This window comes from Typopeltis vanoorti, chromosome 20 (assembly GCF_054136105.1).
Source record: "Typopeltis vanoorti isolate ZY-2024b chromosome 20, IOZ_Tvanoo_1.0, whole genome shotgun sequence".
NCBI classification, from domain to species: Eukaryota; Metazoa; Arthropoda; class Arachnida; order Uropygi; family Thelyphonidae; genus Typopeltis; species Typopeltis vanoorti.
Window position 1 is genome coordinate 96195415 of NC_143568.1, and position 144179 is coordinate 96339593.

General features: G+C 35.4%; 2 protein-coding genes across 5 annotated transcripts in view; one reads left to right on the forward strand and one right to left on the reverse strand.

Moving 5' to 3' along the window:
* Positions 1 to 2052: 2052 nt before the first annotated feature.
* On the reverse strand, positions 2053 to 74352 carry mRpL16 (mitochondrial ribosomal protein L16). The gene is made up of 6 exons (XM_090410766.1): positions 74180 to 74352; positions 67394 to 67459; positions 51165 to 51322; positions 38538 to 38669; positions 21670 to 21798; positions 2053 to 2276 (listed from the first exon to the last, which is right to left on the reverse strand). The coding sequence occupies exons 1-6, from the start codon at positions 74226 to 74228 to the stop codon at positions 2082 to 2084; spliced, it is 729 nt and encodes a 242-aa protein (XP_090266892.1). The 5' UTR covers positions 74229 to 74352; the 3' UTR covers positions 2053 to 2081.
* A 24592-nt stretch (positions 74353 to 98944) lies between these two features.
* LOC150095690 (transmembrane protein 17-like) overlaps positions 98945 to 144179 on the forward strand; it is a 63037-nt gene continuing 17802 nt past the window's right edge. Inside the window, exons 1-2 of one of the 4 annotated variants that reach the window (XM_090410202.1) lie at positions 98945 to 98985; positions 141026 to 141129. In XM_090410202.1, coding sequence (XP_090266328.1) covers positions 98973 to 98985; positions 141026 to 141129 — 117 coding nt within the window. In that variant the 5' untranslated portion in view covers positions 98945 to 98972. Of the gene's footprint in view, positions 98986 to 116231; positions 116350 to 116630; positions 116828 to 132351; positions 132452 to 141025; positions 141130 to 144179 lie in introns of those variants that run through there. The other 3 variants (XM_090410203.1, XM_090410201.1, XM_090410200.1) reach the window with 3 other exon arrangements.

Consider the following 144179-nt stretch of genomic DNA (forward strand, 5'->3'; position numbering starts at 1 on the left):
ACAGAACATTGGCAGAAAATTATCAATACATAAGCTAAAAAAAGCCACCAACAAACATGAAATGTGCAAAGCTGAGGATATGAAATTGATTTCTATTGAAATACTCAAATATGGTGGTATAAATTTCTAAAATCTACTTTGCATAGTTCAGAAGGTTGAATTCCAGAGAAATTTTCCTCCTGAATGTTGTAGGTAAAATTTATAGAAGTATATTTGAAAAGGCTAGAAAATTGTGGAACAAAAAAGTTGGAACACTTTTTTTATGTTGCTCTGACCCACAAATTTTTAATGGGAACCTATGGAATGTAGAATATTTCAGCTATTTAAGCACAATTTTAGTGAAGATGCCAAATTACACTTGGAAATAAAACAGAATGGCTGGTATAAATAAATAAACAACCAAAATTAGCCAACACACTAACTGCATGCAAGACAGTGTTCAAACCAATTTTAAGAACTAATAATAATACAGATATTCCCTGTAGCTCAGGTGGTTTTTTGGCAGAGCATTGTGGTTGGAAAGACCTGATTTTGAATCCTGTTTAGATTTGCTGGTCTCATATGGAGGTTGAAGGTTTTACATCTGAAAAATCGGGCAAACTGGCCCCGTGAACATACATTTACAGACATAGGATACGATTTCACAAGGAAGGCAATGAGAACCCAACTTACTCTATAATAATTCTCTAGTAAAGTAACACTGCTACCCCTCCAGCTATTGGGTTGAGGAAAAACACACACAATAATACAGATATCTTAATAACAAAAAAAATATTCATTACCATAAGGTTTTTGCCTATGGTATCTTTAGCATGACATGAATGGAACAGATCACATGTACACATAACAAAAAATCCACACTAATGTTTTAAGTAAAAGAACAATTAGTAGAGTCTAATAACAAAAAAAAAAATATAATGCAATTAAGGTCGAGGAACACTTTCCCATAAAGGCGATAAACCATCTGATCCATTTAGATTAATGATTTAATAATGCCTCAACCTTTCCATCAAAAATATGCCTTGTGCAAGGAAGAGAGCAATCATAAAGCACGCTGTATGATTGCAAGGCAACTCGGCTGCTTGATGCAATTTTTGTTCTTAGTGATGAAAGGCAGGATCTTTCAAAATGACCAAAATATGAAAGACCATAAAAGCAAGGAATCTGGTAGGCACCTGGAAAGTCCAATCCAAGGGGAAGTGCATATTTTACTGGCAAAAGGAAATTCTGTACACAGGATGAAACACTATTTGAACAGGAAGGGACCTGAGAATTTTAGATATGTTCAGATACTCCTTTGACATAAAATGATGGTATTATGATTAATTTGTTCTTGAGAGAAAGAAGATGGGGTCTTGCAATTATATTAGCCAGCCTGGTTGGCTGAACTGTTAGTGTATCTGCTCTCAAGCCAAAAGGCTGGGGGGGGGGGTTCGAATCCTGCCATGGGCATGGATGCTTGTGATTGTTGGTAAAAATACTATGATGGTAGGCAGTAGATGATAATGGTAGTTGGTGGATTGAGTGGTGGAGACGGAGAGTTGTAGAGTAGGTACCCTCCCTCGATGAGTCTTTGGACTCCCTGGAGGTGTCATGTAATAATAATAATCGTCTAAGTTCTGTTGAATGGTTACATAAGAACTTGAACTGACACAGGAAGTCATTTTTCTGCTTCTTGCATGTAATGGTTTTAAATTCTCAGACACTACAAAAAAGTAAATAATACTTGCAGATAACTCTCAGGAATTTTACAAGACTTTCATACATTAAGCTATACAACTTCCACTGAAATGGGATATGCACTAGCGATGACCATTTGAAGACTGAATATTTGTGTATTTGTGAAAAGAGAATGCACTTATTCAGGTAGTATTTATCCAAAAAAAAAAAAAAAAAAAGCAACTTATTATTGGCCTGAAATGGCTGAAAGAAGTACCATGTTTGGTTTCTAGAACAAGGTCACAGATTGCTAACCTTTAGACCATCCATGGTATTAGTATGAACTTTTCCTAGGAAGGAACCATCAAAAGGAAAAGTCAAAGCTACACAAAATTTTACACTGATAAAATAGGATTTATTTTTTACAGATATTTTCCAAACCAAATTCTGTCATAGTCGCTAAGCCAAACATCACATCCTTGTTTATTTTGCTTAATAGCACTTTCAAAGTTAAAGGGATTCATATTTTTGTTTTGCAGTTCCTTTTCTTCTTCCTCTAATTCATCCAACATGGGCTGTGAAACTGCCAGTGCATCACAAGGTAATTTGTGCACCACCTACAAAATAAGTCACTTTAAAACAAACTATTATTTACCATAGTTAAATAGAAAAATAAATATCATAACAGAAGTATCAATTATTTTTTTCTTATATTATTTCCATGAGATACTTGTGAAAAAAGGTAAGTGGATTAATCTTTTAAATGGACCACATTAACTTCACAAAAAACTGCAATGCTTTTATTGATGCCAAATTTTAAGTAGTCTGCTTTGATAACTGAAGAGTGTGCTATTACATAAGTGTTTACTTTTGGAATTCTGAAATATGGAGAAAGGAAGACAAAGAAAATTAAAAGGAGATTTTAAAAGGGAAAAAAGGGATGCTTAAGGATCAGAGCTGTATAATTGGGAGGAAACCTCCATGAAGCCTTTTAAGGAATGTGGAAACCTGACCAGGGCTTCTGATCTGATATTCAATCCTCACCTTCTTGTGGTACATCCTGTTAGATATGTAACTGGGTACTGAACAAACAAAGATGGGGTGGCAATTTGGGATTTAGTCAACCAAATTGTATTGCTATTGGCTTAAACCATAATGCAAAATGATGGTAAGACACGACAGAATTTCATGCTGGCTGGAGTGTCACCTGGTTAAACAAGGGCCCCATTGTTTTCATCAGGGAACCATGGCAAATAGTCATCTACCGGAACAAATCCTAACTCAATATCAGAAGAATTCAAGATTGGTACTATCAATGGAAAAGAAATGGAACTAGCAGAAGAACTGAATAAGTACCAGACTGACATAATACGCCTGACTAGAAACAAAGACAAAAACAGGTGCAATATTTTTAAGCAACTAATAAAAATGTTATATTCAGGCAATAACAATCAGGAAAAGAAGAAATAGCTATAGTATTCAACACTAAATGCAAGGATAATAATTAAATACGGTCATACCTCGGTTAATGTTACCTTTGGTAACAAAGCCTCAATATAATGAAGTCTCAATATAATGAAGCAATTTCAAGCCCCATTTCACATAAAAATATTAAAATTTTAAGGTCAACACCCAGAAATCATCTGATTGGTGCACAACGGCGACTTCACGTACTCCCAAGCTGTGGGTCTGTTTTAACAGTTTTTGCATGTCATCCCGCTTAATTTACTCGTTGCTTACACTTCGTAGGTGTGTTTCAGTGTGGTGCATTGCAACAAATGATGCATGCTCTGATAGTATTATTGTAGATTTTGTAAATATTAATATTTAGTTAAAATGTCAGAATCAAGGAAAAGAAAAGCAATTTCTTTAGAAACTAAATTACATATCGTACAACATGTTGAAAGGGGTGAAAGAAAATCCGATGTGGCACATTCTTTAGGATTAGCGCAGTCAACTTTAACAACCATGTTCAAACCCAGCTGCTGATTACCATTTAACGTTACTCTTTGGATCAAATACCTCTGGCGATTTTAAATTAAAATTGTTATTAGTTTACCACTCGGAAAAATCTGAGGTGGTTAAAAGGTAACACAAAAACGAATTTACCTATAATATGGAAAGCTAATAGAAATGCGTGGATTACCAATGAGTTATTTACTGAGTGGTTTGTTAACCATTTTTGTCCAGAAGTGAAACGGTATTGCCAAAGAAATGATTTTGAAGAAAAAGCTCTTTTGTTGTTGAACAATGCTCCGGGACATCCTACGGATCTTAATAATATGTTAGACACATGCATTCCTGTCAAGATTGTCTTTCTTCCAGCAAACACAACTTTCCTGATTCAACCGATGGATCAGGAAGTAATAGTAACATTTAAAGCTTATTATCTGCGTGGTACATTAAGCAATTTAATTGAAATAGAAGATAACAAAGATGATCAGCATACTCATGAGCAGTACAAAGTGCAAGGAAGATGGATGACTAGTTTGGTGAGAAAGACCAAATTATGTAGTATTATTGTTTAAAGTCATCCTACTACAGTAGGATGACTTTAAACAATAATACTTGCTGAGTGAAGATTTTGCAGTTGTTAGTGTTACTGGAAAAACTACACCATTAACGATGCAAAAGAAAACATTAATAGATCTTGGAAAGAAGTCACTCATAAATGCTTAAATGGAGTTTGGTGCAAATTATGGCAATCAAAGATTTAAAAAGGTGCTTGAATGACATTGAAAACGTTTTCAATTTTTTCAGTGAAAATGATCCTGATTTAAGAAGTGTTATTATTAAGTGGTTAGTGTTAAATGCAATAAATCCATATAGGCAATTGTTAAATGAAAGAAAAAAAAGCATAAACAATCAACTTTAGATTCGTATTGTAAAATGTCATGATTTTATCTTTAAGTAAGTAATATTGACTTTTTAATTAATAAAGCTTTTCTTTTTTCAAAAAAAGTCATTTTCTTTACGTACAAACATATCCCTATTATGGCCATAGTATTTTTACCTTTGAGAATAAAATTTTGCTTAACAAAGTAATTTCGTGGAATGCATCCTCTTTGTTAATCGAGATATGACTGTATAATACTGAATGCAAGAGATTAGGGAGGATGCAATCAAGCATGTATCTGGCCACTCTGTTATAAATGCGCATGTGTACAGAAATGATTATGCAATGCTGAATGCGATTTCACAGGTTTCCGATTTGAATGGGTTGGTAATCACATTACACAAGAGGATGTTGAAATGTATTTACATAATTGTATGAAGTATTATGAATAAGTGAAGAGGAGTTTTTGGCATTGATCAACTTGACTTGGCCAAAAATTATAGGCATCAGTGAGATCTGGTTGACAGAAAATGCATTACAGGGATAGAATGTAAAAGGTATTTATTTTCAGGAAGGATAGAGAGAATGCAACAGGAGGTGAGGTACTGCAAAATGAAGTTAAGAGGATTTTAGGTCTGGGGAAGATGGTTCATTTGATGCTGTCTGGTATGAGATAGAGGCCAACATAACAAAATATGTTGTTGGGTGCTGCTATAGATCAGGAAAAGATCCACTGCTGATCTGCCAGTAAATGTAGATACCATTTACTGGCAGATCAGCACAATCAGTGCACATTGAATAATCATTATGGGGACATAGAAAGGGGCATGGCAAGATGGAAGTGGAATTTATACAGTTATAAATTATAAGTTCAGTTATAGGAGTCATCCTAGAGCAGTGCAAAGGCTCTGCTCCAGGATGACTCCTAAGTGAAAGTGGTTTAGAGATTGTTTGAGGGAAGCAGTATCAGACTGCATACCCAAGGTGCAGTCAGATTAAGTGGATAAGTAGAGATATAAAGCAAGAGTTGCAAAAAAGAAAACACTGTGGAGAGAATATAAAGAAAAAGATGATCAGCATACTCATGAGCAGTACAAAGTGCAAGTAAGATGGATGACTAGTTTGGTAACCCATCTTGCTTGCACTTTGCAAGCAAGATGGGTTAAGAAAGACCAAATTATAGCAAGAGGAAAAATAACTACAGTAGGATGACTTGAAACAATGCTCATAGTAAGAAGGTGACAGAGATAAAAGAAATAGTTGAGTTGCTGAGCGAAGATTTTGCAGTTGTTAGTGTTACTGAACTGCATATTGAAATTGAGGTAACTGAAGAGGAGGTGTTCAGCATACTGAAAAATATGAATGTGAACACAGCAGTGGGAGTGGATAGCATGTCAACCCCATGTACTGCGTAAATGCACAAGAGAATTGACATTGCCTTTATGATATGGAATTATCTTACCCTTTTTTCACTCCCTTGGAACCTTGCCAGAGCTGAAAGTCAGATTGAACAACTAAACCAGAGGTAATGCCAATTCTCTTGTGCATTTACGCAGTACATGGGGCTGCATTTCAGCAGTAGCAAACTGTAGACCAATTAATATATCAGGAATATTAAAGCTAAAATCGAACATTGGCTGGATAGGGGCGCAATACTCTATAGTGGGTAACGTGGTTTTGTAAAAAGTAGGGCCTGTCTTTATTCACATTTTATGATAAAGAGACAGCAGAATTGAATAAAGGTAATGGCTATACCATGATGTTGCTGTACTTTGCAAAGGCATTTTAACAGAATTCAAGATGAAAAACTATTACAAAAGTTGGATGGATATGAAGCTACACTGGTACCCAAAAACTAAATACAAACTACATTTTTACCTGTATATGAAAAAATTTTCATGACTACAGCCAAATGTAGACAAATGTATTGCCAGCATAATAATAAATTATATTACACAAAAAATGTGTTATAAATTTTGTACAAATTAAATTGCAATAAGTTTTTGGCGAAACTTACAGATTTCCTAAAGATGTGGTTAAGGAATCAATGCGTAGTGCTTACAGAAAACTATGGAAGTGACATTTCAGTATGGAATGTGTCCATCCCAAACTGCGATGCAGCTCTTACAATGTCATACTTTGTTTAGCACCAAGTGATTCAGGAGTTCTTCAGGCAAACTGGCCCAATCCTCCTTCAGAATAGGGATAAGGCCTGGTTTGTTTTTCTGGAGTGGAATTTCGAGCAAGCAATGCATCTCCCTATTGCATTCCAAACATGTTCTCTGGGGAGTGTGCTGGCCACTCAATTCGATTAATATCTCCGTCTCCAGAAGCATTACCACAGAACAATTGAACACGAAGTTGAAGAACTTAACTGCAATATCGTTCACCAGTCCTACTCCCTTTTTCCAGCACTTGTAGTATACATTAATGCCTCTCAACACCATGACCCCAGCACTACTGTATCCATCCCTTTCAAGAACATTTTCACCATGGTAAGCAAGTGGATGACACTTGATCTGGCATGACACTTTCATGCCAGATCAAGTGTCATCTAGAATCGGAAGAAAGACTAACAGATGTCTTGCCACAGTTTGTCGAGATATCTGCATACCTGTGCTTGAATGAAGCAGACTTACAAGCTGACCCATATCCAGCTTTAACCACATCCTTAGGAAATTAACTTTTGTCAAAAACCTATTGAAATTTAATTTTGTACAAAATTTATAACACATCTTTTGTGTAATATAATTTATTAATATACTAGCAATATATTTCACTGTAGTCACAAAAATGTATTCATATATAGGTAAAAAAAGTAGTTCGTCCTTAGCTTTTGGACACCAGTGTAGTTGGTTTGAGTCTCCAACAATGAATCTCCAGACTCTGTGGAGATACTGTATAATAATAACAATCTTCTTGAATGACAAACAATATCAAGTAATGTGAGCAAATATCAGAATGGAGAACTGGACAATGACTTATTTGTGAATTTGGATCCACAGAAGGTTCTACTAAAGAAATGGGTGAATTTTTTTTAAAGCATTAGAGAAAACAGTTGACACAATGAAAAAGGAAAAGTTGGCCTTTATTGTAGATCTAAGCAGCAGAGTAATATATGAAGCCCAGACATAGAAATGTTTTGGAAAAATTTGGAGAAAAGAGCAAAGCTAATAATAATGCTAAGTGCTTACTGGATTTCTGTTTAGGACATGGACTAGTTATTACTAACTAGGCAGCTGAGACAAATAAGGCCGACCTTATTTAAAATTTGAATAAGTTAGACAATTGTTTAGATTAATTGAAACAACAGTGTTCATTTTAAAGTTTGTATTATCACTAATTAAAAAAAAAAAAAAACACAAATAAGAACAATTCTTGCAGTAATTTATATTTTAACCAAGTCTTTAAAAAAGTTATCTGAATCACAAGATGGAGGATTAAGTACATGTTCTTACAGCTCGAGCAGGATTCAAAAATTGAGCTTTACGTTTACAAATTGTTGGGTTTCTCTTTAAAAATAACTTCAACGATTCAAAAATATAGTAGTTTAATAAAGCCCTTGAACAAAATTAAATATTTAAAAAAGAATATAACAATTAATTTTAATCATAATTATTAGTTTAAGAATAGTCATAAGGGCATACAAATATGCCGCATTCTTCTTTGGTGAGACCAACACACACACTCTTCATGGTACCATTTAAGACACTGTGTGCATTGCCTCATATTAGCAAACTTTCTTCTCTGCATCCATGGCAATACCACCCCTCTTTTGACATGCTGTTTGTTCCTTCATTTTTTTTTTGTTCTTCCTGTTTTTTAGTGGCAGCCTTCTCTTTCTTACTATCCTTTTCTTTGAAAAGATCTTTGGTCACTCTCTGGCCCTTATAATTTAACACTTTTCTTCGTGGTGTTGCCTTTACAACTGCATAATTTGGCATTGGCATTAACTCCTGAAATGATGACTTCAAAGAGTTCTTTGTTTTTAGATTTGCCAATGGAATCTCATCATCGGAGTTATCTGAATCACAAGATGGAGGATTAAGTACATGTTCTTACAGCTCGAGCAGGATTCAAAAATTGAGCTTTACGTTTACAAATTGTTGGGTTTCTCTTTAAAAATAACTTCAACGATCTTTTCCTACGAGGCCACTTTCTTTATTGAAGTTATTCCTAATTTCATTTTGTTCTCAAAATATAAAAGTTTGCCTGATATATAGCTTTTGGAGTTAAAGGGATGCCAATTGAAGCAAACTTTACTATTCTTTCTGCCAAGTTCTTCTCTTGTTCTTTTGTTAGCACTGTATTTCTTCCTAATCTTTTTGTCGTCTTCTCTGTCTTTAAACGGTTCCTCAATGTTCTTCTAGGTTACTCCATAGCATTCTGATGTGATAGTTGGGTTAGTTGGCCTCTTTGCACAGATTTCACAGCTGCTTCTATTCTTTCATCAGTCCAAAGACCCCATTTCTTCTTAACTTCTGACATTTTCAGAAGCCTTTAGCAATAAAATAAGTAACTATTATGAGCAATTACCAAAAAATAAAATCATAAATTATAGCAGTTTAATAAAGCCAATCAACAAATTTACTGGGCCTTATTATCCACCACGAACTAGATTAGATCACGTCTATTTTCACGTAAAATATGAATTCAATTTAATTAAAATGTTTTTTATCATAAAACAATGTCGAAAGAACGATTTAAATATAAAAACAATGCGAAAAGAAGAATATTTTTAATTAAAACTTACGAACTATTGTGGCATAATATTATTAAACGGGAAGACACAACCACCTCCCACAAAGGTCTAGGTCAAACTGACACAATACAGTCACTAGATAATATGGAGCCACTGATTTGCCATTGTATTGCGTCTTCTCTCTGTGTGTGGGTGTCAGAAACCAAACTGGCACAACTTACCGTAAATGTGATTTTTTTTAAACAGGCCTCATTAGACGCTGGGTCTTATTTACCTCAGGTACCTTATGTGCCAACATAAATATGTGCACATGGAGAGAAGATTCAAGAAAGAAGAAAGGTCTCACTGACTATGTTATAGTTGATAGCAATGTTTTTCCACTGGTTCAGGATGTGAGCAAACAGAGGATTTGAAATTGGAAGTGATTACTATTTAGCTTTGAGTAGGATAACACTGAATTTCATATTAAAGAAGTGTATAAGAAAGTTTTAAAACAAATCAAAGTTGAGAAACTCTCAGAGGTGAACTGCAGACTCAAAATACACACCATTTGATTGGAGTAGAGAGCTCATAGTACCCGTTTATAAAAAGGGAAATGAAACTAAATGTGAGATTTACAGAGGAATTTCTCTATTTTGTGTTCCTGATAAGATTTATGCAAGTATAATTAGAAATGGCTAAGAAAAATTATGGAAGGAAAACTTGGAGAAGAAAAAGCTGAAAGTTGATCCTGAAGGTTGTCAGGATCAAATTTCTACTTTAAGGCAAATAGTGGAGAGGCCACTGGAATATAACAAGGATTCGTATTTAAGTTTAATAGAACTGTAAAAGGCCCATGACAAGGTCCCAAGATGAAAGCTCTTCAAAATGATTTGGTTATATGGTGTAAATGGGACCTTATTCAAGCACTACATAGTCTCTAAGCTGTAAGTCAGCAGTCAGAACTGGAGTTAGTGAGATGGTTTGATGTTAAATCAGGTGAGACACGAGTGTACATTATTTCCACCGTTATTCATCATCTATATCACATTTAAAGAAAACATGATGCTAAATCTGGTACAAAACTGGCAATATTAATCTTAGCTCTTTACTTTATGCAGATGATGTTATACTTCAAATAAATCCAATAGAAGTCTGCAAGATTCTCTGACTAAGCTGAGTAATTGTTGTAATAAATTTGGTATGAAAATCAGCAACAAAAAGACAAAGACAACAGGTAAAAACACTGAAAACATTAACTGTATCCTGAATGGTGGACCTATAGAACAAGTAAAACATTTCAGCTATTTAGGCACAATTTTAGAAGGTAGGAAGTCAGCTGAATAAATTTACATGGAATAAGAAAGAATTTAATCAAAACACTAATTAGCTATATACAAGACATTGTTCAAATCAATTTTAACTTATGGATCTGAGAGCTGGGTTAGAAATAACATACTTAATAAACACATAAACATAATAAATACTTAATATATAAAATAGTTAATATCTAAGACTAGAGACCACAGATTTGAGAGTTCCAAGAAAGATGAGTAGGGTGAAAACAGATGGCATCAATGCCACCGTCTTATTAAAAATTAGGATATTAGGAAAAAACTTGACATTGTTAGCATTCAGGAGTGTTTGCAGAACTAATCTCAGATGGTATGGTCACTTAAACAGAATGGAAGAAGATTAACAGAACAAGTGTTCTTTGCCAGGGAAAAGACCCAGAAGAAATCGAGATGTAGGTGGATACAGTAAAAAGTACTTAGAAGACAGAAATATAAGATCTGATAATGTTGGAATCTTGACAGGTAACATTGATTTGGAAGAAAGCTGCTGATCAAAAGTTAGCAATGGTGCAACTTCTTCTCTATGTAGTACTTCTCATATCCTGTACACTCCCCGAGGGTACATATCAGGAATTTGATGAAGTACATGGTTTGTCTATAAGGATAAAAGAAACATGCCAGAAATACCATTTTAATGAATATAACATATTTTATAAATGTTGTTTTTCAATTATCAAATTCATTTTTACTCACGGTGTGACTAAGTAACACCGTGAGTAAAAGTAGACAGATGTGATTGTGCCTAATGTCTAATGATTAAAAAACTAAAGTTTAATTAGTTTTTTAATCATTAGAGAGGGCAGCTGATATTTAAACATACACAAACACACACCGAAGAGCCGAAACATTATGACCACCTACCTAATATGATGTTGGTCCTCCACATGCTGCCAAAACAACAGCTCTTATCTGACAAGGCATTGCCGCTACAAGATTTCTAAAGGTTTCTTATGGTATCTGGTATCAACATGTAACCAGCAAATCCTTTAACTCTTGTAAGTTACTTGGTTGAGGTGCCATAGAGCAGATGTGCTGTTCCAACACAAACCACAGCTGCTCAATTGGATTGATGTCTGGGGAATTTGTAAGCCAGGGCAATACCTGGAAGTCTTCCTCATGTTCTACGAACCATTCTCACACAATCCAGGCAGTGTGGCATGGCACTTTACCCTGCTAAAAGAAGGCACAACCAGAGGGGAATATTGTTGCCATGAATGGACGTATCTGGTCTGCAAAGATGTTTTAGGTAAGTGATAAATGTTATAGTTTCCTGCATATGAATGATTGCACCCAGGGTTTCCCAGCAGAACATTGCCCAAAGCATTACACTGCCTCCACTGGCTTGTTTTTGTCCCATGGTGAATCTTGGTGCCAACACTTCCCAGGTAAATGAAGCACACGGATCCAGCCATCCACATGATGCAACAGGAAACAAGATTCATTAGAGCAGACGACCTTCTTCCACTCATGCTAAGTCCAGTTTTGAGGTTTGCAGCCCCATTTTCAGCAGGGTTCAATGTACTGTGTGTTGTGACACATTACACCCATCATCGGCAAGTTGCACAGCAGTAACCCTTCTGTTGGCCTTGTACCATCCAGGATAGTCTTCGCTCACCTTGAGCATCAATTAGCCCTGGTCAGTCCACACCTTGCTCACAGTTCATGGTTTTCCCCTGTTCGGACCACTTTTTGAAGGTACTTACCATAAGTACCCACCACAGGCCTCGCTGTCTCAGAAATGCTCTAACCAAGTTGTCTGGCCATAACATGGTCCTTGTGGAACTCGCTTAAGTCTGCTGCCTTTCCCATCTGAAGAACAAGAATAACACTGACTAACAAAACACAGTATCAGGTGTTATTTATACTATTTCATGACCTGCACACGCGGCATCGTTTCCCTGCAGATGAACGATTTGCATGAAGATGTGCTGGTCATAATGTTTTGGCTTTTCGGTGTGTGTATATATCCTGGAGGAGATCTATACAGCAGAATAGGAAACAAATCATTGACAAAATATGGAAAAAAAGGACAAAGTTAATTAAAAATGGTAAATATCTGCTAGATATCTGTTTGATATAAATGGCACACATTTTATGTGCCAAAATAAAAATGCATAAATTCACATGCAGTGTAATACATATACACAAAGTAAAGTCTTAATTATTTTATTATTTTTTTCTAGACACACCCAGGAGTCTATGACAGTTATTCATTCACATGATTCTCTCAACAGAAACAAAGTTATTTTAAATTATAAGGAAATCTTTTATTATATCTTTTGGCATAGACTTCAATTTCTTCAACAATCTGGAAACTCTACCAAGTGAGAGCTGATGTGTGTCACACAACGTTGCATTTCAATTAACATGAATTTTTTTTTCCTCTAATTTATTGTGTCAACATCCGTTACCATTCATTTCTTTATGTAAAAGCCTGTCAGTTCAGGCAATGACAAAAACTAGTTGGTGTTATTTCAAAAATTTCTAAATATCTAATAAAGTCCTTAATAATTCTTATTATATTATTGTTCATGTTTTCAGATTTAAAATAAGTGACACAATGTTGAGCCAGATAAGAATGAATATCTCACTGAAAGGAAAAGTGTCCTAAAAGTTTTGAAAAGAAGCAAGGATGAACAACTCTCAGATGCAGATTCAAATACTGAGAGAATAGTTAAGGAGCTTGAAAACAAGAACCAACCCTTCTTGACTTAGCCAGGAAAGTGTGGTGAAGTTACATAAAGATATAAATATCATGGTGGAGACAGGAAGTTAAAGAAGCAGTCCCTGAAAAGTAGGGGCATTTGTGATTTCTTCTTTCTTTGAAAATACAGCACACATTCACACAGTATAGCAAACTCCATAAGAAAATGATGTTACATGAACAACAGAAAACATCACCCAGCCTAAGTCGAACAGAGCTGATGCTATTTTACGTACACTCTCTATTGTAAACTGCAAAAGCACAATATCTTCATGTAAGTGAATTGAATTTCTCCACAAATGTAAACATGTCACAAAATACAGTTGCTGGAAGTATGCATAAAATTATTTATGTTTTGTATTACAACTAGAAATGAAAGAACCAAAAATGCAATTTTTTTTTTTGTTCTTTTACAGCAATTTCATATTTGGTATTGTGTTATTTCAATACAAAAAAATCTTTGTTTTTAACATTTGCAATGCTGCATCGACAGAAGCTAAATCAAATTCATGCTGTGAATCAGCTGTAAAGACCTGGCTAAAAACAACAAATTTTGTTGTTTTTCCAATAGAAATCTTGTGTTTCCCATAAAAAACTAAGAGTAAAGAAAATGGAGAGGGGAAGATAAGTCAGGGAAAATCAGCATTTACAATGGCATAGAGAATTTTTAATGCCACACTTAAATATGAGGATGGTCTGAAAAGTTCTCGGCCTAACAATGAAAAAACGAATTTATAATTTCAAAATTATTTTTATTTTTCAACATAATCCCCCTTAAGACTAATACATTTATTCCAGCGATTCTCCAGCACCATTATCCCATCCCTGTAGTAGTTCTCAGTAAGATCTGCAAAATACCCCTCTACAGCTGCAATCACCTCTTGATTCGAAGAAAAACACTGACCAGCGAGGAAGAGCTAGAAGTCACAGGGAGCCAAATCTGGGGAACAGGGTAGGTGTTCCAACAATTCATAGTGCAGAATCCTTAATATTCCCATTGCCAAATTTTGTGGGTAGGTGCATTGTCCTGATGGAAGATGATTTTTTTTCTGCAAACCAGGTCTTTTCTCATGAATTTTTTTTGACTAGTCTGGTTAAAAGATCGGAATAATATTCCCCGGTTATTGTTTTATCCTTTTCAAGATAATTAATTAAAAAAAATGCCTTTAGCATCCCAAAACTCTGATGCCATGACCTTTCCTGCTGATGGAACCGACTTTGTCTTCTTTTGCGCTGAACAACCAGCTTCTGTCCACTGTTTTGACTACTTTTTGGATTCTGGTATGTAATGGTGAATCCAAGTCTCATCCATAGTAATAAATTGACATACAAAATCAATTTTATTCTTGTTAAAATACTCCAAGCACTGTTTAGAGATTTTCATGCAAGTGCATTTTGGATCTGCTGTGAGCAAGTGCAGCACCCATCTTGTGCAAAACCTTTTCATTTGCAATTCTTCATGCAAAATATATCCTACATGTTCTTTTGAAATAGTCTCAGTAATATCAGGCACTTTGACTAGCCAATCATCCAATACCATATTGTGCCCTTGATCAACGATTTCTAGTGTTGTTACACTTTTTGGATGTCCTCACGTGGATCATCTTCAAGGCTAGTACAACCACGTTTAAACTCGGCAGCCCATTTCTTAATTGTTGAAAACAAAGGAGAAGAGTGCCCATAAACTTTTATGAACTTCGAATGAATTTCTTTGGCCGGTTAAACCTTCTTTTACAAAGAATTTTATAACCGCACGATACTCAATTTTATCCATTTCAAGGGATACAGACAACACGTGTGTAGAGGCTTAAGTGCTGTGAGGACATCATGTTGGAGGCTTAATGGATTTTTTACAACGCTCAAAAAGAATTAAAATAGAATTTAATACTTCCTATATTTCGTCCTAGTCACTAGGACATCTACGGGGATTACAAAAACAATTAATGTAACATATACACAAATAACAAACAATACTAAGCCCAACCACGTGGGTGACACTAAAGTCCTATCTAGGTAGAGCGCCCTCTAAGGGCAGTAGTAGGTGGCCTGGAATGTAAGGTGGGAACTCTGGTGATGAGTGTTTCCCAAATCTTCGGAAGCTTAATGCAACCGTATTTATTGAGATTTGGTTGGTTTTTGAGAGCTGCTGCTGCTTCTAAGAAAAGTCTCTCTTTCTTGAATTTGCTGTGGTGGAGCATGGTGGTTTTCTTCCATGATACCCTGTGGGTGGTGTCCAAAACATGGTCAGCCAAGCCTGAATGGCATAGTTGTGTTTGAAGATGTAAGACTTGTGTTCTTCTAGACGGATGGATGCTGATCTGCCTGTCTGTCCAAAGTACGCCAGCTTACAGGAACAGGGTACTTTGTAAACTCCAGGCAGAGAGAGAGGAGGGAGCTGATCTTTCGTAGAACGGATAAGGGTAGCCAGTTTGCGGTGGGGCTTATATGCTGTGTGTAGATTGTACTGTTTTAGTATCTTGGCTATTTTTTCGGATGTGTCATGGATGTAGGGTATGGTGATGGCATTTTTAAAATCTTGTTGACGAGAAGGACGGGGAATGGGGGAGGAGTTGATTATTTTTTTGATACTGTGATCGCTGTAGCCATTGGGGTCGTGTTCTAGCGGGATGTAGGTAGCGCGATCGCGGAGGATAATGTTCATTTTACGATTATATTCACTGGTATTAAGAACGACTGTGGCATTACCCTTATCCGCTCTGGTGATGATGATACTTTTTTCTTTACGTAGTTTCAGGAGAGCCGTGCGTTGGGCATATGATAAATTACTTTTTGGCAGCGAAGAATGCACGAGGATGTTGGCTATGTCAAGTCTGATGTTGTTAGCTATCTCCGACGGTAAGTGACCGATTCCACGTTCGATGTTCACCATTACGTCAAGCACGTAATGGTGAACCTCGGCCGTAATTTTGCCGTCACTTCCTTCGGAGTGACGGCAAAATTACGGCCGAGGCAAAGGGTGCTGACGGCATCGTCGTTGAGCCTTTTGGAAGAGAGGTTTATTACTGTCTGGAGCGGTTGAATTTGTGGTTTGTAATAAACCTCTCTTCCAAAAGGCTCAACGACGATGCCGTCAGTGCCCTTTGCCTCGGCCGTAATTTTGCCGTCGCTCCGAAGGAAGTGCCGGTGCTTGACGTAATGGTGAACATCGAACGTGGAATCGGTCGCTTACCGTCAGAGATAGCTAACAACACAGACTTGACATAGCCAACATCCTCGCGCATTCTTCGCTGCCAAAAAGTAATTTATCATATGCCCAACGCACGGCTCTCCTGAAACTATGTAAAGAAAAAAGTATCGTCATCACCAGAGCGGATAAGGGTAATGCCACAGTCGTTCTTAATACCAGTGAATATAATCGTAAAATGAACATTATCCTCCGTGATCACGCTACCTACATCCCGCTAGAACACGACCCTACAAAAACACAAGTTAAGAAACTAAAAATTTTACTCAAAAAAGTATCTTCCTGGCCCCCTGATGTCACGAAAAAACTTAAACCTTTCCGCTCCCGTCCCCCCCAAATATACGGTTTACCAAAAATCCATAAACCCAATTCCCCACTCAGGCCTATAGTAGATGCTACCAATGCACCTTGCTATAGACTATCTATACAGCTAGCCAACTCTCTGATCCCCCTCACCGGAAAGTCCCCTTCCTATATAAAAAACTAGACCCACTTTAAAGCCCTCACAGAAAATTTAACCTTGAAGAAGACAGACATATTGGTAAGCTTTGATATCTCCTCTTTGTTTACCAATATTCCCTTAATTGACACCTTATCTCTCTTAGAAAACATTTTTCCCTCTGACATCTTAGATCTCTTTTCCTTTGCCATTAACTCTGGATATTTCTCTTGGAACAACAAAATCTACAAGCAGATAGAGGGAACTGCCATGGGCTCCCCCCTCTCACCCCCCCTTGCCAATTTCTATATGGAAGATTTCGAAAAACGAGCCATAGACTCAGCCCCACTCAAACCTTCTATCTGGCTAAGATATGTAGATGATGTGTTCTCTATTTGGCCTCATGGCCCAGACACGTTAGACTCCTTCCTCAGTCATCTCAATAGTCTACATCCAAGAATCCAGTTCGCTATGGAAAAGGAAAAGAACAATTGTTTACCCTTCCTAGACACCTTAGCCACACGCCTGCCTAATGATACACTTACCTTCACCGTATACAGAAAACCCACACACACACACAGGCAGATACATTCACAAACTCTCCCACCACCACCCCTCTCAACAATATGGCATTATTAAAACTCTTACCAAGAGAGCCCACAATCTTTGTTCCAGTGGAACCACCCTCACTACTGAGCTTAACCACATACGCAGCACTTTCCTCTCCAATGGCTACAGCGATCACAGTATCAAAAAAATAATCAACTCCTCCCCCATTCCCCATCCTTCTCGTCAACAAGATTTTAAAAATGCCATCACCATACCCTACATTCGTGGCACATCCGAAAAAATAGCCAAGATACTAAAACAGTACAATCTACACACAGCATATAAGCCCCACCGCAAACTGGCTACCCTTATCCGTTCTACGAAAGATCAGCTCCCTCCTCTCTCTCTGCCTGGAGTTTACAAAGTACCCTGTTCCTGTAAGCTGGCGTACTTTGGACAGACAGGCAGATCAGCATCCATCCGTCTAGAAGAACACAAGTCTTACATCTTCAAACACAACTATGGCCATTCAGGCTTGGCTGACCATGTTTTGGACACCATCCACAGGGTATCATGGAAGAAAACCACCATGCTCCACCACAGCAAATTCAAGAAAGAGAGACTTTTCTTAGAAGCAGCAGCAGCTCTCAAAAACCAACCAAATCTTAATAAATATGGTTGCATTAAGCTTCCGAAGATTTGGGAAACACTCATCACCAGAGTTCCCACCTTACATTCCAGGCCACCTACTACTGCCCTTAGAGGGCGCTCTACCTAGATAGGACTTTAGTGTCACCCACGTGGTTGGGCTTAGTATTGTTTGTTATTTGTGTATATGTTACATTAATTGTTTTTGTAATCCCCGTAGATGTCCTAGTGACTAGGACGAAAGATAGGAAGTATTAAATTCTATTTTAATTCTTTTTGAGTGTTGTAAAAGATACAGACAACACTTTTGCTTTAGACAGCTGTATAAACAAACTACGTGAAAGAATGACTTGCATTTCACATGGATGCTTATGACAGGTGTACCAACTTGAAAAAAAAATTCTTGCCAATAGTTTTGCCATCTATGGTCGGGGCCGAGAACTTTTCAGACCACCCTCGTAATGTACCTGCTATTTGAACAAAAAAAGGGGAACTAATAATTACTCAGCATTTTACAGTCAAGACAATGGTGATCATCTACTGAAGAATGATAAACTTGGGAAGAAAAACTAGCTGAGGTCAGGAAACAAAAGAGGAAATGGGGGGAAACTGTTAAAACAACAGAACATAAAGGATTACAGGAAGAACAATACTTGAAATTACAGACTGAAAAAAGTACAAATGAAAACAATAATGGGAGAAATAAAAAATAAATAAAGACAAGAACCAGAAAAGTATGAAAATCCAGAATTAACATTTCAATTTTGAAATGCTACATTAGCTAAAATGCCATTTTGCAGATTTGTTCACACAGATTGTGTGAACAAATCTGCTCTTGAATTGGATAGAGGCATAATGTCCATTACAGGTCTGTCTTGCCTAATAACTTGTTTAATTTATTTTGCTGACTTCTGGTAGAATCCCTACTCATGGCAGAATATGTATTTATTACATTCCGAAAAAAGCAAATCACATTCATATTTTTGATCATAAGCTTTAGAGTCCAAAACAAGCATGATGTCAGCTCTCAAGATGACAATGTTGCTGCCTCCTCCCCCCCAAAGGTTTTTTTTTTTTTTTTTTTAAAACTCAGTTCAGTTCAGGAGATCTGGCACTTTAAATAACTTTAGCAACTTCATTGCAAGATCTATTAATCACTGCTCCAGCACTGATCTATGCTTTTCATTTTTTACAATGCCTTTCTATATTATGTAGAAAGTATAAATAGGGAACTCATTTTGGAGTAACAGCAATTTGTGGCTCTGGAATAAACATTCAATTCATTTTCAATTAATTGGTAATCAGACAAATCAGTGTCCCATTTAGCCAATTATTATTATTTTTATTTTTTTTTCCAAGAATGTTTCAACAATGCTTAATATTATCCATTAAGATTGATAATGTAGGCCTGATGGCTTGCTTTCAACCTCTATTTACCAAAAATCTACTTTTACAGGTTGCTATATTCCTCTCTCATCTGTGCACCATCTGAAAAATATGGAATTATAAAATCTTTAGTATAGCACGCAACTACTCCAAAGCTTTTCTCCAACATGAATAAGAAATTATTCAACTATTTTACCTTACTAAATATCATAACCAACAATTACACACTAATTTAGTGACAATACCTCTCAACATGATCCAAGGAAAGAAGTGCACAGAACACTTATAAAATTATAAAAAAGGTAATTTTGTAATTTCTTGGAAATGAGTAAGCAAAGATTCTGAAGAATTCCAGCTCACTGCAACCTTCAATCAAAGCAATTTTTTTACCTTCCCTGAAAGACAAAATGTCACCATCATTACTACCTGGTGTTTATAGTTCATTTGTTCCTGCAGCTTGTCTTATTTTGGTCACACAGGAACATCAATTAAAAAATGTATTTCAGACTATTAGACTATATCCAGCTTATCAGATCTCATAAATCTAGTCTGGATCAACAATGAACTGACAACACTAGCCATAAGATCATACAAAACTCCTGCATACTTATAAGGGCTCAACAACAACAACAGAAAGTTTCTGAACAAATTTTTGTAACTTTAACACAGAAGAATATGCATAATCTAAAGGGCCATTTACAAATAAAGCAAATCCAATGAAAATAAACCTGGAAATAACCAATAACCTAATACAAAGGTATCCTCTTTTAAATATCTTGGAAGTCTTATCACAGAAGATGGAAGAAACCAATCAGATATTAAAGCACGAATAATCCTATCCAAAAAAGCATTCTATAACAGAAGAAACATTTTTACCAGTCAAGGACTTAGCATCCGGCTCAAAAAAAATCTAGTGAAAACATACATATGGAGCATTGCATTATATGGTTGTGAGGCCTGGACTCTAATAACAAAACAAGACTTGAAAAAGTTGGAGGCATTTGAACTTTGGTGCTGGAGAAAGATTATGAAAATTAGTTGCACAGAAAGGAAAAGTAATGAAGAAGTTCTAAATATAGTTCACGAAGAGCGGTCATTAATGAAACACATCAATAAGAGAAGAAAAAGCCTAATTGGACACCATTTGAGGCATGGGGGACTAATTACAGAAATAACGGAGGGAGAGGTAGAAGGAAAGAGGCCACGAGGCAGACCAAGAATTTCATATATAAATAACATAATGATGCTAACTGGCACTAAGAGTTATGAAGAGATAAAAAGGTAGTCACAAGACAGGATGTTGTGATGTGCTGCTATAATTACCAATCTTCAGATTGATGCACCAAAGAAAGAAGAGAAAGGGCCATTCTAGTAACAAAAATTAATACATACTAAAAAAAAAACATTTTTTTACTGTGCTTCCTATTATTATTTATTGACTACTACTTCTTTTGGAATGGTTTTCATGCAATAGAAATATTCTCCAAACAACAACAGTATCACTAATCACTTGGAATTCCTGTTGACTTATTGGGACATATCATTAAAATTGGGAAAGGAATCTTGGAGGAGTATATTTTTTTCGAAGCAAGTAGGATGTCAAGCCCTGTTTATAATTATAAATTTGAACATTTATTCAAAGAATAAATGGCATAATGATTGCCTTTATATTCCAAAAAATTTTGTTATCCCCGATTGTACTCGATAACTTTAATACATACGTATATACATATCCCAAATCCCAATAGTGTTTTATTCAAAGTACTACATGATTTTTCTAAAAGTATTCCCACGTGATGCATGTGTTTGTGTTCTTTTTGTATTCAAATTTCGATTATAGTTCTTCAATGCAGGCTGATATTTCACAAGACAATGTTTGTTTAGTAGTTCATCATGGCATACTTGTACCATGTAAACAGGTAAATATCACCATTTTTATAATGATATGCGATTGTTTCCTTACTTGTTTTGTATTGTTTACTAACAGTTTCATAACTCCTGATCTCTAATTTTGCTGATGCCATTTGATACACTAGTGAAGAGGGGGATGATATTCTATTTGGCTTATTATTATGGAAATCTCAAAACTAAAATTGGATCGATGAATTGTTGGTACCACTAAAGTTGTTTAAAAGCACTGTATATGATCAAACTCAAATACTAAACTAAAAAATGAAATAAAACACACACATAAAAAATGATCTTACTTCATCAAGCATAGGTTTTACTTCTTCAAATTCACAATATCCTCCCATTTCTATAATAATTCGACCTGCTCTTATTGGTGTAGCAAAATGATGTATGTTGCCTTTACCTCCACCCCTTTTTCCTTGCGACTAAAAATGTAAGATTAGAATTACTATTATAATTTTATTGTATATTTTAATTACAGATAATAAAAATGCATTATCTCGTTACATGGCCACATATACTTTTTAATTAAATCAAAAATGAAACCAAGCTGCACCAGCAGACTACTTTCACCCCACTGCTGCATTTGCAGCTAGTTACTGCTGAAGATCAGTGACAATAATAATTCACTTTGTTCATTATTGCTTAATTTGTTGCATTTTATCACTATTGCAAAATAGTATATTATCACTTTTTTTGGTTAGTACCACCCAACTAAGTCATAGGACATAATTCAGCAATTATTTCATGAGAGCAAATGAAAATAGAATAAACAGAATAACCAAAAAATGAACAAATGCTATTCTATATCAGGGACCTATATGAGTCAGGCTAGATCTTGTCTAGTTAAACCTAAACAGAATTAGGTCATGTACCCACAGATTACATAACTTAAGCCCAGCCCAAATTTCAGAAGTCTAATTTCAGGCTGGCTGAGTTCAATATAACTAAGTTTAATGTAAAGTATCATTTTCAAATGTGAGAAAGTTTTTGAGAGAGGAAGGGAGGGGAGAACCAAAGCTTGCATTTTGTCAGTACAGCACATTTTTACAAACGGTTGTGAACCAAATATAGTATGACTTTTTTTTGTTATTGGATAGCCATTAATTATGAAATATCTTAATCACTTTTTTCAAAATTATGTAGCCTCAACTTTTTTTGACAGCATAATTTTTGAAATCTTAATCCTTTCACAAGTTGTGTGTTATGTATCTATAGGAAGGAAGGGATAATCCACTCTTGAACACAACTGTATGGCATTATGCATGACAAATGTGTATGCATGATAAACTTGTTAATATATTCCTTTAAATGTTAGGAGTAGTAAACTTATTTTGATGTAATGAATATATAAAATTTCAAGAAAATTTTGACATTAATATTCCATGAAGTGATGCACATACTGTGTGAGAATTTTAATGGACTGATGAAAAAAGCAAGGTGCTTAGTTTTATAGAGGCATAGAAAAGTCCAACATTACAATAAAGACTCAGCCCAACTCAGAAATATATATATATATATATAAAATTTTATATATATATAAAATCAGTGGCATCATGTGCCAATTTCGGTTGGGTGTGCTGTCGTGGCTAATGCAATCCTTGCTCTACAAAATTCACGTTAGTTTAACTGTCAGTTTATGATTGCATTTTTATCAATGTATGAAAGTTTTAAAAGTGTATAGCACATCAGTGCTCATTTTAATTGATCTCTAATGCAATTAATGTAGCATAACTTTGAATACTTTAATTTATCGATTAATAAAAAAAACAAATCTTTGCATATTGAGGGACAATGTTTTAAGATACTGTATATAAGAAAACAATAATGAAGGCGAATGCTATATTTGGTTGATATGTTTGAATTACTAAAGGTGTAAAATTTGGAAGAGGAGGACGAGGCTTACCTCCTGCAACTTCAATACTGTTTCCCCATTGTAAATATGGGCAAAAAAAGTTATACATTTATCGAAAATTATATATTAAATTAATAATTATATTAAAAACTTGTCCATATTATAAATAAAAACTTGCCTACCACATCAGTTCACACTTCATACATGAGACTCAGAAAACAAAAACAGCAACTCATGACAATGTTCATTTGCATTGGTTGACACAATAACCAATCACAGCTCTAGCTGCTATTGTTTCAGAGCTCATCCTGGACCCACTGTGCCATCTGTACATCTTTTCAAAGGGCTCAAAGCTGTATGTATTTTCAATGCACACCTGGGCTATTAACGTGAATGTGATGCAATGTTTACATATCGAAAAGTGCCCTCTTCATTAAGCATTAGTGTATTATGTTTACTTTTAGGAATCACACAGTCTGGAAACAATTAGGGGAGTCTAATGGGAATAAATGCAAAAATACAATATCAGTGATATTGTTATTCAGTGGATGAGCACCGCACACCTAGCACATCCTGAATATTTGTCCCTGATATTTATATATAATAGGACTGATGAAGAAAGCAAGGTGCTTAGTTTTATAGGCATAAAAGAGTCCAACATTACAGTAAAGACCAGTGGTGGCTCGTGGCTTGAAATTGTGGGGATGTGCTGCAACTTTCGAAATATACATATACACTGTAAGTACAGTGTATATGTCTTTGGATAAAATATCAAAATTATGGTAAACATTTAAAAAAAAAAAAATTAATCAAGGACAAATAGTGTTCATTATTGATAAAATTATACAGTTTGGTATAATTCAAAATTACTTTAAAATAATATATATTCTTCTTGTTTTGTTTCATGAAAAAATATTGTTTATTATCGATAAAATTATACAGTTTAGTATAATTCAAAATTATTTAAAAATAAAATCCATTCCTTTAATTATAATTAAAGGAATGGATTTACAATTTTTGGACATTACCATTAAATCCTTTAATTGTAATGTCCAAATATTTAAAGAGATGGAGTAAACACAATAAGCACTACAAACACTCTACTACTGGCGCAAACTGCATATAACAACAGTGAAACTGTGTGACGGACAGTGCCGCATTACACTAATAGCTCGCATCTCACTATGATGTGCATATTATTGTGTGCATAGCAATATGACACTGTGGTAAACACAGTGCTACTAGTGTCCTTCACCCTCCTAAGTGCTACAAGATGGATTTTTATTATTTTTTATACAAAATAAGAGAATTGTATAGGATTGTTGATGATAAAATTAAATATTACAAGCAAATATAAATAAATTAATAAATATATTTATATATATCAAGAAAAATTGGGGGTGCTGCAGTTCCATAGTGCCTATGCATGAGCCGCCCCTAGTAAAGACTCAGCCAAATCTGAGAATATATATATTTTTTTTTTTTTGGGGGGGGGGGGAAGCTTAAACTCAACCTACAGGCTAGGCTAAGCAATAGTCTGAGGACCAGGCCTGTGCAGGTATTATGAAAAAGGAATTCCCAATAACTCCAAACTGATTTTAAAGAATGTTTTAACAGCCAACCAAACTGATAAAGGAAATTCAATTGGGATCGTGAAGAAAAAGTCTGAACACATCCACATATGGGAAGTACGGCAAAGTTAAGTCATCTCAGTTATGCTGCTTGCCATAGTTTTTTTTATTTTTATTTTTTTTACCATCTGGGTTGCCTTCATTCATGAATGAAAGACTGCAACAGAAACAAAATGGGTTTGCCTAATTACCAGATGTCTTGGATATAATTTCTAAATGGGCTGCAGTTATTTTCTCCTACAAATATTATTCAAGAATGAGGGATGTTCATATGTGACATAAGGGAAATTCAAAAAATTTCTAGAGTTAGATAATAACTCATGTAATATGAGCAGATTTCTCAGCAAGAGTCATTTCTGGTCCATGCTTCTTGGGAAAAATGCACATAATTGAATATATTGAAATGCCTGTTAATGTCCAAACTGGAAAACTTAAAACTTGTGATATGGCTATAGCAGCTGAAATGAATTCAACTCATCTTCACTTCTAGTATCTGTGGAGCAGCCATTAGTTAATCCTCAATCTTTCACAATTCAATGATGCTTTGTGAAGAATAATCAGATAGATATGCTTACATCATCAGTCCAGAACAAACATTAAAGTGAAATAAATTTATTACCAATATTTTTGACAGCCTAACTTTTGAAATGTTAATACTTAAAAGTTGTGTGCATCACGACTCCTACCACTTTTACCATGACATTAACCCTACAAAATGAAAAATAGAAGCATTATATAAGTTCATTTAGAGGAGGGAAGAGAGAGATGACAATGTTTTAGATATTAGCAATTACAAACTTAAATTACACTTAAATCTCACTATAACACACACCATTATAATTAACTTGCTCATTACAACTACTGAAGTGTAGACCAATAGATCATAGCACTGATATTATTCTGAAGGAAATACACCTAATGAACCTTCCACTACAACAAATTATTCCAACTTTTAAGCTATAGCTGATAGTTATACATTTTCGATTTTTCACCAAAATTAAACTGGTTTCCTCATAGAACAATGCACAAATTGTTATGTAGCAGTCATGAGTAAGTGAAAAAAGAACAAGAAAATAATTCAAAACCTTAACAGTCCTTGGGATGCCCTGTGAGGAGAGTCCAGTCCTGACCACTAGGTTGAATGCCTGAGGATAAATTCCTCTTACCTTTAAAATGTCTGTTGATGCACCCAATACAAATAAATATGAAGGTAAAGTGCATACCAGATGACAGACACAAACAACTGAAAATAGTTGTTCATTCAGTTATCTCCAACCACTTCTATTCATCCCAACATTCTAAATGATTTTTTTTCAACCAGTGATTATTTTAATTGCTTCAGAAACCATTAAAAGAAAAGTGCAAACATTGCATGCTCTCTCTCCCCCATTACTTCAGTTTTATTATTAATGCTAATGTTTATCCTTTATTTTTCAACAATGACGTTAAACCATGTATATTAAAAAATACATTAACTGAATTAGTCTCAAACAATGCTGAGAAAATCTTTAATAATATATATATAAGGGCCAGTAGACATTCTTCTACTTGAGGAGACTATTGTTTCATTATATGTCTCATAAAATGCACTGATTGCACAAATCAAAGAAAAATAAACAGCATAATTATTTTCAATAATGACGATTATAACAAAAGATACAAGAATTGTATACTAGCCATGTTTAGTACCCAAGCAGGATCTGTTTGCATAGAAGTTGGCCTCAGAAACAGACAAACAGAAAGATCTGCAGATAAGATTTGGTGTTGTAAAATTAATCAAATTATATTTATGAACATTTTTGCATTAATCACTGTAAATAAATCAGAATTTTTGTAATTAGTTCTGGCTATAGCAGGTAATTGCTTATGGTACTTGTCATGGAATTAAAGAAGGATAGATGAATAGAAAATTAAGATTTTTTAAAACGAAATTGGACTTACTAGAGACCTGATATTTGTAACAATTCCAGTAATTATTATTCAGTCTTCTGAAGTAAATGCCTGAATAGTAATACCTGTTATTTTTTGTAAAAACCTTATCATTTCAATGACAGTATGACAGCCATTACTCAACTCCACCTGACTTGCACATAGTTACCAGTTATACATGTACAGTGAAGACATCATAAGATCCTGTGGTCTCATTGATTTTTTCCCCCCTTGTAAAATGATTATTTCAGTACATAAATGTTAACCTAGGGGAAATACAGGAAAAAATAAGGGACCATGGGATTCATCTGGGAGTTGGTAAAAGGGTTGAGACAAGAAAAAAAATTAAAAAAAAAAAAATATATATATATACACACACACACACACACACACACATGATCTCTCTCTGCACAAGAACTTTTAAGCAATAGTGAATACTGCTGTTAGACTTGAACAATCTATAGTCAACAATATTAGAAAGGAACCAATTTATTAGGGAAATTCTCATTTACCATTATTTTAGCTTTTGAGAGGAATTTAAGAGGAATTATGATGTTGTAAAATTAATCAAATTATATTTATGAACATTTTTGCATTAATCACTGTAAATCAGAATTTTTGTAATTAGTTCTGGTTATAATGGGTAATTGCTCATGGTACTTGCCATGGAATTAAATAATGATAGATGACTAGAAAATTAAGATTTCTTTAAAACGAAATTGGACTTACTAGATACCTGATGTTTGTAACAATTCCAGTAATCATTATTTGGTCTTCTGAAGTAAATGCCTGAATAGTAATACCTGTTATTTCTTGTAAAAACCTTATCATTTCAAAGGCAATCCTTTAATCCTTTCTGAGTACTGTATACAATCCATTAAGCCTCCAACATGATGTCCTCACAGCACTTAAGCCTCAACACATGAAATAAGAGGAATTTTCTTCAGTCTAAGGAGCATGAGTTCTATATTATTATTATTGCATGGGCACTTCCATGGAGTCCTAAGACTCATCGTGGGAGACCCAAACTATCAACACTATCATACCTCTCCTGGAAACCATCAACAGACAAAGCACCCACAACTGACTTACACACTTTCCAGAGAAAGTTCTGCCCCACCTCTACCCAAGTGTGCTGAAACATTTCTCATACATCACTCCTATAAAAAGCCTTTAAGAATTTAAAATTACAAATCATTTTACAATTGTTTATCTCATCATCATCATCAAATTCCTGCCATATACCCTCAAGGGGTGTACAGGATATGACAGTACTACATGAAAAAATTACATCATTACTAACTTCCTATCTACAATTTTTCTCCAAATCAGTCTGTTACTTGTCAAGACTCCAACATTATCAGATCTTATATTTCTATTGTCTATTGTCATTGTACCGTATCAATCCACCTATATCTTGGTCTTCCTCTGGGTCGTTTTCCTGCCAACCTGGCAGAGAACACTTGTTTTGCTAATCTTTCCTCTCCCATTCTATTTAAGTGACCATACCACCTGAGATTAGCTCTGCTAACACATTCCTGGATGCTGACAATGTCAAGTTCTTTCCAAATATCCTCATTTTTAATATGATATTGCCATTGATGCCATCTGTTCATGCCTATAATCTTTCTCAGGACTCGCATATTTGCGGTCTCTAGTCTTTGGTCAAGTGTTTTACTTCTGACCCAGCTCTCAGATCCATAAGTTAAAACTGGTTTGAACATTGTCTTGTATGCAGTTAATTTAGTGTTCCGACTAATTTCTCTCTTATTCCATATGAATTTATTCAATTGACTTCCAACCATACCAGCTTTGCTGATTCTGTTCTCTATTTCTATATTTAATTTACCATCTTCAGTAAAAATTGTGCTTAAGTAGCTGAAATGTTTTACTTGTTCCACAGGTTCTCCATTCACAACACAGTTGCCATTTTCAATGATTCTGCCTATTTTCATCGTCTTTGTCTTTTTATTGCTGACCTTCATACCATATCTATTACAACAGCTATTCAATTTAGTCAGAGAATCTTGCAGACTTGTAGCGGATTTATTTAGAAGTATAACATCATCCGCATAAAGCAAAGAGCTGACATTAACATCTCCAATTTTGATATCAGGTTTAATATTAATATAATATTATTATTATATAATAATATTATAATATTATAATATAATATTATTATAATATTATATTATAATATTATAATATTATAATATAATATTATTATAATATTGTTCCGGGAAACTCCAAGGAGTCGACAGACTCATCGAGGGAGACCCTAACATCATGTCAAGAACAACTATTCAACATTCACACAGTATCTATCATACCTTGCCTTGAACTCATTCACGGTCGTAGCACCCACAACAGACTCTGGAAGCTTATTCCACTCATTCACCACTCTCCAAGTAAAGAACCTAGCTCTAACACCCTTGTCAACCACGTTCTTGCCCAGCTTCCATGCATGGCCCCTAGTCCTCCCACCACCAGTCATATTTTCAAAAATATCTTCTGGATCAATCTTATAAAAACCCTTCAGTAATTTGAATGTCTCAATCATATCACCCCTCCTTCGCCTATCGTCCAATTTCTGCAACCCACAAATCTTCAACCTATTCTCATAAGGTTCATTCCACAGACCTGCTATCATTTTGGTCACTCGTCTCTGGACCCTCTCCACTTCCTCCCCATCACGAAGAAACCCTGGTGCCCATAACTGGGCACAGAAGTCCAGATGGGGTCTTATCAAGGCTCGATACAGAGGAACAACAACTTGTTCGTCTCTGCATGTTAAAGTATTTTTCAGAAGCCAAGTGATTTGGTGAGCTGTTTTAGTTACTTTTGCAATGTGACCCCTAAACTTCGACTCCCTATTCACCAACACTCCCAAATCCCTGGCCTCATCAATCTCCTGGAGTATGGTTCCACCAATGTGATATACTGCTGCTATTCTTTTCACCCCAAAGTGCATAACCTTACACTTTGCCACATTAAATTGACATCCATTTTTCCTAGCCCAGTCTTCCAAACTATCCAAATCATCCTGTAAAATTTTGACATCCTGTGCACTCACAATTGCTCTACCCAACTTTGCATCATCAGCAAACAAGTGAACACTTCCTCTCAGATCCTTTCCAATATCATTGATGAACAAATTGAAAAGCAGTGGTCCAAGAACAGAGCCCTGTGGCACTCCACTAGTCACACAAGACGTCTTTTAGACTCCACTCCTGAATAAACCACTCTTTGATATCTATGCTTCAACCACCCTCCTATCCATCTCACCAACCCTATATCTATACCCATCTGCTCCAGTTTACTGATTAGGGTTCCATGTGGTATCCTATCAAAGGCCTTGGCAAGGTCCAGTAGTATCACTGTAAACCCAGTGATACTACTGGGTTTACAGTGTTAATAAAATTTAATTTTTTTTTAATTAAATTTTTTTAATTAAAATAAATTTAATACCACTTTCCTTCATAATGTGATCCATATAGATAATGAATAACAGAGGGGATAATGTACATCCTTGTCTCACACCAGATTTAACATTAAACCATCTTCCTGTACTACCTTCAATTCTAACTGCTGACTTACAACTCAAATAAAGACTAAGTATTGCTTGATATAATGCCCCATTGACACCATATAATTGCAGCGTATTGAATAGCTTCTCTCTTGGCACCTTGTCATATGCCTTTTCCAAATTGACAAAACTTAAATACAGATCTTTGTTATATTCCCATGCTTTCTCGACTATTTGTCGTAAAGTGAAGATCTGATCCTGACAGCCTCTATTTGGCCTGAATCCAGCTTGTTCTTCACCAAGCTTTTCTTCCACAATTCTTCTCAACCGTTTCTCAAGTATACTTGCATAGATCTTGCCAGGAACACTCAGTAGGGAAATACCTCTGTAATTCTCACATTCAGTTTTATTTCCCTTTTTATATATGGGTACTATGAGAGCTCTACTCCAATCATCGGGAATTCGTCCCTCTGTCCAGGCTTTCTGAACTATGCAGTGCAGCCACTGTAAGACTTTTATACCACCATACTTCAGCATTTCTGGTCGAATATCATCTACTCCTGCTGCCTTTCCACATTTCAAGCCTTTGATGGCTTTTTCTACTTCAAGTATGGATATGTATTCCTGACTGCATGGCTGGTCAGTGTTTTTTATCACTGTGCTGTCATCACTGCTTGTTTCATTTAGCAGTTTTTCAAAGTAATCACTCCATACTTCAAGGATATCTTTTTCTCCTGTTTTCATGTCACCTTTATCATCTCTAACTCCTTTTACAGCACTCTTTCCTCCATTCCTAAGCTTCTTCAACAACCTCCAGAATATTTTGCCACCTTCTTGATATTTATTTTCTATATTCTTGCCAAAGTCCTCCCATGACTTTTGTTTAGCTAGTTTTACACACTGTTTAGCTTTCTTACATTTGTTTCTGTATTTTCTAAGAGCACAGACTGACTTATTTGCCAGGAACTTTTGATATGCTTTCTTCTTTTCCTTCACTGCCTCTTTAACTTCCTGTGTCTACCATGGAGTTCTGATTTTTCTAACCTTGCAGACAACCTCACCACATGCCTCTCTGGCTGAATCAATCAATGTTTTCTTCAGAGTTTGCCACTGAATCTCCAAGGTTTGATTCCTGTTCTCAAACTCTTTCATTTTCTTTTCAATAATCTTTCTGTATTTTAGTCTGCAGTTCACATCTGAGAGCTGCTCAACTTTTATTCGCTTTAAAACTTTCTTACATGTTATTCTTTTCAATATGAAATTCAATTTTATCCTGCTCAAGACTAAATAGTGATCACTTCCAATTTCAAATCCTCTGTACACTCTGGTGTCCTGCACCAGGGAGAAAACATCACTATCAACAATAACATAGTCAATGAGACTTTTCTTATTCCTAGCCTCTTCTCTCCATGTGAATTTGTGCACATTTTTATGTTGGAACATGGTGTTAGTAATAACCAATCCATGTCCTGAGCAGAAATCCAACAGATATTTGCCATTATTATTAGCTTTGCTCTTTTCTCCAAATTTTCCCAAAATATTTTTGTATGTCTCACAATCATTTCCTACTCTGCTATTTAGATCCCCTACAAGGACCAACTTTTCCTTTTTCATTGTGTCAGTTGCTTTTTCTAAAGTGTCAAAAAATTCCTCCACTTCTACCTTAGTAGAACCTTATGTGGGACCATAGGCACAAATAAGTCTCATTGTCCAGTTCCGCATTCTCATATTTGCCCACATTACTCTACTTGAGACTGACCGCCATTCAAGAAGATTAGCCTCGTATTTTGTGTTGAATACTATGGCTACTCCTTCTTTTCCTTGATTGTCATTGCCTGAATATAACATTTTGTATTTATTGCTCAGAAAGATCTCACCAGTTTTGGTCTTTTTTGTTTCAGTCACCCCTATTATGTCGATCTGGTACTTATCTAATTCCTCAGCTAGCTCCATTTCTTTGCCATTCAGGCTTCTTACGTTGATAGTACCGATCTTTAATTCTGGTGATGTTGAGTTGGGGTTTGTTTTCAGATTTGTTCCAGTAGCTGACTTTTCGCTGTTTTCCCTGGCGAAAACAACGAGGGCCTTGTTTAACCGGGCGACGCCCCAGCCGGCATAAAATTTTGTCATGTTGTACCATCATTTTTTTTATTTTGGTTTAACCAATAAGAATACAATTTGGTCGGCTAAATCCCAAATTGCCAGCCCATCCTTGTTCGTTCAGTATCAAAGTAGATACCCAACAGGGTGCACCATGAGAAGGTGAGGATTGGACATTAGGTCAGAAGCCCTGGTCGGTTCTCCGCATTCCTTTAACGGCTGTGTGGAGGTCTCCTCTCAGTTATACAGCTTTTTTTGTTTATCTATGCCACTATATTATTAGTTTTACTTTCGTAGCACATATGATAGGCACTTGCGATGTGCCATTTATTGATAAGTTAAAATGAAATGTCAAGCCTTTGAGATTGATGTACTTACTAGATTCTGATAATTGTAATAATTTCAATCTTCTTTATTGTATTTCATAATTGGTACAGTGTTGAAATATCTATCATTCTTAGTAAAGACATTCTCTTTACGTTAACAAAGACGCTGTCAGCCATTACTATTTAACTTCTTGCTTGCCATTTACATGGGTGACTGACAGAGCACTAGACACTGTGGTAACAGGGGTAAATGTTCTCAAATACCTTCTCAAATGAGGGTATTTGAGAACAGCGATCAGAGAATTTTGTGTTTAGGAAGTTTTAGGAAGAAAACTTGACAGTCGGGAGAATATTAATAGAAGATTCCAAAAAAGGAATCATAGCATTATGAATCTTTAAACTGGAAGAGTTGAGACTGTCAACAAGTGATTAATAAATAAAAAAAGACACATTCTAATTTAACGTTTGAAGAAGTCTCAAGGGAAAGTTTCATCTTCTGACTAAAGGACAAAGGATATATTTGTTATTCTATTTGAAAAAGCAAAAGAAATTAGCAAAATCTGAAACTGTAAAGTGGCTTAACATGAAGAGCTCTAATTAGATATGTTGTTTATGAAATAGTAAAAGAAACTGTCTTTCTTTCTGTTAAAAAAAAAAAATGGTAATTTGTTTATCATATTGAACCGAGAGGTAAGAATATTTATACTCCAGTGAGACAGAAAAATTATTTAAAAAATTGTATGCTACATAAGGGGTAAAACAGGATCCCACGGAATCCTGTTTTACCTTTATCTCATTTCACACTTGAACATTTTGTTGAAGTGTTTAGTCTGGTAGACATGATTAAGTATATGTTAAACAAACCAGTTATACACCTCCAAAAATCAAAAAATATGAATAATCAATGAAAATGTGTTGAATGATTTGCAATTCTAATTTAAAATAGAAAATAATTATTACCAAATACGAATTAGCATTATCTAAATCTTTGTACTTTGTAGATTATACAACCATCCATGTAAACACATAAAAATGTAATATAAATTATAATAAAAAATGTTATTTGAAAACATTCACAAAAGTAGAATAATTTTTAAGATGGTTCAAAATATTAGAATATTCCAAATTTTTTTGATTGGTTTTGAGGACAGAATAGAAATAGCAGATATTTCAGTAGCTGGAGGACTGACTCGTGTGTGTGAGGAATCGTTTGTGTGTGTATTTTAGTTAATCATTTGCTAAACATGGGTTGAATGAGTGACATATTAGAAGCTAAGAAGTTTTATATGGTGTCTCTACACAAAGAAGGCCAAACTCAACAGTTTATAGGTAAGGAATTGAAATGTTCTAAAGCAAGTGTGAGTAGAGTATTGAGACAGTATTCTAATAACCAGAGTTTTCAAAATAATCACTGCAATAGTGGTCAAAAGGTAATAACTACATCAAGAGATGAAAGGAGATTGAAGAATATCGTGAAGAAAAACCGCATCCAAAGTGTAAGGTATTTTCACATGAGATGGAAAGAACTAGGTGTGAATCTATGATGTTGAGACAACTTCACAAATTGGGTTTTAAATCACATGTGCCTAAAATGAAACTGCTTATAACTTCCAAGCAAATGGCAGCTAGAGTGCGATGGTGTAAGCAATGTTGTGGTCAAGGGCCTGGAAAAAGGTATGTTTTTAGCAATGGAAGTATGTTTTTTTGTGTCCCATGGTCATCAAGGGATACATGTTTGGCATCTTTAGGAAGAAGCATTTAATAAAGAATGCATGAAATGTTCAGTGAAATTTGTAACTTCTGTCATGGTATGGGCTTGTATGACTGTAGAGGATCCAGGTAGGCTGTGTATCATGTACAAATGAGTCAATTCCAAAGTGTACTAAGAAATTATTGAGTACTTTATGTTACTGGCATCGAAGGATTTTTGTGATGGGGATTTCATTTTTCAGCAAGATTCAGCTTCCTTTCAGATTTCCAAGACTGAAACACTACTAGATGGCTCAAAGAAAGGCAAATCAATGTAATTCCTTGGCTGGCAAACTCGCCAGATTTAAACCCCATTGACAAAAATGAACTTGTTTCTAATCTGTAGACCATGTGGGCATGTTTTGATAAAAAAAAAGACTGGACGTTAGTAAATAATATGCCCAAATGTTTATGAACGGTCATAAAAGTAAGGGGATGCAACAAAGTACTAATTATCATGTTGTTTCCCTTTGACTAATTTTTGTGCTAATTTATTTTCACATTATTCTAATATTTAAACCACATTAAAAATTATTCTAATTTTGTGAATGTTTTCAAATAACAGTTTTCTTATAATTTATATTACATTTTATATGTTTACATGGTTATATAATCTACAAAGTACGTAGATTTAGATGATGCTAATTCATATTTGGTAATAATTATTTTCTATGCAATAAATTAGAATTGCAAATTATTCGTCACAATTTATTTGATTCGGAGGTGTATAACGAGTTTTGAAGACCTTGGATCCAATTACTTTTTTGCAATTATTTAAGTAATTTTATCTAAAATGTATATAGTCTTTTAGTTTCATTAAATGTATATACACTCATCACCATCATCATCGTGCATATCAGGGATGTAGGACTAGCATGGCCTGTTCCGGCCTTAGAAGTCATCGTTGAATCGTTTAAGAGGACGTCCTGGTTTTCTTTTTCCTAATGGCTTGTACTTTAAGGCTTGTTTTGGTAATCTTTCTGTTTTCATTCTTTGAACGTGTTCCATCCATTTATGTTTATATTTTTTAATTTTTTCTATTACTGGTTCTTGGTTTAATTCTTTCATAATTTCTTCATTTCTTTTGTGATCAAATAGGGTATACTTTGCAGTTTTTCTCATAAATTTCATTTCTGCTGTTGTTAATCTTTGTTTGTCTTTTTGTTTTATTGTCCAGATTTCGCTTCCATACATTAAGAGTGGTAGGACTAGTGTATTGTATACTTTTAGTCTGGTTTGTTTTTGAACTAGGTTTGGTTTAAATATAGAGTTAATTACACCTGTTATTTTTAAATATTTTGCAATTTTTACGTTTATATCTTTTTCATTTTCATATGTGATCATACATCCTAGGTAGTTAAATGAATTCACCTGTTCTAAGATCTTGTTATCTATTACTATTTTAGTTCTTGCTGGATCTTATCCTTTAAATGCCATAGTTTTTTATTTTTCTGTTGATATTATCATACCATAATCTTTGGATATCTCATTTAGATCTAAAATCGCTTTCTGTAAGTTATATACACTCATATTCATAGAAATTGTATCACTTTCTGTAACCATGTTTTTTGGTAATTAAATTTGAATGCCTATTTGAAAAGCGATAATAATAATTGTCACAAATAATGAAAAAGGTAATATAACATTTTTATTTTTGATTAATATTTGGCTCTTTTTATTACAAGACATGACAATTAGGAAATGACAACAAACTTGACAAATTTGCAAATATTTCAAAATGGAGTGGACAGTGATATTTTCTCTGGAAAAACAAATAGCGGTATCAAAATTTAGTTCATCTGGTTCACAGTTTTACTAGCAAAAGCTAGAAATTCACTTTCTGTTGTTTAGTACTTTGTAGGCTTTATCAGAGATTGGCATTGGCAGAGAATTGATAAATTTGTGAACACAAAAACAGGTGTCATAGAAACTTTTTTAAACAGAGCACATGTTTGTCTATGGTGAGCCTTATTCTTAAGAATTCCAACTGTGTGTGTAAAGTTCCTTTTCTATATGTTGTCAGAATCTGTGAACAAATTTCAAGGATACTAAAAAAAAAAAAAAAAAAAAAAATTTAACTTGGTGTCTACTTTCTTTCCTGTCAATATAGTCTCCTCTGTGTTACCGTCCACCAGGAAAAGCAGTTTCCTTCTGATCGTCTTCTCTCCTACTTTGGGCAAACAAGATGTTTGGTTGAGAAGAGACTGCAAGAACATCAAATCCTACATCATCAATAAAAAAAATCCAGTGTCTCATCTAGCACAGTATGGAATGAACATGAAGCCTAGCATCTTCTGCTTGAAGATTTGTCCTATATATCAAAATAGAAATTTCAGTACTTAGAAGGGAGTCTGTCAAGTGCTACTAGCCTGACATAACTTGAAATGAAATGATTGTTTCTTTACCAAAAATTTGGGCACACTGCCCGTTGGTATATGATGCCTTCTTCACTGTCTTCTTCCACCTTTTTGTGCCCAGTGCACAGTGTTGCAGTTTATAAAACCCATTCCACACTAGTCGTTTATGTCATCTATCCATTCTCTGTATGGTCTATCTCTTCTGTTTACACCTCAGACCCCCCCCCCTTATATACTTTTTTTTTCTTAACATATATATGCATCAACCTTATATCTACTGCACTATACCACACATGGTTTGTAATCCACTGTTCTTATTCTACCTTTTTGACTAGTTAGTTCAATGAGAAGGAGCTGTAAGTTTCAGATCAAAATATTTGATTATATACTTTATCAAATAAATTGTCTCTACATGTTCATATGTTTTTTTTTTCTTTCTATGTAATGAGTATCTGTAAATGCCTTAGAAAACCAAAATATAAGAGCAGACACTATTAGAGTCCTGACAAATTGCAGATTAATCTGGAAGAAAATTAACGACGAAGTTAGTAATAATGTAAACTTAAATAATATAGAACTGTTGTGTGTCCTGGACATCCATCCCTTGAGAGTATGTATCAAGAAGATGAACTAAATGCTTACGATATCTTCTGGACAGGACAATACAAACATATGCATAAAGTTATTTCATCATCATGAACCATGGGCACACTGCCCGTTGGTATCTGATGCCTTCTTCACTGTCTTCTTCCACCTTTTTTTACCCAGTGCACAGTGTCGCACTGCGACACTGTGCACAGTGTCGCAGTTTATGTAAACCCATTCCACGCCAGTCCTTTATGTCATCTATCCATTCTCTGTATGGTCAACCTCTTCTGTTTACACCATCCATAATACCAAATGTGAATGTCTTTATCTTCCGGTCCTCATTCATTCAGCAGATGTGTCCAAATAATTGCAGCTTCCGTTGTATAATCTTCTGCATTAGATTCTCCTTTTGTTTTGCATTAGATTCTCCTTCATTTATGATTTGGAAAATCATAAATGAAGAGCTCTATCTTCCAATAGAGCTCTTCATTTATGATTTTCTGTAGCCATCCTATTCTTAGAATCTTCCTGCAATAAGCTCTTTCAAATGCCAAAATTCTTTTTCTTGATTCCTTCTTTATTACCCACATTTCAGATCCATAAAGTACACCACTGGAGATGCATGTTTCCAGTACTCTTAGTTTTGTTTGCAGGCTGATCACTTTACTTTTCCAGATGTTATCCATAGCCTTAAACTATATTCTTCCCTTTGGACCTAATGTGTACAGTCCATGAATAGGTTTTATCAGAGCAATGAATTTTCAAATATCCACCACAATCCCAGAATTGCTCAAAATTTATAAATAATCAAAGAGTGGAAGAAGGAAAATGAAACTATCCTAGTTCCATTTTCCTTCTTTTTCCTTTCACTTCTTTCATTTTCCTAGCAAACAATCAATACATATTTAAAATAAATTTGATTTATGAAACAAACTACATCAATAACCACCTCTCAAAATTTTGCTTAATTAAGTTTTACTGGAAAAGCAATGCATTTTTTTATCAATCTAGCAAAAATCTAGAATATCAGGAGTTTGTTCTAATTTTGAATGTTCAGACTCCTCTTTAAAATAGAAATACAAAAAATTTATTTTAAAACAAACCTTTTTGGTAATTGGTTTCCATGGAGGGTCAACTCTCCACACAGCAAACATACTGTTCTCATTCATTTTCCGATTAACTGCATTTCGAATCATCTCAAAATGACCATATTTTAAATACGTTCCACTCAAAGCCTTTAAAAGATAAAAATTTCCATTATAAATATAACGAAATATTTGAAAAAATTATTAATGAAATGGACTGTTTTAAAATACAACATTTCTCTGGGGTTACGGAATAATATTATGAAACATTTTTCATAATATGAAAATATTATATGAATATGAAACATTTTTCTGAATCCCAGATTCTTTGTACAGTACACGCGATGCTATGATGAACTGGAAAATTATCATCACAACAGTAAGTCCCAATAGAAAATGCTAATCTAAGCTTACTATTAAGAACAGTAAAAGCTCATCATTCACAAGAGACAGAGCTAAATTTCCTAGCAAAGGACATCACAATCAGTAGACAAAGGAAATATAACGAAATATTTGAAAAAATTATTAATGAAATGGACTGTTTTAAAATACAACATTTCTCTGGGGTTACGGAATAATATTATGAAACATTTTTCATAATATGAAAATATTATATGAATATGAAACATTTTTCTGAATCCCAGATTCTTTGTACAGTACACGCGATGCTATGATGAACTGGAAAATTATCATCACAACAGTAAGTCCCAATAGAAAATGCTAATCTAAGCTTACTATTAAGAACAGTAAAAGCTCATCATTCACAAGAGACAGAGCTAAATTTCCTAGCAAAGGACATCACAATCAGTAGACAAAGGAAATCATACACTGACAACAGAACACAAAGAAGGACAGCAAAGGTTATACTGCACCATTACACTAATTACAAAGGTTACAGCAGTGCACAAGATAATAAAAAATAGATAAGTAAATAACATGTTTTGTACACGAGGACGTTTTAAAAAAATTGAGCAGTGCCATTTCTATATATAAACTCCATTCATGATTAAATGTATTTATACAAATTAATTCTTTGTAAAAAGTTAAAAACTTCATGCAATATGTTCAAAGTCTGAAGATCTGCCTGAGTGTATATGGCTCAGCCAGATTAGTAAAAACCTGCATTCATCTCTCAAGTGAAATACTGGATATATATACAGGAGCCTAGCAAGTACGACTTACTCTCTTCTGTTTTTACAAAGACCAGACTGCTGTTGCTTTATTACAGGCAATTTATAAGTTAGTGCTTCCTACCAGGATGACTGCCATTGATTAATCAACTTTACTCTTATTAAATGTTTGTAATCTGTATAGAAAATAAATGGAGAAAGTATGACCTGACCTAGCAGCTGCATCTACAGTATCATTTTCCTTGATTACAACGTGGCTGAATATCCAGTATAATCAAATATCAAAATTAAGGGTCCTCAGTTGATACAATAATTGCAGATCATCATAAAGCATTGGATGTACACACATGCAGGAGAGGTGATGGACTGTAAAGAACTGAAGAAACTTGTGCATTTTTAGTATCAGTGCATTCCATATAAACCTGACTGGAGCAGCAGATAACCAACAGAAGTTTTAGATCTCAAATTATCAGTATAGATGGATAAGAAAGTACTTTGCTCTATGCACTGAACAATTGTTGGTAGACACCAGTGATGAAGTATGCAATTTCTTTAGCTGGGGGACAGTGAGGCTACATGGAATACAAACCTACTGATGACAGAAAACAAATACAATAACATTTAATGCCAATAATGTACACACTCACTTATTTCAGAAGATTTTTTTCACATACACACATATAGCAGGCAGATGAATGGCAGTCTGAAGTGTGTAACATTAAACTTCCCAACACAGGAAAAGAATACTTAGACACAGGCATAAATTTTATAGCAATTTTAAGTGACAACTGTTTCTGTTGAAGCAACAGAAAAGGTTCAGTTGCTTCGACATAAAGACTGAATGGAGAGTGTGCAAAATGCACCAGTAGCATTCTTATACCTTGATGATGGATATGATCCAACCATCATAGCATACTCTCCCTTGCAGAAGAAGACTTGCGACTGATAATTAAGATTTGAGCAAGAGTGCACAATACAGTTGAAGCAAGGAACATCAATGAGCACCCTATTCTGTAGATAACAGTGTGAAGGATGTTCACTGTTTTCTTGCACTTTTCTTTTTAATTTTTGAATTTGTGCAAGGATTTATTTTTATAGTAACAGCCACAAACTGCAATGAAAGGGAAAAACCAACATTGAAAAGAAAATTCATTTCTCTCGAAGAAAAAAATTAAAATCATGGATCAGATGAAAACTGGAGAAAAACCAGGAGTTGTTGCAAGGACTTTGAATTTAAATGAATGAACAATTCGAACAACCAAGCAAAATGAACATAAAATCCAAGAAAGTGTTATTGCTGGGTCAACGGTAAGTGCAAAGTGCATTGCTCATGTATACGATATTCTAATAGAAAAAAAAAATAAAAAAATAAAAAAAATGGAGAAATCTCTAATGATTTGGATAGAAGATTGCACTCAAAAGAAAATTCTTTTGGATGGAAATCTTATTAAAAAAAAAAACTCGAAATTTATAAACATTTAGTGCAGACCAGGTGTTCAATACGGATGAATCTGGGTCATATTGGAAAAATAATGCAAAAATGCACTTATATTTCAAAAATTGAAAGATCAGCTTCTGGATTCAAAATTTTCAAAGATAGAATTACTACTGCTTTGTAGTAATGCATCAGGTGATTACATGACAAAACCCATGTTTATTAACCGATCCTCAAATCCTTGTGCTATGAAAGATTAAAATATTCGCTTTATATATATTTTGCCTAAAACATTTATGCATTATGTGCAATGACGTTTACGTACAATTTCTAATTTTTATAATTTTTTCATAGTTTAATGTTTTCTTAGCTTACATGAATTACTTGAATTAAATAAAAATATATTTTGGTTGGATATGTCATTGTTGTTTATATAATTTTAAAAAAACAATTTCGGAATAACTCTACTTTTTCTATGTAATCTGAGTCTTGCATAGCACGATTTACATAATGCGGCATGTCTGTGGAACCTAACATCTGCGTTATACAAGGGTTACCTGTATATGCAAGAAGAAAAAAAGGGGCTGAAAATAGAAACTGTTTTTTAGATGAAGGGGAAGGGTTTATGGGAACCCTCTTGCCAGCATCCTCTTCCCATAAACCGTTCCCCTTCCTGTAAAAAACAGTTTCTATTTTCTGCTACCTTTTTCATCTTTTCCCACCCTACAAATAAAGAGCTCTGCCCACCCTTAAAAATAATATATGTATATATTATACAAAAAACCTGGTTTTTTTCACATTAATTCCCCCACACTGCCTAAGCCCCACTCCCCTTTCAACACCATAACAGCAGAAAGAAGACAGGCAACACCATCCAAGAAAAGGCATGTGCGGATTTCCTTCTATTATGCTACAAATATTTGTCTCTAAAATACATCTGCAATGCCATAAGAATTCTTGAGTAAAAAGCTTATGACATTAAAACAAAGGCACTTCTAAAGAAAAGCAGGCAAAATAGTCATAAAAATAATAGTTTTTAAGAGGAGTAACATGGGAGTTTTCCCAGAAATAATACCTATCTTTTCATAATTTAATTTTCTTCAGTGGTGTAATGCTGGTAAAATAAGTTATGAGTAAACCAGTCAAAATTCATCATCATCATCAAATTCCTGACATGTACCCTCAAGGGGGTATACAGGATATGATAGTACTACATGAAAAATTTATATCATTATTAACTTCCTATCTACAATTTTCCTCAAAATTAGTCTGTTACTTCTCAAGACTCCAACATTATCAGAACTTATATTTCTATCATCTAAGGTACTTGTACCGTATCAATCCACCTATATCTTAGTCTTCCTCTGGGTCATTTTCCTGCCAACCTGGCAGAGAACACTTGCTTTGCTAATCTTTCCTCGCCCATTCTGTTTAAGTGACCATACCACCTGAGATTTAGCTCTGCTAACGCATTCCTGGATGCTGACAATGTCAAGTTTTTTCCTAATATCCTCATTTTTAATATGATATTGCCACTGATGCCATCTTTTCACGCCTATAATCTTTCTCAGGACTCTCATATCTGCGGTCTCTAGTCTTGGGTCAAGTGTTTTACTTCTAACCCAGCTCTCAGATCCATAAGTTAAAACTGGTTTGAACACTGTCTTGTATGCAGCTAATTTAGTGTTCCAACTAATTTCTCTCTTATTCCATATGAATTTATTCAACTGACTTCCTACCATACCAGTTTTGTTGATTCTGTTGTCTATTTCCATATTTAATTTACCATCTTCACTAAAAATCGTCCACATAAAGCAAAGAGCTGACATTAACATCTCCAATTCTGATATCATGTTTAATACCACTTATCTTCATAATGTGATCATTTATAGATAATGAATAACAGAGGGGATAATGTACATCATTGTCTCACACCATATTTAACATTAAACCATCTTCCTGTATTTCCTTCAGTTCTAACAGCTGACTTGCAACTCAAATAAAGACAAAGTATTGCTTGATATAATGCCCCATCGACACCATATAACTGTAGCATATTGAATAGCTTCTCTCTTGGCACCTTGTCATATGCCTTTTCCAGATCGACAAAACTTAAATACAGATCTTTCTTTTATTCCCTTGCTTTCTCAGCTATTTGTCATAAAGTGAAGAGCTGATCCTGACAGCCTCTATTTGGCCTGAATCCAACTTGTTCTTCACCAAGTGTTTCTTCCACAATTTTTTCTCAACCGTTTCTCAAGTATACTGGCATGTATCATGCCTACTGAGTGTTCCGGCATGATATATGCCAGTATATCATGCCGGAACTATCATGTTCCTGGCAATAAAAATAAAACTGAATGTAATTCTCACATTCAGTTTTATTTCCCTTTTTATATATGGGCACTATTAGAGCTCTACTCCAATCATCAGGAATTCGTCCCTCTGTCCAGGTTTTCTGAACTATGCAGTGGAGCCACTGTAAGACTCTTATACCACCATACTTCAGCATTTCTGGTCGAATATCACCTACTCCTGCTGCCTTTTGACATTTCAAGCCTTTGATGGCTTTTTCTACTTCAAGTATGGATATGTATTCCTGACTGTATGCCTGTTGAGTATTTTTACCACTGTGCTATCACTGCTTGTTTCATTTCTCGAAGTAATTACTCCATACTTCAAGGATATCTTTTTCTCCAGTTTTCATATCACCTTTATCACCTCTAACTCCTTTTACAGCACTCTTTACTCCATTCCTAATCTTCTTCAACAACCTCCAGAATATTTTGCTACCTTGATATTTATTTCTATGTTCTTGCCAAAATCCTCCCATGCCTTTTGTTTAGCTAGTTTTACACAATGTTTAGCTTTCTTACATTTGTCTCTGTATTTTCTAAGACCACAGACTGACTTATTTGCCAGGAACTTTTGATATGCTTTCTTCTTTTCCTTCACTGCCTCTTTAACTTCCTGTGTCCACCAGGGAGTTCTGATTTTTTTATCCTTGCACACAACCTCACCACATGCCTCTCTGGCAGAATCAATCAATGTTTCCTTCAGAGTTTGCCACTGAATCTCCAAGGTTTGATTCCTGTTCTCAAACTCTTTCATTTTCTTTTCAATAATCTTTCTGTATTTTAGTCTACAGTTCACATCTGAGAGCTGCTCAACTTTTATTCGCTTTAAAACTTTCTTACATGTTATTCTTTTCAATATGAAATTCAATTTTATCCTGCTCAAGACTAAATAGTGATCACTTCCAATTTCAAATCCTCTGTACACTCTGGTGTCCTGCACCAAGGAGAAAACATCACTATCAACAATAACATAGTCAATGAGACTTTTCTTATTCCTAGCCTCTTCTCTCCATGTGAATTTGTGCACATTTTTATGTTGGAACATGGTGTTAGTAATAACCAGTCCATGTCCTGAGCAGAAATCCAACAGGTATTTGCCATTATTATTAGCTTTGCTCTTTTCTCCAAATTTTTCCAAAATATTTTTGTATGTCTGACAATCATTTCTTACTCTGCTGTTTAGTTCCCCAAATGACCAACTTCTCCTTTTTCATTGTGTCAGTTGCTTTCTCTAAAGCATCAAAAAATTCCTCCACTTCTACCTTAGTAGAACCTTCTGTGGTACCATAGGCACAAATAAGTCTCATCGTCCAATTCCCCATTCTAAAATTTGCCTACATCACTCTACTTGAGACTGCCTGCCATTCAAGAAGATTAGCCTCATATTTTGTGTTGAATACTATGGCAACTCCTTCTTTTCCTTGATTGTCATTGACTGAACATAACATTTTGTATTTATTGCTCAGAAAGATCTCACCAGTTTTTGTCTTTTTTGTTTCAGTCACCCCTATTATGTCGATCTGGTAATTATCTAATTCCTCAGCTAGCTCCATTTCTTTGCCATTCAGGCTTCTTATGTTGATGGTACCGATCTTCAACTCTGGTGATATTGAGTTGGGGGTGTGTTTTAGGGATTGTTCAAGTAGCTGACTTTTCGCTATTCATCCTGGTTCCATGGAGAAAACAACGGGGGCCTTGTTTAACTGGGCGACGTCCCAGCTGGCATGAAATTTTGTCATGTTGTACCATCATTTTGCATATTGTTTTAAGCCAATAAGAATACAATTTGGGCATCTAAATCCCAAATTTCCAGCCCATCCTTGTTCGTTCAGTATCCAGGTAGATACCCAACAGGGTGCACCATGAGAAGGTGAGGATTGGATATTAGGTCAGAAGCCCTGGTCGGTTCTCTGCATTCCTTTAAAGACTATGTGGAGATCTCCTCTCAGAGTCAAAATTAGATATGTTAATCTCAACTTTTTACTTTGTGCAGATATTATACTCCTAAACAAACAGAGCATAAATCTCCAGGATTCTTTAACTGTAATGTGTAAAATAAAGATTAAAAAAAAAAAAGAAACTGTGAAAATAGGCAGGAACGAGAAAAAAATAACCACATTTTCTGTGGTAATGCCCAAAGAACAAGCAAAAATGTTGAGCTATTTTCATATGATTTTCAATGCAGATGGCAAATTCATCATCATCATCATCAAATTCATGATTACTAACTTCCTATCTACAATTTTCCTCCAAATCAATCTGTTACCTGTCAAGAGACTCCAACATTGTTAGATCTTATATTTCTTATTTTCCTTGTGAATGCGATGTTTCTTATTTTGGACAAACTGGCCGTTCTGTGGAAAAAAGAATTAAAGAACATCAATATTATATTGATTACAACAAACCTCAGAAGTCTGGTCTAGCACAACACAGTATTACCACTACCCATAATATCCAGTGGGATAAAGCTATTCTACTTCATAGATACAGGTTCAAATAGGAACGCCTCTTTAAAGAAAGTTGTGAAGCTTTTTTACACTGATCGAATTTAAATCTAAATGATTGCCTCTCTCTCTCGAAGATCTGGGACTTTTATTTTATGTAATTATTAAAAAACTAATTATTTATTAATTTCTTTCATTTCCTAGCTCGCGACAACATTGTATTTTAATAGGAGATCCACCGAATATTCGTTACTTGTATTTTCTTCCTATCTGTTTGTAACACTGAAGATATATTATTATTTTTAGTACGAAATATCTACTTTATTTATTAATTAAAGTTATTACTGTGGACTTACGTGTTTTTTTAATAATCTTATATTTCTATCTTCTAAGGCACTTTTTACTGTATCAATCCACCTATATCTTGGTCTTCCTCTGTCTTTTTCCTGCAAACTTGGCAGACAAGACTTGTTTTGCTAATCTTTTCTCTCCCATTCTGATTAAGTGACCACACACCTGAAGTTACCTCTGCTAACACATTCCTGGATGCTAACAATGTCAAGTTCTTTCCTAATATCCTCATTTCCATGATATTGCCATTGATGCCATCGGTTCACAGTCCTAATCTTTCTCAGCACTCTTATATCTGTGGTCTCCAGTCTTTGGTCAAGTGTTTTACTTCTAACCCAGCTCTCAGATTCATAAGTTAAAATTGGTTTGAACACTGTCTTGTATACAGTTAATTTAGTGATTGACTAATTTCTCTCTTATTCCATATAACTTTATTTAGTTGACTTCCTACCATACTGGCTTTGTTGATTCTGTTGTCTATTTCCATATTTAATTTACCATCGTCACTCAAAATCGTGCCTGAGTAGCTGAAATGTTTTACTTGTTCTATAGGGTCTCCATTCACAATGCAGTTGATATTTTCAATGCTCTGCCTATTTTCATTCTTTGTCTTGTTATTGCTGACCTTCATACCATATCTATTACAACAGTTATTCAATTTAGTCAGGGAATCTTCCAGACTTGTAGCAGATTTATTTAGAAGTATGACAACCTCCACATAAAGCAAAAGGCTGAGATTAACATCTCCAATTTTGATATCAGGTTTAATACCACTTTCCTTCATAATGTGATCCATATAGATAATGAATAACAGAGGGGATAATGTACATCCTTGTCTCACACCAGATTTAACATTAAACCATCTTCCTGTACTTCCTTCAATTCTAACTGCTGACTTACAACTCAAATAAATTGATATAATGCCCCATTGACACCATATAACTGTAGCGTATCGAATAGCTTCTCTCTTGGCACCTTGTCATAAGACTTTTCCAGATCAACAAAACTTAAATACAGATCTTTGTTATATTCCCATGATTTCTCAACAATATGTCGTAAAGTGAAAATCTGATCCTGACAGCCTCTATTTGGCCTGAATCCAGCTTGTTCTTCATCAAGCTTATCTTCCACAATTTTTTCTCAACCGTTTCTCAAGTATACTGGCATATATCATGTCTATTGAGTGTTCCTGGCAATAAAAATAAAGCTGAATGTAATTCTCACATTCAGTTTTATTTCCCTTTTTATATATGAGCACCATTAGAGCTCTACTCCAATCATCAGGAATTCGTCCCTCTGTCCAGGTTTTCTGAAGTGCAGTGGAGCCACTGTAAGACTTTTATACCTCCATACTTGAGCATTTCTGGTTGAATACTATCTACTCCAGCTGCATTTACCATTTCAAGCTTTTAATGGCTTTTTTTCTTCAAATACGGATATGTATTCCTGATTGCATGCTTTGTCAGTGTTTTTTTTACCACTGTGCTGTTACTGATTGTTTCATTTAACAATTTTTAGAAGTAATTACTCCATGCTTCAAGGATATCTTTTTCTCCAGTTTTCATGCCACTTTTATCATCTCTAATTCCTTTTACAGCAATCTTTCCTCAATTTCTGAGGTTCTTCAATAATCTCCAGAATATCTTGCCACCTTCTTGATATTTATTTTCTATGTTCTTACCAAAGTTTTCACACGACTTTTGTTTAGCCTAGTTTTACATAGTGTTTTAATATGAAACAAGCAATTAAACATAGAAATAAGCAATTGAATAAAACAAACTGGTATGGTGATGAGCCTGTTGAATAAATTTATATAGAATAAAAGTGACACTGACCAAAATACTAAAAGCATCAGAATAGTTCAAACTGATTTTAACTTCTTTCCAAGAAAGAAGACTGTGATGGTCTAGCCATGTGACCAGAATGGAAACAGAAATGCAACTAAAGCCCTATATATAAAATTGGAAGGTAAAAGATCCAAAGGACAGCCCAGAATCAGATGGATAGATAAAATAAAAGAGGACCTGAAAACCAAATCACAACAAGCAACACCAAACTGTACAGAAGTATTTGGACTCTTCTCTAGAGACAGACAGAAGTGGAAAGAGTTCATTAGGCCTTATCATCCACATAGATGATGGAAAAGAAGAAGAAGAATTTTAACTTATAACTCTGGAAGCTAGGTTAAAAATAAAGCATCTGATGTAAAACTAGAGACAAAATTATACTTCTGAGAAAAATTAGGTAAAGTAAAGAGTAAACAGATGGCATTAACGGTAGAATGATGTTAAAAATGAATATATTAGAGGAGAGGAAAGGTATGAATAAATATCAGGAATATAATGATGATTCATAGCAAATGTTTTAAAAATGGCCTCTTAGACTTGTTGCAACTTCTATGCAATATGGTAGGATTACTACTATTCTTCCATTCAATTCCATTTTCTTCTATTTAATCCTGATACGACAGGATATCCAGAACACACAGTCTGCAATTCTACCCACTATCTCCCTTCATGTGACTAGCAAAATCACTACAAAACTATGTTCATACCTTATATTCAGGATAATACATCTGAAAAAAAAATAGCTAAAAGCCTTCATGGTCTCCATGCCATTATTTAATCACGCATCCAACTATCAATCTTCATCCACTTCATATCCCAGAGAAGGTTCCATGTGATGTACAATTAGATAATGATGTACCTGAAACGAGAGTGAGTATAGTCCACTAAAGTTACCAAGAAATTATATACGAAGTCATTAGCTTCTATATACGAGTTGCCCGAGTCCTGAAAATACTTCAGCCACAAACTTTGTTTGCTTACACTTGGATAAAGGATTAAACCAAGTATATAATTTCTTGGTATCTTTTAATTTACACCTTCTTACTGGTTTGACCAGTTTCCACAGAAACTGTTCAAACCATTGAAAAGATGGAAGTCCTTTTGAACTGATGGAAAAAGCTACATGAAGAATATAACATTTCGGCAGTATTGACTATTATATAATGTTGTAAATTCTTGTATAGAAAAACATTTTTTGTACAAAATCCTTATATACCGCTTTTACTGGAGAATGAAAATCCATACAAAATATTTGTAGTTAATTAGCATTTTTTCAATAGTGTATTATGTCATATGGTAAATTAACAGATGTTTAATTAACATCTTTTTCTTTTATGTTCATGTAATATGATAATATATTAGAATGAGCTGTTAAATTATGTAACCGCCAAAATTGTACAGACAAAGAATAACTCAGACGGGATTAAAAATGTAAGATCTGAGGTGGTCGCAACTCACGAAGTATGGGGGTTTCCCGCCTTAACTCAGCAAACTCAGGGTGGCTGGGAAAACCTCCCTGTAAGAAAAAAAAAAGGAGATTGAAATGATAGGAGTTCCAAGGTCAGCAGAGCAGAATAAAAGGGGGAAGGATCGATGGAAACAAAGCTCTTTTTCAGTTCCACCTCTCACTACGAGAAGTTCCAGTGTGTCCTTAGTTCAATGGACAGGGATCCACATTCCGCCGACAGAAATCCGACGATGATAAAAGATTCGTTTTAGCAGTAAAGAAGAACTGTTCCAGAATTTCTGCCGCTAAATTCCTTGACGAAATCCATCTGGAAGTATCATCGGTGTCGCAAAAAGTGCCCGTGAGTGAATATTACTGGAAAGTGGAAAAAAGTGTCAACGATCTAGTAAACGGAACTGGATGACTAATTAGCAAGTAAGACTTTTGTGTAGGACTTTCCTAGGTGTGAAATTCATGGCAAAGATTGCTGATTTTTTTGTTTGTTAACTTTAAGAGCCATAGTAAAGATGGAAGGCCGTTTGTTATAGCAATTGTGAAGTAGTTAGCAGAGTAACGAGGAATTAGTTAATGTTAATATATGTCAGAGGTTTAGTATGCTTAATAATCTTTATAGTCTGAGTTAATTTAATGCAAAGTGTGTACAAGTCTGTTCCCATGTCTGATATGGATGTGAGAGTAATCATTGTAATAGTCATTTGGCTTAAGGTAGAATTGTTTAATTAATCAAGTGGAGAGCCAGACACGTGGATTTTTAGTATTTCTATGTTAAAATTGCTGAGAAAACTTGGAGCCAGAGAATTGTCTTGAACGAGTAGTATTAACTTTATATGTACCTTATTTAGCATAAATAAATTGTTTTGTTTGTCAAATAACTTGCCTGATTCTGCCTGACCAATGCACTTCTCATAAAAAGACAGAACCTGTGTGACCTGAAGAGTTAAAGTAGCCACGACTGACGAATAGTAGATTTTTGCGTTGCTTGACGTAGAGATAAATATTACAGATATTTCCATGTTTTTGCTGAGTTTTTTTTCCTTAGGAAGGATATACAAGTCCTCTCTGTGATTTCTGATGGTGCAGTAATAAATAAAAATAAATTTTCAGAAATCAGTGTAAGAAAAAGCCAGCTGTTTAGACAAAGATTAAAATCTATTTAATCCCCTTGAGAGGGGGGGGGGGTAAATTGATAGACAGAAGGGATTAAAAGATAAAGATAATTTGAAGCAATGAGATTACAACAACAACAGAGTTACGACTGTTAAGTATAATAAGTTAAATAGATGAGTACTAAAATAAAGTAAATAAGAAAAGACAAGAAATATTGAATTTTGAAGTACAAACATTTTTTAAAGTATAAAACATAAAAACATCTTTATTTTTACAATGTGTTAACATCATAAATTATCAAGTTTTTTTTTTTCAGTTCAGTTCTGAAAACTGAGATGTATAACACAGAATTTATAAAATCAATATATTCTATAAAAATCAGAATATCATCTTACATTTAAGACAATGCAGTTGCCGTGACATTTTCTTGAAAGCGTTTGAATTATGTTGAATTTTTTTAACAATCTAACATCAAACTGATATAAGTGATTGTTTCTTGAACTTACTATAATTCCATATTGTCTGTACAGAAGTTTATTATGTACAAGTTCAGGTCCTCTAATGTCAATCAATCTCTTCTGCATTTTTGGTGGTTTCATACTAGTTTGAAGATAAGGTAGCTTGTCCATAACAGGTAGTTTTCTTTCTTCTGGTATCTGTATATCTAGAATTATGAACATCACAATTTTGATGTGCAGGGGTTAATAATTCACTTTCTAATTTTATTATGTAATAATAAAAATTATACATAGTGAAAAAAAAAAGTGTCAGAGACATATTCAAGTTTCAGATTGCAAATGTTTCATTGAATTCCCAATACACTCTACCTGTTATACAGCAAACATCAAAGCAACAACAGTCCAATTCACAGAAAACTTTCCAAACCAAAAAACACATTCAAAGTAAACATGTCAATGGAACTGAAAATCTGTCTCATCAGATCTTGTAGGGTTTGTGATAATGGTGGTAGATAAACACTTCACATATCTCCAGAGGAAGAACTCACAAAGGATGAGAACAGGAAATCTTGGAGGACGTGCATTAGGTTTCTTCTTTCCTTTTCATCCAACTGCCAGTTAAAATGTCACTATGAGTGGCTGAATGGTGAAATCACAAAGAAGAGCCCATCTTGCTGGAAAAGGTGATCACTCTTGCAACTGGGTTATCAGGACCATCTGGAGTATATCTAGACAGAGTGAAGATGTGACTGTTGTTTCTGCAAAGAAGAAAGCCTATTGATTTTCTGATAGGTTGTGGCACAAAATAAGTTGATCTCGGGACTGTTATACAGCAGAATAATATAGTAGAGATGTTCAGTACACCAAATTGATATTCTGTGATGCCTACTGATGGCTCCCTAACAAGAAATGTCACAATTCGAGAATGCCCTAATTGTGGTACACTTTAGCAGCAACTTTTGTGCCCAAGATGTTGCAGCATTTCATTAAAGAATATCATGAAAAGTCCTTCAATTCCATCACTTTGGAGTTACATAAGTTAGAATTTGGATAGCTTCATTTACAATTAGAACTTGTCAATGAATCAAGTGCAATATTTTCAACTTCTGCTTGCATTCTCTGTTGATTTTTGTAGGTCACAAAGAAACAATGCTCCTAAGTGCTTAATAAGGTGCATCTGACTGTTTTGCAACATGCATGGGTTGTTTCAGCATATTCCAAAATTCAATACAATACAATACTTCCTCATCATTGTTCCAGAAGGTAACCTTTTTGAAATGCTCATCAAAATGCACACCATGCTATTCTTACTGATTCCTATTTATGAAACCACAAAACGTATTTTCTCAATTGGCATCATCATAATGAAGTAAACAGAACACCTGAAAAAACAACTAACAGCTGATCTAGTCATATGGTATAAAGTTTCACAAACACAATTTTACTCATGTTTACTTTTTTTTTTGCACTACTACAAAAATATACATTCATTTGTAAGTCTTATCCTAAATTCAAAGCTGTTCATATAAAATTATTTCTTTTGTTTACAAAAGAAAAGCATTAATACCTCTGTTGCTACTTAACTTACCACATGCACAGATGAAAAGGATATAATAAAATTATAGTACTCTAATAAGTAAACTCCTTATCTTGGTGAAATAATCCTTTAAGAACTGCAGTATGAATAAACTATAGGTGTTTTGCTTATTGTAGTAGTTTTATTTTCTTACACACTACTGTGTCACGACAGTTTTTTTTTTCTAAGAATGAGCATATTACTGAATAACTGTTGGTTAGATATGCAAGCCAAGAAGAGCTATAAAACAAGGAAAATGTAAAAGGTGAGTTGGAAAAAGGATATTCTTCTGTGAATTCTACAACTTCAGGATTTCTAGATGTTTACTATGAAACAAGGATAAGCAGAAGTCCGTGATTTAATGATACTTTGATTCGACAGTTTTCAGTGCATTTCTGGAAAAACTCTGGCTGATTTAAGAAGCACAGCAACTAATAATCTTGAAGGAAATATGAAATGGTAATTCTTTTCAATTCATAATGTTGGAGGTTTAATGGATTTTTTACAACACTCAGAAAGGATTAAAAAGAATTTAATACTTCCTATATTTCGTCCTAGTCACTAGGACATCTACAGGGATTACAAAAATAACTAATGTAACATAACACAAATATCATACAATACTAAGCCCAACCACGTGGGTGACACTAAAGTCCTATCTAGGTGGAGTGCCCTCTAAGGGCGGTTGTAGGTGGCCTGGAATATAAAGTAGGATCTCTGGTGATGAGTGTTTCCCAAATTTTTGGAAGCTTAATGCAACCGTATTTATTAGAAATCAACCAAATCTTAATAAATACGGTTGCATTAAGCTTCCGAAAATTTGGGAAACACTCATCACCAGAGATCCTACTTTATATTCTAGGCCACCTACAACCGCCCTTAGAGGGCACTCCACCTAGATAGGACTTTAGTGTCACCCACGTGGTTGGGCTTAGTATTGTATGATATTTGCGTTATGTTACATTAGTTATTTTTGTAATCCCCGTAGATGCCCTAGTGACTAGGATGAAATATAGGAAGTATTAAATTATTTTTAATCCTTTCTGAGTGTTGTAAAAAATCCATTAAACCTCCAACATTATGTCTTCACAGCACTTAAGCCTCTATACATGAATTCTTTTCAATTCAGTTAAAGCAAATGCCATCCTCTAAGTAGTTACAAACAGAATCATTTCTTCAGTAAGTGCCAATAAACCTATATGGTGGTTTCAGCAAAGAAAAGAGTTTTGGATTTTCTGTTCTGAATTTTGAATAACATATTCTAGGAAAATTGAGCTTGGAATTCTATAAACCATTCATCTATCAGAATATCATCTATTCTGATTATTGCAAAATATATGTTCATTAATTCAAAGAAGGAACTGTCTTCATGCTTAACTTCTAAGTGGAAAGGAGTAATTCTGAATGAACATTCTATATTGAAGAAATCTGTATATTGTCTTTTGTGCAAATGATTTTTTTGACTGTTTACTGCAAATGAAATTTTATTTTAGGTAAGAGAAAAGTTATTTCCAGTAATTAACTTTTCTCTTCCAGTAAATCTCTGTGGAACTCTGACTGAATGCTACTCATAATTGAGTCACTTAAATTGATTACTGTGTTCCTCCTCAATGCTGTGTATGTGTGTATAGTTCATATTTCTTAGGGTAACAGAGAGAGAAAGAGAAAATCCCCTCTCTTACCTACAGAGCTCTTATGATTTAATATTATAATGATATAGTCAGTTAAACAGTCAGCTAAAAAATTAAAGTAGACTATACTGGTACAATCTGAATCAAGAATATAGTAAGAACAGTAATATGGTAATTATAAACCAATTTCTGGAACTTGAAATACTAAGATGTTAAGTACATCATTATCTCATCCATTTTTTCTTGCAGGTTAGGTGTCTTGATACTTTAAATTATTTATTTCACTGGTTTGACCTATAGTATTTGGCCTGGAGTCCTTATACATATATATGTATATATGTATACTTTAACACACACACACACACATACATATATATATATAAATTAAAAGGGAGGTACCCAGATTTCCCATTCCTTTTGGTTTTTGAAGTTATTTTTACTTTCATGTTACGATTATCTTATGTTAATTTTTCTCTTTTTGTTACAGAGATCAGTATCACTTATGTGAGGTACTCAAGTTAATTTGAGGATGTGCATTTGTCAGGATTGTATGTTTATCCAAAACTTGGAGATTTTTTAGCCTGTCATTGTTTAAATTACATCGTTGCATGAGCGTTTCACGTGCCTCTTTAAATTTTCTTTCAAAAAAAGTTGGTTTTTGTTGGAGATTTAAACAGCAATGTAGGAAATTAATCCCAGACAGAAATGTTTTGGGAAAATTTGAAGAGAAGGCATGGACTAGTCACAAATAAACACCAGATTACAGCAAAGATGTGCACAATTCACATTGAGAGAGGACACAGATAAGAAAATTCAAGATTTAAAAAGAATCAAAGTTGGGCAGCTTTCATAAATGAACTGTAGACTGAAATATACAAATACACTAGTGGCTAAAATTGTGGAAACCTTTTGGAAAAAGTGTATTCTGAGGTTTGATGGCTCATAACACCACTTTTTTTTTTGGAGTAATACCATAAAATTATATATCAATGGAAAGATAATTTAATCAAGAATGTAATGCAATAACTTTTATGAAGGATTTTTTATTAGAACAGCAGTTATAAAGAAGAAAAGTGAAACACATAGAAAAAATGAGATATACAAAAATTCTCACAATGTGAGTTAATACTTAGTTGGGTAACCTTTAGCATTAATTACAGCCTTACAACGCCTTTCCATGGAGTGAATCAAGTTTTTTAGTTCTGCAGCTCTTATAATGTGAAACCAAGATTGATTTATTAATTCTATTAATTGGGTTTTATTGGTGGGTTGCTTCTGACTAACAAGTTTCTTTAGTCGGCTCCATAGATTTTCGATTGGGTTAAGGTCTGGGCTATTCCCAGGGCCATTCCGGCAGTGGAATATGATTATCTCGAAACCACTTTTTGCACACAGCAGCAACATGACATGGAGCTGAATCCTGTTGAAATATAAATGCTTCATTATCTTGGAAAAGATCACGTGCGGAAGGCTTCAGTTTGGGCTCAAGTATTTCATTTACCGTATATTATTGCGTATAATGCGAAAAATTTATGGTAAATAATACTACTTAAAGTAAGGTTTGCATTATATGCGGATCTTAAAAAATATAACTTATTAGACTTGCACACACAATATATACTACCTAATGCCTATGCAACCAAAACTACTTGACCCACTCGCATTCGGCGACCGAGCGTGCATCGTATCTGCACATAAAGCCAGTAATGTAAGTAGTGCTAATATCATGCCCCCTTGATGGGATATTAGCACAGCTAGGTATATCGGTTTAACCACAGTTCATTTTAAATATTATTCGTTAAACAAACCTAGCCTGAAAATGAGCCAACAGTAAACGTTCATCTTTTGAAGCAGGATTTAAATTGCATGTCATGCAGTTTGCAGAAGAACATAATAACAGTGTTGCTATGAGAGAATTTGGTGTAGCAGAGAGTAACATTAGACTTTGGCGTAAGCAAAAACACAGTCTTGAAAAAATCCCCAAAGCGAAACGTGCCCGTTGTGGAGATGTAGCATCCTTTCCAGAACTCGAAGAAGAGCTAAATGAATGGATTTTGACGCAACGACAAGATGGCATTATAGTAACAAGAAATGCAATTCATTTTCGAGCTCTACAACTCAAGAATGGTAAATTCAGGGACACACCAGGTATTTCATCTTTCCTTGCTTTGCCTGGGTGGTGCAACAGATTTATGGAACGCAAAGCATTAACATTACGACACTGAACATAAATTGTGCAGAAGTTACCAAAGCAGCTTGAAGAAAAAGTGCAGTCCTTCCATAAATTTATCATAAAATTACAGAAGTGTCACAGATAGGAACTTTCCCAAATTGGCAATATGGATGAGATGCCCATGTACTTTGATATGCCTGGGAATAAAACAGTAAACTCAGTTGGTGAAAAGGGTGTCCTCGTAAAAACAACAGGACATGAAAAAATGTGTTTTATTGTTCTAGCATGCATGACAGATGGAACCAAATTAAAGCCGACAGTGATGTTTAAAAGGAAGAAAATTCCAAAGTATATGAAATTTCCACCAAGTGTCATTGTTCGTGCCAATCAGAAAGGTTGGATGGATGAAGAAGATGTACAATTGTGGCTGGATCAAGTATGGAACATACGTCCAGGTAGCTTGTTACATCAATAAAGCATACTAGTCTGGGATATGTTCCAGGCACATTTAACGGAGGCAAGCAAAGAGAAAGCACGTGAGTTACGTACAGACCTAGCAGTCATACAGAGTGGTCTAACTTCTGTTTTGCAGCCACTTGAATAAGCTGTTTAAAGATCACTTACGTGAAAAATGGAGAGAATGGATGTCATCGGGTTTGGGGAAGATGACAAAGGGTGGGAATTTTCAGAAGCCTGAGATCACCCTAATCACCAGCTGGGTTAAAGAAGCATGGGATTTGATACCATATCTGAAATGATTCAACACTCATTTCTTAAATGTGAAATAAGTAATTCAATGGATGGATCAGAAGATGATGTCATAACGAAAGAGCGAGGATGACGCACAACAAAATGGAGAGCATGATGACGATGATGACAACTGCTACACTGATGACGCAATGCCTACAGATGAATTTATAAATGAAATGTTTGATGACTCAAAAGATGAAGAAGAATTTAAAGGATTTTGACATTTTGTTTTAAAATAAATATTTCTTTCGTTAATTCGTATTGTATTATTTATAATGTTATGGAACAAGATTAACAGATCGCATTATACATGGACATGGCATTTTAGGGCTAGTTTTCAAACGAAATTTCTAGTTCGCATTATACACAAAAATATACGGTATGTATTTTTAGGCATTTATGTTCCCATTAATCATGCAAATTCTACCCATACCTTTTGATGTCATACAACCCCAGATCGTAACACTAAGTGGGTGTTTCATGGTAGGTGTAACGCAATCAGGATGCAAATCTTTTCCGATTCTTCTCCTTACGTATTTTATGTCATTGCTACCAAACAGGGAGATTTTTGTCTCATCACTCCAAATAACACTGTCCCATTGTTCTGCTATCCAGTTAACATGGGTTTTAACCCAGTTTAATCTTTTCAACCTTTGTTTGAGAGATAAAAATGGTTTTTTTGTGGAATTCTAGCATTTCGACCAAATTCCTGCAGTCTGCGCCGAACAGTCCTTGCACTCAAATTTGACATTGTATTGCGCCATTTCATCTTGTATATACCCAGATGATTTTCTTCTGTCACGTAGGCACAGTCTCTCAATTCTTCTATCATCACTTGCTGTTGTGCACCTTTTCCTGAATTTACCAGTCTGGCTTTGTAGTGACTGAGTCTCCTTCTACCCCTTCAAAAATTTAGAAATGCCACCTTTGGTTAAGTTTCCATCAATTTTTCTTCTAATTTCTTCATAACTGTAGCCTTGTTCACTTGAACTATTTTACATCGCTTTCTGGGTGACCAGTCAACTCTTTGCGCCATTTCTTTAATTTTATTACGTTTTACAAGCTCACCAAATGAAAGAACACAAAAAAACCCAACCAACTTGATAGCAATCATATAACACACTGACAAATGTCCTCCTCTCAGCTCCAATACATAACATCAATAGCTGAATCCTACTGTGACCTTATTGGCTCATTGCCAAAACAAGATGACACTTGATTGGCTCTCTAAACACTCATGCTCTTTGGCTACATTCAAATAAAGGAATGCTACTTCATATCAACCTAAGCAAGTTGTACTTCTTTTTTCTGGTTATTTGGCTATAACTTTTCATAGGATACAGATAACTGAACAAACTTTGTTGCATTACATTCTTGATTAAATTATCTTTCCACTGATATATAATTTTATGGATTTACACAAAAAAAGTGGTGTTAAAGGTTTCCACAATTTTATTACTGGAGAAAAAAATTTAATAATTTGAAAACAAGAACCAATCCTTGGAGTTTCAGTGGCAAACTCTAAAGAAAATAACTGACTGATTCAGACATGGCCAGATTCCAAGGAGACATGTGGTAAGGTTGTATACAAGGAAAGAAAAATCTGAACTTCATGGTGTAATTAAAGAAACTAAAGAGGCAGTCCTGTAATAGAATACGACTAAAAAAAAGTTTCTCTTTGTCATCTTCAAAAGTTCCTAGCAAGTCATTCAGTAGACCTTAAGAGAGCAGCTAAACAAAAACTCATGGGAAGATTCTAGTGTACAAGATGTCAAGAAGACAGCAAATGTTCTTGAGATGGTTGAAAAGGTTCAGAAATGTAGAAACTGGTAGTGTAAAAAGAATCAGAGATGATAAAGATAATATAAAAATTGAAGATATTCTGGATGTCTCATCATCATCAAATTTCTGCCATGTAGCCTCAAGGGATGTATAGGATATAATAGTACTACATGAAAAATTTACATCATTACTAACTTCCTATCTACAATTTTCCTCCAAATCAGTCTGTTACTTGTCAAGACTTCAACATTATCATATCTTATATTTCTATCGTCTAAGGCACTTTGTACTGTATCAATCCACCTATATCTTGGTCTTCCTCTGGGTCATTTTCCTGCCAACCTGGCAGAGAACACTTCCTTCCTAATCTTTCCGCACCCATTCTGTTTAAGTGACCATACCACCTGAGATTAGCTCTGCTAACGCATTCCTGGATGCTGACAATGTCTAGTTCTTTCCCAATATCCTTGTTTTTAATATGATATTGCCATTGAAGCCATCTGTTCATGCCTATAATCTTTCTCAGGACTCTCATATCTAGTCTTTGATCAAGTGTTTTACTTCTGACCCAGCTCTCAGATCCATAAGTTAAAACTGGTTTGAACACTGTCTTGTATAGAGCTAATTTAGTGTTCCGACTAACTTCTCTCTTATTCCATATGAATTTATTCAATTGACTTCCCACCATACAAGCTTCGCTGATTCTGTTGTCTATTTCTATATTTAATTTACCATCTTCACTAAAAATCGTGCCTAAGTAGCTGAAATTTTTTACTTGTTCCACAAGTTCTCCATTCACAACACAGTTGACATTTTCAATGATTCTGCATATTTTCATCATCTTTGTCCTTTTATTGCTGACTTTCATACCATATCTATTACAACAGTTATTCAATTTAGTCAGAGAATCTTGCAGACTTGTAGCGGATTTATTTAGAAGTATAACATCATCTGCATAAAGCAAAGGACTGACATTAACATCTCCAATTTTGATATCATGTTTAATACCACTTTCCTTCATAATGTGATCCATATAGATAATGAATAACAGAGGGGAAATGTACATCCTTGTCTCACGCCAGATTTAACATTAAACAATCTTCCTGTGCGTACTTCAACTCAAATAAAGACTAACTATTGCTTGATATAATGTCCCATTGACACCATATAACTGTAGCGTATTGAATAGCTTCTCTCTTGGCACCTAGTCATATGCCTTTTCCAAATCGACAAAAATTAAATACAGATCTTTGTTATATTCCCATGCTTTCACGACTATTTGTCGTAAAGTGAAAATCTGATCCTGACAGCCTCTATTTGGCCTGAATCCAGCTTGTTCTTCACCAAGCTTTTCTTCTCAAGTACACTTGAGAAGAAAAGCTTGGTGAAGAATTGTGGAACAATTCTTCCACAATTCTTCTCAACCGTTTCTCAAGTATACTTGCATAAATCTTGCCAGAAACACTCAGTAGGGAAATACCTCTGTAATTCTCACATTCAGTTTTATTTCCCTTTTTATATATTGGTACTATGAGAGCTCTACTCCAATCATCAGGAATTCGTCCCTCTGTTCAGGCTTTCTGAACTATGCAGTGCAGCCACTATAAGACTTTTATACCACCATACTTCAGCACATCTGGTCGAATATCATCTACTCCCGCTGCCTTTCGATTTCAAGCCTTTGATGGCGTTTTCTATTTCAAGTATGAATATGTATTCCTGACTGCATGCCTGGTAGTGTTTTTTACCACTGTGCTGTCATCACTGCTTGTTCATTTAGCAGTTTTTCAAAGTAATTACTCCATACTTCAAGGATATCTTTTTTCTCCAGTTTTCATGTCACCTTTATCATCTCTAACTCCTTTTACAGCACTCTTTCCTCCATTCCTAAGCTTCTTCAACAACCTCCAAAATATTTTGCCACCTTCTTGATATTTATTTTCTATATTCTTGCCAAAGTCCTCCCATGACTTTTGTTTCGCTAGTTTTACACAGTGTCTCTGTATTCTCTAAGAGCACAAGCTGACTTATTTGCCAGGAACTTTTGATATGCATTCTTCTTTTCCTTCACTGCGTCTTTAACTTCCTGTGTCCACCATGGAGTTCGTATTTTTTTCTATCCTTGTAGACAACCTCAGCACATGCCTCTCTGGCTGAATCAATCAGGGCTTTCTTCGAGGCTTGCCACTGAATTTCCAAAGTTTGATTCCTGTTCTCAAGCTCTTTCATTTTTTTTTTACAATACTCTTTGTGTATTTTAGTCTACAGTTCACATCTGAGAGATGCTCAACTTTTATTCGCTTTAAAACTTTTTTACACATAATTCTTTTCAATAAAAAATTCAATTTTATCCTGCTCAAGACTAAATAGTGATCACTTCCAATTTCATATCCTCTGTACACTCTGGTGTCCTGCACCAGGGAGGAAACATCACTATCAACAATAACATAGTCAATGAGACTTTTCTTATTCTTTGCCTCTTCTCTCCATGTGAATTTGTGAACATTTTTATGTTGGAACATGGTGTTAGTAATAACCAGTCTATGTCCTGAGCAGAAATCCAACAGATATTTGCCATTATTATTAGCTTTGCTCTTTTCTCCAAATTTTTCCAAAATATTTTTGTATGTCTCACAATCATTTCCTACTCTGCTGTTTAGATCCCCAAATGACGAACTTTTCCTTTTTCATTGTGTTAGTTGCTTTCTCTAAAGCATCAAAAAATTCCTCCACTTCTACCTTAGTAGAACCTTCTATGGGACCACAGGCACAAATGAGTCTCATTGTCCAGTTACCCATTCTTATATTTGTCCACATCACTCTACTTGACACTGCCTGCCATTCAAGAAGATTAGCGAAGTATTTAATGTTGAATACTATGGCTACTCCTTCTTTTCCTTGATTGTCACTGTCTGAATATATCATTTTGTATTTATTGCTCAGAAAGATCTCACCAGTTTTGGTATTTTTTGTGTCAGTCACCCCTATTATGTCGATCTGGTACTTATCTAATTCCTCAGCTAGCTCCATTTCTTTGCCATTCAGGCTTCTTATGTTGATAGTACTGATCTTTAACTCTGGTGATTTGGAGTTGGCTGTGTTTTAGGGTTTCTGAAAGACTTAAATGAAACTAGCCATGAATAATAGACATAAAATATTCCAGAGGAATACGATCAAGGAGTGCATATCAATACTCCAATTAATTAAAACATTCTTTTTCTTTAAGTGCTATTTCCTAACAGAGTTCAGCGACCACCATTGCAAATTTACATCTTTAGTGGCTCTGATTAAGAGCTGTGTTCAGTTTAGTCCAGTTTTTTATACTGTCTGGTCATGATATTTTTCTTCTTCCAGGTTTTCTCTTTTCATTGATTTTACCTTCTAGTATTACCTGGAGAATGTTATAGTTTCTCATTAGATGTCCTTTTCACAAGATTAATTCTCGATTTTTATTTATTCTTCTCAGTACCTCTTCATTCTTCACCTTTTCTGTCCATAGGATCTTGAGCAGCCTTCTAAATATCCACATTTCAAAGGCTCTCAGTTTTTTTTTTTTTATATTGTGTTTGCCTTTAATGTCCATGTTTCAACTCCATATAGTTAATTTGACCATACGTAGCACTTCATCATTCATACTTGAATTTCAACATTTGTTGTTGTTGTTGTTACATAAAGTGGGTTTCATGTTGATAAAGGACTGTCTTGTTTTCAATTCTTGCTCTTATCTCCATTTTGCAGTCTGAATTTTCATTTAGCCAGGATTCCAGGTATTTGAATTTATTTACTTGTTAGATTTTATTTCCATTTAGAATTAATCAGCTGTTATTGAAGGGATGCTGCTTATTATCATAAGTTTTGTTTTGTTTGGTGTTAATTTTTAGAATCCATTTCTATACTTTCTTTGTTGACATATTCTATTAGTTGAATATTTGTTGTAATAAAAGCAGTGTCATATGCATAGCATAAATTATTTATTAATTGCCCATTTATGATTACTCCTTTCTTCCTTCTAAGGCCTTGAGAAATAACTTTTCAGTAGATATTAAACAGAAGTGGAGATAGTACACATCCTTGTCTCACACCTCTTTCAATTTTGATATTGCTTGTCCTGATGTCTGTTAGAACATATGCAGACTGCCCCCAGTAGAGGTTTTTTATGATTCCAACATCCTTATTATCATTAAGCGTAGTTGTTCTAAGATGTTTATAAGTTTATTATGCTGGACCTTGTTGAAGCCTTTTCAAAATCAATAAAACAAATATAAAGGTCAGTTTGTTATTCTCTGAATCTTTATGTACTATGATATGTGAGCAGAAAAGTGCTTCTCTCGATCCTAGGCCACTTCTGAAACCAAATTGAGTTTCACTAATCAGATCACCACATTTTAGGTATATTCTGTTATAATTTTTAGGAATAGTTTGCGAGTCTAGCTCATTCAGCTAATCAATCTAAAATCATCTCAAGTTTTTGTATTAGGTTTTTTAGGCAATACAATGAAGACTGAGTTCATCCAGTCAGAGGGTAGTTTACCGGTGTCATAAATTCTGTTGAATAATTTTACAATATTATCAATATTACTGGCCCACACACACACATTACCATTTCTTGATAATTTGATCATCTTTACTACTTCAGACTTCAAGATAGATGGACCTGAAACTATATTCCTTGAATTTGTTAAGTCTTGTTTATTATCAGAAAATAGTGCCTTAATGTTTTAGTCCAAACTTTTCTTTTTTAGATGTTTCTAGGATTATCTCTCCTTCATTAGTCCTAAGACTTTTTTTTTTTTTTTTGTAGATCCTCAATTTCATTACAATTTTCTTTCAACCAGTTTTCTTTGGCTTCTTTTATTTTAGATTTTATCTTAACCTGTATCTTTATCTTTATGCAGTCTGCACTGGTTCATAAGGGATAAAATCTCAGCAGTCATCCGATCCTTTTGCTTGTGAGATGTACTATAACTTAGTATTTCGGTACTTATTTTTAATAATTCTTCATTTAGCTTTTTCTATAATTCATTCACTTCTAATTTGTCATCATTGGGGTCCCAAATAATTTTTCTATTAAGTTCTAATTTAAGTTCTTTTTCTATTTTTGCATTCTTTAAGTTTTTTAAATTTAGTTTTTTCACCTGTTTTGTTTTTTGGATTTAGTCTCAATTTGAGTTCTGCTACTAGTGGATTATAGTCTGAACCAATGTCAGCACTTTTTAAATAGGTCTTTACTTTCCCTACACTATTTCTAAAATGTAATCAATGTGGTTTCTGACTATACTGTTGCTATTGTCTTATGGAGATTTCCATGTGTAGAGGCTTCTGTTTTAATAGCTCAAACCACATATTTGTAATTATTAGGTCTTCTTAACAAAATTGTATTAAGCAATCTCCTCTATCATTTCTTATCCTAAGTACAAATTGTCCTACTGTAACTCCAGATACTCCTTTCCCTACATTTGCATTAAAGTCTCCCATGATGATGTTGTTGATGTTGTTGATTTGTGATTTTGAGAAGTTCTTTCAGTTGAGAATAGAAAAGGTCAATTTCTGCATCATCCTTGTCTGCAGTTGGTGCATATACTTGTATAGCACTGATGTTGATTGCTTGGCCTTTGAGTTGTAGGAGCATTAACCTATTGGAGAATGGAATAACATCTGAGTACACTTTCAGATATTTCTTTACTTATTAATATTCCTACTCCACATCAGTGAGTATTATTACTGCTTCCAGAATAATACAATCATTGGAACATCATTTACCTGAGCCTGGCCATCTTATTTCACTCAGTCCTAAGATTTGTATTTCAGTCTTCTCATTTCTTCAATAACATTTCTCAGCTTTCCAGCTTCAAACATGTTCTAACATTCCATGTTCCTATTTTGAGTAGTTAGCCAGAGATTCTTAAGCACTCCTGTCCCATTTAAGGGATACCGGGAACTCGGGCCATTGTTCTTGTTGTGTTTGACATGGTGGTTGGTCTGGGGAGGTTAAATGCAGTAGTGTTCCCATTTCTGTTGCACATGGCTTCAATTTGTTTCTATATTTGTACTAAGCAAAATGTTTCTACTGTAATATCAAAAACACTCATTACTAAAAGACAGACACAGTTGGCTTTATCTTTTATTTTTTAGAAATCTGAATAGAAGGCATCATTATCATCTTTTCTTCCTTCCTATAGTGTGGAGACAAAAATGAGTCACAAAGCTACAATTTATTTCTAATCTCAGTTCTAGAATTCTTTGACTTCAATATTTATGTGTATTGTGTGTTATGAATTAGAATCATTAGGAACATGGAATGTTAGAATATGTTTGAAGCTGTTGCTCTTTTTGTTTTTAACTCCACTACAGATTAGAGGTAATTAACTGTTTCATCTGAATCTTCAGATTTTTTTTTTTCTAGAATTTTTATTAGTATATTCTATTAGATTGGATATTTAGTGTTTATGATACATGCTAATTAGTGTTTAGGACACAATTAGCATGCTTTCTAAGAAGGGCTTAAGTAATTTGGTGTACAGGATGAAAGATCTGAGACTGACAAAAGAGCCTCAAGGCCAATGGTAGCACAACTTATTGCCAAAAACATACCTGAAAGGTAAAATGATTTGCAATCTGTAAAAAGGCAAGTTTGGACGCCTTAAGGTCATAGTGTAAAATCTCACATGATAAATAATTTATCATATTCGTTTTTACAAGTTTTTTTTTTCCTAAAGAAATTACATAAAGAAATGTCAATGTTTGCATTCTTAAAATAAATCCTTTTGTATATAATAAATCACATTATCATCATCATCATCATCAAATTCCTGCCATGTACCCTCAAGGGGTGTACAGGATATGATAGTACTACATGAAAAAAATTTCATTTTTTTATAATAAATCACTTTTTATAATAAATATAATAAATCACTTATAATAGTAATTCAGTTATTACTATTATAAGTGATACATGAAATATGATGTCACTATATAATGATGAAAATGCACGTCCATATATGGCAATTTCGAAATATGCATGAAATGTGACGTCATCATGTCCAGATGACGATCCATGACCATATATGAAAGCTTCAAGAAAGATGCAAGCATGCATACAACATGAAGTCCAGGCCTTTATAAGTTCTAGCATCTAGAGGGACTTCGTCTTAGGGTTTTCACCTTCTCTTACCTGGGTCCGCCACCATGTGATGTCTACTGTTGGTCATTGAAAGAAGTGTCTTACATCCTGAGGTTCTTCGAGTCCAGCTCATTCCCTGGGTTCTCCGCCATGAGAAGTCTGCTGTCGATTGCTGATATAGGAACAACTTATTGTACGGTCATTGCTGCCACGTTGCTGAATTAAGGGTTCAAGAGGGTGCAGAATTACCAACGACTCAGACATAGAAGTTTGGTGGGAGATCAAGAGCGAGTCAGCAGAAAGGAAGAGGACAAAAGATTTGTATAATGGACTGTGCTGAATGAGAACATTGTAAAGAATGCAACACATTGTATGTACCTAGATATGTAATAATTCCGAACAATTCACATCAAGTCTCTGTTCGTAGTCAATTATGACAACATAAATAATTATGATAAAAATGTGTAATATTATAAGAGTAAGAAGAATACTGTATGAAGTAGCATAAGTTAATGTTGAGTTAAGCTCACTCATGGTGTGCTTTATATTCAGTTTGTATAATGACTAGGATGTATTAAATTGCATTTAGGTTTTAAGAATATAAATGTGGGAGAGCTAAACCTAATTTAGAAACATTTGTAAATAACTATGAACTGTGATTCAATTGTGTAAATAAGTTAATGTTCATTGAGCTGTATAATAAGAATTCTTGATTTAATTAAATGGTTTGTGAACAGCACATTGGACTGATTTTGCCAATGCACCATCGCCAAAAATTCAAACCTGCATAAGATAAAGTAATGGAAAGTTGAGTATAATCTTAGATTAAGTGATTAAGATCAAGCCGTGACTGAATTAAAGTAAAGATTAACTTTAGCGGGGAATAATGACAATACTGAATTTGTCTTCAGTTTAGAATCTTATAGCCTCACACTCAATACATAGTCTAACTGGCACAGTCAAAAAACAAATTTGTTAGACAATAATGAGTGTGAGCAAAAATAAGATAGAATATAGCAAAATGGCAGCAGCCGACATTTTACGATACTTAAATTAATTGAGATTATTACAGTACTCGTAGCCCCCACCACTACCAAACTGTGCTGAGGACAACCGATAACCAACAGAATAGAATAAAAGTGAAATTAAATCTGATTTATTCTTAACATATTGTTTATAAGATATTCATATATTTTTACACTACTAGTTATCTTCAGTAAAAGGCAAGCTGAAAATAATACTAACCTTTAAAGACAGGAGGAAGTGGCCATAATTTTAATGAAGCTGTAATTACTAAAAAAGAAGAATTTCCTGCAATAAACAAAATTATATCAGGAAATGAAGATATATAAAATGAGCAATCATTTTTATAATGCAATTTCTTATTGAACATAAATTTCTTGTTGTAAACTAATGCACATTGGTGTGAAGCTGTTGGTAGAAAGGCTTCCTTTCTTCAACCCAAATCAGTCATGATGATATATTTCAAAGTATTCAAAAATATTTATCACATTTTATTTATTCTTTTAATGGTATCTCCAACCTGAGTGTTTTTTTTTTTTTTCTATATTAGAGAACTGTAGCAAGGCAGAATATGGGAGAGAAAAGCATATTAAACTTGAATTAGAAGAAAAATTTATACCTTAAGTTTGGAAATTAACATGTATGGGTAGTGGCTCATCTGATAGTGTGACAGCATATCTTCCTTGGTATGCAGCATTTACACTGTCAACTTTGTTACACGAATCATTCCTTACAGTTTCAATCCCACACAAAGGATGCAAAACCTAGAGCATCAGATGGTCAAGAAGAAACCTGCTGATTTATTTCTTGAACAAGATGTATTATTTCTTACAGAAAACTCTCTAGGAGATTCTATTCCATAACACAGAGGTAGATGGAATGAAAGAAGTGGACAAGAAATTGGCTTAGTATATTTGGTACTGGTCTATAAATGGAGGAATGATTAACTAGTAAGAGAAACAGAATCCATGAAAGTACATATAAGGTACAAAGCAGAAATACAATGTCTGAGAAAGTGGATGGAGTGAATGTGCATGAGAGAGGAGTTGTTAATTAACCAAATAGTCATCTTCTGGATAGCACAAAGTATTTATATAGAGGTTTATGGTGCACCATCCTATATGTGAGAACACTATTCTGGGATAGGCAGATTAGGAATTATCCAGTGCGAACTGTACAAGAAAGTAATGTCTTGAGAAAATACAGAAATACAATGTCTGAGAAAGTGTCTGGAGTGAGTTTTAGTGAGACAGGAGTTAATAATTAACCAAACAGCTCTCTTCTGGAGAGCATCAAGCATTTTTAAAGAGGTTTTTGGTGCATCATCCCATATATGAGAACACTATTGCAAGATAGGCAGATTAGGATGTGCCTATCTTGCAATATCTGGCAGATATTATGCGGTGTTAGTTGTACAGGAAAGTAATGTCTTGAGTGGAAAAAGAACACCTAGTTTTTGGAGGCAGAAGCAGCAATGGATATGATGCACTTGTGCTAGAATAGGCTAAAAATGCAAGTGAGTTCAAAAAGAGATATCTGATCTCATGAGGCCTCGGTTTTATCTTTAGTGAGAGGATATGGTATTTCCTGTGAGAAACAGGACAACTGTGTTTTGGTGGCATGGTTGTCCTCCCTGTACTTAAAGCACTGATGATGAAAAACTTATAGCTTGGGATATATGGGTATTGCAAGGGTAAAACGAAAAAAGAGGTACAGAGATTAATGCCATTTTGTTTAAGATTGGTGAGGTCATAAGCAGCAGAAAGAATACAAGCAAAAATGCAGAGCCGTGGTAAACTACAACACTGATTTAGAAATCTGAAGAAAGGAAGCCATTTACCATGGCATGTAGTAAATGACTACACAAGAAATTGGCAAATTCAATTGCAAAGGGTAGATGGTAACTATAAGATGGAAATTTGTCTTTGAGCCTGACTTAAATAACTTGAAAACGTCTAGAATGACATGGATTTCACCGCAGCTTGTCCAATGATGGATCATGTCAACATTATCTGCTAAGGATCAAGCACTGATGGCCTCCATTATTTTCAAAAAAATGTAAGGGTGCAATGGAACAATAGTTTGATGGATGACTTATCTCTTTTCTTCTGAATGGATTGAATATGGGCTTGTTTCCATCCTATAGGGTAGATGCTAGATGAGTATATGAAAAACTGTAAAGACAATATATGAATGTAATTCAGGAGCACATTTCAAGCAAGGGGGGGGGGAATATCATCAGAAGATTATATTAAAAATGCCAAGAAATTATATATTTTTTTAATCCTTATACAAGTGTACTTTTCTTTATGACTAAGCTACTGTATACAGAGCCTAATGATTTTTCATGATGGAATACTAAGCCATTAAATGGCTTAGTATTCCATCATGAAAAACACACATCCTTTCAGATGTGCTTAATGCTATACATTAAGCACATCTGAAAGGATGTGCATTGGGAAGGGCCACTACAAGGCTGGTTTCAACTTTTATGAAGGTCTAATCAGTGGGAACCAGACCAAGAAGAGATACCAAGATTAAAGTAATGCAGAAGTCATATATATATATATATATATCCCACATACAAGAAGTGAAATGGTATAACACATTACTAAAATACTCTGGATTAGAGCTAGTTGTAGAAAGTAAGAAGGAAAAAGAAACTTCATGTGCAAACTTTGTTTGCTTACACTTGGATAAGGATTAAACAATGATTTCTTGATATTTTTAATTTATAAGTGAAAAAACTTTCTACAACTCTAATCCAGAGTATTTTTAATAAAGTGTTGTACCTTTTTAATACTTGTATATGATATATGACTTCTGCATTACTTCAACCCTGGTATCTTTTTTGGGTCTTGCTCCCACTGATAACATTTAATAATGCTCATCATTGGGCTTGCTTGCTTCCTGGGGAGTATAGCAGTTCTACTTGGTGATAAGTTTCTGCCTGCCACTGAGTACAGCCACAGCTGTTTCATCTCCTGGAGTGATTCATGTCAAGAGAGATGAGTTTAGTAGTGATCCCTTAGGATCACTCAGATTTAGAGTGATCTTGTAGATCACTCAGTTTTTGGTGCCTCAGTACCTCAATAAAGGTCTAAACCTTTATTTAGCCAAGCATCTTCATGACTACGCTTCATATTATTGCCCTAGTATTCCATAATACAAAACAGTCATTCTTTTAGGTGTGTATAATGCTATGCATTATGGGAAGGTCCACTACTTGGATGTCTGGGATACTAAGGCAATTAATATGAAGTCATTAGCCTCTATATACAAGCAGCCTATTCGTGAAGATGCTTCACTTACACACTTTGTTTGCTTACAATTAGATAAAGGATTAAATAAGAATATAAGTTCTTGGCATTTTTAATTTAATTTATAACCAAGTGAAAGCACTTTCTAAAGGAATAGAAGACTTCTGTTGATATCTAAACAGTTCAGGATGCTTCTAATGAATGTAAGACTAAAGGAGACATGCAGTGGGCAGTTGTTACCTGTATCATTAATGTACAAATCAAAAAGCAGCAGAACACTACTGGTTGCATGTCTTTTACTTAGCCATGTAAAATTTATCTGACCATCTAACCTTTTTATCCCTGTCACCAGCTTCATTTTAGTCGCATTTTATCCAGTCTAACTCGAATTTAGTTCCATATAGTATCCTGTCAAATGCCTTTACAAAAGACAAATATATCAAGGTCATGTATTATAGAATGCAAATGACTAAGGCCTACTACCCTTTAAAGAGATGTGCTGCTACTCAAAGTATTATATCCCTATCCATCCATTCCTGAATTCCACCTTTGACCAACTTGTCCAGTATGTTAACTACCACTCATGAGATATTGAACTACCAAATTTGCTACCTCAGTCCGGAGCCAACTTTAGGCCAAGAGATGTTGGCATGCTTTCTATGTTTTATTCAAGATATATTAATGGTATACTAATACCACTAATCATTATTACTTCTCATAGAGCTGAAACACTGATAGTAAATTAAATAAAATCCAGTTAAAATAAATCACCCTTAAAATGTGGATGATTTAGACAAGCCCTTAATGACATAACATTTAGTAGTTATCTGAAAATAATCCATATACTTTTTATTTTTGTGATAGTTTCATTGTTAAAAAGTTATGGCAAAAATTACATAATTTGTCAAAAATGTTTTTCGTTTAGTTTCCTATCCCACACCATATCCTCTGTCAAATGACATCCTTTTATATCCATTTTATCATTTTTAACATCTTCTTCTCAGTCCTTTTCTTCAAAGCATGCCACTCATTACCATTTTATATACTTTAGAGTTATATCCAGTGAAATGCTTCCAAAATCTAAAGAACTAGTTCCCTACATAAAGTTTAGTTTTAAGAATGTGCCACAGTATGTATTTTTTGCAGCTTCTTCTCAACTTCATCAGTTTTAATAATATACTTTTGCCATTGCAAAGAAACCCATAAAGTGAGATAAGTCAAGAATTTTTGCCTTTAATTATTCTTAGAATTTCACATTGCATTTAAAGTTTATTTTGTATACCAAATTTCCCAAATGTTTTATAAGATTACAATATTTTATAAATATTGTTTCTGTAGAAATTTTTAACAACCAGTTATAAAACTGTCTCAAAGTTTAAGCCAGATCATGGTAATCAACTGGGGCATTAATGTTTGTGATTGTCTTGAGGTGGGAGATGAATTTCATTTTCCAATGTGAGACCACTGTCTCACTTATTGGAAGCCAGAAGTGGCTTGAAAAAGTTCATTTGGGTTTCTGGACTATGTTAAAAAAAAATAATAAAATAAAATATATATAACAATTAATTTAGAGAAACAGAAAAAATTCCCAGCTCACCCACGGTTTATAAAAACCTTGTGGATGGAAGCCACAAAATAATAATAATAAAATAAATAAAACAATTTTTTGTGAGAAATACAAATGCTGAAATGCAGATCTACTGAATGAAAGGACATTAAAAATTCATCTTTTGTACAATGAACGAATTTTTAATATCCTTTTATTCAACAGCTTTCCATAGTCAAATTTTCCTATTCTATTATGATGTCTATGGTGAAACGAGGAATGAAATTCTTATTTTACCTAAATCTTATGATTACTGTTGGAAATAACATTTTATGCTTTTAACGGTTTGTGGTGGAGCTAGCCGGTCTCCTGAATCCAGACCATCCTGGATTCAGGAGACTCATCAAGAGAGGTCCCATTATCACACACAGAACTCATCAGATTGTCTTAAATTCATTAACCATCTCCATACTTGCTTCAAGAAGTTGCCCCTCATTAATCTCCATGGAGAGTGATTGTTGGGTGCATCTCCCGGAAGCAAGTATGGCGATGGTTAATGCATTTAATGTGCTGTCTGGTATCAACAATCTGTTCTTCATCCCTTCCTCCCTCTTTTACAGAATGGGTAAGTTTCTCCCTATTCTAAGTAAAAAAAAACAAAAAAAAAACATTAATCTGGTATTAACTTCATACCAACTTATATATATCTCAATATGTCAGACATTTATAGGTTGCTGGTTCAACTCCAGGTTGATGAATTTTTATTTCATCTGGACTAATGTGTGCAGATCTGGTCACCAGGATTCCATAGGGATGAAGATGTGGCGGAGAGGATCCAGAGGCAAGTGACAAAGTTTGTTGTAGGGGTTTATGGAATGCTTGATATGAAAATATATTGCCAGAAAGAGGAGACATGATGGAAGCATATAAGTTGTTCAAGGGGAATGAAACTGAAGACTTTTTTTTATGAAACTTTATTTATTGAAATGAAACTGAAGACTTTTTTTTTTCAGTATGTAAATGACCTACTCACAGGGTCGTACTTATGCTTATACTTAATCCTATCCACAGCTTTACATACGATAATACTCTCCACTGATTTGACAAACCATGCAGTATTCTGACATCCAGGCTACAAGATCATCTACATCGTTTTCCCCATTATTTTCACTCACATCGCTTATTCCCCATTCTCTAATCTTTGAGGAGAAAACTCGAAATAAAAATCGATGCCATGCTTTATGAGAGTGGCAAAAAGGAGTCAGGAAGTCATACTTTTTAGGGCACATAAAAACTTGCTAAAATTTCATTATATGTGGTGGAGAGGATCCAAAGGCAAGTGACAAAGATTGTTGTAGGGGTTTATGGAATGCTTGATATGAAAATATATTGACAGTGTGTAGGCTTCAAAAACTAGCTGATAAGTGAAAAAGAGGAGACACGATGGAAGCATATAAGTTGTTCAAGGGGAATAAAACTGAAGACTTTATTTATTGGAATGAAACTGAAGACTTTTTATTCAGTATGTAAACGACCTACTCACAGGGTCGTACTTATGCTTAAGCGCATGAGGCTTTAACTGGGGTCCAGCAGCAATCTAGTGCCTCGGGAAGTCTAAGTACGGCTGTGGTTACTCATAATAACAACTAATCCTATCCACAGCTTTACATACGATAATACTCTCCACTGATTTGACAAACCAAGCAGTATTCTGACATCAAGGCTACAAGATCATCTACATTGTTTTCCCCCCATTCTCTAATCTTTGAGGAGAAAACTCGAAATAAAAATCGATGCCATACTTTATGAGTGGCAAAAAAGTGCCAGTCTAGTGCAGTCCAGCAGCAATCTAGTGCCTCGGGAAGTCTAAGTACGGTTGTGGTTACTCATAATAACAACTAATCCTATCCACAGCTTTACATACGATAATACTCTCCACTGATTTGACAAACCAAGCAGTATTCTGACATCAAGGCTACAAGATCATCTACATTGTTTTCCCCCATTCTCTAATCTTTGAGGAGAAAACTCGAAATAAAAATCGATGCCATACTTTATGAGTGGCAAAAAAGGAGTAAGGAAGTCATACTTTTTAGGGCACATAAAAACTCGCTAAAATTTCATTAGAAATTTCCCCGATATCTTCCATCAAAATACAACTTCCATTTTCTAAAAATGGCATAAAACGATAGTATATCTTACTTTGTAAAAAATTAGCATGCCTCCCATAGCCAAACTTTATTGCCTGCATTTTTAAAGTTTGGAACTTGAAAAAACAAAAGTTTGAAACAAATAAAAATTAAAAAACAACGAATACCAATTGTGAACAACGAAGTAGAAACATTTTTAACCACATTCGAAGCCGAAATGCTTTAACTCTGTTAATGCATCCTCTAACGGTAATTTCAGCATAAAATCCCTCTAAATATCTCTGTTTAGAGGGATTTTATACTGAAGTTTTATACTAAGCTGTGTAAGTCAAATATTCAAGCTATTTATAATGAAACTTTATGAGTACAAATTTACTGATTTTAAAAAAATGATATTGTTAGTCGTTGGTATTATGTACAGTTAGATTATATATCAATCAACTAGTTTCACACCGTAAGGTGATTCTGATTAGTGTAATCTGTAAGGTGTAATCTGTAAGGTGTAATCTGATTAGTGACTTTCAGGCATCATCAACAGTTCGTCTATTTTTTTTTTTTTTTTTTGTTTACAGTTGCGTGGGCCTGCTAATGCTCTGAGCAGAAATCGTTCCAGCTTTCCCATCCGTTTTGAAATCAGAAAGGCCAACTATTTCATTCCTAACCATGCCCTCCGGCCAGTCCAACGGCAGTTAATAAACAAATTAGAATACGTCAGGAAACGAAATCTAAACAAAACAAACAGTGTAAATAGTGATTTAGAACCAGCAGTGTTTCTAAAAGAAAATTTCAGCTACTCAGAAACAAAAGAACTCAGTGTGCGCGGCAGTTTGCTCGCGCAGCTTAGAGGAAACATTGGGCATTATATATTTCAATATAATTGAATTCACCTTTTCAGGAATCATATCTAAACAATCCTAAAAGATAGATAACGAATGCCAAGCATAACCCCAACGTCGTTCTGGTTGTTACTGTTTTAACAATTTAAATTTATCTAAGGCTTTTTTTTTTCAGTTCTTTCTGAATCAACCATGGGATTTTTCAATTGAAGGTGAGTTACTCGATTTCATACGGCAATAGAAGAGTTTTTTCCTCCAGACAACTCGGGTTTATCATCGCGCATACAGACAAATCGACCATTAGAACAGACAATGTATATGCTTAAAATACCAGTGGTAGTGGTGAGCAGTAGATGGTGTCGTGTATAGATGATGATGGTAGTGGCCTTCTATGTAGGTGGTGGATTAACTACTAAAGACCGGGAGTAGATTGGAATATAGTGCCCTCCCTGGCACTCTAATAATACCGTAATAATAATAATACCATTCTGAAAAAGCCACTTCTTATTGAGCAAAACTAGTCAGTGTATAACGTAGTTGTCTGTAATACCAACAACTATTAAATCCAATTTATTTTTTAATCAAACAAACGAATTATTGGTTAGCTAAGTGATTTTTCCGCTCAGTAATAAATATTTTGTTAATTTTTTAAAACTATCTTTCCCTATCTTCCGTGTTTCTGTAGTCTATTTTTTTCACTCACATCGCTTACTGCACATTTTCTAATCTTTGTGGAGGGAATTTTCAAGTTCTCGAGATAGGGAAAAGTAGGAAAGATAGTTCCAGAACATTAAGGTAAATAAAAAATAGAGGTAGCAAATTAAAGGCGTGTCTGTATCTAAAGAGTGGTAGTTAAGCTTTGAAAAGTCGTTGGAGACTTGAACTCAGGAATACGTCGATAGAAAAATTATTCTGTATTGAACACAGCACAGCTTTGAATGAAAAGGCCATGCCTTAACAAAGTGACATTTGATAAACAAAAATCTCACATTTGATAAACAAAATGAATACACAAAGATACTGCTGGCTTTGAAAAGATTTTACAGAATACAGCAAGAGGTGAACAAACTCAGGAAAATTATGAAAACATTTGTTGCTGGTGAAATGAATAAGAGGGCACCTGATAAATATTATACAATGTATGATGGAGCAGAATCAAAAAGAGAAAGGAACAGTAATTGTGCCAAAACACACACCTACTTGCTTAACAGCTGTTTAGTTTCTGCATTAAGATATTTGGGGATCATTTGAAAGGTAATGTCTACTTGTTTGCTAACGATGCCAAGTTAGTATGGGCAATATAAAATAAGCGTTACATAAAGATTCGCCACAATCTTTGGAATGAGTTGGTACTGTCGGCAAAGGACTATAGTTACTGTACCAGTTCGACGTGGAAAATTGTAAGTTCTGCACTTTGGAATGAAAATGCAGGAGTTACTTACTATACTGATTGATTGCACTGCTGAAAATTAACAATGAAAGGAATTTGAAAGACAGAAGAGAGGGGGATAGCAAACTGTAGATTGCAGAAGTGGAAAATAACTCATCACTTGAATGCTGAAAACTGATTGACAAGAGTAGAGAACAAAGGGGCTACAATTTGACTAATTATAATGCATTGTGACTTTCACATCTGGACTTCTGCAATCAGATTTACTAGATTCACCTGAGTCTCTTGTTGGTGAGGAGTTAGTTCAGAGGTATCAGTAGGAGATGCCTAACCAAGATTATATTAGGCTTTTGGAATGCTTTATAAAAGAATTAAAGTTACAGTTGAAGAAAATTGCATGGAGAAGGGAAGGATATAACAGAAACATAAGACGTTAAAGGTGTTAAAGGTGTATGTATATATATATATATATATATATATATATATATACCTTTGCGTGTGTATATATATGGTGTGTGTATACATTGGTGTGTGTGTATATATATATATACATACACACACCAGTAGCAGCTCGTGGCTTGAAATCGTGGAGGGTCTGCAATTTTCGAAATATACATACACATTGTAAGTACAGTGTATACGTGTTTGGATAAAATATCAAAATTATGGCAAAAATTTAAAAAAATAAATAAATAAACATGAAAAAATATTGTTTATTATCGATAAAATTATACAGTTTAATATAATTCAAAATTACTTAAAAATAAAATCCATACCTTTAATTGTAATGGATTTACATTTTTTGGACATTACAATTAAATCCTTTAATTGTAATGTACAAGTATTTAAAGAGACGAAGTAAACACGATAAGCACTACGAACACTTATATTATAAAATATTACAAGAAAATATAAATAAATTAATAAATATATTTATGTATCGAGAAAAATTGGGGGTGCTGCTGTTCCGCAGTGCCTATGCACGGGTGGCCCTGGTTTTCAGTACGTTTAAAAGAGTCAACTGCGCAAACTGCTTATAAACAACAGTGGAACTTGACGATGGACAGTGCCGCATTACACTAATAGCTCGCATCTCACTATGACGTGCATATGCTTTCGCGCGTAGCAATATGACTCTGTGGTAAATACAGTGCGGTGTCCTTCTCCCTCCTAAGTGCTACAAGATGGGATTTTATTATTTTTTATACAAACTAAGAGAATTGTATAGGATTGTTGATGATAAAATTAAATATTACAATCAAATATAAATAAAATTATAAATTTATTTATGTATCGAGAAAAATTGGGGGTGCCACAGTTCTGCAGTGCCTATGCAAGAGTCGCTCCTGGTTTTCACTAAGTTTAAAAGAATCAAATGTAAATATTTTTTGTGTCCCAATATTTTCAAAACAGTTGCATAATTTGCAACCGTTTTTGAAGGAAAGCATTTCCCAACAGCCCCTAAATGGAAATTATCACAGCCATTCCTCATTCCGAATTTCAGGAATTATCAGTGAAAGGGTAAGTAGAACTGATTTTTATTAAGGAAGACTTTAAAAAACACCGAGGCTCTTCACAAAACTGCTGACAGCTTATGCCTACACCGCCGACATCAGTGGCATTATCACCCAGCTGGAAGAATTAAGAACCGTTCTGGCAGGAAAAAGAGGAAGAAACACCACCAATCTCAGGGGGAAAAATATATTACCTGATCAATGGGCTTGAATCCCAGCGGTAGCGTAACTATCCGTAAAGGAAGTGAGGATTACCACACCAAAATTAAACTAATCCATAAAATAATGAGCACCTCAGTAAACATCTCTCTAAACGCTAGAGGATGTGCCACACCACTGAGAAACAGACTGTCCTGCAGCATATCCTTGCCTGCCAGACAGAAATAGTTATGCTGCAGGAAACAAACTTCCATTGAAACAGAAAAGCTTCAGATCAACACTGGAGGAACTGGCCATATACAACGCATCACTGTCCTGCCATACAACTTCATGTATTAGGCGTCAGCATTGGAAATAAATCACCAAAACAGCGCTCTAATAATAGAAATAATCAATCCCTTTCTTGGGTGTGCTATATATGCATTCATTAAAATTCAGACAGGAAAGAAAATACATATCATTAATATATACATTCCACAAAGCAAACAGCTTGCAGTGCAGGTACTAGAGTTCGTCCGAAACCACCTCAGCAAGGTCAATGACCACATCATACTGGCAGGGGATTTCAACTGCACCCTGCAACGGATAGGCAACAATACCAAGAATATCGACACTCACTAGCTCAGCTTCTCCAGGATGTAATAAATGACTACGAGTTGACTGATACCTTCAGACACTTGCACCCACATGAGAAAGTGTTCTCCTGGAGAGCCAAAAGTGGTCCTACCAGTGACTTATACCAGGCACGGCTCGATAGATACTAAACATCGATGCACACAATACCCTACATCAGGAGAGTCACATACCATCCATCTCATGCATCAGACCATGATTCCATCCTTCTGAGCATTTGCATTCCTGGACACAAAGGAGGAACATACTGGATATTTAACAACAGCCTACTACAGGATACAGAATATCTCAGAACTTCCAAAATCTATATCGAAACTCTCATCAGAGATATGCCTACTTCCCAATCAATTTCCGAGTGGTGGTCACTCTTTAAATCAAAGGTTAGGGTATTTACCCAAAAATATAGTCACCAGAGGAATTTCAATAAGCATTCAGTCCTTAAAAATCTGCAACAACAAAAACAATTGCATCATGAGGAATCTGATGAATACCAGTCCCTAGCAGTCACCATACGCTCACACCAAGAGCACTCTGCAAGAGGAGCACTAATAAGAGCACGACGCAAACACATTAACTTCACAGATACACCCAAAATGCATTTCTTCTCACTAGAAAAACGCCAAGAGTGCACTACTATATCTGCTATAACAACAGATAGTGGAAACATCATAGAAAATCATGACGATATCCTGTTATATACCTTGCAGTACTACAAAAATTTATACCAAGCAAACTCAATATCTATGGAGGCCACGAATATAATTCTCTCCGATGTGAAAAGACTCTCACCAGCAACAAGGCAAAATACAGAACTCCCCATCACGCTACTCGATTTGACAACTGCCTGCACTTCCTTACCTACAGATAGATCTCCTACCATAGACGGGCTCACCACTGAGTATTATCAGTAATTCTGGGAACAGCTTGGACCTATCCTCTTCAGAATTTTTGTCGACGCGAATACCAGTGGCTTCCCAATTAATATGACAACATCTGTGATTAAACTCATTCCAAAGAAAGGAGACGCGACGAAATTAGGAAACTGGAGACCCATCTTCATCATAAAGACCCAGTGTAAAATTATATCAAAAGCCATTGCCAATAAAATGAAACCCGCTCTGAGCGAAATAATAAATAGGCATCAGAGCTATCCATCCCTGGAAGAGCTATCCACGAAAACTTATACCTCATAAGGGATCTCATAAGCATAGCCAACAACAACAGTGAAACAATGGGTCTTGTAACATTAGATCAAGAAAAAGCTTTCGACCGCATTGAACATCTATACCTCTTCAGCTGCTTGAAAGCCTTTGGCTTTGGCTTTGGCTCAGGCATCATTCACTCTATTAAGATGTTGTATGCAAGGCACACTTTTGCATGAAAATAAACAACAGGCTTACTATAACTGTACCATACAGCAGAGGTATTAAATAAGGCTGTCCACTTTCCGGACTTCTTTACATAATTGCCATTGAGCCCTTTTTATGTAGACTCAGCATGCTGCTTACTGCATCCCGTCCTAAAATTCCCTACCAAACCATAACCCTGACAGCATATGCTGATGATGTTACAATTATGGCCCGCAAAGAAGTGGACTTCCATAATATATAAGCAGGATACCAACAATACCAGGCAACCTTAGGAGCCAAACTAAACACACATAAAACCACAGGACTGTGGTGTGGCAAATGGACAAACCGAACCGACTCCCCAATGTCTGGTAACTGGTCCGCAGAGGGACATAAATACCTGGGGATTTACCTAGGAAACACACCCTCTTATGTGGACAAGAACTGGGAAACACTATACAAAAGTTTCAAGCAAGTACTAGGAAAGTGGGAAGCAATAGGAGCCTCTGCCTCCACAAGAGGGAGAACAATATTCGTTAACCAAATAGCCACCAGTGTCCTTTGGCATACACTAAAGATTCTCACGCCATCAGTGCAATTCATCAAACAAATAAAGTCAACCATCTATCGATTCATATTTAACAAAACAAATTGGGTTTCCTACTCCAAACTATGTACTTCTCTCAAAGATAGAGAACAAAACTTAACCTCCATTGACAACAGGATAACAACGTTCCGAGCTCGATTTCTCCTTAATACCCTACAACAGGAAATATCACACAAATACATCACTACATATATTTTCACTTGTGCCACTAGAGGTGTGCAAACGCCACATCCACTGAGCTACACAGGCGCTTGGCCGCACGAAGGAAGACTTGGTTTCGAGTCTAGTCGGCGACTAGAGGAAATTTTTCCAAGCCGTTTTTCGACCGGTTCCCGAGTTAGTCGATCTCTGGCACGGGCAAGCGGGTTTTTCCTCCTGTAAACTCGGGTTTTTCGTCCTGTAAACTCAAGAAAATCGACCGTAGAACCCACATTATTTCAGACATTAAATGTATTGTGTTAGGGTTAGGGACCACGAGATGGCGGCACATTTGAGCTGTCTCTCTTCACTGCGTACAGCTTAATTAGTGATAGCCTTGGGCCATCTATCTCTGATTGGGTACCAGTGGACTTTGAACTGCTCACTCAGTCTCCAAAAGTTAGATATAGGGCAAAATGGCCTTGCCTACTCCCGTATAAGGGAATAAAAAGGCGTTAGCTGATTTTTTTGCCACTAGAGGTCTCTCTCTCCCCACAACTTTAAGAATGACAATAGCTCACGTTCCAGTAAATCTAACAAACTTCTACAAAGATGCCCTTCGAAGATGGAATAAGCTAGACCACCAGCACACAGTGAAGATAGCATCTCTTCCTGAAATCCTCTTGGAACCCATCTTCCACAACATGATAGTAAGAAACCCGGTCACTCACAAAGGGATTTTCTTTCCTCCATGGAGCTGGCGAGGCGTGAGGATCTTGGGTGACATTCTTTCTCCAAGCCTCACCTGGCGCTTTCGAAAATCGCTCGAAAACCTGGGAGATGGGAATTAGTCTGAGCAGATACACACTGTAAAGGCCGCTTTTCAAGTGGCTATCCCCGATACCATAACAGAAGAGGGGCTTAGCCCTCCTAACTCAGAAGATCCAGCGCCTATCTTTCTGATAAAAACTAATAATTCATGGGAGAAACTTACACCCAGCAACACCAACAAAAGCTACAGCTCTCTAACACAACAGTCGAACCAAAGTACTTTACTGGAAAATCCTGCATAATCTCATCAAACACCATTTCAATGGGATTTACCATATCGCACAAGAACCATCAAACCTGACGCAGATATTCAGTGGAGAATACTAACCACTCCAACTATATTACAAAAATTTAACTCAGATGTCTCAGATAACTGCCTGTTCTGCTACCAATCAGGAACAGTCAGGCATATCTACTTGGAATGCCCAGTCAACCCCCAATTAATCAATTTGTCTCGGGAAACGGCAGCTCTCACCTGTTCATGTAGAAGAGGAGTATTTCAATCTTATCAAATAATCATTCATTCTGCAATTGTGGGATGAATTTAAAAATGTTCTATGTTTGGTCTCTAGAGAGTTGTTTCCGGATTATGTAGAAAATTTAATAAAAAAAATAAATAAATAAATAAAAGTTCTACGTTACTACCCATTGTAGTAATGCACTACTGGTTTACAATATTTCCATTAAAAGAAGATGCATGACATATCCTAATTTTTTGGAAGTCGGTTTGTAGGAAGCTTCCAAACTAATCCTCACCGACAACTGAGTTCAGACATTCTGATGATTTTAAGACCACAAAAAGAGAAATGGAATGATAAAGTACTCTTGCCATGTATTGTCGTTTCTTTATGCTAAATTCTAATAAGCATTTTTGTCTTAAATTGTGTAAATTCCAAAGTATACAGTACAGGAACGTAGACTCTTGTTTTCATTCTGTTCTAATGCAAAGGACTTTTCAATCGAAGTGCTCTTTATGACTAGACTACTTATATAAATTGGTAGATGAGAGTAAATTTCACACAAACTTCCTATGGAATAAAAAACCAAAGTTCATTTATTTAGGACGTAAATATTGTAATGGTTTCGTCAAATATAGGAAGGGTTACTATCCAGAAAAATAATGCATAGAATATGTCTAAATTCTGTCACGGAAGTCATGGCTTTATTGTTATATACAATTCATTTTTTCTATCGACTGGGTCGTTTAGTGGAAGTGAAGCGTGCAGTCCATGGTGCTAGACCAGTTGAAGAAAGAATATCGTAACAGTTACAGTCTAGTTTCCGCCTAAAGGACCTTTTACTGTCTCTTTTTTCGAACAATTCAGGAGTTATTTGGCCTCTATTATGGGGAAAAAGTTGTTTTCTCTTCAAATCTCAGATTTTTTGTCTCGTAAACTAAAGAGAAGCAACCGTAGAACTCACACTATATTTAGACGGTGAAACACGGTGTCCCAATTACGGACTATGAGATAGCGGTACTTTTAATAATCCTGTCTTCAGCGGATTTCACGTAATTAGCGATAGTCTTGGGCCGGTTTCGCTGATTGGCTACCAATTGAGATTGAATTTCTCCCTGAGTCTTCAAACCTTAGACAGGGTTGAAATGGTCTCGCCTATTCCTATACGTAAATAAAAGACATTTTCTAATTTCTTTTTTAAATTTCATTTTCTTTCTCGTAGTCTCTAGCACACTGAGTTTTCACTCAGGTATAGTGTTTTAGCTACAAAACTAAATCGATATGGATACTTTCTTATAACAATTACCCCACGCTGTTGTTCCAGCGAGACTGAGTTTTGTGATTTCCTGAAATTTCGTTGAACATATTAAGAGCATTATGATGGACTATCAGCATATACTAACCACTGAATTAGAAACTTTTATTTAATACCTTGTTGGAACTACTTTCGCCCGAATTACAGCATATATGCGTTTTGGCATCGATCACTCAAGATAATGTGAAAGCTATGGCTTTCACCAGGCAGTACTTTACCTAACTCAGATATGACCAGAGAGGACTTTCATCTTGGATATGTTATTCTAATATGTCCCATATATTCTCAATTAGGTTTAGGGCCGGGCTTTGTTGTGGTGACCAGGGAAGATCGTGTCACACAACTGCTGAACAATTCTTGCACGAGGGACAGTAGAATAGTCGTCCACGGAACAACGGCCATTTGGTGGGCAAAAAAATCATCATTGCAGGATGCACTTCATCGACTACAAGGTTGAGATATTATTTGCAGTAAACCCAATCTTCAAGTTATATCAGGGGACACGTTCGTACCAACAGATCACACCATGACACCATCACCAGCACTGTCAGTTGTGTTTACGAGGCAACCCGGGTGAATTGCTTCTTGGGGATCCCGTCAAACTTTATGCATGCCTTCGTTAAATAACAAGGCACTGAAACCTGTCTGTCCACAGGACTTTTTTGCATTATTCCAGTGTTCGATTCTCACATGCAGTTCGGGCGATGGAATTGCGGGTTATACTATTATACTGTTCAATCGAGGAGCCTGTTTTTGGTCCATTTGAGGTTAAAGCAATAAAACAATTTTCAGCAAGCTGATCGCCAAAATAGTACATAGGGTAAAACCCAATCACAACGAATCTGTTCGATGTTTCACAATCACCTGGCGTATAATCCTATTGCTGCTTACCTGCCAGGTCGTGCATGCCTGGAGGTGATTGGGTTAATGGTATGCACGGGTCACTCTCCCAGGTCACCCTTGGACTGGTATCTGGACACCCAGGGTGAGTTATGCACACAAGTTCTCACCCTTCCTGCCTGCCCCTTCTCTTTGTTTTCTGAATCAACGACCCTACACATGAAAGTCAATCACAAAAATATTAGTTTTAACTCCGGATACAAAAAAAAAAGATTACAATTTTTTTAAATATGAAAAATATAGCAAAAAAATTGGAACAAATAATCAAATACTTACTCAACATTAAAAAATGCTTCAGTTAATTGCTGCACAGGAAGTTCTGTTGACAGTACAAGCCTTCTCAGATAACGGAGATCTCGTTCTTGGCAGATTCTCTTAGGACCAGTTAAGTTTGTCTTGGGACCACATGTCTAAGACAAGCAAGTGGGCTATGTTCTTGACGATTAAACATCCGGGATATCAACTTTCTGCAAACCAGTGAGCTCTGCTGTTTTTAAAATTATTGTTCTAGCCAGACGTTCACCCTACAATAAGCCATTTATGGAAATCTGAAGTATCCTTTGTTTTTCTCATTATGATCAACACTATTGACGATTACTGACACCAGCTTCCTTAGATAGTTGCACAGAACATGTTGTGATGCACATGACGAAGTTGTTTGCATATACGCTACGTAAGTGAGGTTTATGTATATCTTCATAAAGATTTCTAAATTAGTGTTCGGTGTGTATAGTTCAAGTAGACATGTGAATCAGTCCCAGTTTTTTTGAATGAGGAGAAATTCATTCGTAATTCACGGAGGAAAAGATATCAAAGTGTTATAATTAAGATCATAATATAGATGAACTCTTCCAACATATAAAGAAAACTATCATACTCCGAATAATGTTCTTTCTTTTTCAGATGCTTCATCTCGATATACTAACGTGGATATGCCCAAAACCGTTCATATCATCCACTCTCTTCTTATAACGGATATTATTATAACGTACAAAATTATTCTCAATTAATTCTTCAAAATAATAAAATCAAATTAATTCTAATTTTTTAAATTTTCAAAATAATTATAAAATCCTCCATAAACTGAAAAATTCCGTCCACCGAAATCCTGTATGACCCTCTCAAAAGTTTATAAGTCTCAATCCTATCTGCCCTCTTTCTCCTGTTTCCTAGTGTCTGCATTCTACAAATTTTCAATCTGTCTTCATAATCAGTAGCCCACAATCCTATAATTTTTTAACACTTTCCTTTTTACTCTCTCCAATATCAGAATCACAACTGAAACCAGGAGACCAGACCTGCGCACAATAGTCTAAGTGAGGTCTTATCAAAGCCTTATGAAAAGGCAAAATTACATCCTTATCTTTACATGTGAACGTTCGTTTCAGCATTGCAATTATCTTTGAGTTGTATTTGCAATCTTTTCCACATGACCTCTGAACTTCAACTTCCTATCTATTAACACTCCAAGATCCCTACCCTATCATCATCACAAAATAATATGACATTGGATATTAATCACGCCGAAGTGAATGACTTTACATTAACTGACATCCATTGTCCCATTACAACAGTTCCAGTCGATTCAAATCATTTTGTAAGTACTGTATATCAGCAGCATTTCTGATTACCCTACCTATCTTTGCATCATCAGCAAATAGCTGTATGTCGCTTGTCAAATCCTTTTCAATATCATTAATGTACAGATTGAATAATAGTGGATCAAACACTGATCTTTGTGATACACTATTTGTTATACTTAAATCTTGCAGTCTCACATCCCAGTATGCTACTTTTTGATATGTATCAATCAGCCATCCTCGTATCCATGCTAATGTTCTATAGCACAAGCCCATTTTCTCCAATTTATGCAACAATTTATCATCCAAAAATCTGTCAAAAGCCTTAGCAAATCCAAAAGAATCATGATGTATCCATTCCCCTTATTTAGTTCAATTATATATTGTAAGAGAATGTGAGCAAATTGCTAAAACATGATTTTCCCTTAGTAAACCCATGTTATTCATTGCAAAGTAGAGATTCGCTGTCAACCCATTTCTGAATGCGAGCCTTGACCAATTTTTTCAAAATCTTCACCACCACTCCTGAGATACTAATTGGTTGATAGTTTGATACATCTCTGTTCTGAGACTCATATTAAACATCCTGGTCAAAGAATGGCTAGTTCAGCTGAACACTCTTTTAGTACCCGTACTGATGTCCCATCAGTCCCTATTACTGAATACTTATTCAATTTGCGCAACAACTCTAATCCATCGTCCTTATATCCCTGGGTTTCTTCGGCCTTCCTTGATCCACACGATTCGTAACACCCCTGGCCTCACTTGGTGCCTTGCCGCCACTGTACAAAGGTGAGCGTGAGTCATGTAGGACTCGAGGCAATTTCTGCTGTTGCAATAGTGGCATCTTTGCTCTAGTCGCATATACACTTCTTCTGCTCAGGTTCTAAAGTGTTCGCTAGCGTTCTGTTAGTGGTGTTGGGTCCAAGTGCGATATCGGTTAGGATTCCCAACACCACAGGGTGCACCACGGGGAGGTAGAGTTGGACTTTGCACCTCCCAAAACTACTATATGGATATAAAATAAACGGAGGAAAAAATTGGAAGACAAAGAAAGCGATGGCGTGTGTAGGATCTGGAAAAGGCCAATTGGCCCAAAATCCATGATAGCAGGAAGGAGAAGAATCAATTTTACTCAAAAAGTAACCTAATAAGGAATAAAAGAAAATACTGGAATTCCAAGACAGCGAAAACTACGAACAGATAAGTGATTCGAATACGTACGTTCAGTTAACGTAGAGGCAAGTGTACCAGCAAGAATTTAGAAGCAAAGAAACTAACACTATGGATACTAGAAATAGTGAGAATAAATATTTTATCCCCCACTTTGCGGTCTATAAAAGCAAACGGCAGCGCACATTGTTTGTTGCCTTCTAGAACGGTTGTAGTTCAGAAATGAACTAGAAGTACAAGATGTCTACTGTCCGGCCAGAGATACGAGAACCGCAGTTGGCACGGTGCCAAGAATACTCAATTCATGTTGAAGAGGAGAAAGAAATAAGGCGATGTACGATTCGGTCACCAACACCAGAAATCACGTGATTTATACGTAAAATTTTCCAACTGTTATACAAGCAAAATATTTATCACTTTATAAACTACAATATTTATGAAACAGAAGTTAATTTTCTGACGTGTAATAATGAACAACTCATCCGACAATACGGATTGATTACCCTATTGTCTCCATGGATTCTCCTTCTTCTGACATGCGTAGAAGTGTCGAAGGTCTCGCATCTGTGGGCATACAGTACATAGTGTGTACGGGAGAAGAACCGTGGGAGGTAGTGTGTGTGTGGGGGGGGGGGGGGTAGAGTAAATCCAGTGCGCCAAACGAATGTCTTTTATAATATATAATTATTCGCTTGACTGACAGTGATATAAGCACACATTTCAAAACATGGAATGAGTAAAACAATTCCAATTTTAAGATTTTAAAATTTAACTCTTTTTTTGGAATGGACAATGTTTTCTTGTAGAAGTCTGAATTTGATACCAGAGGACTGTAATTAATATTGGCTCAGCTTGTAGAAAAATTGCATCAATTGCCACTGACACATTTCTGAATTCTTGTATTTCACCCTTAACAATCAGGTTTACCAAAATTCAATGTGCTTGTGCTTGCATTTAAACAAATGCAGTATATCGAGAAGTAAATCTGGGTGAGTTTCACAAAAAGCAATCGCTCTTGTGAAATACATTTTACGTTACTCTTGGCTGCCATATATTATGACCTAATCGACGTTATTCAGAAATGGGAAAAATATAGTTTTTGAAATCTTTTATCAGCAAACTCATGATTTTTCTTCCATTACATTACACATGTGTTATTTCTTTATTAGCAATGAACGTTTCACTTTTCTTTCCCTCATATACATGTACTACTTAAACACCATTTATTATGTAAATGTCTGAATTTCCACCCAGATGCTGTTGCTGAACAACGAAGGTCTCAGAACACCGTTATGAGTTAAATTAGTTGTGATAGACATCCTAATTGTTAGCAAATTCCTAAAACAAACACATTAATGAATCTCGAATGCTTTAATTAGAAGTTTCATTTCTCTAAAAACAAACAGTACTAATTTTTGATTGTCATAGACTTCATAGAGGCAGAAATATGAACAAAATGTTCAGTGAGAAAACGGGATTATTATGTAACTTAGTATTTGTAAAAACGGGCAACTGTCTTCTAGGTATTATGCATTTCTTGAATATATGTATATCTAAAATACACATGGCTGAATTGCGCTTTTCGATAGGAAATGACCTGAATTCGATTCTCGTCATGATAGATGAACATTATATGAGCTTTTTTTTAAACCAAAGCTCAGTTAGTTCATCTCATACCGTGGCTGCAGAGATTTTTCTCATGGAAACTCGAGTTTTTTATCCCGCATACAGACAAAAATAAGTAGATGACATTCTCTGTAGTTCGTGGATGAAGTGGTCGAGACGCGGAGTTATTATTATTAGTAGTAGTAGTTTATTTTACTTATAATATTATATACGTAAAACAAAATGAGCTGTAAAAAATGCAATAAGCCATTAAGCGATGAAGGGGACGCACCGCATTGTTCCGGATGTAACAAAAAACAACACTTCCACTGTTCAGGAATTTCAGAAAGCACGTGGAAAGCAAAAGGAGCTATGAAACGGACCGAATGGCGATGTCAACAGTGCCGTGAGAAAACGAAGAACAAAGACCAGACACCAAAGAAAAGTAACGACGCACATCAAGGTAAGCCGCTTCCGGATCCTAAAATTATCGATAACTTTGATTCATTTAAACTCATGGTGAAAGACTTATTAAATGCACACATGGATAAAATTAACAAAAAATTCGATGAGTATATGAACATTACATACAGTTTAATAACGAGACCTCTGAACAAATGTTAAGAACCGTGCGAGAAATAAAGATGAAATTAACGGTAGTGATAGAAACGCAAGAAACACTCCAACGCGAAAATCAAGAATTGCGTAAAGAAGTAAACACACTCAAGAGTCAAATGGAACACATGCTACAAAAACAAAGAACTTCAAATTGAGGGAATAACGAAAGAAAATACAGAAGACTTAAGCAACATAATGCAACTGATCGGCAGCAAAATTAGAATTCAAATCGCAACCACAGATATCACCTATATCAACCGAGGCCCACAAAAAAATAAAGAGAGACCGCCACCAATGGTCGCTCGTTTCACCAACAGAAATCTGAGAGTCTCCATTCTTACAGTAAGCGAGAAAACAAGGCCGACAACAGCGATCCTAACTGATAAGAAACTCCCAACACCAATCTGTATAACGGAACACTGGACCCCATACTTCAAAAATTTTCTATACCAAGCAAGGAAGACAAAAACAGAGAAAAACTACAAGTTCCTGTGGACAAAGAATTCCCAGATATTTTTGAGAAAGAGTGAAAACACTCGAGTATACATAATTACAAGTGAATCCGACTTACACAGCCTACCAATATAAAACACTAACTCTTTACATCCTTAAGAATAAGATTAGAACTCATTTAAAACTATATAATGGAGATCTCAAACATAGGCGAACATATCCAGTCAGACAACATAAACTTCAAGGTCTTTGACTCTTTGAAGAAATGGTCAGACAACATTTCCACCAACACCAACTTCACTATCATACACACAAACATAAGAAGTATAAAAAAACACTGGCTAACATTGATAACACAGCTCAATTATACCATGATAAACATAGATGCACTAATACTGACCGAAGTTGCAATAAATGACACAGAAATTTACTCATACAACATAAATAATTATCAAACCTACAACTTATGTAGACCAAACAAAAGAGGAGGTGGAATTGTGGCATTTATCAAAGAAAAATACAATGTGATAGAAAAATAAACTCACTTCGAACATGCGGAAACACTAATTTTAGAACTCACAAATAGCCACAATAGTATCAAATACACAATAAACACAATATACAGACCCCCAGATAATAACCCACTCGGTTTTCTTCAAGAGTTAGAAACATGGCTAAGCGGAATCGAACCGCGTACAACACACAGGCTCATACTAATAGGAGACATTAACATAAATACTCTAGACAACGCTTCTTCAACCACTAACACATACAGTATCTTGATATACTAAGTCAGTACAACATAAACCCTACTATTAACACACCAACAAGAGAAGAAATACTCAATAACTCACTAACACAATTATGCATTGATCATATCAACATACGGGCTCCCATCCATATATATACATCATCAGTAATTAACGTAAAAATTGCCGATCACTACTTTGTCTCGACTTCGTTTTATTACGTTTCCTACCCCCCCCCCTCCCACCACCACAAAAGTCGACAAAACTCGATCATACTAAAGAGCATTGTCGATAACCAAGTAAAAAATACAGACTGGCATTTCCTACTGAAAATAAACGATCCTGTAACATTATACGAGAATTTTCAACTAATGTTCACAGGAATATACAAAAAAGCAACAAAACCTACACCAACGAGGCGACAAACAGATAGCAACCCATGGATAAATGACGACATACTAAATACTATTACTGAAAAAGAAAATCTATGGAAAAAACTTAAAAAGTCACCCAGTAACACACATTTACAAACCTTATACAAAAACACAAGAAATAAACTAACAACAAAAATTCGTAGGGCAAAAAGACGATACTACTTCCAAAAATTCATGGAATATAACAACAACTTTAAGCAAACATGGGCAACACTCAATGAATTAATAACCCGAAAAAAGAAAACTTCAGCACAAGATTTTATTGCAAAAAGCTTCGGTCAGGACACAAACCAAGAGGAACTTGCAGACTCGTTCAACCATGCTTTCACAAACAACATCACACAACTCAAAAAAGATAAACTACTAACGATCAACAAAAAACTACCGACACAAAGTCAACAACAAACGATGTATTTTCCACCCATAACAAAACAAGAACTGAAAGAAGCAATCCTACAACTAAAACCAAAGACCACTCCAGGAATAGACAACATCACACAACTCAAAAAAGACAAACTACTAACGATCAACAAAAAACTACCGACACAAAGTCAACAACAAACGATGTATTTTCCACCCATAACAAAACAAGAACTGAAAGAAGCAATCCTACAACTAAAACCAAAGACCACTCCAGGAATAGACAAAATAAGACTCACAGACCTTATAACACATTTTGAACAAATAAATCCAATACTTTTGAAACTCGTGAACATAATATTCGACTCAGGTGTTATTCCACAACAACTAAAAACTGCAGTAATTACGCCAATATACAAACACGGCAAAAGAAACGATACTCAGAACTACAGACCAATAGCTACACTACCAGTCATCTCAAAAATTCTAGAAAAAATAACACACACCAGACTACAGAACTATTTACAGAAGTACATCATCTCACAAAACCAATACGGATTTCAGAAAACAAAAAGTACCATTACTTTATTAGAAGACATCGCCGACACAATAAACAAAGCTCTCGACAAAAACAAGTACGCCGTCCTCATACTGCTGGACCTAACCAAAGCATGACACACTTGAACATGACATACTACTCACCAAACTATACTCAATAGATATAAGAAGAACACTGCATAAATGGTTCAAGAACTACCTCTCAAACAGAACACAAGTAACAAAAATAGGTACATGTCACAGTCGGAGTATACAAGTAAAACACGGTGTACCTCAAGGTGCCATATTATCACCCACTCTATTCAACATATACATTAACGATATTCATAACATATCCATAAGAAGTCAAATATTTCAATATGCAGATGACACTGCACTACTAGCAATCCACACAGACATTAACACAGCTCTCTGCAAAGCACAACAAGACCTAAACGAAATCACAACATACTTCCACCAAAACGCAATTCTAATCAATGGCACCAAAACACAGATGTTGATAATACACAACCCAAGAATCATACGCCCTACATCACTATCGATACATTGTCACACATACTGCTGCATCAACAGCAAAAATACCTGCCAATGTTCCGAAATCAAACCTGTAACACACGCGAAATACCTCGGTCTTTATATAGATTCCTCCCTTAAACGGACAAAACTAATAGAATACCTACACACTAAACTCCGGATCATCGCAGCAAAACTCTTCCAAGTTAAAGATATTATTCCACCCAACATAAACAAACTCCTATATCACGGTATCTGCGAATCCCTACTCAGATACGGAATAACAGTCTATGCAAATACATCAAACAGCCACCTAACAAAATTAGAAACACTACACAGGAAAATCGTGTCAACAGTGATCTGGACACCTTACACGCAACAACCAATATCCGACAAGCACATGGCGATACACAAAATTCTGAGCATTAAAAACCTGAAACACTACATGACAGTGACAAGGAATTATTTCAACATCACCTACCGAAACAACAGAGACACATATCGTATAACACGACCTACAACAACCCTCTACATCCCCACACCCTTCAACAACTCATACAGTTCTTTTGTGAGATCACATCAGATACCCACGCAACTCAACAACCTACCAAGAAAGTTAAAACACGTAGATAACTACAGAACATTAAAACACGAACTCTGGAAAATATACCAACAAAGTTAAGAAACCATTAACACTAATATACACATTATAAATCACTAGCATCCAATGCCTACACCCCATAAATAAACAGTAGCAACAACACAAATAGTGAAGGCTAAATCCCACTCTCTTCCTAAAAGCTAACCCAAGCTTCGAAGTAGGTGGGATTAACTTGCCTCACTCATCTACAAGTTATCCTTATAAGCAGATGCAGAAATTTGTATGAATAATCACTCTTTCTCAAACTTTAAAAATAAAAAATATAAAATATAAAAATAAATACATAACATAACATAACATCATTGGCCAGAAGGGTGAAGCAAGATGCTTTTATTCCCCGTTGTCTGATAAGGAGGATGAAGTGAAGGAAAGATTTATGAGCTGAGAGCTCGCCCTGGGGGGCACAGAGATTAGTCATTGTTGCAAGTATTTAGGATGGCTTTTGGCCTCTTGTATTTGAAGAGGTCAGTCTCTTCATAGTTTGCTGCTTGTTTAACTAGATCGTTGGGGTGTGTAGAGATCTTTGAGAAAAAATTTTCTGCTGTAGTTAATAGGAAGGAGTAGATGTAAGGGATGTTTGTATCTCTATGCAGTTGCACGTTCCTTACAAACCACGGTGCGTCCAATATCATGCGTAAACACCTATTTTGCACTCACTGCAGTCTGAGGATGTTGGAGTTGAATGTGTGGCTCCAGGCTGGAGAGGCATATGTCAACATTGGGCGGATCGTCAACAGGTAGAGGGGCACTTTGATTCTGGTATTCAGTCTACTTTTTCTATTTATTAGAGGGTAAAGTTGTGCAATAGTTTTAGATGCTTTCGTACATAAGGCTTGGTGTATGGGTTGAACGTTAATCTTTTGTCCAGAATTACTCCAAGATATTTTGTTTCTGTTTGCCAGGGGATTTCGGTGTTGAAAAGATAAAGGTCCCCCATGGGAGTTGCCATTCTTCTGGTGAAAAGTATTGCTACACTCTTCTGGGGGTTCACTTGTAATCTCCATTTGGAGAACCAATGTTCTAGTTGTAGCAGGTTTTCTTGCAACTTTTTAGGGACAAGATGAGGTCGTAGAGATCTGGCAAGAACTGCTGTGTCGTCCGCATAAAGTGCTAAGATGGATGACATTGGGTTGTGTGGGATGTCTGCCATATATATTGAGAATAAGATCGGAGCCAATAGGGAACCTTGAGGAACTCCCGCAGAGATCCGTCGCTGACTTGAAACTGTACCATTTATTTTGACTTGTATGTGTCTGTCCTGGAGGTAAGATTTAATTAGGTGGACGATACTTGATGGTATACCTGCTGAAATGAGTTTGTGTAGTAATCCCAAGTGCCATATTTTGTCAAAAGCTTTCGCTATGTCAAGGAAGACTGCTCCGGTGTGCTGGTGCCAATTGTATCCGGTGGTGATATACTCAATTATCCTATAAATTTGTTGAGTAGTACTGTGATGTTGTCTGAATCCAAATTGTTCCTTAGGAATGATATTTAACTCATTTACTGAGACGTGGAGTTTAGAGAGAATGATTTTTTCAGCAATTTTGCCTAAGTTTGAGATTAGGCTGATGGGTCGATAGCTTTCAGGCAGGTGTGGATCTTTACCTGGTTTATGCACTGGGACTACATCTGCGACTTTCCAATAGCTGGGGAAATAGTTAAATCGGAACATGGCGTTGATTGTGGTGGTGAGATGTACAACAGCTCTTCGGGGCAGCAGTTTTATTACTCTATTTGTTATGCCATCTGGGCCGGGGGCTTTTTTATTCTTTAGCGTCTTTAGAATTTCATAGATTTCTGCTGGTGAGGTGTTTGGAGGTATGTTGTTGCAGGTATCGGTGACTTTCAGTGCATGTCTGACATGGAGGTGGATTTTATAGACATGTATAAAAATAAATAAATCAGCTAACGCCTTTTATTCCCTTATAGGGAGTAGGCGAGGCCATTTAACCCTATCTAACTTTTGGAGACTGAGTGGGCAGTTTAAACTCCACCGGTAGCCAATCAGAGATAGCTGGCCCATGTCTATCACTAATTATAGCAGCCACTGATGAAGAGCAGGCTGGCAAACAAGTGCTGCCATCTCTTGGTACCTAATCCTAACAAGATATGTTACTGTCTGACATAATGTGGGTACTACGGTCGATTTTCTTGAGTTTACGGGATGAAAAACCCGAGTTTCCGTGAGCATAAACCCGCTTGCCCGTGCCAGACATCGACTAACTCGGGAATTGGTCGAAGAAAGGCTTAGAAAAGGTTCCTCCAGTCAGAGACTAGACTTGAACTTAAGTCTGACTTCAGGCGACCAAGCGCAGAGGACGCAAGCGCCACTTCCACTGAGCTACACAGGCCTCATAAATAAAAATTAATGAGAAATAATAATTGTAATTATTACTATTATTAATTGTTATTATCACAAATGAGAAATAATAAAATGCTAAAAAAATTTTTAAAAAAAATTTTAATTAATAATTAAAACGTGTAATAATCATCGTTATGAATATTATAACAATATACGTTATAAACAGTTATTGTTATTATTATTTAAAAAAAAAACTTTATGTACGAGAAAGTATTTGTTATGAATAATTGTGCTCATATAATGTATGTAATTTATGTGAAAAAAAAATGTAATTTTTATATTTTTCTTAATTTCTATAATATTATAATGTAATTATTATATGTATGCAAGACATAATAAAGTGTTAAAAAAATATATATTCTATATTCAAAAATTCTGTATAATCTTTATTGTTAATATTAGAAGAACATGTGTTGTTAATACATAATATAGAGGCAAAAAAGTATTTTTAAAAATTGTAATTGAAATCCAATGTAGAAAATGTAGCACTTAATGCTGAATTCTGTAAAATTATAAGTTGCAATGTCACTCAAGATGTTTATTATATGTGTAAATATTTTAGCAATTCAATAAAAAATATTATATTATTATTATTATTACGGGCAACTCCAAGGAGTCCTTAGACTCATCGAGGGAGGCCCTAAACATCATATCAAGAAAAGCTATTCGGCATTTGCACAGTATCTATCGTTCTTTGCTTTGAACTCATTTACAGTCATTGCACCCACAACACTTTGGCAGCTTATTGCACTCATTCACCACTCCCCAAGTAAAAAACCTAGTTCTAACACCCTCACTAACTGCACTCTTGTCGAGTTTCCATGGATGGCCCCTAGTTCTCCCATCACCAGACCTGTTTTGAAATATTTCCTCTGAATTAATCTTGTAAAAACCTTTCAGTAATTTGAATGTCTCAATCATATCACCACTCTTCGACCTAACAACCAATTTCTGTAACGCACAGATCTTCAACCTGTTCTCGTAAGTTTCAAACCATAGACCAGCTATCATCTTGGTTACTCGCCTCTGGATCCTCTCTATGTCCCCATCAACAAGGCTCTATAAAGAGGAACAATAGCTTGTTTATCTTTGCTCGTCAAAGTATTATTCGGTAATTAAGTGACCTGATGAGCTGATTTAGCCACTTTTGCTATGCCCCCTAAACTTCAACTCCCTGTCCACCAACACCCCCAAATCTCTAGCTTCATCAACTTCCTGGAGTACAGTTCCAATACTGTGATATACTGCTGCTAATTTTTTCACCCCAAAATGCATAAACTTACACTTTGCTACATTAAACTGACATCCATTCTCATTAGCCGAGACTGCCAATATATCCAAATCATCCTGCAAACTTTTGACATCATGTGCATTCACTATTGCTCTACCCAACTTTCCATCATCAGCAAATAAATGAACAGTTCCCCTCAGATTCTTTCCCATATCATTAATGAACAAATTAAATAGCAGTGGTCCAAGAGCAGAACCCTGCGGCACACCACTAGTAATAACAGGGGTTCTTTTGTACCCCACTCCTGAATAAACTATTCTCTGATATCTCTCCATCAACCACTCTCCTATCTATCTCACCAACCTTATATCCATCCCCATGTGCTGCAGTTTACTGATTAGAATTCTATTTGGTATCCTGTCAAAGGCCTTAGCAAAGTCAAGGAGTGTCACTGTAAATCCATTACCCTTATCCAGTTCAGCCGTCACTGTATTATAAAACGTGAGCAAGTTACTGAGGCATGATCTACCCTTCACAAAACCATGCTGTCGTCCATACAGTAACCCATTTTCATCTATCCATTTCTGTATTTTTCTCCTGACTAATATCTCTAAAACCTTGACAACGATTCCTGATATGCTGATCGGTGGGTAATTTGCAATAGCAGTCTTGGAACCTCCTTTATGCAATTTAACTGAAACTTAAATTAAACAATATCGTCAAGGGAACTGACAATTCCTTTGCCACTTCATGTAAGAATCGAGCTGGTATACCATCCAATTCCACAGATGTTTTTAAATTAAGGTTCTGTAATGTACTATTCACCTCCATTTCATTCCCTGCAATTCCTGTATCAGCCATTCGGTCTCTCATTCCTGTAATATCACAGCCTGGATGATATACTCTTGCAAAATGTTCGCTTAGTAATTCTACTCTTTCATCTGATTCAGTTACCTCCCTGCCATCGGCATTCCTTACAATCATTTTGCCGTATGCATTTTTTCTTTTACTTGCAACATATCGAAAGAACTGTTTGGGATTCACTTTAGCTTGCATTGCTAATTTCCTTTCAGAATCTGCTTTTGCTTTTCTTACCACACTAGTTACCCTTCTGGCCTGTGCTTTGTACTATTCGTGTGCCTGCAGGTCACCTTTCTTCTTAATTTCTTCAACATTTTTTTTCTTCTTTCAACTCGAGCTTAATGGTGTTATTCATCCATTTAACTACCACTTGATTTACTCTCTAGACTCTAGGTATGCGACGTCAGCTGTTACCTCCCTCAAACGCTCCTTTAACACTTCCCATGCACTATCAACACCCAACCCTTGCAGTTTAACATGCCATGGCACTGATCCAAGCAATCTCCTAAGCTTGTCATACTTACCAGCCTGGTAATTCCACATGTACCCTGTCTTAATTGAAAATTCCACATATTTAGCCACTTCCCAGGTTGACCTTATGATCACTCTCACCAATTGGTGGCAATATGGTCATATCCATAATAGTCAATTTCTCAGATGCAATTACAAGGTCAAGCACTCTCGAATTCCAAGTATATTCCATAACATGCTATCTCAGGTAGTTATCCCTTAGTAACTGCATAAAATTCATTTTTTCCTCTCATTTGTCCTCTCCTCCCCCAATCAATGTTACCATAGCTGAAATCCCCCAAAATAATTACCTATCCTTCACTCATTGAGTCTATTTGCTGATGCATACAATCTCCATCATCTATTCCATCGCCTGGTCTATAGCAGCACCCAGGGCCAATCCGAGAGTATCTGATGCCCCTAGGCAAAGAAAATTTAGGCGCCTCCTATACATTGTCTCTCTATATATATTTTGTCATACTCACACATACACCTGCACAAGCACACATACACCTGCACATGTGATATTAGTCTTAGCGCCCATAGGCGATTGCCTCGGTTCGCCTAATGATAAAACCGGCCCTGGCAGCACCCAATTGTAAATTTTGTTCTGCTGACCTCATTCTCACACCAGATAGCCTCAAATGTGCTATTTTCACTTTCGTGAAGTTGAACTATTCTCTGCTGCCGCTCATCAACTATCATCAATAACATCCTCCACCCATTCTTTTCTCTGTCTTTCCTGAACACGCTATACCCACTCACTTTCTATCCCACTAACTATATCATTTTCTGTTAGCCATGTCTCATTAATGCCAATATGTGTAGTCGATTTGAAAAATGAACATAAATTCTGTGCAACTGCACAAAACAAACTTTTTATATTTACATTGTATTACATAACACGAATGAGTTATTGTTCTTGGTTACACGCGTGATTCCTTTTATATAGATTTTAAAAAAATAATAAATCGGTAACTTAAGATAAACAAATACCATTCCAGGACACATTTGAAATTTGAAGTGTTTTTGCTTGTATTATTCCACATGAAAGAAACAGGTGGGATAGATTAATTTTTATTAATCAGTAATGTAGAGAATAAAAATAAACGCGGAAACAGGACTGGCGGTTCAAACTGAAACCAAACATCAAGCGTTATGGCAGCAAACCAAAATGCTCTACATAGATTACAATTTTTTCGTTATTACTATTGTTGGATAGTTCTTCCTGGCTTTTGATTCGCCATCTTGTTTTAACGTTGTTCTTATTAAGGTTAATTAATTGTATGTTGATTACTAATCCAAATATAGGGAAATTTCTATTATACTGCGCCACCCTATATTCAGATTAGTCTATGCAAAATAGTGTAATCAAATATTAATTACCTTTAGCAGTCTAATGTTTACATATAGGCCGAATCTTATATTAACATTTAAGGTTCCCGCTAGGTCCGATAATTTTATGAACGGTGCAGTGGAAAAGAACAGGCTAACAACAAATTGAAATCAATAAAACAAAACATCTAATGCAAGGTTATATAATATATACATAAGCATACTTTGGATACAAGATAATGCAAAATTAATTCAGTTCAACTACACATAACATTCACTTAACTTTTGGTATTAAACACTGAGCTTCAAAATCTAATTTCTCCTTAATAGGCAAAGATAGTTCTAAAGTTCTTTACCACTGAAATTCTCAGCAAATATTTTTACAATAGTATTCTTTATCTATCCCTTAGTCAGAAATCACATAGCTCAGTCGACAGATAGCTATCACTTTAAGGGAGGGGGAACTATTAACCTTCTAGCTTCAGCTAATTTCAGCATAAAGACCACAGTTAATGTTAGGATTTAACAGAAGGAGATAACTCTTATAACTTCACTCTAAAATGCTATAAAGTACAACTGTTCTTACTGGAATAAATCTTTGCACATATTATTCACTGAGGCACACTTAAAACTTTAGTTAATTATTACATTGGAGCTACACATTTCAAAAGTAATCTTCTTTAAATTAACTTAATCTTTAATTTCAGCACATCACATAGGCAGACACACTTGCACTAGAAAATCTACTTCTTCTCCATATACTACTTTACAATAGAATCAGCTTTCATTTATCTTCCTTGAAAGCTCTGGAATACAACATTAACTTCAGAATTCGATGTCAATATTCTTATTAATTCCTTAATAATTCCTTATTCTATAGGCCAGTTATTCATTCCACGTAATAATTCATTGGTGTCATTATGGTAGGATCTCTACTGAGAACTTCATATACAGACCTGTCAGATAATAGATTTTTAATTTTTTCTTCATAATCTTTAGTATTTAATATAACATTTTTTAATATAACATTTAGTATTTAATATAACTGGCCTATAGAAGTAATAAGAAAGCTAAAATCAATGCACCCACTAACTCCTAGATTGTATGGCCTTCCAAAAATCCATAAAGATGGTATACCATTACATCCAATAGTTGATGGAATCTATTCTCCCACTTACCAACTGTCCAAGTATTTAGCGAAGATTTTACAACAACACATTCACGTCTCGGATACTTATATTAAAAACTCAAAACATTTTATAGATAAAATAACAAACATCCCTATCTGTGAAGAGGATATACTAGCAAGCCTGGACATTACATCTCTGTTTACTAACATTCCAGTAATTGAAGTCATCAACATCTTAGACAACTTGTTCCCAAGAAACATCACTACTTTGTTTGAACACTGTTTAACTTCTAACTATTTTATTTGGCAAAAAACGATCTACAAACAACTCACCGGATTAGCCATGGGTAGCCCCTTCTCACCTCCTTGTGCTGACTTATTCATGGAAGATCTAGAGAAAAAAATCTTATTCCAGATCATTCCAAAATCGAAAATTTGGTACAGATATGTAGATGATATCTTTATCATTTGGAATCATACGAAAGAAGAACTAATGAATTACCTCAACCAAATCACTAGTTTCCACAATACCATCAAATTCACATTAGAAATGGAAAAAGATGAAAAACTGCCATTCCTTGACATTTTAATATTATTATTATTATTATTATTATTATTATTATTATTGTTCTGGGAAACTCCAAGGAGTCGACAGACTCATCGAGGGAGGCCCTAACATTATGTCTAGAACAACTATTCAACATTCACACAGTATCTATCATACCTTGCCTTGAACTCATTCACGGTCGTAGCACCCACAACAGACTCTGGAAGCTTATTCCACTCATTCACAACTCTCCAAGTAAAAAACCTAGCTCTAGCACCCTTGTCAACCACGTTCTTGCCCAGCTTCCATGCATGGCTCCTAGTCCTTCCACCACCAGTCATATTTTCAAAAATATCTTCTGGATCAATCTTATAAAAACCCTTCAGTAATTTGAATGTCTGAGTCATATCACCCCTCCTTCGCCTGTCGTCCAATTTCTGCAACCCACAAAAAGAAACAAACCAATAATAGTATCAACCTATCTGTGTACAGAAAACCTACAAATACTGGACGTTACATCCATTTCAACTCAGCTCATCACATAGCTCAGAAACTTAGCATTATCCATAGTCTCAAGAAAAGAGCTATACAGTATACGACAGACAAGAATGATCTACTAACGGAATTAACTACAATGTCCAGAGAACTTTCTTTAAATGGTTACCCAAAAAGACTCCATAACAAGATTCTCTTTACTGATATACCACATAGACAACGTGAAGACGTCCAATACATCAGTACAATTACGATTCCTTTTGTCAGCAACATTTTCAAAAAGTTAGCTAACCTTTTAAAACCACATAAAATCAGAGTGGCATTCAAGCCAATCAACACTATTCGGAAATTTTTAAGATCACCGAAAGATCCTCACCCATTCTACAAGTACTCTGGAGTATATAATATACCTTGCTCATGTGGTATTAGTTACGTAGGTCAGACATCTAGAAGCTTTGAAACGAGAAAGAAAGAACACATAGGATATGTCAGAAATAACAGACAAGACATTTCAGGCCTTTCATGCCACTTTGCCTCTACTAACCATCACATTGAGTGGGATAAGAGCCTTATGCAATATATAGAAGATAACTACTATTCAAGAACCTTTAAAGAAGCAGCTACAGTCGCCCATAAAACTGAAAACCTAAACAAGAATCAAGGTCTAATTTTACCAGAAATTTGGAAAACTTTAATCAGATCATTAAACATCAAGGAAATGAACTTTCATAACAATTACTTCATGAGCCATAACGAATAAATCACATTTACTAACAGAGACACGTGCATTGTCACGCACAATACCAATTTTTTTCTATGAATTAGAACCATCAGTTATAACCTAGTCTGTAACCTTCATTTTAGCTTACTAGTTTGTATTCCCTGAAGATGCCAATAGAAAAATTGGCGAAACATGTAGGAGGATAAAATAAAGCTACTTGACAAAGATTATATAAAAAAAGTGTAATAGTCTTAAACTGCAGAATATTTTGCCACCTTCTTGATATTTATTTTCCATGTTCTTGCCAAAGTCCTCCCATGACTTTTGTTTAGCTAATTTTACACAGTGTGTAGCTTTCTTACATCTCTCTCTGTATTCTCTAAGAGCAAAAGCTGACCTATTTGCCAGGAACATTTGATATGCTTTCTTCTTTTCCTTCACTGCCTCTTTAACTTCCTGTGTCCATCATGGAATTCTGATTTTTCTATCCTTGCAGACAACCTCACCACATGCCTCTCTGGCTGAATCAATATGGGTTTTCTTTAAGGCTTGCCACTGAATCTTCAAGGTTTGGTTCCTGTTCTCAATCTCTTTCATTTTTTCTTCAATGATCTTTGTGTATTTTAGTCTACAGTTCACATTTGAGAGCTGCTCAACTTTTATTCGCTTTAAAACTTTCTTACATGTTATTCTTTTCAATATGAAATTCAATTTTATCCTGCTCAAGACTAAATAGTGATCACTTCCAAATTCAAATCCTCTGTACACTCTGGTGCTGCACCAGAGAGAAAACATCACTATCAACAATAATATACTCAACAAGACTTTTCTTTTTCCTTGCTTCTTCTTCTCTCCATTTGAATTTGTGCATTTTTATGTTGGAACATGGTGTTAGTAATAACTAGTCCATGTCCTGAGCAGAAATCCAACAAATATTTGCCATTATTATTAGCTTTGCTCTTTTCTCCAAATTTTCCCAAAATATTTTTGTATGTCTGACAATCATTTCCTACTCTGCTATTTAGATCCCAACAAGGGACATCTTTTCGTTTTTCATTGTGTCAGTTGCTTTCTCTAAAGCATCAAAAAATTCCTCCACTTCTACCTTAGTAGAACCATCTGTGGAACCATAGGCACAAATAAGTCTCATTGTCCAATTCCTCATTCTGATATTTGCCCACATCACTCTACTTGAGACTGCCTGCCATTCAAGAAGATTAGCCTCGTATCTTGTTTGGAATACTATGGCTACTCCTTCTTTTCCTTGATTGTCATTGCCTGAATATAACATTTTGTATTTATTGCTCAGAAAGATCTCACCAGGTTTTGCCTTTTTTGTTTCAGTCACCCGTATTATGTCGATCTGGTACTTATATAATTCCTCAACTAGCTCCATTTCTTTGCTATTCAGGCTTCTTATGTTGATAGTAACAATCTTTAACTTTGGTGATGTTGAATTGGGGTGTGCTATATATATATATTTTTCTTTTCTTCTCTATATATATCAAAAATTTGCATGAGGAATATAAGGCTTAGGCCAGGAAAGTGGCTAGTATAGAACCGTGGAATGCATGGAGTGGTGAGAGTGAGAACGGTCAATGAGATTAAGGAGTGGTATGATAGACTTTGTGTTTCTTAGGGGGGATCTCTGAGTCTTGACAGACTTTATGTTCTTAGGAAGGACCTCCCACAAAGAGTCTTTTGACTCCATGGAGGCCTGAATAATAATAATAATAATAATAGAAGGGCTGGCAAAGAGTTAGAAATGAGTGAAATCGATGTATTTCGGATACTGAGTATGCTAAATGTCGGTCAAGCAGAGTGATTAGATGGAATTTTGCTACATTTATATAATATTATATAAGTATAATATAAATAACTATAACTATAAAGAAATACAAATAGCCCTATTTTTCTGTAGTTGTTAACATTTTGGAGAATTTGGTAAGAACTCATATACAGAGTTAGGCAAATGAGAGCAATATCATTTATGCAGGCCAGCATGGTGATGTTAAGAGACAAGGTTGTTTTAGTAATCAGGTTACCTGGATAGCCATTTTGAAATCAGCCTATTGAAATCATTTTGTAACTGCTAAATATCAGTAGCATCCCTGATTGCTCTGCCTATCTTTGCATCATCAGCAAACAATTGCACATCTGATGTTAGACTCTGCCTGATGTCATTAATGTATAGATTGAACAATAATGGCCTAAGGACTGAACCCTGAGATACATGCCACTGGTCATCTTAAATCTGGCAGATTCACACCACTTTTTCATATCTGTCTGTCAACCATCCCTTGATCCAAGTCAGGAGTTTATATTCCAATCCGATATTCTCGAGTTTATGCAACAGCCTTTCATGTGATATCCTATCAAATGCCTTAAAAAAATCAATTCTGTATCCATTCCCTTTATCCAACTTTGTTATAAAATATGAGCAAATTGCTAAAACATGACCTTCCTTTAGTAAACCCATGCTGCTCCTTGCAGAGTATAGCATGTTTGTCTAACCATTTTGGTATGCAAATTCTTACCAACTTCTCTAAAATCTTCACTACCACACCAGAGATACTGATAGGCTGGTAGTTAGACACACCAGTTTTTGCACCACCCTTGTACCATGGAACTATCATACATTCCTTCCATTCCTATGGTATTATTCCTGAGCTGAGACTCAAGTTATTATTATTCTTGACATCTGACCTCCATGGAGTCCTAGACTCATCGTGGGAGGTACACACAATGCTCATCCAACTGTGCTTTAAATTGATTCAATGTGTCTATACCCACAACACACTAAGACTGCTCACACCCTCCTTATACAGTTTCCAGTGATGGTCTCTTGTTCTATTCCCCTCTCTCATTCTACGAAAAATTTCTTCCATGTTGACTTAATAACAACCCCTGACTAGCTTATATTCTCAATCATATCACCCCCCCCCCCTTTCCTCCTATTTATGAGGCTCTGCAACTTACATTCTCTCAATCTGTCCTCATTCTCCACATTCCAAAGGCCACTGACCACCTTTGTGAATCTTCTCTGGATCCTTTCCAACATATCCTCATCATAACAAATACCCAGTGACCGAATCTGTGCACAATAATCCATATGATGCCTGATTAAGGCCTTATACAATGGCATCATAACCTCTCTATTCCTGACATGCAGAAATACCCATTATTGCCATTATTATTCGATGTGATGTCTTCACAACTTGTGTAATGCTGCCCTTGACATTCAGGTCCTTGTCCACCATCACTCCTAGATCCATCATCTCCAATGCTTTCGTTAAAGTTAGCTCACCAAGTGTATAATTTGCATCCCATTGTTGCTTACCAAATTTCAAAACCTTACAATTGGCAACATTGAACTGATAGTTCCACTTATCTGCCCATTCATGCAATCTGTTTAAGTCGTCTTGTAAGGCCATAACATCTGCTTGACTCTGCATTGCTTTACCCAGTTTTGCATCATCTGCAAACAGCTGCATATCACTAGTTATATCCATTCCAATATCATTAACATGCAAATTGAACAACAGTGGCCCAAAAACTGATCCTTGCTGCACACCACTAGTAACCTTTCTCTTTCGGGATACTGCACCCCTATATATAACTTTCCGATACCTATCTGACAGCTTGTCACTGATTCAACTCAGAAGTCTGTTATCCAATCCCATCTGTTTCAGTTTATTTAAGAGCTTGTCGTGTGGCAGTCTATCAAAAGCCTTTGCAAAATCCGAGTACACTAATGTATATGCATCTCCCCTGTCCAAAGTATTTTCACCTTGTTATAGTACATAAGTATGTTAGTCAAACATGATCTCCCTTTAACAAACCCATGCTGATAACCACAGAAAAAACTGCTGTTATCAACCCATTTCTGTATCCTATTTCTCAGCAATCTCTCCAGTACCTTCACCACAACTCCAGATATAGACTGGCCTATAATTTGAAGCTACAGCTTTATCACCATCTTTATGCAGTGGAACAATTTTACCCTCCTTCCACTCCCTTGGAGCCTTGTGCTGTTGTAAGACTTATCAAACAGGCATGCCAATGCTACCGCCAATTCCCTGGAACATTCCCTTAAGATGCATGGTGATATGTCATCAAATCTTATCACCTTATTGACATCAAGGCTATTTATTTCCTGGAATACCTTTTGCTTACTCACAATTAAGCCATCCCCACCCATGTCCTCTACACTTGATTTCCTCATGATTCCACCCAGATCAGGATGAAACACCCTTATAAATTGATCACCTCATAACACCTTGAATACCTCAACAATGTCTTCTGCAGCAGTTTCCATTCTACACTTTCATCTATTAACTTCATCTTACCATGATCATTCTTTCTTCTACTTGCCACATATCTAAAAAACTCTCAATTGTTTTTCTTTGCCTGATTTGCCAATTTCTGCTCATATTCTACTTTTGTGTTCTTTCCTAACTGAGTCACTCTCCTGGCTTGTTCTTTATATTCTTCATGTGACTGATTACCATTATTCATCTTGTACTTCCTCCAAAGTACTTTCTTTTTCCAGATTTCATGGTTAAGCTCCAGATTCATCCATTTTACACCTACCTTATTTAACCTTTTGGCCTTTGGAATACATTCACACGTTGATGCTGTTATGTATTTCTTTGTCAGTTTTAATGTATATTTATTTGCTTACTGTTTGACTCCTCGTTCCATGTTATAGCTTCAAGCTGTCTTCTAAGCTTGTCATAATTCCACAAATATCCTTTCCTCATAAGAGTCTGCATATGACTAGCCACAACACAGGTGATTACTGTATGATCACTTTCACCAAATGGAGGAAAGTGTGAAACCTCTCTCACAATTACTTCCTGTGATGAAATGATCAGATCTAGAACTCTTGATCCTCGCATATCCTCCTTTATGTGCTGTCTGAGATAGTTATCTCTCAAGAACTTGAGAAATTCCTTTTTCTTATTCCCAAATTTTATTTCTTTATTCCATTCTATACCACCATAATTAAAGTTACCCAGACTAATTACCCTTCCTTTGTTCACCAATCCAAGTTGTTTATACATTTCTTCATCACTATCCTCCACATTCCCAGGCCTATAACAACATCCAACTAAATATGTCTTCCTTTCAACCTCTATGTTACACCACACTGCCTCATAACCATTGCAACTATTTCCCCCTTTCATTTCTACCCTATGTGGACTTCATTTCCCTGCTATCATCATCAGCACTCCCCCTTCCTTCTTGCCCTTTCTATCCTTGCGAAAAATACTTTATCATTCCATTTCTTTACATTCCATTTCTTAAGTCTCTGATCAGACCACACATGGACTATTGTTCTCAGATTTGGTCCCCAGGATTTGAAGGGGATAAATTAACTGTGGAAAGGATACAAAGACGGATGACAAAGATGGTTTCAGGACTGTACAAGGATAGTTATGAGGATCGGCTGAGAGAATGTGGACTGCAGAGTTTGGTGGATAGAAGAAGGAGAGGTGATATGATTGAGACTTTTAAACTGTTGAGAGGTGGTTACAGGATTGACACTGGGGAGTTCTTTCGCTTGGTTGATCAGCGGGAAGGAGTGATGACAAGAGGCCATCCCTGGAAGTTACGAAAGGAAACTGTGAACAAGAGGGTAAGGAGTGGTTTCTTTGTGTGGAGGGTGGTTGAGCTGTGGAATGCATTGCCTGATGGAGTGGTGGGAGCGAGAACGGTCAGTGAGTTTAAAGAGTGGTATGATAGACTTTGTGTTTCTCAGGGGGGGACCTCCCCTCAGTGAGTCTTGACAGACTTTATGTCTTAGGAAGGACCTCCCTCGATGAGTCTTTTGACTCCTTGGAGGCCTGAATAATAATAATAATAATAATTTCTATTCCCATTTTGATATCATTTACATTCAGCAATCAGCTTGTAGTTCAGCATGTAACCTTTTTTAATTGGATCATTAATGCATCATTTAGATACTTCCCAAGTTATATAAACAATGAAAGGCCTACTCAACTCAGCTAAACACTCCTTTAGCAAATTGACTGATATTCCATCTATCCCTATCCCTATAAAAATATTCTTATCCAGGGCAACAGCTCTTCAACCTCATTTTCACGAACCTCTAACTCTTCATCCAATGTAGCACTGTGCATCATGTTATTATACATGCACTTAGTTGATATATCTTAGCAAAATGAGCACTCCTTAACTGAATAAACTCTAGTTTCTGATATATATATATATAATATACGTTTATATTATAAGGATTAAAACCCAGCTTATAAAATTGCTTGGTATCTTTAACATAGTATATACCCAAGGTAAAAAACTTTCTACATCTTACTCTCATTCTGAGATTTGTATTTAATGAAGTTAAAGCACCTTGTTTGGGCAAAATTTATAAGCTCTGTATTACTTTAACCTTGGCATTTTTTTGGTCTGGATCCGCTGACGAGACCTCCATAAAGGTCGAAACCGGTCTGGGTAGTGACATTACCTTTAATGCATAGCGTCATACATCTCCGTAAGGGAAGGTGCGTTGCATTAGGGGAAAATACTAAGAAAAGTAATCGGACCTTACTCCACCTTTGCAACGAGTTGCCTCAGACTTGCACTACGTGCTGGCGCAAACTTGACTTCCTTTTCTGTTTGCTTACTTGGAAAAAGGATTAAAAGCCTAGCTTATAAATTTGCTTGGTATCTTTAACATATATATATTTGTTTTTTTTTCAGAGGAGGGGAGGTAAGTTTTATACAGAATCTGTACAATCTCAACCCTCATCTTGTAACGTCATCTGCACGTAATGCCTTTCTCTACACCTACCATAAAGTCTGAGGCAGACGACAAGGTGTTACTGCAAAAATCTGGACCTTTACACAATACACTTAATTCATCATTTGTAAAATGACGGTTAGTTATTTAAATTTATAACCCATTTTTTTCGTGGGCGGGTTGCTGAATGAATCAACAGCCTCTTTCTTCTAATAATTCACACTTACATACAAATTCCTTTTTGTACTTTAAGTAAGCACATCGGAAACGAGGAAAGAGAAATTCTACTGAGCTAAAATATTCAGAAGTGAGATTATTCTGTAGTATTATTTGAATTTAAGAAATTTGATCGTTATTAGAAAAGAATAAGAAAAATCCATAGTAAATAAATAATTGATTAAATAATAACTGAGCCTGTGTAGCTCAGTGGATGTGGCGAACTCCATGACGGCATAAAGAAGAAAATTAATGCAATGCGCCCTAGACAGCTGGCCGTCAGAGGAAGGGCCCGGGTTTGCAACATCTACCTAACATCTCGCCTGTGGTACAAGATACACAACACCTCGTATCACGGAAGGTGGGCCGAAAAAATACACAGGCTATGCGCTACATACATCTGGGGCTCTCAGTATGAACCCATGCGCAGATCAACACTCTTCCATGAAGTTGAAGCTGGAGGTTTAGCATTGCTAAACATCCATCTGAAAACTCTCATCGGCAGGGCAATTAACAGCAGCCCGAGCACACACAAAAACCTATCATGCCTATGCGGCAACATTCTTACAAAAGTGTTTGCTGCATAGGTTTATAAGCTCACTTCCCGATATAAAAAAACCAAGCCCGAGAATGTTCAAAGAAATAGCCGAAGGGTACACATATATAATGAAACACTCAGATACCGAAACCTTACTGACAATTAAACCAAGAAAACTATATAAAACATTAAGTCCAGTGACATTCCCACCTCCCCAACACAGGGAAATAAGAAAAGGAGAAATTAGGCTAAGTCCAGTGCTTAGCAAAGTTTTCCGACTTCCAATATCACCAAAATACAAAACATTCTTCTATAAAGTACACCATGCCTGTCTCCCCACAAAAATGTGGTGTGTAGCAAAAAAAATCCCACTACAAGGCCCAGCGAAGTGTCATTTCTGTCCCGACCCAGAAACAATATATCATATTATGATGTTCTGTAGCAAAACGTCCACAGTATGGAACACCATACAGAAATTCCTACATAAGACACAACCATTCTCTGAAAACACATTATTTTGGTTGGAAGACCAAAAAATGAAAAAAACAGAACTAATAATCATAATAATAACAATGTATGCAATATGGTCCCACAGATGTGACAAAATACATGGAAGAGACACCAGACCAGACATACTAGCAAAAATTAACAATTATTTAAAGGAAATTATCATAAACACTACATAAACCAAAAGCATAACAGCACAGCAATGGAAGAAACTCGGCCTAATTGAAGAAGGAGATGAAGAAGGAAAAATAAAACTTATACCGATAATGGAACCCCCGTAGTTAGTGGTAAACAATAATGATAACCCACTATCTGAACAAAAAGCATAATCCCAGACAAAGGTGCTGTTAACGTAGGCCCATTCGCCACAATGAGAGGAATAATGACAAACAAGATATCACATCTAATAAAAAAAAAAAAATAAATAAATAAATTAAAAATATATATATATATATATAATAATAATAATTAAAATAAATAAATAAATACAAGTTTAAAAAAATAATAAAAATATTAATAATAATATATAGGTACGCCTATATATAAGGAATAGGAATGTTATATATATCTAATTGTGTAAGGGAAAAAAAAAAAATGGAAATGTAAATAGCAAATTACTCCTTAAGATAAGTCAATACTATTCTAGTAATAAATATGTAGATTAGGATATATTACCACAAATATGTATATGTTCTTGTATATACAGACACAAGGACGGTAGAAATGTCAATTGTAAGAAATGCAGATAACATAAGTTCATAACATGATAATAACCCAAAATGTTAATAGGATATATTATCCATTTATAGACCTGTAACTAATTCTGCAATTCAGAAAACTTTGTATATAAGAAATTACAGATTTACCTCTTAAGTTAAGCAAACAATATAATGTTAAAGCAAGATGGAATTCATTTTTGTAAAAATAAGAGTGCCTACAAAAAAATAAAATCTGCATGAGATATAGAGATACTACCAAAATATATGCATATATAAATGTAAATAAAAACATAAGCAATGTATGTATTTTAAGAATAAGATGTGCATTTAAATTAAGTTAATAAAATAATCATCCAAAATATGTGAACAAAGATATAAAATGAAGATATATGTAAAACGAATTGTACATATGGAAAATGGCAATGCTAACATATATATGTATATGTATATGTGTTTGTGTGTGGGCGGGTGTATATGTATATATGTATGTATATGTGTGTGTGTGTGTGTGTAGGTGGGTGGGTGGATGTATATGTATATATGTATGTATATGTGTGTGTATATATGTATGTATATATGTATGTATATGTGTGTGTATATATGTATGTATATATGTATGTATATGTGTGTGTGTATATATGTATATGTATGTATATATGTATATGTGTATGTATGTATGTATGTATGTATATATATATATAAACGAGAATAGACTGATCTGATAATGGAACTTATAAATAGACTGAAATCACTATGTAACATATACCAACAAAAATAACATCTCAAGCAATTCAATAGGACAATAAGGAAAATAGAAATTGAGCATGTGATGTTGTATCTTATTTAAACAGTGATTGTAAAACAGGTGTCATAAGTATATTGTAACGAGCAAATAAAAATGCATAATAGAATTAGCAGCCTATGTACAAATTGTAAATAGCTGTATATATATTTATTTTTAAATGTACACAGCTGCTGTTGTTGATACAAATAACCTCAGTAGAAGTAGCCTCAAGAAATGTAAATCAAAATGTCAATTAGAATAAGCATTCTATGTACAAATGTATATATTGTAAATAGTTGTATATATATTTATTTTGATTGTACATAGATGCTTTAGTGTTAATAAAAATATACTCAGTGGATGTGGCGTTTGCACACCCGGCGCTTGGCCGCACGAAGGAAGACTTGGTTTCGAGTCTAGTCGGCGACTAGAGGAAATTTTTCTAAGCCTTTTTTCGACCGGTTCCCGAGTTAGTCGATCTCTGGCATCGGCAAGCAGGTTTTTCCTCCCGGAAACGCGGGTTTTTCGTCCTGTAAACTCAAGAAAATCGACCGTAGAACCCACATTATTTCAAACATTAAATATATTGTGTTAGGGTTAGGGACCACGAGATGGCGGCACATTTGAGCCGTCTCTCTTCACTGTGTACCGCTTAATTAGTGATAGCCTTGGGCCATCTATCTCTGATTGGTACCAGTGGAGATTGAACTGCCCACTCAGTCTCCAAAAGTTAGATAGGGCTAAATGGCCTCGCCTACTCCCCGTATACGGGAATAAAAAGGCGTTAGCTGATTTTATTTTTTTTTAATTAAATAATAACAGTAATCTTTTTTTTCTTTTTTTTTTTTATTAAGTTCTAGTGTTTACAGGTAGAATTTTGCTATATAATAATGAATTGCCGAGAAAAAAAACGATTAAATTCCAAATTAATAATAATAATTTCAACAACAACGAAAAAAATAAATAATAATTACCAAATAATAGAAAAATAATAATTAAAATAGCAATAAATAAATGAATAAAACAAACGAATAAATAAGAATTAAACACAGCACTAATACAATAACTAGCAGATGTACCAGGCCATGTGCAGATCCAATTGAATCATCCACATTTGAACCACTTGAAGGCAGTTCACCACTTTCTAGTTTAAGAGAGGAGAGAGAATCTCCTTTTCCCCTTTCCACAGAGAGTTCATTGCTTGAGGTAATAATATTCGTTTCCGGCAAATCGCTGCTTGTACATTCACCACCTACTTCAACAGTATCAGGTCCAGGTCCAAGTCCAAGTTCGTCTTCGTTATATAAATTCTTCCCATCTGTCTTAAGGTAAGATACTTCTGGGAAACCGCTGCCTTTGTCTTCATCTGGAAGATGGTTTTCTTCTCTTTCAATAGCATCAATTCCAGGTCCATCGTCTTCGTTATATAGAATCTTCCCATCTGTCTTAAGGTGAGATACTTCTGAGAAACCGTCACCTTTGTCTTCATCTGGAAGATGGTTTTCTTCTTCTCTTTCAATAACATCAGTTCCAGGTCCAAATTCTTCTTCATTATATAAGTCTTTGTGAATTATCTTAAGATTAGTCGATTTTATGAAACTGCCGCTTTTATATTCATCTGTAAATGTTTGGCCACTTTCTTCTTGAAGGGCGTCTGTAGGATGTTCTTTTATCTCTTCATCCGAGTTGTCAATTTCTGATGGTGAATTACATCCTGGGCAAATACCTACATAAAAAATGAAAATGGTAATATTATCTTCCTTTAATAATATCAATCATCACATTTTAGATCGAGGTCTTATTATTTCAAATAATTTTATCAGACCGAGAGATCATTACACTGTGCTAAAGAGTAGAGGTGATTATAGATGCTGTGTGTATTTTGAAACTGGATATCGAAAGGAGCAATCCGGTAGCTGTGAATTATGTCTGTAATATGTAAATGAAGAAATAGAAATGGTGAAGCTTTTATATAAAAATGACGAATGTGAATCATTGTAAGAAAAAGTCTTGTAAGAAATTGAAATCGAGAGCCATTTTAGTGCATCTTAATTGGAAATTTTATATATCGTATTATGTGTTTTACTTTCCAATTTTTGCGTGTGGGGGTGGTTCATTCGCAATTGTCCATCTGCACATTCAACTTTCCAGATATTGATGTAATCCAGTGAAGGAAGTAATGAAGAAATGCTCATTTGCATAGCCGATAACGCATTTACATTAATCAAACAGGTAACTTCAGTTGGTTCTCTCAGAGGTAAACAAATCAAAGTTTTTCTTTGATTTGTTAGGTTGAAAGACTTGTTAGAGTAGATCAATAAATAAATAATTTTCAGTCGTAGGTAAAATAAATTCACACAATACTCTTGAATCATGTTTCACAGCTAAGATTGCATACGAGAAAAAATAAATATTTCGTCACTAAATACAGCACTTAAAAACCATCAGGTAGTCTCTGAAATACTTACATCTTAAAAATGTCAACACAGCTCCCATACTAAATTATTCTGGGAGCAGATGGCACTGTCTTCATATAAAATCTTCGAAGTAATCTCTTGAAAATGCTACACTTTAGTAGAGCTAAATAGAACACTTCTATGCAATATAGAAGAAGTCAAGGAAATGACACTGTGGCATTGTTACAAATAATAAAGTAAACTACAGACTGACAATGAACATTTATTTAAACAAACATCGCAATCATTCATTCATTCCATTGTTGCCCCAATGGATTCGAAATCTGTTTGAATTCCTTTGTTGGGATAAATTCAGGAATACAGAAATATACTGTACATAACATTGAATTATAGTGTTTTGTTCAGTTTCCTCAACTTTCACATAGTATCAAAATGCTGTTTGTGTGTGAATCTACTTTGAGCTGAATGACACTAGTTTGGTAGGGAATACAGCGATAATTGCATAGCTGTTTTGAACAGCGCAGGTTTCACTATAAATGAAAATCAAATCAGCTTTTATTCCCGTATAAAGAGTAGGCGAGGCTGTTTTAGCCGTATCTAGCTTTTGTAGGCTGAGTGGGCAGTTCAATCTCCACTGGTGCCCAATCAGAGATAGCTGGCCTAAGGCTATCACTAATTAAGCGGCACGCAGTGAAGAGAGACGGCTCAACAAGTGCCGCCATCTCGTGGTCCACAACCCGAACACAATATATATAATGTCTGAAATAGTGTGGGTTCTAGGGTCGATTTTCTTGAGTTTACGGGACGAAAAACCCCAGTTTCCAGGAGCTTAAACCCGCTTGCACGTGCCAGAAATCGACTAACTTGGGAACCGGGCGAAAAAAAAGGCTAAGAAAAATTTCTTCTAGTAGCCGACTAGATTCGAAACCAAGAAGTCTTCCTTAGTGCAATCAAACGTCCTGGTGTGTAAACGCCACATTCACTGAGCTACATAGATTCTCGGTTTCACTATAGCAGAGTTTATAATTTTTAAAAAAATTTGAAAATCGATTTTGGATTTTTTTTTTTATGAACGAAAAAATTTTGAGAGTAGTTCTTTACTGTGCTGCATTAACTGCATTAACATTCCGATTTAATATATCGCAGTAACCGCCTTAGTATTATTCTAACTTTGGTGCAGCAAAGTGGTGGTCCCTCGACCCAATTTTTATTTTTTATTACATGCGAGTAACCTTCTAGACACAGTTATGAGGGAAGAGAAATTGCAACAAACCTTGTGGAACCAACAGATGTAAATGGTTAGCACCAGAACAAAACATTTAGTAGAGGAACATTAAATGAGCTTTTTATTTATTTTTTCTAAATGCTTCTGGTTTCCTTTTGAACGTCCAATATTGCACGAAGCGTTAAAGTTCGGCAAGCATTGCAAAAAACTTTCGATGGTTACAAAGAAGATCATGCAGAGAAAATGAAGTAAAAAAACCTGCAAAGTGCATTGTTTAAAAGCAATTTTTGCAAAAAAAAACTTGTTCAATTAACAGTAAAAAAAAAAAAAAAAATCAGCATACGCTTTTTTATTCCCGAATACGGGAAGTAGGCGAGGCCATTTAGCCCTATCTAATTAACAGTAAAAATCATTATAATTTATCGTTTCATTTTAACCGCTTTTAAATTTTCTGCGTGTGCATTAATATTTGTGGTAAGTTTGCAGTATACAAATGATGGTAATTAACCACCAATACTGTAATTGCACGGAACGCGTCACACTATATATAATATAATATTCATAATATACGGAACTTTATAGGCGTCTATTAACCGCCCTGCAATACCTATTACTGTAATAGATATCGCAAATATATTACTGTAATAATAATTATGGGACGAGGTGTTTTCCCGTTGGTTTTCTTGCGAAACAGTAAACAATTATATCTGTAAATATATGTCTACTTGCCTTCAAATGAAGAGCCCGGATTAAAGTTGATCGCGTTCTACACGAGAGCAATCGAGAAAGAATAAAACAAAAACAACAACAAAAAAAAAACATGACTTCATCTTTCAACCTACAAAACACCACGTTTTAGGGTTAAACTATACCTTGGCGAAGTTCGCGAGTGTTCGAGAAACAAATTCATTTTAATTCTTTTATTTATTTATTTTTCATTTGGTTCAGTGTAAAATTGTAATTTCAATGGTTAAATTGACTAGTTCAATACGTAACACCGGCGTAATATCCCTTCTCGGGCAAAGGTAATTTGCGAGAATTGATAATAATATTTCTTTCAAACATGATAAATGTAGAAATGTAGTGATTTGTTAACATTTGCATTATAATCAAGTGTAAACGTAATTTTTGTTTAATTAAATATTTAGTTACACAAATCGATTGAAATTTTACATTGAAATGTAAAATTTCAATCGACTTTTTTTTTTTTTTTTTTTTTCATGTCCACAAGCGCAAAAAACCCAGTAGATAAACGCGTGGGTGGTGCTTAAATTATAACAGTCCTCGGTGAGGTAGTTCGAACTATTTGAATTTAAAATTTTAATGCAAACAGTTCGAATCAGACTCGGTTCTAACGGAGGTCAGTCGATACATGCATCTTGTTTAAAAATTCCATTAGTTTTTTTTTTTTTTAATTGAAAAATTACTGATTTTTTTTTAAAAAAAAGAGTGCCTCGTATGCCCTAGAAACCTTTCGTGTAACCATGCGACCTTCAATGGAAGGTGAGTTAAACGATTTAACAAACATTAGATATAATTTTATTTAAATTAAGGGGATATTAAATCCCACATTTTTTTAAAACAAATAAGAAACTCAAAGATCGGAATCAAAGAGTTTCATGCCGAATATAGTAACTATAAAAGTATCGGCGACTACTAGCGTAAGCTAAAGCACGTAGTCCAAGTACGTAGTACAAACTAGGGCAACTCGTAGCAAAGGTGGTGAAAAGTTCTGATCGCTATTCTTAATATTTTCCATAATGTAAAACCCATCTCCTAAGAGATGTATGATGTTATACATTAAGCTTTAGCTTACGCTAGTAGTCGCCGATACGTTTATAGTTTATACTATATTCGGCATGAAACTCTTTGATTCCGATCTTTGAGTTTCTTATTCGGTTTTAAAACAATGTGGGATTTAATATCTCCTTAATTTAGATCATGTTTACATCGCCGAAATGAAGCCTATTGGCTCTTTATTTTAAATAATTAGATATAATTTTATTATAATATAATACAATAATATATATAATATAATATTATAATATAATATAATAATAATATATATAATATAATCCTTTATTATAATATAATAAAGTATTATTATATTATAATAAAGGTAAACATTGAGTAGATTTTTTCGAAATGAAAGATATTAGAACAATAAACAAATGAACGTAGATGGTCATCATTAAAAAAGTTATCTTCGCATTCTTGTATGAAGATATCATTTGCCATTTTTGGCTTACGCATGTAGACATGAATTTCGTTTTTCCTAATTCTGCCGCAGACTGAAACAACTCGATGAAATGTTATATTGTGATCCCAAATATTCAACTTTATCTAGCTAGGTAGAATAATCGTTACGTTAAATTGTCTTGCCAATAAAACTGGCCTAATTATGCGAGGGAAAAAATCATTTTGAATTGTTTTGCTCATAAAAATGTGATTATAAGAGGAAAAATACTCCAATTAAGCAATCCTAAATCTAGAACCTGATACATGGCACCTCCAAGGACTCATCGTGAGAGGGCTGACTACTCCACTACAACTAACTCTATCCCTCAGTTAATCCTTCAACTACGCGACACCACTACCATCAACACGCAGCACCATTTTACATACCATATAATAAAGTACAGGCTGAATGTGTTTAGAAAGTCGATATTTCCTTGTTTTTGCTAAAAACCATCATTATGCCTGCCTTATTAACATTATTCAAGAGATCTTATAAAATATAAGGTTCAAGCGCGCTTTATCAAATTAGTCCAATTTTATCTTATATGTTCTGAAGACAGAATTCCATTTTGCCACTACAGACAGTCAGGTTGAAACCAAAATTGAAATTTCTCAAATTTTAACAGACATCCTACATAATAAATATGAATTCCACCCATCCGATAAATAATTCATTAATGTCAGTTCGAATCTGATACAGTATACGCGAAGAAATTTTATAAAAAGATTTTGAGTTTACCGGTATCATACAGAAGTGGTAGGGTCTCCCACCCCCGCTGAAGCCACATCACTTCCGTTTGTTTGTTTTTTGTGAGTGTGTTCCAAAACTGGCCAACCCAGCCAGAAAGCATAAGCAATTCAACAGTACTATCTAACAGCCATAATCAAACAATAAAAATGTATTGATTAAAATCAAAATTGGACAAATTTTCGAAGGAATCCTAATACAAATACGAGTACAATTTGTCCCGACAGAAAAAAGTAACATGGCAGTTTGTTATTCACACGTTACGTCATTTTAACGCCGTCTGGTTACCCCCGTACCGCATTGGGTTTTGAGAGTGAAGCCTTCTGCCAGAAGAAGTGGTAGGGTCACGGAATCCCTTTCCACACAAAGTACAACAATCACAAACATCCATGCCCAAAGCGGGATTCGAACCCGCGACTTCTTGGATTGAGAGCGAACACGTCGACCACTTTTATTTACCTAAAATGAAATCATTGGTCTTTATAAGTATCTGATACAAGAACAGGCCCCTTCATATTTCCCGGTGACGTGAGGTTTAACAGTAAACCTAAAACATTATTATGAATTCCAAAATAACGCTGTAATAGATAGCAATTTTATTTCACTTTTGCGGTAATATTTATAATAATGTTGATCCTGATTAGTGTGGTTTAACAGCGCAATTACTAGAGAGACTGGATATAAATACAGGTAACCCTCGTATAACGCGGTACTTATACAACGCGGTTTCGATATAACGCGGTGGTGTACAAATTGTAGTAAACCTTGTTCCACACGGTACTTATACAACCCGGTTTCGATATAACAAATTCTACAAATTGTAGTAACCATTTATGTTTTCATATATTTTTCACCGCGCGACTTAAAAATCAAATTTTATCTTCGTTAAATTTGCGTCTGCCCGTATCCCGCATGTGATTATAAGTAGCGAATTTATAGTAGGGGAAATACCCTTTAGCACGCACGTACCTCAATTGTTTACCGTACAAAGTGTTTATTGTTGAAATTCGTCTTCGTTTTCTGCCAGGAAAGCGCATTAAAAATCATAAGTGTGTTCATCTCAAGCTGAGCACTTTATTTTCTGATGAGTTTCATACAATATGTAATGCTTTTTCATGTAAAAAAAAATTATTTTTATAGTATCGCAAAAGAGGATTTTTGCGATATTGTTGAAAACGAAATTAGTGAATTAATTGATGGTGAAATCGATTTAAATGAGGAAAAACTGGTACAATCAATAGAACCAAATGGCGGAGAAAGTTCTGCCAAAGATTCTGATTGTGATGAATCCGTTAAAAAATTCAATTTGAAGAAATTAGCAGAAGGATTGCACTTGGCAAGAAAGTTATTTTACGGTTAATGATCCCTCAATGGAGCGCTCCGGAAAATTCACGAGACAATTGGATATTTGTTTAGCTCCGTATTATGAACTCAATAAAAAACTGCAGCATAGTGGTAAGCAAGATCTTATTACTGACTTCTTGATAACTAAACCAGCCGAAGTATGCAATGAGAATTATACAAATGATATGCAAGAGATTTCAAGTGATGACGACGTTCGGCCAATCGTAAATAAAGCCCATCTACGAAATGTTATTTTTGACGAAGTGATGACGATTAAAACCACTTTATTTTAAAACCACAAATATTTTTTCGTTGGATAAGTCATTGTTGTTTATATAATTTAAAAAAGAAAAAAAAGAACGATTTCGGAACCTAACCCTACTTTTTCTATGTGATCTGAGTCTTGCATAACGCGATTTTTATAACTCGGCATTTCTGTGGAAACTAACATCCGCGTTATACGAGGGTTGCCTGGAATTCTAAAATGCGGTCATTGCGCTGTGAAGAAAACACAGAATGCGATGAAGAACACATGCAATTTACAGACGAAAAAAAAAAAAAAAAACTGTTGGTGGCGGTAGACGGCGACGTGTGTTGCTGGAAGTAGTATACCTAGTTGGAGGATTAATTTATAACTAGAAAAGCTTGTATGTATTTACATATATGTAGCATTTTCTGTACTCAAAATTTAAACAGAAAAATGCATAGTTGAAGAAAGCATAGTCTCCTAGTTCATGAATGAACGCTTAGTCACAGTTGAATGACTGCATATGTAATTTGACGATTAGTAATAATAATAATCAGTGGCGGCTCATGGCATGAAATCGTGGGGGTGCTGCAACTTTCGAAATATACATATACACTGTGTTTACAGTGTTTGGATAAAATATCAAAATTATGGCAAAAATTAAAAAAAAAATTAAACATGGAAAAAATTGTTTATTATCGATAAATTATACAGTTTGGTATAATTCAAAATTGTTTAAAAATAAAATCCATTCTTGTTTTGTTTCGGGCGAAAAGGTCAATAACTTTTTCCTTGATGTTTGTGTGACTGTTGAAGAATTTTTTTCTCCGTTGAAATCATCGCAAGTGCATTTAACCTATTCTGATTCATAGTGCTCCCCAGAAATGATTTTATTCTCTTTAATGTTGAAAAACAGCGTTCAGGCTCTGATGTAGTCATAGGAATTGTCAAGAAAATTTTTATCAATACAGTAACTTCACTAAGAAAACAATCTAAATTATTTTCTGTTATAAATTTTAACAAGTGAATTAATTTACAATAATCATGCATGTCGGGTCTAAGTACAGAACCTCTTATTAGAGGGTAGTAATAAAATGAGTGGTTAACTGTTCTAAGCTGTCCATATACTGTATTTGGTTTCGTATGGGCCTACGTATTCCCGTGTTGACAGTAGAGGGTCATATTTCTTCAGTTTCTCCCAGCAGTCACGAGCAAAATCAAAATCATCTTTCTAATTACAGAATTCAAGTGCCATTTATGGAGAATCTAGTGCACAAAAATCCAGCAAGGAAGTAATGTAATGTCCCTAGAGTACTGGAGGGGAGTCCTATAAAACCCTGAAGGTCCCCCCTCAATACAAGGTGAGTTAGCATCGAGGGGGACCTCCACCCAGATATGGACTTCACCTACCTACGACAATTCATCCCTCTTTCCTTCAAGTTTTCAGCAGCAGCATGCAGACCCTGGCAATTCAAATATCAATATGATAAGTTGGAATGAACCTATAACTGATGCTTTGTAACTTAAGTATCGGTTTAGACCTATGATGTTCTTTTGAACAAACTAAACTGCCTCGTCTCTGAGGAGAATCAGCAAGTTCGAAACAGTTGGCAGGTCAGTGAAACCTTTATCAAATGCACTAATAAAAGGTGAATATGCGAACGTTTGGCAGCTGTCGTGTTTTTTTAAGTACTGTAGCGCAAACTAAGTCAACTCCGATGCCATCATTAGCATGCGCTACTTAAAATACACTTATAACCTGAGAGCTTACAAGGATTGTATTCTCAAAATTTGTTTGTGTTTTGAGGAATGAAAACCCGAGTTACCGGGAGGAAAACCCTCCACATGAGACCGATTAACTCACCTTTAGTCGAAAGAGACCAGATAAAAGTTCCTCATGTCATAGAATCGAACCTGGGTTTTTCCGACCAAAGAGCTTCGTCTATATCGACTGAGCTACGAAAGCCTCCATACAATTTCTTGGCTTGTGATTTTTCATTTTCCTTTTAAAAGTGCGCCATAATTCTAAATTTTTCATTTTTTTCTTCTTCTCCCAACGTATTATGGATCACGTGGATTCATTCAAGTGCCAACAATCAGGAGCAATCTGCGATCATTTCACCTGCACGAAAGGAGAAAAAGAGAGAGAGGAAAAAAATAAAACAATTTTCCTATAGTGATTACTGTAAATATAACTTGCGTGCATGGAAGAATGAACGAGTTCGTAGCTACGCGCCTTCCTTCAGTGTCCCATTTTCAATAAAATATCATGTTACTAGAACCCTTCTGACACTCGCCCAACCATAGCGTTCCTACGTCTATATAACGATATATGTTTTAGCCTTGATGAAATTTCTATTGTAACAGTCGAAGTTTCTTATGATACTACTTGTGATGTAATACAAGTTAATGAAATAATTTAGTTAGGAAAGATGAACATGGATTTATTTGCCAAGCGGCTTTCGTTTGCAGTAACTTCACTAAAAAAGTTTATACGCGGTTAAACTGTGCACTACATATTAATGACAAACATGGTTAATTATTGTTAAGCTAGCACTTACTAGCATTAACACACGAGTACATATATTTTAATTATGACCATCGCATTGCCTTTTAAATTTTGAAAGGCATTTTTTAAACTTTATTTTTTCTGAAACAGTACAAAAAATTATTTTTTTTATTATATATTTTTTTGAATGGCAGGGGATTTAGAATTTTCCATTTGATTGAAAGGATGTAAGTTATATATATTACCGCTAAAGTGCAGAAATCAGTTATTCTGCAGATTATCTAGGTATTGTGCAGATTAACTACGGTGATCCGTTAATGTGCGGAAAATTGTTTAATTTCTCAAATTACCTAGGTAATCTGCACATTACCTACTAGGCACTCGTTAAAGTGAAAATAAGATCTTTGCTGGAACAACAGCAACGTTTCTGTATGTTTAAATTAAGATAATGTTATTTATTTATTTTTTGATATCTAAAGAATCAAGTTAATACAATCAAACAATCAACAAATTAGTTGATAGAATCAATCATCAATCAATTAATATAATACAAGGAATCAAACGGTTTAAAATATTATTACAATTAAGAAAAAAAAAACATATGATAAAATTATGTTTACTTATTAAAAAACCAAACGAAAAGTGGAGGGAGAGGGGGGGAAGGAGTAGGGAAAGGAAATGAGAGAAACAAACTTTTGAACTTTAACGATACGGAAGCCGTTAATGTGCACATTACCTAGGTAAAATGCGGAAAACTCTTGATTCCGCACGTTAACGGAGCAAATCAGTTAATCTGCAGATTAGCTAGGTAATGTGTTTTACGGTTTTCGTACTTTAGCGGTAACATATACATTCTATGTGGGCTTATCAGATTAACCAGTAGTTCGACAACAATCGGCCTGCTCCATAAAGTGCACACGTAAGTTTCCTTATGGATATTAAACCTCTGAGGTAATCGGTCTCAAATCTAGATGGCGAATATTGCCACAGGTCACATTACGATCCAACTGGCTATATTATCTTGATTTCAGATGTAAGAACTTAAGTGCAGCTTTATATACCAGAATCAGTCAAAGCATACAATATTTAGGGAAGCTGATCCATCTCGATGACTTCTTTCTACGCTTCTGGTGTGTTTTGCAAAATACCTATATTTCACTCGATTTGTCAGACTTTACGTACGAATATACTAAACTCTGATCTGGCTGGATATATATATATATATATATATATATATATATATGTAGAAACACCTTATGGCAACTTGTTCTGGTAAAATACTTTTAAGCTCTGTATTACTAAATCTTGGTATTTCTAGCCTAGCTCCCACTGATGAGACCTCAATAAAGGTCGAAACCGGTCTGGGTAGTGGCCCCTTGCCTTTAATACAAAACATCATGCATCCCCTTCTTGGAGATGTGTTTTGGCATTAAGGGTAAATATTAAGATTAGTGATCAGAGCTTATGCCACCTTTACCACGAGTTGCCTTGATCTTGCACTACCTGTAGGATCAGCTAGACTTGCATCACTTGCAGGCGCAAACTTAACTTGTTTGTCTGTTTGCTTACTTGGGAAATGGAGTAAAACCAGGTTTAAAATTGCTTGGTAATTTTAATATATATATATATATATATACCCTACGGCGCTTGACCGCACGAAGAAAGGATTTGGTGGTTCGAATCTAGTCACCGACTAGAGGAAATTTTTCTAAGCCTTTTTTAGACCGGTTCCCGAGTTAGTCGATCTCTGGCACGGGCTAGCGGGTTTTTCTCCCGGAAACTCGGGTTTTTCGTTCTGTAAACTCAAGAAAATCACCCGTTGAATCCACACTATTTTCAGACATTAAAAATATTCTGTTAGGGTCAGGGACCACAAGATGGCGGCACTAGCTTGCCGCCTTCTTCACTGCATACCGATGAATCAGTGATAGCCTTGGGCCAGCAATCTCTCTGATTGGCTACCAGTGGAGATTGAACTTCCCACTCAGTCTCCAAAAGTTAGATAGGGTAAACGTCTCCGCCTACTCCCTATACGGCAACAAATAGGCGTTAGCTGATTTTATATATATATATATATATATATATATATATATATATATATATATATATATATATAAATCAATAAATAAAACAACCAATATTGACGATAGCAAAAATGAAGGGTAGTTACAGTAAAGTAACTTCTACCGAGTTGCCACGATAGGTGTCATTGGCAAATAATCGGTCGGTTCATATGTAAGTGCGCTCGTGCTTCCTCGAGTTTATATATTTTGTAACCCACATAAAATAAATTACAACTCTCTCTAAGTATCAGATATACATTGACCTGCAAAGGCACTACGCTAAATAGTTTACGTGGATGACGTTGCTTAAAAGATGATAAACATTTAAACCCCAGACAAAATGCTTACTTATTCAGGAAACTTAACTTTTGTTCCTAGTGACCTTTAACAATGTAATTTCCAAAGAAACGATAGCTACTATAAAGCGCTGGAACCACATCAGGGAATCTTGAACGTTCTGAGAGTATTATTATTATTATCACGAGCAACTACAAGGAGTCCTTAGACCCATCGAGGGAGGCCCTGAATATCAAGAACAACTATTCAACATTCGCACAGTATCTATCCATACTTTGCTTTGAACTCATTTACAGTCATGGCACCCACAACAAACTCTGGTAGCTTATTTCACTCATTCAACACTCTAAGTAAAAAACCTAATTTCAACACCCTTGCTAACTACACTCTTGCTCAGTTTCCATGGATGGTCTCTAGTTTCCCATCACCAGACCTGTTCTGAAACATTTCCTCTGAATTAATATTGTAAAATCCCTTCAGTAATTTGAATGTCTTAGTCACCTGCCTCTCCAAAGGCTAGTAGAGTGATGGCGACTTCTGGATCCTCTCTACCTCCTCCCCATCAAGAAGAAACCCAGGGACCCAGATCTCGGCACAGTAGTCAAGATGGGGTCTTATTAAGGCTTGATAAAGAGGACTTCATGGAACCTTAACTTGCTTATCTCTGCTCGTCGAAGTATTCTTCAGTAACCAAGTGATCTGATGAGCTGATTTAGCAACTTTTGCTATGTGCCCCCTAAACTTCAACTCCCTATCTACCAACATCCAAATCTCTGGCTTCGTCAACCACCTGGAGTATAATTCCACCAATGTGATATACTGCTGCTAATTTTTTCACCCCAAAATGTATAACCTTACACTTTGCTACATTGAACTGACATCCATTACCATTAGCCCAGACTGACAATATATCGAAATCATCCTGCAAAATTTTGACATCAGATGCATTCATTATTGCTCTACCCAACTATGCATCATCAGCAAATAAATGAACAGTTCCTCTCAGATCCTTTCCCATCTCATTAATTAACAAATTAAATAGCAGTGTCCAAGAACAGAACACTGCAGCACACCACTAGTAACAGGCCTTCTTTGGACTTCACTCCTGAATAAACTACTCTCTGATATCTCTCCATCAACCACCCTCCTATCCATCACACCAACTTTATATCCATCCACATGTGCTGCAGTTTACTGATTAGAATTCTATTTGGTATCCTGTCAAAGGCCTTAGCAAAATCCAGCAGTGTCATTGTAAATCCATTACCCTTATCCAGTTCAGCCGTCACTGTATGAAACCTGAGCAAATTACTGAGGCATGATCTACCCTTCACAAAACCATGCTGTCGTCCATACAGTAACCCATTTTCATCTATCCATTCCTGTATTTTGCTCTTGACTAGTATCTCCAAAACCTTGACAACGATTCCTGATATGCTGATCGGTCGGTAATTTGCAACAGCAGTCTTGGAACCTCCTTTATGCAATGGAACTATTTTCTCCTCTTTCCATACCCTTGGGACTAACTCAGAGATGAGACTTAAATTAAACAATATGGTTCAATGGAACTGACAATTCCTTTGCCACTTCTCGTAAGCATCGAGCTTGTGTACCATCAAATCCCACAAATGTATTTACATTAAGGTTCTGTAATGTACCATTCACCTCGATTTCATTCATTTCAATTCCTGTATCAGCCATTCGTTCTCTCATTCCTGCAATATCACAGCCTGGATGATATAATCTTGCAAAGTGTTCGCCTAGTAATTCTACTATTTCATCTGATTCTGTTATCTCCCTGCCATCGGCATTCCTTAGAACAGCATTTCCCAAACTTTTCCTATGACAGAACACTTCACAAATCCTGAAATTTTCACGGAATACCTTGGTTATTTTGTAATGTATTAATTAATAATTGTTAATTTATCTAATTTTTATTATTAATTAATAATTGATAATTAATTATTCATTAGTAATTAATTAAACATCAATTAAACCATCATTAAATTAATTTGTGTTGATTTTCATTGACATATCCCATTCTGATCACCAAAAATTTATAATATAAGTGATTACGATTGAATGCAGACTTTTTTTCCTGTGTGCTGGTAGTTTCCCCTCCTTTTGTACATCCTGGAGATCGCTTTGTAGGCTGGTGGTGGATGCCTCACTATCTGTTGCGTCACAAACACCTTCAGTAAGAGATTTCTGAATACCAAATTAAACAAAGTTCCTTGTCCCTTATTCATATTAAAATTTAAAATTGCAGGCCTATTACTTTTAAAAAATCACAGCACTACGGTTTCGAAACTTTTACCCTACAATACGAACTTGCGAAGAAAGTATTCAATATTACTAGATTTGAGAACTGCATACAGATTAACTTGATCTTCAATTTTAGTGGAAAAATTTTCTTTATACTTCCTTGCTGATTGGTCACTAACATTTGCAACACAGATGTTATTTCATTCAGTTTTGACATTTCAGTTTGACAGAGGATACGCCTCCCATTGTTGTAATCGCATTACAGACAATTTTTATGACCGGTCATAGACAGCGGTATTTCCTTTCCCAAATGTCGAAAGGTTTCGATGTGTGAAAATTAACGATAATTCATGAATACTTCCACGTTTAAAAATACACGGCTTGATCACTAACATTTGCTTCACAGATGTCATTAGGCGTTCTGGAGTCTGAGCTTTTCGATATACTATTGCTCACACAATAGATGCTGAGAGATGCTGATACGAGGGTATAGCAGAGATGATGGTGGATCCATTTTGGGAAGTTGCCTTGGCAAGGTTAATGGGACTGCATTTGGATAAGGATGCATGCCCATGGAATTTTGTAAGTATGGAGGTCACCAACTGTTAATTTTACCTAGAAATTTTACCATCATACGAGGAGAATAATATTAGTGAATATTATTCTCCTCAGAATATTTTTATTTCAAATATTTATTCATGAAAAATGCTTAGAAAACTAAAATGATAAATTCCAGGAGAACGTCTCGCGAAACACTTTCACCTTCCGCGGAACACAGTTTGGGAACCCTGCTGTAACCCATGAAGTCTTAACAGAGGCTTGGCTGTTGCTGTCACCCAGGTCGTGGGGCAGGGTAATGAATGTCAATGCTGTAGCCAATGAAGTTTACTGAAACATGGCTATTGACGTAACCCCCCCAAATGAAACATGAGCGGCTCTGCTCGGTGGTGGGGGTGAGCCTGCTACAGGGTATAGCTAACGCTCAGAGTTCTTCTCGGTGGCAGGGTGAGCATGATACTGAGTGGAACAACACTGAGTTTTTGATCCTACGGGGCGCTCATTGTTGGGTGATTCGGGGAGGGGGATCTCAACGAGTTTTTAGAAAGGTAATTCAGCCCTTAAACAGAGAATCCGGTCTGGGTAGTGACCCTTCCCATAATACATAGCATTATACATGTCCGCAAGGAGATGTGCTTTGTATTGTGGGATACTAAGGAAAGTAATGAGAAACTTAGACCACCTTTGTTGCGAGTTGCCCTAGTCCTGAAGACACTTCAGGTGCAAACTTTGTTTGCTTATACTTGGATAAAGGATTAAACTAAATATATAATTTATAGTCTAGCTGAGTGGAAAAAACTTCAATCAACTAGTTTCCTTCTCATAACTGAATGATATTCAGATCTCGAGCTATCATCACTTGATAGTCGACAAATACTACTGAATAAATAAATGATAGTGCCTCCAATTTCAATTCGCATAGCTCTCTATGAAGCATTCCAACTTATCATTACTAATATAAGGTGGATCTTAAAGAGGATTGATTACATTGCATGTCCTTTTCTCAGATCTTTGAACGTTACAAACTGAGTGATGCCAGTCCTCAGACTTAGCACCTGACTTTAACTTCAATTTCGATATATATTATCGTATTCAAAAATGAAATGTGTTTTCTGTCTTTTGACTATTCTTTTTTTTTTTCTCTCTAAGTGCTGTCTTATGATGGAAATATTACCAATAGAAGATTATCCAGTTGTCTTTACTACTCCTGTAATTCTGGCACACGGAAGATAAAACTGTTCTCCAACTTGTAGTTATAATTTAATTTAATAACCTACCCATGGAAGCCATTACACTGTTTCTGTACTCTGAAGGATTGCTCTTATTATCCTTTTTAAAGATAAGTGTTATATATATTTATGATTAAGAGTCAAATCTCCATCTAGAAATAAACGATTTTTAGGTAAAAGTAACAGTTAGTCACCTCCATAGTTACAAAATTCCATGGGCACGCATCTTTATCCAACTGCTGTCCCATTAACCTTGCCAAGGCAACTTCCCAAAATGAATCCACTATCTTCACTGCTATACTCTCAGATGCTAATACTCGTATTAGCATCTGTTTTCTTTCTCTCTCTCTTTCTCTCTCGATTCATTCCTTTCTATTCTATGTCAAGAAATCCTTAAAATTTTTCATCCAGGCTGTCATTGTATTAACCTCACCACTGGATGTAATCGACAGTTTAATGTTATCATGCTCCTGATAGTTCTTTATGCCCGAGATAATGTATTATATCTTAGTCAGTGATTAATCTCAGAACAAATTCTGTTTCGATATTCTTCCTTAAATTTTCATACAACTGTTTTCACTTCCCTCTTAAAAACATAATAATATTCCTGATCTACCTCGCTTCTAAAAATGAGTCAATCTTTATATACTTCATTCTTTTTGGTGGTGGTTTCAACAGCATCTCTTATAATTCACTGAAGTTTACACTGATTCAAATTCAGTTCAAAACCAAGTGCTTCCTTAGCTGCCTCGTGAACGACCGCTTTAATATGATTATTGATTTCCTTACACTCCTGTCTTCATATCCACTCAAACGTTGATCAATCCTGCTCTTTTTTACAATCCTCTAATACTTTTGTCTTGAAGATGGCTGACCATATATTGCGGTGGTGTCATCTAGATGGATGTTCCAGTTTCTCATTTTAACTTTTTTCAGACACAGTTAACTGCGAAAGTAACAATTATGGTGTTTTCCATATTTTGCACGTCTCGCTATTCGCACATTCCTTAGAATGCAGCGTATCTGTGATTAGGAGTTTAGGTGGTCAATAATATATCATATGCCTCATTTACAGGGGTGTAGTCGGGCCTGGGCGACGCCCTGGTATTTCTTTAAAACTATCAAAATTTACAAATTCATAATAATAAATGATAAGAATGAGACTTATAATGCATTTCCAGCTTTCAGTCAAAAAAACAGCAGCTTGCCGCACATAATTTTTTTTTCAGAAAACAAGGCAATATCTCTACCATATGGCCGTCGCAATAATAATAATAATAATGCCGCACTTCGTCTTCTAGATTTTTATTTCCAAGGTAGAGCACTGGCACTATTTCTTTTAGGACTACACCCCTGCTCATGTACACTGCACTTAAAGAAACATCTTTATGCTGGAATGAATTCCTATTAGATCCACAATGTCTTGACCAATTCTCTTAAATGCCCAAGAACAAAACGCTCTTGGTTATCTTTATGCATCGCTGCCAATAATTGTTTATTGACTTTGTTTCAGCTTTTAATAGAGCTTTTCCATTTGCTTTACACACGCAAAGAAACCACAGTTTAGGCTGTTTAATTAGAGCAGTGTTTAATCCACACTGCTCTAAATGTGAATATAACCACCCCGAATCCCAATGTAGTACCTTCCTTTTTTTTTGTTTCTCTCAAAAACAATAAATTTAAGCTTTTATTGGTGACTGCTTTTAATGCTTTCTCTAATTATCGAGTTAAACTTTGTGTGTTCCATGTTCCAAATTTCAAAGCACATGTTCATAGTCAGTTTCCTTCCCTGAATTGCTATCCAGTTGCTTTTTTTCTTTTAGGGATACGAAGCAATGATTTTTTTTAACTAATTAAACTTGGCAAGAAATTATATTCTTGTTCAATTTTTTATTAAAGTGTAAGCAAACATTCATCAATTTCTTAATAACCCATAATGCAAAACTTACATTCTTTTGGAATGTAATGCTAGGCATTATTAAAAATTAGGCGATCACTCTAACCTCAATGAGTGACCCGAAGAATCATTTTAACTAATACCTCTCGATCACTCAAAGATACTCAGCGATGGTTCAACCCCAGGCCAAGGCATCCACCAGAAGGCCACGTCATTAGAAGCTCTACCATAGGCATCTAATGAAATGCAGTGATCGGGACTACTTCAGCGGAGCTCACATCGGTGGAAAGCCACATCAATGGAGTCAGACAGGAATGAACAACGCAAGGAACCAACATCTAACCATTATGGAAGTAGAAAGAATCAAACGTAAGGAAAATGTTCCTCATGTTATCCTGCAAGCCAAAAAACAATGGACGGAAATGGCCACGGCCCTCAAAAACCATAAAATAAATTTTATAAACAGAGGAACACAAACAAGGAGGTCCGAATACAACCAGAGACAGTAGCTGACCACCCCGCACCCACCAAAGTTTTAGACAATAAAAACATCAAATGCCACACGTTTGCTTTAAAAAGCGAAGAAAAAACTTCAAGTTACCATGGTTGAATTAACTTAGGATTCGTATATTCCCCATATATAAATAATAAAATGTGTATTACCTTATTATTAAAATATCCTTGGTCAGAGATAGCTGGAAAGTTTTTTACTTCGTTATAAATTAAATTAAACTTGCTAAGAGATTATATTCTTGTGTAATCCTTTATCCAATATAAGCAAACAAAGTTTGTGAATGAAGTATAAGTATTTTCACAAGAGAGGGATGAAGTCCTTTGCTCATCCATCAACTTGGACGACTAAAATTCTCGGAGTTCGACTTCTATCATTTGGGTAACCAATCCCAGCCTGTTACAGACCACACAGAGAGATTTTAATATCGGGACGTTTTTCCCTAGAAGGATTGTCTTCATCCTGACTATGGGCTCCTTCTATCTGTACAAAGAGAACTTAAAGTAACGAAAGAAAAAGCACCTGGCTCTCGAATATTCCAATAGCATCAGAGTTAGAGGTACCCGAAGTTGGTGAAGTGAGACCAGAGAGGAAAGGTAAACGAAAGAGATCTATCTAAAATAACTGGAAGAAGGGAACAAACTCAGCTAGGGACTCTAGAGATGCCATTACTGATGATGACAACTCCTTGGGCCCTGTTGGCGTACTTTCTAGAGATCATGGTCCTCCGAGAATCTTGCTAACTCGAATTCTGAAAATTTCTCAAACGGATCAGCTTAGTGTACTTAAAATTTTACAACCAGCTTTCAACTTTTCTTCCTTCCTTCCTTTCTTTTTTTTTTTTTTTAATAAATTTCACAACTATGTTCTTAAATTAATTGACCTTATGACCTCCTTGGTCATCTTAAACATTATATGAGGCTACAAACGTTATTTTGGTCCCCTAACTGTTCCGAAAACATTTGTTTCAAAAATAATAATGAATAATAATCTGAATAGATTTCTGAATGAATAGAATAGAAATATAATAGGGATCTGTTCATAGGAAGTAGAGGGGAAATGTTTGTGCTTTGGGGATGTTGTATGTTTATTTAAAGTACAATAACACATGTGCGGGAAATATGGATTCCATGCGCTTCGCTGTGCATGCTTTGACAGAGACAATATTTCCAGGATTCACTGTGGCTCAGAAAAAGAATAAGCCAAATGTCCTACGATCAGGTGATTTGGTATATTCGAAGGATGAATAGTTGGTTTGAATTTAACCTGCCCTTTTCATATATCGAAATTTTGCTTTGTTTTAATTTCAAAGCAGAAATGGAAACGACGCGATATCTGTTCTGAGGAAGACATATCTTTAAAGCCCGATAGCTTGTATTTGAAATATATATTAGTTCACTGTCCATGTGTTGTCAGAGGGGGAAAAGCCAAATGTACTACAATCATGTGATTCGCAAGGAACGAGATTTATTTTATTTTATGTTTATGATTCTTGAAAGTGACAAGGTTTTTCTCCACTGGTTTTTTATCCTGTAAGATATGCAATCCATCCAGAAGAACGCGTGATTAATAGACATAATACACTGGTCTCAAGGCTTAATTGCTTTAGTTGTGATTCGAAAATAATGAAACATTTCTATCTCTGAAATAATTGTTATAATCTCTTAAACTGACAGGAATATATTTGTTTCACATATTCATTCTTATATACTGTTGTTCATTATCACAGCAGTCTCCCTTCACTGATGTACTGTAAGTCTTGCAATATATCTGGTGTGAAGGGTTAATATATATGTGTATTAAACTCGTGAAACAGCATATATACTATATATAATCATCATCATCTAAGCATCTCCATGAATTCAGAAAACTATGAAGTCAGAAGACTGTGTTCAAATAACTTCTCCAGTAACTCATTCCACTCATTTGCTACTCTCCTAGTAAAATGTATAGTTTATAATCCTTATTAACCACACTTTTACTAATCTTCAAGGAGTGATCCTTCTTCTCCTCTTTCCATATATCGATAAATTTCTTCTACATTTGCACTATTAGTCCTGTCCTCTTAAAATGTTTCTAATTCCTACCGTATCCTCTCTGTTCTGTTTATTTTACAAACAGAAAAATTCAAAACTTTAATCTACACTTATATTGATCACTCACCTCTGGACTCTACCTCATCCTGAGGTAACCAAATCTCAGCATAGTGGTGCAGAGAAGTCGTCGTATGAAATTCTTATAAAAAGGAATGATAATGTTCCTGTCCCTGCTTCTCAATATGTGCTTTTCAATATCTTACTGATTATTTATGCTATTTTGTATGCTTTTTGTAGTATGTCTTTGGAACTTTATATCCACCATCACTCTGAATACACTACCCTCATCAATTTCTTGCAGTACATTCCCATAATTATAATCTACAGTTCATAATATTTCAATTTCAAGTTGCATAAACTTATCTATGAAGTGGCAACCTTGATAGTGTTAAAATCATTCTGTAGGATATGTGTCAGCGATGGTTCAACCTTAGGAAAAGGTATCCACCAGAAGGCCACATCATTAGAAGCTATACCATAGCATCTAATGAAATGTAGTGATCGAGACATTTATTTACTGTTGTCCTTTTGTATTTAAAGTTTAACATCATCTGCATACAATTAGATATTTCCCCTGAAATCATTCCCGTTAGAATTTAATATTTAAATTAAACAGGAATCAGAGTATATAATCTGTAATACATCACTCATCACCTACTTTCTTTTTGTTCTACTTCACCATGTACAACTTTTTATTATTTATCAGCCACCTTCTTATCTACTGTTACCATAAGTGTTTTATATCTGCATTTATCTCCTAGTTCCTTAATAAATTTCTGTGGAGTATACTGCCAAATGCCTTTGTGCAGACAAATTACATTATTGTATAGCAATTACCTTTATTTAATCCAACTTTATTACAGAAGGGAAAGTTCTCCCCAATACACTCTGTCTGCTGCCGTAAAGTATCATATTTCCATCCTTTCATTCCTGAATTCTTTACATAATCAACTTTTCTAATAACTTAACCACCATTCCTGCTATATTGAACTGGCTGTAATGTTTACTTCCATTTTGGGGCAACACTTATATAAAGGAATTGTCTTGCCCTCTTTCCATTTCCTTGCAACCTTGCTAGTGCTGAAACTTAACTAGTATGGTCAGAGGCATTACCACTTTTCTTGCACTTTCTTTTAACACACATGCCAGTGTCACAAGTAATCACATAGCTGTATTCATATCAAGATTTCATAATATCATCTTCTAGTTCATTTACTTCTATTCTCACATGCTTAATGATGTTACTCATCCTTTTAACTCCCGTGTGATTTATCCTGATACTGCTTCTTTCAAAACATCTCTTGACTATTTCCCAAACATTCCTGACATCTTTCATTTTCTTTAAGATGTAGTACTGTTCCCAGCTGTCTCCTGACTTTATTGTAATTGCCTTTTATGGAGTTCCACATACACACTGTACTCTTTCTTAACTGAAAATTTTACATATTAGAAACTACTGAGATCAAGAAAGAATGATTACTCTTTCAAATCCGAGGCACAGTGGCTACTGCCTTTGTTAAAGGCAGATCATCTCAATGCTGTCACTAAGATTTAGGTAATTATTTCTCAGTAGCTGCATAAATTCCATTGAGATATTTGTTCTATGCATGCTGTTTACATTTTCCTTTCCCTGGTCTGTAGCAAAATTCTATAAGTTGGAATGCATGGCTATTTTCATTGTAATGACTCCACCTACATGGCATACTTTCCACAAGCGTATGATAACAGTTGATGAAAATTTTGGGCCACTCTTCCTGTAGGCATGTAATAAAATCTTGGACTATTGTGGAGCGAACGTTCCTTGACCTCATCCGATGCTCTCCAGTTCATCTCACTGATGTTCAATAGGATTGAGGTCACGGCTCTGTGGAGGCCACTCAAGTGTGGTGAGTTCATATCCACAAACCATGCAGTTATAGCAGCAGCAGCCTTATGATGTACTGCATTGTCTAACCAAAAGAGACACTGGTCAGTGACGTAGAAACTCCAGGATGTTCAATACCTCTTGGAATTCAGTGTTCATGACACCACAAACAGAGGTCTGAGGCCACACCATCACACTGCCACCTCTGAATTTTATAGTTGGGATTATGCACTCTGGTAAAAGAAGTTCACAATGCATCTGCCACACTCTCCCTGTTCATCTGCTTGGTAGAGGGTGTAGTATGATTCATCACTCCATAACACAGTGTTTCAAGCTTCCATGTCCCATTGTACATGCTCTTTGCACCATTGAAGACATAAATAAAGCAAGTAAATTCTTTAGATAGATAGTTATCTGAGATAACTCCTGCAGTGACTGTTTCATAAGAATGGTCACTTGTGGTACTTATGTTGAATCACGAATCTGAAATGCTGTTCATTCAGGTTGCTTTAAGCTGAATGTATACACTTTGGAAGCTGTCATAGTGATAAGTAATGAGTGTTCATCCTCATAAGTGATATTTCTGATATTATTCCACTTTAGCACATATTCTTTTCAAAGTTTCCTCATCTCTCTGAAATTCAGATGACCATAGTCAGTCACCTCCCTGTTTCTGCTTTTCAGTATTCTTCTCATTAGCAAATTTCTCATGGGCATCATCTCTATCTCTGTAACATCTTCAGTGAATCAAAACTCTTGTCTACATGCACTTGATATCTTTTGTCATCTAAACATTCTGGATACATCCCTGACTTAGCATACAACCTTTCATTCTAAATTGCAATGTGCAGAAGCTTACATTCTGAACTCAGAGGCTTCTCTGTCTTTGCTGTTTTTGTTTAAGATCACATACTAAAGTTATTGTGAGGCAAGTATATTTATCATCAATAGCAACTCTAGTAGAAACTCTCAAGTCAGGCAGACTAAAACTTCCCAAGATATGTATATTCTGTCTGACATTTTAATGCATTCTCAGATCAGTTTCTGCTTTTCAGGAAGACCTGGCCATCTCCAAACCCAAGCCTTAGGCATGCAAAGCCAGCTAACTCATCTTTAGTTGAAAACTTCTCACATTCTGAATAGGATAAACATGCAAATTTTTCCAACTAAATAGGCCATTTAACACATGCATTTCTAATGATTTCATTTAAGTGGTTTTGCATCTCCAACTAATTGAATATCCTGTTCCCCTATCAAATCATTTATGATATCACTAACTCCAAAATCACATAAAAGCATTGCGAGATCTCATGTCTCACTTCTTTTAGAGGAAGAGTATGACATGTAAATTTTCAGATACTACTTCTTTTTTAGATACTGTTGAATAATTGTCATAGTTTACATTAGTTTATATATTTATTTATTGTGGCAAAAGCATTTAGTAATAAAACCAAACTAGCTTTTGGTATTATTATGGATCTAAGTTTAGGTTAAAAGTAATGAAAATAAAAAGTTAAAATTAATATAAAATTAAAAATAGGATTAAAACATTAAATAAAATTGGAATAGATATAAGTTCACATGGATTCATGTGTTTGGTAGCCACCAGTAGTGCACTCAGGGTTTTAATCTTGGGGTGGGGGGCTGAGTTGAGTAGACGATTTGGGAATACAACTATGCATTGCATACAACCTATGACTGAGCATCTGCAATGATCACTAATTCATAAGTAGTAGTACAGAAATAGAAGACATGACACAACATAAATTAAAAAAAAATAATTTTATTAATTAGGAAAAGATTTTTGGAAAATTTCCTAGTGTTTTTTTCCCCTTTTTCTTGGGGGGGAGACAGGGCCCTTGCCCCCCTCTGGGGTGTGCCACTGGTAGCCACTACTTGTTATTTGGAATTGAGGCTATAAAACCATTGCATATGTCTGATAACTGCATATATTCTTCTGGATAGTTTGCCTATTTTTTGTGATGGAAAAACCTGAGTTTTATGAAGGAAAAGACTTGCTACCTCTGTGCTAACTTGCAAACATTTGAAAAGCTGTTACAAAAGTTCTTTACATCCTGGACAGGATTTACATCTGGATATGGTTTTTCCATTGGTAGCTGTGGAAGAAGGCCTGTTACAGCTTGCTAATTTCAGGGTCCCATACAAGGAGAAAGTGGGTGGGTGTGAAAGGGGGGGGGAAGAGGGAGGTCAAAGAAGGAAAAGGAAGAAACCTTCTGAAGGTGAGTTTAGTCTTTAGATCAGAACCAGGAAAAGGACCAGAAGCCCATAGTAAGATTTGTGCAGTAGCTGGAATAATGCACAGTTGGAAGGGGAAAGAAAGCCTAAATGTTTTTGAAGCACGTTTTAGATTTTCTTAATTAGAAAAGTAAATTGGCAAGAAATTATTTATATTCTTGTTTTAATCCTTTACCCAATCATAAGCAAACAGAAGCTTATCTTCCCAGTAGATCAATGTAGGTAGAGACTGTTGACTTAACATCAGATTGTCTTGTTTCTGCTATCATTATCTGATAATATACAGCACACCCCCTTTTGGATGTGTGTATTTTAGTGCATTATGGAAAGGGTCACAACATAGACCAGGTTTGATCTCTATTTATGGTCTCATCAGTGGGAGCTAAACCATGTGGAGATATTGGGAGCAAAACAAATGCAAAAGTCAGTTTCTGTGTACAAGTAGCAAAATATTATATTGGCATAGTATTAAAATATTCTGGATATACATAGTTGTAGAAGTTTTTTGCTTAGTTAGAAAGTAAATGATACTTGACAAGAAATTCTAATGTAATTTTAATCCTTTTTCCCAAGCATGAGCACACAAAATTTGAGGTCTCAACAGTGGGAACTAATAAAAGTGGTGTGGATAAACGTGGCTAATAAAAGTCACCTTTCCTGTAATGCATAGCAATATGATCATCAATTTCCTGATATGTACCTCAAGGGGTGTTCAGGCTATTATGACAGCACTACATGATTAAGTTTACATTATTATTAGTCTCCTATTCAACAATTTTGCCAGAATTAGTATTCTCATATCTAACATTTCGTTCTTCTAAGGCACTTCTGACTGAATCAATCTACCTAGACCTTGGTCTTCCTCAGGGTGTCTTTCTCTTTCCTGCCATCTTGGCACCAAACCCCTGTTTGCTAACCTTTACTCACCCATTTTGTTTAAGTGTCTATACCACCTTAGATTAGCTCTGCTTATACATTCCTGTATGCTAATAATGTCAAGTTCCTTTCTAATATCTTAATTTTTAATATGATGGCATCTGTTGACTCCTCTAATTTTTCTTAAAACTCATATCTATTTTCTCTAATCTTTGAAGTGCTTTTTTTCTAACCCGACTCTCAATCCATAACTTAAAACTGATTTGAACACTGTCTTGTATATTGCTTGTTTGGTGTTTTGGCTAATTTCTCTCATTCCATATACATTTATCCAGATGGCTACCTGCCATACCATCTTTGCTTATTCTGTTGTCTATTTCCAGATTTAGCCTACCATCTTCACTAAAAACTGTGTCTAAATGGTGGAAATCTTTTACTTGTTCTATAGGATCTCTATCATTCAGAATGCAGGTGAAGTTTTCTATGTTCCTACCCATTTTCATAGTTTTGGTTTTCTGTTGCTGATTTTCACGTCAAATTTGTTACAGCTGTTATGCAATATATTTAGAGAACTCTTGAGACTTACATGTGATGTGTTTGAGTAGTAACATTATCTGCATAAAGCAATGAGCCAAGTTCGATATATGATTCTACACTGAGTTAGTTTCAAATTAGAAACCCCCCTCCCCCAAGGGAGTGGAACGAAGGTAAAATTGTTCCACTGTATAAAGGTAGTGGCTTCAATGTGTATATTTGGATGGCGTTGTGATGAAGGTACTAGAGAGAAAGAGATTGCTGAGTATGATACAAAATTGGGTTGAAAACATCAGTATTCTTTGTGGTTGTCAGCATGGAGCATGGGCTTGTTAAGGGGAGATCATGATTTACTAACTTACTTATGTACTGTAACAAGGTGTCAAAAACCTTGGACAGGGAAGCATATACAGTGGTGTACTTGGATTTTGCAAAAGCTTTTGATAGGCTCCTACATGACAAACTCTTAAATAAATTGAAACTGATAGGATTGGATAACAGTCTTCTGAGTTGGATCAGTGACTGTCTGTCAGATAGGTATCAGAAAGTTGGGGGGAGGGTATCCTGTAAGAGGAAGGTCACTAGTAGTGTACCTGAGAGGTCAGTTTTGGGACCATTCTTGTTCAATTTGTATATTAATGATATTGGGATGGGTTTAACTGGTAATATGCAGCTGTTCTCAGACAGTGCAAAATTGGAAAGAGCAATGCAGGATCAAGCAGATGGTATGGCCTTGCAGAAGGACTTGAATAGATTGTATGAATGGGCAGGTAAGTGGAACTATCAGTTCAATGTTGCAAAGCATAAGGTTTTGAAATTTGATAAGCAATGATGGGATTCAAAGTATACACTTGGTGGGAAAACTTTAAAGGAAGTAGAGGAGATAAGAGATCTAGGAGTGATGGTGGACAAGGACCTGAAATTCAGGGGCCACATTGCACAAGTTGAAGACATTACATTGGATAATGGCAATGATGCAGAGGACCTGACATGCAGAAATAAAGAGGTTATGATACCATTGCATAAGGACTTAATCAGACCTCATATGGATTATTGTACACAGATCTGGTCATCAAGTTTTCATAGTGACAAGGATATGTTGAAAAGGGTCCAGAGAAGATTCACAAAGGTTGTTAGTGGTCTTTGGGATATGGAGTATGAAGACAGGTTGAGAGAATGTAAACTGCAAAGTCCCATGAATAGCAGGAAGAGGTGGGGATATATGATTGAGACATCTAAGCTAGTCAAGGGGTTGTTATCAGGTTGACATTGAAGAGAGTTTTCATAGAACGAGAGAGGGGAGAACAAGAGGCCATCGCTGGAAACTGTATAAAGAGGGTGTGAGCAGAGGAGTGAGGAGAAGGTTCTTTGCATAGAGAGTGGTTGACGAGTGCAATGCATGGCCTGAGTGTGTTTTGAATATAGATACATTGAATCATTTTAAGGCACAGTTGGATGAGCATTCTGTGCAGTAGTGTGTACCTTCCACAGTGAGTCTCTTACTCCATGGAGGTTGAATGTTAATAATAATAGGCAATACTGTCATTAATTTATTAAGAAATATTCCCATATAGCATGTGGCAAATGTGATTCATTTTTGTTAGTATCCAGAGTGCTCCAGACAACTCAAGTTCATTTATGATAATGCGCTTCAATGATAATACACTACTCGCTCAGGTTGTATTATTATATTTTCAAGATTATATATATATATATATATATATATATATATAATGGTATTATATAACTTAATCCTAAAACACACACACATATATATGATTAATGTACTCTTAACTATAATAAATTTAGTTTAATCCTTTATCCAAGTCTAAGCAAACAAAGTTTGCACCTGAAAATATCTCCAGGACTAAGGTAAGGTGGTACATCCCTTGGCAACTTGTAGCAAAGGTGGATCAAGCTCTCATCACTCCTTGTCTCAGTATCTCCCATAATGCAATGCACATCTCCTTGCGGACATGTATACTGCTATGCATTAAGGGAAGGGCCACTACCCAGAACGGTTTTGACCTTTATTGAGGTCTCATCAGTGGGAGGCAGACCTACTTGTTTGCTTAAACTTGGACAAAGGATTAAACTAAATTTATTATAGTCTAACCAAGTACAAAATAGACTTCCAATTTACTCTTAACTGATTATTCTTTCTTATAGGTGATGAGATAATGACAAGTTTGCCTTTGCAAGTGGCACTTTATTTTAATGCATTCTTTTCTCCATTTTGGCTGATTGCTCATGCATACATTTTAACTCTAAAGGTAAGATGTTGATTTAATTGATCGAGGCAGATATACAGAGATTTATGAAATTAGGCAACTTGAAATTTAGGATAGTCAGAATTTTTTTTAGTCAACTTAATTTTAATGCTTAATTTTGGGGAATTGCTGCTATTGCTATTACCACACTATTACCAAAAGCAAGTTCATTGGATGGAGTGAACTTGATTGTAATGGATAGAGTAAACTCATTAATTATGAGAGATACAGCTGAAATTATGCATATACATATAGCTCTTTGCTTGAAAAAGAATTTTAATTTTGGATTTAAATTAAAGAATTAATATCATCATCATGTTGTTGAAATCCACTAATTTTCTTGAGCAATCCTGCCTAATCTTGTATGTCTTAAAAATATCCTTGAGCTTTAGTAATAAATACTATTTTTGAAAATAGAGTATATTTTCTTCAATAATTTATCCAAGTGTAAGCAAATAAAGTTTATGCATGAAGTATCTTTGCAACTAAGCTACCTTTTGTATAGATGCTTATGATCTCACATCAATTCCTTAGTATTCCATAATGCAAAACACACCTTCTTTTTGGGTATGCAATATAGGAGAATCACTACTCAGACTGGTTTTGACCTTTATTGAGATCGCATCATTGGCAGCCAGACCCAGGAAGATTCCAAGGTTGAATTAATGCAGAGGTCCTAGATAAGTATAAAAAGTATAAAAGTTGCAGAAAAAACTTTCCACAACTTCTGATCCATAGTACTTTAATAATAAGTGATACACCTTTTTACTCTGTATATGGTAAATATATGACTTTTACATTAATTCAACCTTAGAATCTTCCTAGGTCTGGCTCCCACTAAAGAGACATCAATAAAGATCAAAACCAATCTGGGTAGTGACCTTCCCATAATGCATATCAGTATGCATGTCCAAAAGGAAATGTTTTGGATCTAAGGCAGTTGATGTGATGCGAAGACATACAAGTAGTCTAGACATGAAGATAATAAACACCCACTCTCTGTTTGGTTAGACTTGGGTAAAGGATTAAACAATATAATTTTTTGTCCAATATAATTTATTTTATAACTAAGTGAAAACACTTTCTATCCTTCAGCTTCTTTTGCTTTATACTGCATTGAAGATAAACTTCTTGAATAACAGTCAGTTTTAAGTAAAGTGATATAAGCAAATTTCAAATGGGGAATTGGACAGCGAGACTTATTTGTGCCTTGTGTTTGCGATCCTACAGAAAGTTTTGTGGAAGAATTTTACCCAAACATGGATTCCTTATACAACCATTATATAAAGAGAGAGAGAGAGCTGTGAGGCCTTTCTACATTACTTGAATTTAATCAGATTTGATGGCCTTTATCCCCTTTATGGGAAATATATCAGTATTCAGTAAATTCCTAATTATCATTTTATTATATGTCTATTTATATATTATTATTAATGCATCCCCCATGGAGTTGGCAGACTCATCTTGGAAGGTTCATTCAACTGACAACATATTTATCATACTGAATCTTAAAATCCTTAACACTCCTTGCATTAAAAACACATCCCAATAATACATTTCATTCAGCAACAGTTCTCCATGTAAAAAGTTGAAGAACCAGAATAGTTTCTGGTTCTTCCATTCTCACCTTCTACTCTTTTTATAATCCTCTCTGGATTAATCCGATAAAATCCCCTCACTAACTTTAAATTCTCTATCATATTAGCTCTTTTCTTCCTATCCACAAACTCTGAATTCCACAATTTTTCAATCTCTCTCTCTCTCCAAAGCCAGCATTCCAGAGTTCTGGTATTTTTAGTCACCTATCTCTGGATCCTCTCCAATGTTTCCACATTACATTGAAAATCAGGTGGCAAGATCTGAGCACAATATTCCAAGTGTGGTCTGACCAGTTTTTTATATATTGGCACAACCACCACCTCCTTTTCATTACATGTTAGTACTTCTTATCATAACAGCACTACAATGTGCAGTCTTTGCAACACTTGCAATATTTCCTCTAAACTTATTATTATTATGGCACAGACCTCTCCATGGAATCCTAGGACTCATTGCAGGAGACCCAAACTATCAAAGCATTCACAACTGACTCAGACAACCTGCATTCATTCACCACTTCCTTAAAAAAAAAAATCTAATCTCTCACACCTTTGCTAACCACACTCTTATCCAACTTTCAGGGATGACCTCTTGTTCTACTCCCTCTAGACAAAACATTTCTCATGCATCATCAATCTTATAAAATCCCTTAAATAACATAAATGTTTGTCATATCCCCCTTTTTTAGCCTATCAGCCAACTTTTGTAATCCACAAACCCTCATTGGGAGCATTCCAAAGACTACTCATCATCTTGGTTACTTGCCTCTGGATTCTCTCCACCACTTCCTTATCCCCAAGAAACCAAGGTGACCTGACCTGAGCACAATAATCCAGATGTGGTCATATTCAGGCTTTATGAAGAAGAATGATAACTCCCTTATCTCTGTTTGTTAGTGGGTTCTTCAATAATCATGTAATCCTGTGAGCTGCCCTGGCTAATTTAGCATTATGCCCTCTAAACTTCAGCTCTCTATCTACTGCTACCCCCCCAAATCAAATCCCTGGCTTCATCAGTTTCCTGGAGTATACTTCTTGCAATGTGACACACAGCTCCTTTTTGTATTCCAAAATTCATAACTTTACACCTTTTCACATTAAATTGACATCTATTATGTTTTGCCCACACTGTGAGCATATATGAATCATCTTGCATGCTCTCTACATCACCTTGATTAACTCTTATCCTATCCAACCTTGCATCATCAGCAAATAGCTAAATATCTCCCTTCATATTATTTCTTGTATCATTTATGTACAAATTACACAACAGTGGGCCAAGCACTGAGCCCTGCAGCACACCATTAGTAACCTGCCTTTTCCTATATTCTGCTCTTCCATATACTACTTTTTTGGTATCTGCCCAGTTTCCTATCCATATTTATCTCACATTTACTCAGTTATGGAAACTGCACTTGTTGCAGTTTGCATAACTGAGCTCCACGTGGTATCCTA

Bases quoted from the DNA above. Each gene is read 5' to 3' on its own strand.
- mRpL16 (XM_090410766.1), bottom strand. From the start codon at position 74,228: ATGCAGGCAATAAAGTTTGGCTATGGGAGGCATGCTAATTTTTTACAA. The intron at 67,460-74,179 runs GTAAGATATACT...TGTTTATTGCAG, and splicing joins GCATGCTAATTTTTTACAAA to GAAATTCTTCTTTTTTAGTA. The intron at 21,799-38,537 runs GTTTGTTTTAAA...TTACATTTTTAG, and splicing joins GGAAACCAATTACCAAAAAG to TCGCAAGGAAAAAGGGGTGG.